Here is a 140,510-nt window from a genome sequence, read left to right on the forward strand (position 1 = left end):
TGCTTTATCTTTCCACACAAACCAACCTTACTTTCGTCAGGCTCCTCCACTGCAACGCCTAGCCAGGCCGTGTCGCCGTGTCAAGAGAAATTCGAAAATGAGAGTTGCATTTTAAGGACGAGTTGGTTTATAGCCACCCAGCAGAGTTTTAAGGCTCAGCTCATTCGCGGTCCGTTACGCAAAACGTAGTAATGATCGTGTTTTGCTTTTATTCCTACATCGTTTTAGGATAGACAATTTTTTAATCACGAGAGTGTAAAAATGTGCCAATCAAACATAATAACTTCAAAAGCATTAGTCTAAGCTAACGGTAATTACCATGGGTCATTCCAATAGTCTTTAATTTTTTCAGGAGAAGTCTTTTTTTAATTAATTGTTTCATCGTGTAGAGTCCGCTGCCTTTTGCTTGGTGTTTGCCAGTTGAATCACATGCCATTATCAGCTTTCACGGTGTTTGCGATTAAACTGTTAACTGCTGACATTATTGTTCCTTTTACATTGTCCAATGTCCAGTTTGCACCGTTGGTACTCGAGTTTAATATGTTTGTATATCTTAATGTCTTAAGATATTCTCGTCTCAACGAGCTCGTAGGCGAAGGCCGGAGACGAAGGATTATTTAAGATGAATACAATATAAAAAAAAACTATGATGGGGGTTTCTATATTGTTTTAAGTTTATTTAAACTATTAGGTCTAGGTGTTAATTCGTGCGGTTTTTATTCAATATTTGTAACCTAATTACAACAACATAACGTATAACTAACTTATTGAAAGTATTGCCCGTCGTTAGCGACGACTTTCTCCCATCTTTCGGGTAATTCCTCGATTCCGTGTCGATAGAAATTCTTATCGTTATCAGCGATCCAGTCAGAGACTCATTTTTCTATACCTTCAAAAGTAGTGAACCGCTGTGCTGCCAAATCGTTGCTCATGCAACGGAACAGATAGTAGTCCGAAGGAGCAACATCTGGTGAATACAGCGGGGGGTTAATAGTTCCCATCCGAAATTTTCGAGATAGGTTTTGACCGGTTTTGCGATGTGGGGTCGAGTTTTGTCTTTTTGAAAAATCAGCTTATCATGTCTTTTATCCCATTTACGTCGTTTTATGGCCAAAGCTTTACTTCAAATGCATTAATTGTGGTTTATGGGGTTATCCTTCAACAATTTAATAAGGTTTTAAAAGCTCAAAGTATACCACACCTTTCATATCCCACCATATGCACAGCATAACCTTTGCGCAAGGAATATTTTGCTTTAGTTGCGGTGGCCCTGGTTCACCAAGCTGTATCCAGGGTTTTTTGCGTTCAGGATTCTTGTAATAACTCCCCTTATCATCACCAGTGACGATTCGGTACAAGAACCCCTTTTGCTGCCGTGCAAGCAGTAATGTAAAAGTACTCCCCGCAAAAGTACTCTACAAGGAACAAAACTTGACATGTTTAAATGTTTATAAAAGGTGTTGTTTACACCTTAGCAAAAAAACCTATACTGCGTTAGATGCGTAAGGACAGTAGCTGTCAAACACATATTTCATTTCAAAAATATTCGTTATACTTAGTGAGCAGTGCCATGTATTGTAAACCGCACGAATTAACACCTAGACCTAATAGTATAAATAAGTTTGAAAGAACACTAAACATAACCTTCACCAACATTTACATATGCATCCACCATTACCAACTTTCCAACATTTGACAAGGTAGGAAACTTCTGACCCACTTAGAGCTTATCGGCCAATGTTACAACCGACAAAGCTTGATCTTACTGTCTCTTTTTTTCAAAATGAATCATTACAACATCACCCATTGGGTATATCTACCCAATTATCGCTCGTCACTGATTTGAAAACTAATACAAATTTCAGTTTGCATGTTCCGCGGTCGCCAGCGGTTACAATTTAATTTACCATTGTAGTTGACGGCGGCGGAACAGCGGAATTGCTGCTTTTCCTATTCTTTGTCGAAAAAAGGAAGTTCCGCGTACCGAAGTCCAGACACCATGTGGCGCAACTGGCGGCGATAAAATGTTCCCCTTGCCATGAAATACGGGAAATATATAAACGAATTGGCAAACAGAACAGTAACGTACAGCTTCGTACCATCGCTTCGGCGGCGAAACGTGTAAAACGCAAACGGAACAAACGGCGTGGGGACGGCTACAATTAAACTGGTCAACATGGGCCAGAGCCCGAGACAGCACACCAGCAGCATGCTGCACCATAACACCGGAAACGGATTGTATTTACTGCTCGAAACTAGCACAATAAAATGGAGTGAAGGAAGAGACCAGAACAGAGCAGCGCCAGAAAACCAGAATTTCCCCGCTCGACACGGCCCCCCGGGGGTGGAAAGACGGACGCACTATCTTTTCCCAAGAATCGGCCCAACCGCCCATCGGTCGGCCGGCGTCGAATGCAAATGATGGTTCAACTGACACCGCGAAACTTGCATCCTTCGCCACGGGGTTTGCGGAACAAAACAAAATGGCATTCACACGGGCACGATCTTTAAAAAACCACCGAGGGTCCGCGTCCGGAAACCAACACAATCGACAGTCTCCGTTGTCCCGTGGCGGGTGGCCCACATCCGGACACCAAACAGAGCCCCAGAGCACTGGGAAATATTAATAGAAGAGAGCCACAAAAATTGGGTAAAAAAACACACACACTGAGCGGGATCGCAAACGGGCTACACAAACACCAAACTTTCCCTTTTTTCCAACGGCGCCCCAACCGAGATAAGAATGACGCCGCGGTGTGCAGCCCTTCCTGGGGCAGCATCAATTTGTACGCAAAACGGACATGCGAATGGAGTTTGCCGTGCCGTCCGCTGGGAAAGGCAGAAAGGGACTGCAACTAAACCGAAATCTGGTCCCAGGGCCCGTCAGCAGCACTGGTCGCGCGGCCCCACCATCAATTCCGTGTTGTAATAAATTCATGAGAAAATTGGAAAAACTGCATGAAAAATGGAGTAATAATAATTGCCACCCTTGCCTTGGTGGGGCCCGGTAACGGATAGAACGAAAGTGAAACAAAAAAAGCTGCGGCGTCCGGTTGGGAATAAAATAAAAGCAATTCTTGCGGAAAAATCTACCGCTTCCCCCGCGCCACCCGGTGCGTCGCGGATTGCCCGAAAATCCGGACACGCCAATGGCAGCCCCGGGATGGACCATGAATTGTGGTTGCAGTCGCAAAAATGGTAATAATAGTTCAGCCGGCAGCCCGCGCCCGTTGGCCCACCGGCCCACGGTCATTAGATGCACTTGCGTCCAACGTTTGGGCTTCCTCGTGTGTGTGTGATTGGCGCAGTGTTTGTGGCGAGATTTGCGGTGAGCATGTCGAAACAGATAGTAAGTCAGCTCCACGAGGCCACCCAACGGAGCCGTGGAGCAACCAACAGAGATTTGCATACATTTAGGCGCCCGGTTTTTGGCTCCACGGCTCACTCGGTCCTTTTTTAGGCGGCAACCGGGGATGGGTGTATTTGTTGAGAAAGTTATACGATAACGTGCAACCGTCCGCTGCGTACACGGTGCGAAAAGTAGGTTCTAGGACTTTCCCAAGTGTCCAGGACTTCCAAAACAACCTTTAAATGCTTTTGGTTATCTAGTTTCTGCTAGTTTTGAAGAATAAGACTTTCAAAAGACCGTATTGATTGTTGAACAATATTTCGGCTTTCTTTGCGGCAATTTTGAACACAACACAACGGGAGGCTTCTATTGCGTGTTCCGTTTTGGCGGACCTTTGGTCGGTATTAAGGATGTCGAAATAAAATGTGAAAGATTTTTCAAACGGATGGATCGCTGCTATATACGACTCTTGGTTCCATGTTTCTTTGTAGCCGCTTTGTGTGTGGCATGGAATACTCTACCTGAGAACTAAACTTTTTATTTATCGTATAACCTTAATGCTTTTAGAATCTTAGATAAAAACGGGAATAGTTTCCATCATCCGGCTTCAAGCTCCCTGCGCTCAACAAAGACCCGGTGCTCCTTGGCCCGTTGGGCGAGTTTGCGCCTTGGCGGCGTTGTCAAACTGTTGCCAACATCGCTCGATCGTGCGTACCAGGCCGGACCAAGCCGGGCGCGGGTGGCGACAAAAAGGTACGATGCAAAGTACAATGAACAGCGGCAGCCAGCAGAGAAAAAGGAGCTCCTGCTCAAAGTAATAAAACCCGTTGCTATGAATCAAATTTTCCATTGGATGGCGCGTCCATTGATGTCGCGTTGCATTTGCGCCACAACGGTCGGCCCGGCCTGGCCCATTCCCGGCACTTTTCCCGGCGGCTCCTTTTTGCACACACAACGGCGGTATGATTTGCGATTTGCGGTGCTGGCACTCCCGGGGTGCTCCGGAGCGGGATTTGTGTAAAGATTTTTTACCAGTTGTTTGCCTGTAGTTTGCGATCAACCCATTGCCGCTGCCGCTGCCCGGCCACGGGTAGGATTGGCATGTGGGCGCCCCGAGGAACGGAATGGATGCTTCGCATTGTTTCCCACTCCTCTCGGGTTTGGGGTGGTTCGGGAAGATTTTTATGCATGTCGCCAGCTTATGCTGGCCGGCTAGCTTCTTTGTTTAGCTCGGTAACGTTATTAGATTTTGGCTTCGCCGTGATTTTAATTCCTATGGCCTGGCACACGAACGGGTGCCGTCCGTTGTAGCTCTTCACGATAACCGGCAACCGAGCGCGCAAGGATGCCCGATCATGAGTTTCGTTCGCTCCGCAGCCCGTTCACTTATAAATTATGGATTCATTGTTTTCTCTAAAATGTAAAGCACAAAATTCTAGCCACCCGAGCCGCGAGAGAGAAATTTTAAAGCGAAAAGGAGCAAGCAATTAGAAAAAAAAGAAACTCACAGAAGACCATTGAAAAGGATTCTTTTGCAAAGCGGCACCGCACACTAGCAAACGGCGGCGGCAACATAAAAAGGCGAAGAGATGACACACCACAGCAGGGAAAGGACAGGCAGCGGGAGCATCGGTGCACCAAAGCCAACACCGACAACGGGCGCACAATTTTTATTGTTTCGAGCGCCATGCAATAAGCGTCCGCAGTCTTTGCGCTGTGCGCGAGGTTGCGGAAGGTGCTAACTGTGGTTGCGGCCACCAAACGACGACGGTCGTCGGGGTTGAAAATTTCAAAACAAAAACCCAGCCAACCCCAGCTCCGGGAGGCACCGGGAGGCTCCGGGTTCCGTGAGGCATGATTTGAAATTTGAATTTATGAATGCGCCGGCAAAAACACACTCCGAGCGCGAGCGCAGGCAGGTCACCTCGCAAACCCACGTCAAGTGGCGTCTTAATTTTTGCCAACGTTCCGAGCACTGAGGTTCTGGTGCTGGTGGGCAAAAGTTTCCGCGCCACGTAAGAAAATTGTCAACTTTCAATTTAATAAAACCGAAAGCCCGGGAAAATGCATCGTAAGGAAAATACCGAAAACCCGGGTCCTGGCGCGGGCGGTTGCATCGTTTTATTTCCCGGCCCGGCGGACAGGTTTTGCTGCTGCTTTGAGTGCGCTTTGCTCAACCGTTACAATGATTTGTTGTTATGAGTGGGACAGAGAGATGAAAATAAAACAGGTAATAAATTATTTAGCATTCAGAAAGGTATTCACATCTGACAGGTTCAGCCATGGAGACGCCTGGTGTCTAAGGATTTTGGGCGTCAAAAGGCGCCTTTGGGACTGAGCGTCGCGAAATGAGAGTGCATTCGCGCTGCTCATGCATCGGAAAATTGAACTAATTTACCATTGTTTGTAATAGGTTGAAGGTTGGGGACTTGTCCATACAACTTAAGTCGGGCCAGCTGATAATTTAAAAGACTGTAAGAATTCGTATCGTACGATCGTCATTAGGAGAGGTTGATTTTTGTCAACCTTTTTGACGGACAATCCAGACGGCAGTTATGCTTCACGATAATGCATCCGTCACAAATCGTCAATTTCGAGAAAAAATAAAAGTTGCATCATTTGGACGATTCGAAATAGTTTCTGGGTGTCGCTCTGTGGGACTTGGCACTTTTTCTGACACAATATTGACACCATTTTGCAGGCATTTCAATGCTTTCGAAGTTAAATTTAAAAATGAACTTTGGCATATACTTATCAAACTATAGAGCTACCCTGTTCCAAGATAATCGAAATCGAAAAATAACAGCTTATAAAAAATCAAAACATTCATTACATTTTCAACCGCTTATCAACGTTGGATAGCCATATTTATTAGGTCTTTGCCAGCGTAGTGACTATCGAATGGAACCGAAAAAACCGGTACCACCGGGAACTGCGGTCAGTGGTGGTGTTTCTTCACCTTTTTGATGTGTACCGTGACCGGAACCGCCTTCTCGATGTAGACCGGTTTTTTCACGTACACCGGATACGGTTTCTCGATATGAACCGGATATGGCTTCGGCACTTCGACGTACTCCTTGTGGTAAACTGGAACCTCGTACGGTACTTTCACTTCGACGGGCACCGGCCGATCGACGTGAACGGGCACTTTCTTCTCGACGTACACAGGAACCTTCTTCTCGATGATGAACGGAACCTTCTTCTCGACGTGCACCGGATATGGGATCTTCACCGGCACTGGCACGTGCTTTTCGACTTCGACCGGATACGGCACCGGCACCTTCTTCGTGATCGTCACCGTCTTCACGTGGTCGTGGTGATCGGATCGCTTGTGGATGGTTTTCTCAGACTCGCGGATCGTAGCTCCGGCCACCAGCGCCACCATCACCGCGGACAGCACAATGAACGTCTGCAAAGAAGGAGAAGACATTGGTCCGATTCCGATCCACGATCTCGCCGGGAAACCCGGTAGGGACTTACCTTCATGTTAGGACGTGTTTCGTGTGGAGTCAAGTGCTGCGTTAGTAGCTGACTAGCGGGCCGATCGTTGGTAACTGATGGCTCTACCCGTGCACTGAATGTACTTTATATAGCCTTGCTGGCCGCTGCGCTGCCGAGACCGAAACCGAGACAGTGCCACAAATCGCCACAAACTACTTGCAGCGCGTGCCAAACAAATCGAATTGCGACCATTTCGTTCACGGTTAAGGCTGCACCGGGGGGGGCCCAATGCAGGCGCCCAAGCCCCCGGTCGCGGTTATGTCATCGTGGGCTGCAAAGGCCGGCCGCATGTGAATCAAAGCTGACGGCGATCAGCTTCAATTGGATCCATTTGTTAGCCATTTCTTGCTTTCTTTCTGCCGGCATTTGAGCCATGTATTCGTCCGACCGAATGCCACACTGCCGGTTTGTGCTGCAGCGTTCTGTCTCTGACCCGTATCGTCCCAAGGATGTGACCGATGTGCGCAAGAAGCAACAATTTCTTCTTGCAACATACACCTCACCGAGGACTGATAACGAAGCAGACGGACAAAAGTCGGGCTTGCAACGATTTTTTTGCTGTTGTTGTATTGAACAACTGTGGCGGTGGTAAAATACCCATGACCGGTTGAAACGGTTGGCCCCTGGGCGCTCTGGTGACCATTCACTTGCTCGCCGCGCTCTTGTCGTTACGCCTGGATGCGTATGGGAGTGGTTTTTGTGTGTTTTTCCACACAAATTACAATGTCCCGGCTCTCGGTCGCCAGTGATTTGCAACGCGGAGCGTGCGTCCCTTGAACGTGACCCTTGCGCCGTATGCCCACTGGAGAGGAAATGTGCACATCGGTTTCCGGTATCACGTGGACCATATGGCACCGTAAAGTTGCCACGTCGCGATCTTATCACCGCGATTGAGACATTTTATGAATCGCCGGTGAAGAAAGATCTACCTTCACACAGCAGTGATCGTTGGCTGGCTGTAGAAAGTCTGCCTGGCTGGTTATGAAAAGTGCACTAAAGCGTAATGTCACAAAAGACTGATGGTCCAAGGTGAAGAAACTTATTGTGGGGACGCGGAGAGACTCAGCGTAAAGGACGTATCTGATAAATAATTGCGATAAGTACAAATTGCGTAACTCAGGTACGCAACGCGGAACATGGTCTGTTATTAAAAGCGCAAATCGCACTTAAAAAGTCTATTATTTCATATCATTAGACTTTGATTACGTGAACCAAAAGTTAATGCCAAATACGGTGTCGAAAATGTGACAGGAACACATACTTCGTTCGAAAGCGTGGCCCCCGAAAAAAGTTTAAGCGGAATATGGGAAGCATTTCGTTGAAAGCTTTTTCATCGACTTTCATTCCTTTCTTTCCATATCAAAAGCGTTCCCTATCATTTTCCCGGGCTACGCGAACGAATCCGATAATGATGTTACCGATCTCTGCGTACTCGGAACTCGGGGCGACGGATTCGTATTCGTTGGTGCTTGGCGCTATCTGCGTTTGGGCTCAGAAACTCGAGATTTGTTGTTGAACGGATTCAAATTTCCTTTTTTATTCCATGAATTACTCAGATACCAATTCGACTCTTTATTCCGGCCGTTCTTTTTGCAATCATTTACAATTACAATCGGAAGATTTCTCCCAAAGGATTCGAGCTTTGGCCGTGGAAAAGGGAATGTAAAGCAAATTGGATCGTTCGAAATAAAGCGTACCTTATTTTCTCCTTCATGCTTCCGTGTTCTGGATGTACTTGAGCGTTTTAATCCTTGTTATCCCCAAGGAATCTATCAGCAATCTTCGGCACCCGAGTGCGCAAGGTGGAGCCAACCCGTCTTACCATCGATCTTGCCGTCCCCGTCCCCCAGTCAGCCAGGAGTTTCGTGTTACGGCGCGATAAAGTATTTCAATCAACGAATTCATTGTTCGTCCTTAATTGACCCTTGACCCTCGTCATTCCGGAAGCTAATTCCCGCCGTACCCGTCGGGAATCCGGCCCGACCCTCGTCGGTACATCGCCGCGCTGTTTCGCCGCTCTGTCGGTTTTGAGTGACGCTTCTGGCCAATATTATGGCTGTTTCCGTCCCGTTTTTCTATGCGACCTACCAATTACCATAAATGAGTGAGGTTAACGTTGCACAGGGCTTAAACAGATGCCATTTAAAAAGGCATTTCGTCGGACGCCGCGGAACCAAGTGGTATGTTTTCTGTGTTTGCCTTTTCCCTTTTCTGGACTTTGTTTTCTTTGCTTAAGGTGTCGTTGTTAAGCACCTTGGTAATCGATCGGGAAGTGATTTATTGTATGCGTTCTTCCATTGCTAAATTATTAACTAGTGATCATTTCCCGTTCGTAACTTTCTCTAGAAATCGCTCAAGTTCCCAAAATTGTACTGCTCGTGATTTGAAAATGATTCCCAAAGGGCGCCAGTAAATCTCATCAATAAATATAAACATATCCATCGACATTGTTGTCCGTTTTGCTCTCCCTTCCTCTCAACTGTTTCCACTCTACTCCTTAGTTTTTAAGCAATTCCTGTATAGCTTTAAGCAACCAGGTTTAATAAATATTAAATTAAATTAAATTAAAATAAGCTGCATAAGAGATGGCATAAAACTTTTTTTTTATTTAGTTTTGTTAGATAAAATAAACAGCTCCTAGCTCATACATTTCACTTCAAAGGGCACCCATTTTCTTGGAGGTTACCATGGATGCGTTGCCCAACCCGCCAGTGAGTTGAAATGATTTGATCGAAGGTCTTCGATTACGACGCACAACCTTCTTGTTTCGTGATAATGAGCCGCGGGCAGCCCTACAAATAAGCTTCAATCGTTGAACCAAACCAAGGAAGGAACTCCATATGAGCGTAATGTAAGGCAAACCCATCATTTTTAAATTGTCATGCATGCGTGGCTACTGCCATTGACGCCGTCTGCCTTAATGTAGCCCAGGCCTGCCAAAGATCAATTCGTTCGGCATTAATTTCACTACTCACTAACTGAGATATGACTCCAAGACTGCTTTGAGGCACTGGTTGAATTATTCATTACAAAACGCGAGCCGAAAAGGTGGCTCCGTTGCCACTGAAAAGCTGTCAAAATTCAAATGTTCGCACGTCAAATCAAGTTGAATAAATCGTCATACATTTTCATCGTCCTCCATCAGTTGGTTTGCACTTCCCGTTCGTCCGTGATATCTTAATTTTACCCAAAATGATTATGCAAATGCGAATGTTGCGATGACGTTTACAAATTAAGCAGTTTTTAGGCCAGTTTTTATCGCCCATTTTAAACGACAGTTAAGCCGTGCTTAATTCATCAAAATTCATTAAGATTGTGAAATTTGACGGTTATCCACAAATTGCTTCAATTATTCATTGTTTTAAGCTCATTTTCCCATTCTCCTACAAGACACCGTTCTTAAGCGTGCACCAGGATAATACGACGGACCGATCACGGGAAGCATCACGCAGCCCGGCAACTTGTGGCTCCTGGGACGGCCGGACCGAGAGGCACGAAAATCATCGACGACTGTAATAGGATATTGTTTTATGAGCTTCATAAATTATCGCTAACGGTTTCAATTATTTCCGCATGTCAGCCTGCCGGCTGACGTGGCCCCGGGCCCGGGTCTCTCCATCTTCGTCCGCGGTGCCGTGGCTTACCGGCTTCACGGAACCAGCGGCGGCCAACGGCTATCTACTATCTTATCAGGAGGCCGGCCGTCGGATACAAATCAGACACCCGGCACACTGACTCTTATCTTTAACGGCACACCGACCTACCGACACCCGGGCACTGTTTCCGGTGCCGGTGCCGGTCCGGGGGCCGGAGAGAAATTGTTTCCCCAGAATTTATTGCATCCCCGAAAGCGACGGAAATCCTGGGAATCGTGGGTAGCAGGGACGAGACAGGACTTTTACTTGCGCCAGGGTTCTGCTGCACGTCAAGGTGCTGCCAGATTGTGCTTGCTTGCTCAATTGGTGCAGTTAATGATTGCCACAAATTGCCGAAGGGACCTAATTCGCGGGCACGTGTTCTCGAGAAATCGCTTCGCTAAGGTGATTAGAACACTAGGGCTTCATTGCACAGTAAACGGCCAGCACAAGACAAACGCAGACAAGTTTTGGGCACTAAATATCTGTGATTCGCTGCGGGGAAAAGCCAATTTGACTTGACACGCAACATTCGGTATTTTAAACATCGTGGCATTACTCCACCGTGCACCGAGAGCGATCGTTGCATTGTTTAAATTCTTTAATGGCAAAAATTGAGCACCGGCTGCTAATTTATCGGTTGGCTTCGGTAATGCGCATCTGAGAACGCACCTCTGCTTGCGTCGCAAAATTAGTATGTTCAGGACACGAAGCGTTCCTCTTACGATTCCGCGATGCATAACCCACATACGCCAGCAGGTGCCCCGAGGGCCCTCTTGGCGGCTCTGTTAGTTTTGTGCATCAACCATCCCCACGAACCACCCATCTCGCAGTCCGCTACCCATTATCGGGCCCTCGATTTACGATCGCCCGGTGTTGGCAATTAATTGAGCCAATCAGACACGGAGAAAGATGAAGTGCCATGGAGTGGCCGAAAGACGACATCATAAAGGCGAAAAATGGCGCGTCTACCCAAAACGCACACACACAATCAGCTGATTGCGCGTTTAGGGCGCCCGCGGGCTCCTATTGCGCCAATCGCCATCGACGGTCATAATCAATCACGGATCGATTGGCTGGCAGGAACTGACTGCCCGAAAGGCCGCCTTTCGCTGACTTTGCTCCGACTTGACTCGGTCGGACGTGTTTCGAAGAAATGGCTCGATCGACCCATTGAACCGTGGCGTGGCCGAAAAGTGCGAGAGCTTCTGCCCGTCGGATCGACCTCTTGGGGGCCTTCTTGGGTTGAGGGTCTCTGGCGTAACTGCGCCGCTTGCGGCTTGCGAAACGTGATAATTGCCTAATCGAGCGATGATTGTCGTTTTTCGTACCATCCATCCGTGATCGATCGTGGTGATAAGCGCCTGGGACCCAAAGTGAGGGCTTATCGGGCACCATCGAGCGAGATCGTCACGAAACACGTCCGACGATCAGAGCGGTTCGCGCGGCCCATTAATTATTATCATTTTTCTCCGTTTTTTTCGGTCGGGGTCGTTGTGGGGCTGTGTCACGGGTGGTGTCACGTTTTGTGTGGCCAGCGCGAGGTTAGGTTTTCGTCATCGAGGCGAGGATTTTCCACAGGAGCGTGACCGAAACGCAGCGAACGTACGTGGTACGTGGCCGAGACGAGAGCAAACGGGATGCCATCAAAACATCATAACCTCCAAAACAAAAACACCGAACAGCAGCCAGCAGCAGTCGGCCACCGACACCATATCATCGGCCCACCATCTTCTTCATCTTCGTCGCCGTCGGGGAGGGTGGAGTCGTGAAAACTCCATTCGCTCGTAGTCGCAGCAGGCGGAAAATTGGGCTCCGGTATAAATTGATTACGATCATCGGTGGGAAGCATCATTCGTTAGCGATCGCTCCATCGTGTCAGCTCGGTAGTGATCTCTCTAGTGTTCCTAGATTCAGTGCGTGAAGCAGCAGCAGCTCAACCGTTGCTCAGTTTGGATTCTGTCATGAAGGTGCGTGTCTTCGGTGGGGCTTTGGTGTGTCACTTCGGTCGATCGGAGAATCTGTGGATCTGGGACACACGGTGGACATTGCATATATTGTGTAACAAAAGTGGCGCTTCGTGTTTCGTGGCCAACCCAGATCCAGATCTGACAGATGTGACGTAGTGGAGTGGCAATGTTTTAGTAGCTAACAATAATATGTGACTCCCTTTTCTTTCTTTCACCCTTTTCCCGCACAATTTCCTGCACTGTCCAGACGTTCATTGTGTTGAGTTTGCTGGTGGCACTGGTGTCCGGTGCCAGCCTGCAGAAGGGCGCGGCCAAAGAGTCCGAACAGCGGACGAAAACCCAGGGCAAGCGGGGTCTGATCGACTACGGTTACGGGTACGCGCAGGAACCGGAACTGCACGGTGGATTTAAGCCATCGTTTGGCTACGATGTGGAGTCGTCCGATTACCACACGCGCAAATCGTTCGAGCTGCCAGCCTTCCACCACAACCATTACGCCGCCCTGCACTACCACAAGGAACCGGCCACGTTCAGCTGGAAGGACGAGAAGCACACGGTCATCACGAAGAACGTCCCGGTGCCGTATCCGGTCAACATCGAGAAGCACGTAGTGATCGAGAAGAAGGTTCCGGTCTACGTGGAGAAGCACGTGCACATTGATCGCCCGGTGCCATATCCGGTCGAGGTTGAGAAGAAGGTCCCAGTGTACGTCGAGAAGAAGGTGCACATCGACCGCCCGGTGCCGTATCCGGTGAAGGTGAAGGTTCCAGTTTACCACAAGGTCGAAGTCGAAGTTCCGAAGCCCTACCCTGTGCACATCCCCAAACCATATCCGGTGTACATCGAGAAGGAAATCGTGAAGCACGTCGATCGCCCCGTGCCGTACGAGGTCGAAAAGAAGGTTCACGTGCCGGTCATCCATCGCGTTGAGGTCGACAAGCCATACCCGGTTTACGTCGAAAAACCGGTGTTGGTAGAGAAACACGAAGCGCACAGCCACGAGCAGAGCCACGCGCACAGTCACGAGCAGAGTCATGAGCTGCATAGCCACGAGCTACATAGCCACGAGCTGCCAGCGAGCCACGAACATGAACAGGAGTACACGGTACACCACAACATCCGCCCGGTAGGCGTGAAGTCGACGGACTTCATCTCGGAGCCGATCGAGGAGCCGGAACACGAGCACCAGTACGGCGAGGAGTCGCAGCAGATCGAGCGCAAGAGCGAGGACGATCAGAAGCAGGAAGCGACCGACGAGAAACCGGCAGCGGCCACGACAGAGACGACGGCAGAAAAGAAGTCCTCCGCCGACGACGAGTCGCAGTAGGCGGCCCCTCCCATTCGGTTGCTTTGTTTCTAGTTTAAGCAGACCTAACTCAGGGGGCTCCGGAAAACCTTGCTACCGTAGCCCAAAGCACCGGAGTCACGCATCTACGCTGTACCTCTCTAGTCCCAAACCATGTATACTAAACGCTAATGCAGCCAATTTCTGTGTCTTCGTCTTCGAAGCAATAAAACGTTACCAAACAAATAATGTAAACCCTGAAACAGCGTTCGATGATGATCGCGATGACGATACGGTAGTCCGAATCCTTAAAGCATAACCGAGGCCACTCCGTTACCGCGCTCGGCACTTTTCCTCTCGCACTCGGAGCGCGGAGTTGATTTCGGTGACCCAGATTTTCCACCGATTTTTATGCTCCACCGGCGGCGGCGGCGGCGATGATACAACCGCATCATCGGCATCATTGCTCAATAACCTACACTCTTTCCCTCGTTACATGGGCCGTTGCTCTCGCTTAACCACGCACCGCGCCGCCATTCACCGTTTCGTCGCTTTCGCTCTCGCGCAAGTCGCTGATCCCGCGATCGATCATTTTTTCCTCGACCACCCGGGAACGGAACAGTAAACCGTGCACGCACCGTCCCCTTCTTCCGCCTGCTCTCTCTCTCGCTGTGGTCTCCGCCACCGGTGGCTAATTTCGTTTCGATTCGTCGCACATATTTGCACAAAGCGAAAGAAGTTTGTTGAGGACCGGGGGCCGGTTCACCACTTGCCGGTGCCGATTTGTGAAGATCTTTCCCCACTTGCCGGGACGTTAAGTAATCTGTGGCACGGGGCACCCGAGTCGCAGCGGAAGGCAGGAAGGATTTGAGCGAGAGAAAATCAAATCAACCCGTGCCTAACCGTGACTGGGAGCGGGCCCCTCAGGCGTATGTAACCGAAACTGTGCCGGGCCACATAATTCCTACTCAGACGACGACAGCAGCCGTCGGTGACGTTGGTTATCGGGCCCTCGGTAGTTGGCGGAGTTTATCGATATGTAATATATTTTTTCTACCGACGGGCTGTATTTAATACTATTAAAGTAACTGATCACTTTCGATCCGATGAAAAGCAATTATTTTATTGACCAACGACGGTAAAACTAATCATCATTGAACTGGGTATTTATTTCTTTTTTATATTGGTTTTAATTATGGAATTTTCTACCCATTTAAAGATCCTCTTGTGAAAAATTCTCCAAACGGTATCTATAAATCCGATTGCCACAATCGAAGAGCACAGCGAACGCCCGGTGGTCACATATAATCTTTAGTGTCTCCATTAACGAGGTAACTCGGCAGCTCACCAAAAAAGATTGGTCAATGGAACGAGCCGTCTTTCTATTGTTTCGCCCGTCCGTAGTGTGCGATCGCACAAAGCCAAAGCCGATTCATCGTAATCAATAACGCCCACCGTGATGGCCGCGATGTGCAGCATAAATTTCAATATGGAGACCCAAAAATGTTGCAGCTGTAGAATCCTTGGGATTGAGATTCGCGGAATCGCAGCGAAAACAAAATGGACCAGGACGCGTACCTATTGTTTCCATAGAAACCGTTAGTTCACACATTGGGTCACTTATTCACAGGCCGCATTCTCACCGTACGCCCACAGTAACATCCCCGCAGGACGCGACCACACCATCAGTGAGATGAATTATTAAAAACACATAGTGCAGCTTTGAATGTACCCATTTTTTCCCCAGTTTTCGGTTCACCACACCGGATGTCGCAGCCGCAGCGATCATAAACATTGTTATTCGCCGATCTACGACGCCGGCTTCGTTCCGGTTCCGGTTGGCGTGGCTGACGGTTCCTTCGCGAACTATTTATTACTTGCCAATCAGCAATAAACAAACGGATGGAACCGAACCGAATGGAAAATAAAAATCGAAAGAGAAATTTTCCACAAAACTAAGCCCGCTCACCGCGTTGGGCACGTCAGAACGCAATGGCAACGCATTCGTGCGCAAAAAAAAGGGTGACACGCCAGCAAGTTTGCCGTTGTTGAACCATCCGAACCAGTCAGCTAATAGACCGCGAGGACTACGGGCGAGGAGCCAGGTATTAATAAAAACCGGAAAAAAGGCGCGAATGGAAATTGATTTTTGTTTTGTTCCGCTGTTCCGCTTCGTTCCTAGTTCCAAGTGTTTAAACACATAAAGCGGGAGCGCGAGTGTGAAATACTATTACGGGGTGACTATTTATTTCTATTCTCCCGGGGTCGAGTTCCCGGTTTATTTTTTTCACTTTCTTCCACGTCATTTGAGCTGTGAGGTCCGCGTGTTTGCGATTTAATGTCTGGATTTTCGATAAATTCTCTATTAGTCGGCGCAGCCCCCCGACACAGCTGTGCATGTGTGCAATTGTTTTGCCGTTTCTTTGTTTGTTCCGGCCGTTGTTGCTCCCCTTTTTCCTCCGTTCGCTTCTATTGGTCACTTTTTCACTCGGTTCCGTTGTGTTATGCGCATCGCCCGTCCTCAAAGTGCAGCTCCGTTATGGGAGTCGATCGGTCGGTACGTTTTTGCCTTCCGCTCAATGATTGATTTTTATTTTTCAATTTGATTTATTTTGCTTTTATACGGTGGTGCTTCGACGCCATGCAAGCCAGGAGTTGACCATTTGATTGGCCGGGCGGGTAGCAGCTGCGACCTGCATTATTGCCAGACCTCGGCTGCAGAGCGTTCTAATCGCTGACTGCATCGCCGCGCCCGACCGGGTGTGGAGTTCAATCAAATGGACCACTGCTTTAATGGTGTTTCGGGGTATTTGCATAGCGGCCGAGTTTGGCTCGAGCCTGATGGACTTTTTGCCGTATGATTTTTTGCTCTCACCCAACACACCAGCAGGCCAATGAACTCTGGCATTCGATGCGTCTAGGAACGTTAGCGTTTCGAATCAAATCTGCCACCCGAACTTGGAGCTAGGACTTTGAAATACGATTCGGGTACGGAACGCTGTTTGCTCAAGCTGCACGCTGACGGTTGATTGTGAATCAAACAAGCCCTTAATTCTAATGCCCTCTCCCGTTATCGGTGATCAACGCAGCTGAAACTTTAATTATCTTTTAAATTTATCTTCTGCTGTATGATTTTATGGCTTAATCGGTGGTTTGGCTTATCGCGTCGGCTTCAATACTGCACCGCAGTTTAAATTGATGTGCCGCCTCTTTCCGAAGGACATATCCATTTAACTTTGATGTTGACCCGAAAACGATCATTAGCCGCGCGCCGCCGGATAATGGCACCACTTCGCCTTCGCCCACCCGCGAGCCGGCTTCCACGTAGGAATTGGAGTGCCATCAAAAAGTTATCAAGTCGACCGTAACCCTTCCAGTGAGGCAGAAAAAACGGTTCGGAAGATCCTCGCCTTACCGGACGGATGCCGGTCGGGTACCCCCGGTGAGATACACGGCTCGAAATGTCCTCAAATCGTCGCTACCGAGGGCTGGTTGTTGATGGTCCCCCACCCGCTCCGTAGTCCGTTCCGTTGTTCGGTTTGGCCCGCGGGGCCCATCGACCGGGAACCGCACTTAACGGTGACCAATTTGGCGACCGCACCAATTACCATTCCTAATTTCCCGCTCAGCTCTTAATTACAATTACGCGAACTTCTTTCGGATCACACTGCGGGAACTGGACCCTCGGTGGCCGGCCCAATAAGTGATTATTTGGTGGGGTGACACTTTTCGTCGAAAAATTAGGGGGAAAACAGTAGAATGAAAACAAACGCCGAGGACAGATGGCTTTTGAACTGGCGGCGGGACGCGCGAGATGTACCCTCGGGGCTGTTTAGTACAAAACTGGAAAGACGTTCTGGGCGGATGTCCCCACCAGCACGGTCAAAGCGGAAACGGAACGCCAAAGTGAAACCCGAGTGAAACCGGAGACAACATACCGACGAATAAAAGTTGAATTAATATCTACTCAGCCGAAGAAGGAGACCAAACGACGTGGCTCTTGCAAAAGGTGCGGGACAACTTTGTTGTCTCCCGGTTTTATGGGCGAACCAAGGACGAAGCCAAGGGATTCCAGCCGTTTGGGCCCCCGAAGGCGGTTGAGAGCCTTTGCTCATTTCAACGCATCGGAGCGGACACCTTTTGACGCCCATTACTAATGGGGTCGTGGGTCCGTGATGATGGGGCAGGACAGATTAGGCCGACGTCTCACGAAAGGGACTCCCAATAAAGGATTTTAATTGCACCCATCAGCCGGAAGACGTTGCCAGCTCGGGGATAGGCACTCGCCGGTTAATGTGACCGTTTTTAGGCAACTTTTCCGGAACTAATTCTGCATCGCCACTGCCGTCCGCCATCATCTCTGTCATCTCCGTCGTCGTTGGTCCAGACCAAACCACAGCACATTGTGCGATGGTCCAGGCCGGCACCGTAAACCAACCCGGTGACCGCTGAAGCTTGAGACTGCGGTTGTAATGGGCCGATGGTAGGCCCTCGGAGAAGGATAGCTGGGATATGAACGCCACTGGTTAATGATAAAAATAGCCCGTTTTGTTTATTTTAACGCTGGACCAGCAAAGGGTTAATCAGAGCGGTAAAATTACTACTGACCCAAGAAGAGATTAAACAAAACGCTATCCAACGGTAGATGATTAATTTGCGAACCTTTATTACTCTTTTTTTTTATTTCAAGCTGACCCTTGATGGACTTGCAGAACGGTATTCGGTATTTATTTTTCTGGTGTTTTACATTCCAACCATTGCCGTATGTTTTGATTATTTGTATTACAGTCGCCAGTGCCTAGCAGGCCTCAAGTTGATATTTAAAATGAACCGTATGGAGAAGCCTAGCCTCGTTGGGGAAGAAACGTAGGGGAGAAGGCTACCTCATGACCATCGGTGGACTTGAGGAGAATTTTAACGGGTAAACAATTCTCCTGTCCGAGTAATGAACCACTGAAGGTATCAGGGGAAAATCATACATCCAAGGATTGTAGCATCCACCAGGACCTTTTAATGTTGAGTCGCGAGCGGCACTGTTGCAACGAAGTAATTTAATAGTTGCATCGCAGGATGGCATGTTGCAGGATATGTCGACCCTCTCCTATTTCTCCAGGTTCATGTGGTCCTTATGGCCACAAAATTTCACTTCTCCTCTGGCTTTTCCCCTGTTACGATGCTGCAGGAGAATGAATCTGCTACGAATCCTGCTACGAAATAATGCTGCATAATGCGACAAGGTTGGCCAGGTTTTGTTGCAGGACTCTTGAGATTATTTTGCGTTGTATTGCAACGTCGAGGAAAAAAATTTGAGAAAGATGATGTCGCAGGACATCTGTGGCGTTACAAACAAATGAAACAAAATCATGTGAGCATGTCTCCAGTTCAGTCGGATGACAACAACGAAACACGGTTCCAAGACGATACACTTTGGAAACGGAAGAATCGTTTTCTTAATAACATGTTTTTTTGGTAATTCGGGTTGGCGTTGTCCTAGCAACATAATGCGTTAGCCACATTGAACATTAAGAGCTCATAGGACACGGATGTAACAAAATCATGTTCCAGATTCAAGAGATAAATGATAGGCCATTGCGGCTCAAAGTCTCTATAATTCATTAAACAAACAAACATGTTCCAGATTCAAAACATGCTCACCAACAACAAACAAAGTGCAACAAAGCAACTCGACGGCACAATGAGCTTGAATGTTTGAAAGCATCGAATACAAGTACTATTCATGGCATGCAATTTGATTTAGAAAAAATTTGAGCATTTGAAAATCCTTTACAAGCCTTCCATCAAAAGCTCTTTTCATAGTTAGGACCATTTAACAGGAAAGGACATTCATTAGGCCTTTTTGAAAACAGGACTCTCGTGATCCTTGAAGCACTACAGCGCCATCTATTTTCCATGACAGCCAACCTAAACTGTGTCCTGGTGTGTCCAAAACTGAACCAAACAATAGAATATTGTTTTCGCCCAAAAGCATGTTGTTTCAGGTAAAAGAAACTTGCAATGATTATACTACCAAGCTTTTCCTTAAATTTGTGAATTTTTCGAACATCAAAAGGATTCTAAAAAAAACGTTGCTATAAACTACAGAGTTAGAAAAGTTCAACGGGAATGCGCAATTTAATGTGCGAAGCTCTGTGATATGCTTCCAAAGTGATATGACTTTACTTCCAAAGTGATATGAACTTTTGAAGAGGCGATTGTAGCTTTAGCTTAAAGCATTTGAGGTTAAACTTGTGTTTCATTGTGCTCATCAGTAATTTATGCAGCATTTCTAATTGTTTTCCCGGCATATTGTCACAAAATTACGCAAATTACCAAATTACACAATTTTCTTGGGCAACCTTTCGCACGACCAACTACTGCTTCGAACCGGTTCATATCATTTTTGAACGCGCCAACCGTTTCAACTGACAGCTCCGCGAACCGGTTCATAACATTTTTAGAACACGCCAACCGGTTCAAAATTTCAGGATTTACGGACAAAATTCATTCTTACCCAGTGAACATAATTGGCACTCATCGGGCACTCGGGCACTCAATTTTGTTCACTGTTGCACTATGGGTAAATGGCGACCGTAAATCAACTCTAACAAGTTACTATTTATGTAACAAAACATTTTATCATGGAGGAAGACATTAATGACGATATCGCGATTGTTCATGTATTTAATCAAGTAGATAATATCGCTTTAAGTTTGGATGAAAAAAGGCTAATAAGTATTCTATCAAACGATGCAATAATAGTTCAAGGGTAATAATTTAGATGGTAAAAATTCCCAAAAACGCAATGGGTTAAGCCCATCGATCATTTCATACCATTTTTTACATTCATAGGGCATTAGATTAAAATATTTTAAATATGTGCACCTATCCGATATAAATTGCCCCATAGTGCATTAAAAAGTCGCGTGACGGATGAATTCGTGAGTTACTTTGCCCGCTACGATTAAAAAAAGCGACAAAGGAACATACACCACACGGATTCCTCGGAAGCGCGAGCTTGTCGGTCCGAGGGGGTAGGAACGAGGAGTGCCAGATGAATTGTGAGTTACCTTCGGGATTGTCGTAGGTTGACTCGGCTTTTTTCGGGATTGTCGTAGGTTGACTCGGGTGTCAGGTTCGTCATGAAAGTTAGGTTCGCAGTGTTAAAGTTAGGTTCAAAAATCGGTCGATTCATAAAAACAACATTCAGAAAAATTTGACGTTTCGTGTTTAGGTAAAACAGCATTCTCGCATAAAAAAAAGGTAAAAACAACATTAAAAAATCGCCTGCAATAGAAGGAAACGTGCCATCACCATCCGCATGCAATTGCGGAAGTGCATAAACGGCAAAGGTCAGCAAAAGGCCACCACCGGACAGTGAACAGCATCATCATCGCAACGGGCGAGGTGCAAGCGTTTGGCACGATAAAACTCGAAAACCCGCGAACCGTTTCCAGCCGTGCAAGAGGCGCAAAGGCTGATTAATTCGGATTTTGGCGAAAGTGAACGAAAGCGGTGCTAACAGACATTGTGTGAAGACGCAGCAAGTGCGTTAGGTTTGTGTGCTATTGCGCGGAACGCGTGAAAAGATCGTAAAACATGGAAGCTCTCATACCGGTGGTAAATAAGCTGCAGGATGTATTCAATACCGTCGGCTCCGATGCCATTCAGCTGCCGCAGATTGTCGTTCTTGGCAGCCAGGTAAGCTTCGCAGGATCGCCGCCCGTGGGTTGGAGAACCATTATGTAACATCCAAATTTGCGAAAATTTTCTCCGCAAATCAATCGCTGTTCGATAACCGAAAGCGCTGATCCCTTTGAGCGTTCTTCTGTCTCTTTCGCACGCGTAGAGTTCCGGCAAGAGTTCGGTCATCGAAAGTCTGGTCGGGAAGACGTTTCTGCCGCGCGGAACGGGCATCGTAACGCGCCGTCCGCTGGTCCTGCAGCTGGTCTACACTCCGCTCGATGACCGCGAGCACCGGTCGGCCGAGCACGGCACGGTGGCGGTCGAAGAATGGGGCCGTTTTTTGCACATCAAAAACAAGGTGTTTACGGACTTCGACGAGATCCGAGCGGAGATCGAACACGAAACGGACCGGATGGCGGGCAGCAATAAGGGCATCTGCCCGGAGCCGATCAATCTGAAGATTTACTCGACGAAGGTGGTCAACCTGACGCTGGTGGATTTGCCCGGTATCACGAAGGTGCCGGTCGGTGACCAGCCGGAGGATATCGAGGCCCAGATCAAGGATCTGGTGCTGCTGCACATCGAAAATCCCAACTCGATCATCCTCGCGGTGACGGCGGCCAACACGGACATGGCGACCAGCGAAGCGCTCAAGATGGCGAAGGACGTTGACCCGGACGGTCGCCGAACGTTGGCCGTGCTGACGAAGCTCGACCTAATGGACGCGGGCACGGATGCGATCGACATACTGTGCGGGCGCGTCATCCCCGTTAAGCTGGGCATTATCGGTGTGATGAACCGATCGCAGCAGGACATTAACGACAAGAAGGCCATCGAAGACCAGCTGCGGGACGAGGCGGCGTATCTGCAGCGCAAGTACCCGACGCTGGCAACCCGCAACGGAACGCCGTATCTGGCCAAGACGTTGAACCGATTGCTGATGCACCACATCCGTGACTGTTTGCCGGATCTCAAGACGCGCGTCAATGTGATGGCGTCCCAGTTTCAGTCGCTGCTGAACTCGTACGGCGAGGACGTGACCGACAAGAGCCAGTGTTTGCTGCAGATCATTACCAAGTTTGCCTCCGCGTACTGCTCCACGATTGAGGGTACGTCGCGGAATATCGAAACGACCGAACTTTGCGGAGGTGCCCGGATGTGCTACATTTTCCACGAAACGTTCGGTAAAACGCTCGATTCCATCCACCCGCTGACGGGGCTCACGAAGATGGACATTCTTACTGCGATCCGCAACGCAACCGGACCACGGCCGGCTCTCTTCGTGCCGGAGGTGAGCTTCGAGCTGCTCGTCAAGCGCCAAATCCGCCGATTGGAGGAACCGTCGCTCCGCTGCGTGGAACTGATCCACGAAGAGATGCAACGCATTATCCAGCACTGTGGCACCGAGGTGCAGCAGGAGATGCTGCGCTTCCCGAAGCTTCACGAGAAGATCGTGGACGTGGTCACGCAGCTGCTACGCCGTCGGCTTCCGACCACGAACGCGATGGTCGAAAATCTGGTGCAAATCGAGCTCGCGTACATCAACACAAAGCATCCGGACTTTCACAAGGATGCGGCCCTGGTGCCGAGCCTGATCAAGACCGATCCGCAGGATCCGTGGACTACGGCGGCGCATCAGACGGGCAATCCGCCTAGCCGCCGTCATCGGCAGGTCACGCTCAACGACAAGATGGGGATCGTAAACACGGCCAATCACGTCGGAGAGCAACCGGTGCAGGTACCGGACGGACATCAGAATCACGTTGCCGAGCCGACCAGGTGGTTGGACAGCATTCTCCCTCCCAACACCGTGGCCATGATTGGAGGAGGTGGGCCTGGTAGTGAAAGTGTTACTAGCACGGCCAGCAACACCCCGACCCACGGTGTGCTCAGTCCGACGAAGCCCGTGAATCTGTTGCCGGACGTTCCCATCAACCACTCGTCGCGCAAGCTGACCGACAAGGAGCAAAAGGATTGTGATGTGATCGGTAAGTGATCGTCATTTATGGGTCTACAACCATGAACCGATTTACTCGCAACAACGATGTAAGAAATTTACACATTTGTTGTTTTTTGTTCTTCACGCTCCAGTGCCAAATGGCTTGCGTGCGTCGAATTAGAAAGCTCGATTTGCTCGGCCACACACTCTACTCGTGGGCCGTGGGCAATGTTTGTTGGTAAAACGCTGATCGTGTTGTTACACGTACCATTTCTCTGTCCGTGTCTTTCAGAACGTTTAATCAAATCGTACTTCTACATCGTGCGAAAGTCGATCCAAGATTCGGTCCCCAAGGCCGTCATGCACTTTCTGGTCAACTTCGTCAAGGACAACCTGCAATCGGAGCTGGTGACGCACCTGTACAAATCCGACTCGGCCAACGAGCTGCTCAACGAATCGGATCACATTTCCATCCGCCGCAAGGAGGCGAGCGATATGTTGAAGGTAAGGGCCTGCCGTTCGAAGTTGATCGCGCAGCACTCACTGATCTAAGTTCTCTCTTCCGGCGTATCGACAGGCACTAACCCGCGCCAATCACATCATTAGCGAAATTCGAGAGACGCACATGTGGTAAGCAAAGAGGACACCAAAAAAACAACGGTTCGACGGGACAGCGGAACCACTCGTGATGTGTGACGGTCCGATTCTAGTTCTCGATGCGATGGGCGATTGAGTCATCTATTTAGGAAGGAAAGGGGAAGCTTAGTTCTTCATTGTTGCACAGTGTACATCGATCATGCATGTCGATCATTTTGTTTCTGTTGGAATTCCTACATTTCTTCTCACGCCATAAGACGACAAACGGCGGGTGAATGCAAGGCTTGTTAGTTCGCTCACAGTTTATGACCATTCGATGGACAAGTCACTCGAAAGGACAGCGTTTAGAAAACTATATAAAGCTAAATACTTACACAGCAAATTTTGTGAAATACTATCGACGTGTCAAAGCGAGCGAGTAAATAACCAAAAGAACTCTAATATATTAAAAAGGAACTACCCCACAAAACACAGCGGTACACAACATGTTGAAGCGGACAAACGACGACTCAGTGATCGGTGATCGATCAACACAAAAACCCTGTTGAACCTTTTGCATTTCTTTGTTTGTTGCACATTCAATTAAAGCTTGGAAGAGTGGCGCACCAGTTCGGTGGAGGAAGCGATACGATTTGTGGAAAATGTTTCCGACGTGTTGTCCCTAATCCAGACGTATCATCCGGATGCCGAGAAATGAATGCACAGTGTGAAGGGCCCGGAGTGTGCAACAAGGCGCATTTGGTAGATAACGAAATTAAATTCGGTTTTGTGTTTCCAAATTGGCCGCGTTTGAAGACCATTTATTTTTACGCAATGTTGTAGGTAATAAACCACACACAGTTTGTTGATCTGTCCTTTCATTTTGTCATCAGTTTAAGGTTCACCCAATAACGCATTCATGGCTGGTGCTTTAGCCAAGCAATTAATATACAGATCCGTCGGACACCGAGGATCGCACCCTTTTCACTATCCATTACCGTAGTCCGAGACGTAGCTTAGCTTAATGTAATTCAAGATTACCGTGAGCTGTGAATTTCTCGAAAAGAAACAATAGAACCAATGAGATGAAGGTGGCTTGCATAAGCTTCTGTTATTTCTCAATCCGAAGTGAAATTGAACCTTAGTCGAAGCGTTTCAGGTAATAATGTATTTATTCAACGCATTGAAACTACGCCAAAACAAGCCCAAATATCGCCTTACCGCCTAGGGGGTGAATTGGGTTTCCTTTATTTATTAGGCAATTGTAGCTTCGCGAAATGCACCGGCACAGCGATACGATCTTGGAACTGTGCTATCTAAGGGATGGACATAAAATAAAATAATCGACTCAATGACTCTCGCATGCACGGTTTTCTTTTTGGAACGCGCGAACGGGATCGCTTCGGTCCCGTGGCAATACTGCAGCAACCTATGCCCGAGCGCTGTCGGACAGCACGCGCACGATGCTTCCGACACCGCCCTTGGCGAACACCTTCTCGTGCCAGGTCAGCAGATGGCCACTGGAGCCTTCCGAAGGAATCTCGAACCCGCGGTAGATGTACTTCATCAGCACATCGCACAGCTCCGGATCGTCCAGCGATTCGATCGCGGCATCGATCTGTGACGATTTAATCGACAGCAGTACCCGCAGCGTTAAGCTCAGTGCGTTGTCCTTCACCTGCTGGTTCTTGCACAGTAGCGGAGCGTTCTGTAGCACCGTTCTCAGCGCGTCCACATTCCGCCCCGTGCCGGTAGGAAGAAACATAGTGATGGGTTAAGGAAAAAGCGAAAACGCACAGCAAAAGGGTGATATAGAAATGCCCTGCTCTAAAGAAGCATTGGAAAAGGATATTGATTGAGTAGCGTGTTGATTTCGGCCTCGTCCGGCACAATCATCCCGCTGCCCGCCTGGTCTGCGTCATCTTCCTTAAAGTTGTCCTCGTTGTATTGATCCACATCGATCTTCCGGAACGCGGAGCTGGACGTGTTTTTGGCCATTGCGCTAAATCGGAACCTGGTGAGTAGGGAACCGTTAGCTAGTTAGCTCACTAAAGCACAAAACCAGTGGAAACAGTAAAAAACAATAGAATTTACACACCCAAAAATAGTTGACTCACAATGTTTTCGTTTTTTTTCTAAGCTTCGAGAAATGTCACAACAGGCAACCAGGGTTGTGTTCAGCCTCCGAGGCGAATCGGTTGAAGATGGGTTTGAACCGGTTCGTGGAATAGTTGCAAAACCGTTGCGGCACGTTGCCCGTTTCAAACTGTTGGCGAAACTGATTGCTAACATTAAATGTTCTTTATGGTCTTCTGGTCGGTCGTACTGGTTGTTTCATTTGGTAGGAGGGTTCGATAGGCTGTTATTTTTCTACAACCTGGCTTAGTGCTAGAGGCGATTCCTATGCAAACGAGCAACGCGTGTTGCCTTCCGCGGGTGTTACCGTTACCGGCCATTCGCTGGTTGCTGTATGACAACTTTCATCTAACTATCACCTATAAAGGGCTGCGCGTGCCGTATGCGTAACATCAAATTTGCATTGTACGATGCATTAATTTATTAGCGCACGCTCGTGCCGAACCATGCTGATCCTGTTTCAATGCGCTTATCACTTATGCAATCGCCACACGCCGTGTGGTCTTTATCCGTGTCTGCAGGCGCCATGGAAGCCAGCCCATTTCGACCGTCCTGCCAATACGCCGGAGGGATACAAGTAATCGTGTGTCACTGGGTTACTACTTCGCGGGATCTCCCAGAGTTGAGGCTTGATCAGTGCGTGCAACCACTGGCAAACCCCATAACATCAATCAACCGGCATTTCACCTGATTCCGTATCAGTAGGTAAATGGTACGGGCTGGATGAGGCTGGTGCTCTCCTGACCGGCGCGTCGAACATGGTCGATGCTTGTTTATATCGTTTAACGTCCCCAACGAAAGCGTAAGTGCAAAACAATTACCATACGCCGCGCTGCCAACAGCTGATGCGCTAACGCCCTTCCGTGTGGCATTCCCGGGAGGAACCTGTTGGGCAAACGGGCCAACCACCGGAGCCGGTGGCCGGGTACAAGTCTGTCTAGTCGCGAGACTTTGCAGACATCGTGGAAGGGATTATGGGCCGGGTCTTCGGCGCGTTCCATGGCTGATTAAATGCGGTGCAATTATATGCAAATCTGTCAAAAGCTGCGGCCTTCCAGCGTGATCGCTGCACCCTGCAGACAGACTGGTGTCCGTCAAGACTGTCTCTCCGACGACGGTTAGATGCCCGTTTGGGGGGCTACGGCTGTATAAAGTTGACGGGTGGCCACCAGTTTGGCATCAGTTGTGCCGTGAGCCTGCGTGATAAGAGCTGTGATCTGTGATCGTGCGTGCGCTGGGCAATATGGTCGCGATGAGCTATCTGAGGGTAAGAGAGCGATCTCTTGAAAGCGTGTGTTCCGCAAAAATCCCCAAAGAATGTGCCAAGTGTCGGGGTTGGTGGGCAGCACGCTAGAACGCAAAGTGAATCGGTTCTTTTCTTCTCGCAGATACTGTTGGCCCTGCTCGTGCTCGTCTGCAGCGTGATCGCTGGAGAGGATAGTGTCCAGTCGGACCAATCGGCCGCTGCTGGTGGGCAACGGAGCGTGGCCGAGGGTTCCGCTGCCACCAGTACTTCCGCTGACTCGTCCGGTCCAGCCGGTCAAAGTGGTGGCGCCGAAAAGAGGAACGCAAAGCGACATCTTTCGTTCGGTTTTGGCCATGGCTACGGTAGTGGCGCAGGATTCTCGGCAGGAGCTGGTTACGGGTCGAGCGTTGGAGTAGGGTATGGGTCCAGCGTCGGGTATGACGGTGGAGCTTATGGTTATGGAGCACGCTTCGGAGGATACCGAGCAGGCTACGGAGGTTACCGAGGGTTCGGAGGTCACGCTGGTTACGGTGGTTTCAGCGGCTATGGCGGAAGCTACGGCGGGTACGGATCCTCGGTCGATGGATTCCATGGCGGATTCCATGCGCACTTCTCGAAGCCCATCGTGACGGCCACCATCAAGGAGCACATTCCGGTGCCCATTCCAAAACCTTACCCGGTGTTCGTGAAACACAACATTCCCGTCCCGATCCCGATTCACAAGCCCGTCCCGTACCCGGTGATTGTGAAGAAAACCATACCGATCCCGATCGACCGGCCATATCCGGTGTTGGTCCCGCATCCTGTACCGGTCAAGGTGCCGACGCCAGTGGTCGTGACGAAGCCGGTCGTTGCGTACACGCCCATCGTCAGTGCGCCGATTGTCAGCACGCCCATCCTTGCCAGCGCCGGCCACATTTCCGTGAGCGATCACGGACTGCACCAGACGCACCATTCGCATAACCACTACGCTGCCACCGCTGCCGGAGCTAGTGGAGCGTACAAAGCGTACACTTCCGGTGCAGGCCTGTACGGTGGCCATCATTACGGAACCGCTGGTCACTTCGGCTCGGCAGGTTCCTACGGAGGATCGGCACACTACGGTGCGGACTTTGGCACCGACGGTGGCCACTACTCTGGCCACCTGAGCACCGGCATTCTGTGCGACCACTAGAAGTAATACCTTTAGCTATCCTGTTGCTTGTAGTTTAAGAACCCACAGATCTGGGGAGTCCCCAAGACGGCGAACTCGCACCCAACCCAATGTTAGCTCGTAGCAAATAACGTTAGCGAATCAAATAAATGTGTTTGTGTTACTGTTTGTAGCCCCATTTGGGAGTACTTCCCGAAAGAACTGGACCACCTGTTTCGATTCTCATTTTCATATTTATTAACATAACTCGTCGCGTAGCACCCACCACACAGATTTGCAAACAACCTGTGGCTCCGTACTACCTGCCTTAAGCCTAGCGGGATCCTAAAACTGCTAAAACGTAGCGCCTAAAACGCGAAACTGAGTGAGGTGCTGCTCGCAGACCGCTACCAGTCCGGTCCACAAGCCGATGAGTGCGAGCGTGCGCTTGGGCGAACGCCATTCTTAAACCACTAATCAACAACACAACGACCACAACACACCCCCGTGTCTACCGGGCGGTGGTGCGCACGGGTGCACGGAACGAACGAATGAACAAGAAACAACATAAAGGAGTAGTAGCCCTCCGGTAGCACACGCAATCACGCGTGTAACAGCTGCCTGTTGCGTGCTGCGTGACTGCATTTCCGGTGTGGATCCACATCGCCCCACTCTCGGTGTTACATCACGCGTGCCTGCCTGGCGCACAATTACGCCCGGTGTCACTGCGCCACTTCCTGCGCGCCGTCATCATCCGGAAATGCGGCTCCACCGGAAGGCGTAATCATGCGCAGCGACTTTGGAGCGGTTGGGGCGCCGATGCAGAACCGATCCCCAATTTGAACCGATTAATAACCGATTCGAGCACGTGTGACAGGAGGCCGCATGTTCGCCTAGTAACTTCCGGAAAGCGGTGTCCGGGGGCGGGGGGAGGAGGAGGACTACATCAGTGGCCGCCTGCGGTCTGCTCGTGGGCCTCGGAAGCCCCGGCCAGCAGATCGCCCGTGGAATCGTCGTCCGGGTGGAAGTGGAAGGTGCTGCCGCTGGCAGGTGGATCGTACGAGGTTAGGACTGCTGCTCCGTCCGGTCCGGCAGCACCCCCGCCGTACTGGGGCTCGGACTGGTAGTAGTGGTGCTCACTGGCGGCCCCTGACTGCTGCTGCTGATGGTGGTCGGCGGCATCGGTGTCGTGGGCGGCACCGTGCTGCTCACTTCCGGCGTAGGGGTGGACGTTGCGGAAGTGGTAGTGGAACTTACCGCCGGAGGCACCGTGGTCACCGTCGTGGTGGTAATCTCCGATGCTGGGATATAGATGAGCGTCGCTGGGGACACTGTAGTGCTGCTTGGCGTGCTTGTGGTGCCTTGGCTGGTGGGCTGCGACGGGACGGTGCTCGGTGTAGGTGTTGTGGTGGCCAACGAGGATGTGGTGGTGGTGATGGTGGTACGCCGGGTAGCCCGCCTCGGACTCCTTGGAATCGCGGTACCGCTGCCGAACGGCTGGTCCACCGGAAGCAGCGTCTGCGTGATACGATTTGAGCTCTGCCCGAGTAAGATGGGGATCGTTCTTGGTGGCCTGGTAGAAAGGCCATCGCTCAAGCCCGTCGGCGGCAGCAGGAGCGGCACCGGCGTCGTGGGCTTGATGACGAAGATCCGGATGCGCTTCTGGCCGCGACTCCGGATGATGTGGATGCGAATGATGGTGGCCCGCGGCGGATACCTTCGTATAGGTGGTACGTCCCCCCGGAACCGGGTAACGGTGTGTATCGGCGGCGGCGGCGGCGGCGGCAGCAGCGGAGGTAGCACCTCCATCGGATCCGCCAGCACCAGCGGCAAAGGATGACTTCCCGCCCAAGGCTGGATGATCGTAGCTTTCTGTGAGGATGCCGCCGCTACCCGTGGCGCTGCCCGAACCACTGGCTTCAGCTCCTGCTCCTCCTCCTCCTCCTCCGTTTCCTGCTCGTGCTCCACGTCCTGTTCCTCCAGTGAGTCCTCCAGTGTTTCCAGAGAGTCGAGCGTCGGCGTGAACGGAGTGGTGCTGGTAGTGACCAAAGTCGGGCCTTTCGTAGCGCGGGTACGATTCGCGAACAGTTTGGAACGGGCGCGCTGCTGCCGCCGGCGCATGCTGCTGCTCGTGGTGGTGGTGGTGATGGTGGTCGTAGTGTCCGGAATCACCGTCGGCTCCCAGAGCGGTGTCCGGGCCTTGCTGGGCACCAGTTTCTTCGATTTGTGCTTGTAGCGCTTCGCTTTCGCCGCCACCGAATCGTATTTCCGCAGTTTGCGGGACTTCCGCGGCGGCTTCGCTTCCGGTGGCGAACTGGACGTAGGACTCGGCCTCACCTCCTGCCGCACCTCCTCCACCGTACTCTGGGCCGCCAAAGAGTCCTCCTCCTCCTCCTCCTGCTCCTCGATGTGGTTCGTAGCCTTGGACTCCTTCGTCGGCCGCGGACGGCGGCGCAGTCGGCGCGGATACTCGGCCGTGGAATGGCGCAGCGGAATACGGCGAATGCGGGGCACGGGCGAACGTGGGCGTGTGGTGTTTGTAGGCTGCGGATGCGCCGACGACGCGGCCATACGATTTGGCCGACGATTGGAGCGCATGCGGCTCAGATCCGAACTGAGCAGCACTATGCGGCGTGGCTTGAACTTGAAAACCACCATGGTATCTTCCGCCGGTTCCGGCACCGCCGGCGGTGGTTCCGGCACCGACCCCGTAGTGCCGTTGCGCGGTGCCCGCGCCCGAAAGCGGTCCCGTTTGCGGCGGGCCTTGACCGGGCCGACGTGGTCGGTACGCTTCCAGGTGCTGTTGAAGTGAAGAAGGACTGGATTTACTGACCGTGCGTTCGGTAGGGGAGGCAGTGTGTTCCGCTAGTGCGAGACGGTTTCCTTCCATGGGATTGTAATCGTCGCCAGCGTCGTATACAGAGTGTATTGGAAACGAGTGTACGTACTCTTGGACCTCGGATACGGTCTGCGAGGGCGACCCGTGGGAATCGGCGTGCGGTGCCGTCGTCGACGGGCTTGGCGGAGCTCCGCTCGTCACGATCGTAACGTCCAGCGGGCCAGTGGCCACCGTCGGAGTGGCAACGGTGGCCACTACACCACCACCACTAGTACTTCCGGTCGGCGGGGCCAAACTACTGTCCGCGACCGGCACGGCCACGAGCGTCGGCACCGGAATGGGGACGGGTTTGCTGACGGGCACCGGGAATGGCACCGGCACCTTCACCGCCACCGTGTTCGTGATCTTGATCGTCTTCGGGGGGAGCTTGTGTTGGCCCACGTAGTACCCGAGATCGATCAGCTTCTCGCTGGCCCGCTCCAGCTCGGTAAAGTTCTGATTCATTTCATTGATCGCCTGGTGCTGCTCCCGCACCACCTCTTTGTAGTAGTTCCCGAGGGCCGCCTCGCCCTGCACCGCCCGCGGGCCACCCGCCGCCAGCAGCAGCGCCACCGCGCCACACAGTACCACCAAGGACACCTGATCCGAGCGCCGCCGACGATCGCGCAGCGTGGAAGAAGAAAGCAACAAAGGCAAAGGCATTAGCAAACGACACACAATATAAAAACACCGGCATCACGAGTCAACGTCACGTCACGGACAAACACTGGAACTTACAATCTTCATTACTGTGTGCACTGGCAGCCACTGGTGATATTCTACCGAACCTCGGGGAACCTCGCTACTCGGCTACTGGCAGCTCAACGACTCAGAACACTTCCCGCAGGACACACTTTGGGTCGCACTTCATAAAGTTTCTGCTTCCTGGGGCGGGCGGGTCACAAGTATCACTACAAAAGGACACCCACTGAAGGTCTATTTTTTTTTCGTCCACTGGGACCGCTGGGACGACGGTTGACCGTTCGGGCGCTCGCTCGATCGGGATACCACACACCGTCTGGTGGTGGACCGTGGGCGTTACTTTCTTTTATACTATTTGACCACCGTTGGGCCGTCGAGAAGGGCCAACCCTTTTGTTGGTTGGTTGTTGTTTTCTCTTTCACCGCACAGGTCCGAAGGCCCGAAACAATACCGCGGCCATCCCCGGACGGGGGGCCATTTCCACGGCTCCGTGTTTTCCGACCGGCTGACGGAGGCCTCCGGAGGGCTCCGGGGCGTACGCGCCGCCAGGGGGCACCAAAAAAACCAACAACAACCGCTCGAACTGGCGGCGCCCACCGAAGAAGGAAGCGCCCGAAACGCAGGAAAAACGCGGCACGTTTTCCGTCCGCGGCCGCCTTTCGTAAAGCGTTCGTCGAAAGGAAGAAAAGAATGGCTCGCGAAAATCGCCGTCCACGCGGTGGTCAAACGAATGGCAGCGTCGCCGCCGCCGAGGCTGTTTACGCAACGCTAACGCGGCGCGTTGTGCGGAAGCAGCCGCGAGGGCCCCTGCCAATGTCGGGGTTGATAACGCCAGCGCCACAAGCACAGCCCCTTGAGCCTGGAATGGGCTTCGAATCTGATTCGATACGCAAGCGACAACGCTACGTCTTCAATCGGTCGGTCGGTCGGAAGTGCTCCTGGGCGGCGTTACATCAGATTACCAGTTGGCAGTGGCCGCCAACAGAAATGGGATCCGTCTGAGACGCGGTGCGCTGCCTTCGGGTTCTGAGGAAAAATGAGCGGAATAATCAGGGAGACGGAAAATTATTGCGCCACTGAAGGGGCGAAATAGGAGGTATGAAAAGTGAGCCTGAAACTTCCAGTTGACCGTTCGACGACCTCAGTCTGCGTGCTGAAGTCGCACCAGGTTGCTGGCCAGATATTGAGCCTTAATTTCCACAACACTTCATGAGGATCTGATGGAAACAAGTTTCTGGTTGTTATTCGATCGAAATCTGGGGTTTGCGAAATGTCTGGCCTTTCCCGTTCATTGCCTTTCTGTTTATTTTATTTACTTTTTCTCTTCTCTTGATTTCAATCCGGTTCATTCTGCAACAGAAAGCCAAACATTGTAAGAATATAATGTCTATTTCGAGTTTCTATTAACCGTCAGTTGAAGTTGAATATTAGTTGTAAGTTTTCTTTGTTACAAATGAGGAAATCTATGCTTCCATCATCCATCGTTAAACATTCGAGCGTCCATTTTTGCTGCATACATTTATGAATTGCGATGCTGAATTTTCATTCATTAACGGTAGCGATACCAAAACAATGAATTCAAAATATCTCTTCGAAGCATTAGCAGTGAAACTTAAGACCACAATTACGATAAGCCTCGGCCATCCCTTGGTAGCTAACAAAACCCCGTTCGGCGGCAAATTACTGTCCATCATCGTACATTTGTTCGTGCGCACACAATGTTCGGCGAGGCAAAGTGCACGAAACCTGCGTGGCCGCGGCTAGCGTGGCCACGAAAAATTCTCCGATACACTCCAATGCGCGGCCTGGCTGTAAACGTTCACAACGTTGTCCGTCACGATACCGCACCTCCTGAGCCTCCAATTCAATTCCGGGGACGGGCCGCAAGGTGCGCAAGTCCACGTGGATCCTTACGGTGGCGGGGTATGGCGGGTGAAGGAAAAACTGGGCCACAACCATCGGCAAGTCGGGCATGGAAATGAAATGGAAGTGGTTCAACGAGGAACGCCCTCGAGGTGCGAACGTTACGCGATACTGCCGGGCTGCGAGACGCACGCTCCGGGGGCAGATAGGAAGACCCCAACACGTCTACCGAAGCACACACACACCAGCTTACAGCCCCAGGAGTTGCACTGGTCGGTATGCACCGAAGGTTCGTGAATCCCCTGACTGGTGCGTGGAGCTTCGTCACGAACCTCGGGCTGCACTGCACGTGGCACTTCGCCTGCGAGTGATTGCACATTAATTAGCCGGTCCGCTTCCCGGACGAGGACACGTCGGCGAAAACTCGGACCTCTAAGCTGAGGAGGAAAATTTGAACCGGTCTGGAGTGCGTGTTACGATCGATGATATGATAGCAGCGATCGTTGGCAACTGTACGATCCGGCCTTGTTTCTGCAGACTTACCAACTGGGTCAAAAGGCTTATCTTTTCTGGAACATCCACACTACTAATTATGAATCGACATGAAACTCTAGCAACTGGATATAATAAAGAATGCTTCAATATTTACTATCGTGTACTATATAAATACGTGATGAAATTTAAAGCTTAATTTTCAATAAGATTTAATCGATTCATTTTGTCTTAGTTGCCTACCTTACCTAGTACCGTACAAAAATAAAAGGTGGCATACTTCTGGGACCTTTTTAAGTTGCAAACAACGCCGAAGCCTCGCTAATGCACCGTGTTAGCGCATTAGCAAAACATATTTCTTTCCACATCCGTTTGTGCGCTTTGATTCAAGGCTTCATGGAGGAGCCGCAAATGAAAAAAAACTTAGAAGCTCCGCAATTGCCCGTCATTATAATGATTGAGATCTACACCACGAACGATTATCGCTAAGGTATGATGTCATTAGGCAGCCCTTTATCAGATGCATACACTTTTTATCTGATTCCAGCGGACTGCACTTTGGACGGTGTGCAGGTTTATAATTAGATGCACACACCGAGCCCACTGGCTAGAAAACGTTTAGCTGCGGTACTTAATTTAGATTGATTGTGTTCATTGATAATGGAGAGCCACGTTGGACAAAGGGCCAGTGCTTTATGCTGTGTAAACAATGCTCGCGTATCCCATGAGTCACGGAATTGTTACTGGGCAAGGTGAATTAATAGAAACTTTTTTCTTTATTCTTTGTTTTTGCCAAAATCCCCACCGTGTGGATTGTGAAACATTTTCGGTGAAACCCCATTAACATGACTCATTGACTGGTGCTTGAAAATGTGAAAACAATTAAAGGTTCGCGTTGAACCGCTCGCGCAAGTCTTTTGTTTCGCATCGGTTTCATTCGAGCAGTACTCGAAGGCGCTTTGCCCCTAAATGTATGCAATGTACATGGGGTGCTATAATGCGATTTACAACGAACTAATAGACAATTGTGCGGTTTGTTGACAAACAGTTAGATCATGGGGGATAAATGGGGCATACGACTCTTTCAGAGACCCCATAAAAAACAAAAACTCTTTCAAAATCACCCTCCTCATAACAGAGTCACTTCCTTGAAGCCCCTGCCGACGAACACGGCGCCAACTCACTCAACTCACGGGCCCCTTTTTATCTTACAAAAGAGTCATTTCATGGAGTCTTCGCACAGAGTTACCGACTCCTTCAGAGTCGGAGCTCTTAATGTTGGATATTGGAGGAAGTCTTTCGGAAAGGCCAGGGTCAACGCACCCAGGTACTCTGCGGGACAAATCTGGTAGTAGACTTCAATTTTGCATTAGTATCCAAAAGAGACGAATGTTAGGATAGCCGTGTTTCTTTCATTCCAGCGGCTCCGAGCGGCCAGTGGCTAGTGCAACCTGTTTGCGGTGACGACATCGCCCTATGGGTATCCTGCCACATCCTGCCACGGGTGTGCGCAATGCGTCGATTAAGATAGAAGTCAGTCAGACACAACCTTGCCGAAGGTGCGACGCGGTATGAAGCAATTAGAACGCACTGAAATGCAAAACGAATTTATTGTTCGAAGCTCGGGCGACGCGCCGATGGCAGTGTTTAGTAGTTGGGGCCCTTGGTCTGCTGGTTGGCGCGGAAGTTCTGCGCGGCGGCCGCCGCCGCCATGTAGCAATCGTTCGGGCAAACACCCGGAATTCCCGGAGCACCCCGAACGCCCGGGTGTCCTTAAGGATGAAACGATCGGAACGAAGGTTAGGATCGAAACACGAAGCCAACCACGAAGCCGGCCACCTACCTGCTCCGCCCGCTTCACCACGCTCACCGGCACGGCCCGGAGGTCCAGTGATCGAGTCGCCTGGTGGCCCCGCAGGACCAATGGGGCCGCGGGGTCCCATAATCCCGACACCGTCTCGTCCATTCTCCCCCGGCAGTCCCGGCTCACCGCGTTCACCGGCCGGACCAAGGGCACCCGGGGCTCCCTGTTCCCCGGGGATACCTCGTTCCCCGGCAAACCCGGCGTACCCACGTTCGCCTTTCTCTCCGGGGCGGCCAGGCGATCCCTGGCGGCCCGGTTTCGATACTCCCGGCGGTCCCGGTGGTCCAATCAAACCTTCGGTCAGCTCGGCCAGGTGATCTCGCAGCACGGCACGGCAGATGTCGCGCACTTCCGCCTCGGTGTAGCTACGCCCGGGAACACCCGGTGCACCGGGGGCTCCCACTTGTCCTGGGAGTCCCGCGATCCCCTGCGGTCCCGGCGCTCCATCCACTCCGGAAGGGCCGGGAATGCCTGAGGCACCCTCTGGACCGCGCAGGCCACCGGCACCGCGTTCTCCTGGAAGGCCCGTGTAACCGACGGGGCCACGATGGCCGTAGGACATAAAGTTTTCAAAGTACCGACCACCAGTGCCACCTGCACCACCACCATCGTCTGATCCTTCACCGGTGGGGCCAGGTGGCCCGGGTAGACCAGGGACACCCGGAAGTCCCGGGAGTCCCTGCACGCCAGGAAGACCACGCACACCGGAGTTTCCTTTTTCGCCCTTCTCGCCGTCCCTGCCGGAAAGTCCTGGTAATCCTGGTGGTCCAATCGCACCTGACTCCGCTACTACGTCGCCCGGCTCTCCTTTGGCTCCCTGTGGTCCTGGCACTCCCGGAAGTCCAATGCCACCGTCACCCCGGGGACCCTGTTCACCGCGAGCTCCCTAAAACGAGCGTTTTCGGTAAGTCGCGTTTTTGGGGGTCCTTCGGTTTTCCCGTTACCTTTGGACCCGTCAGCCCTGGTAGTCCATCGTTTCCTTGCGGCCCGGTAGCTCCCGGTGGCCCAATCAGACCCCGGGGACCCGTTATCGACTGTCCGGCGCGACCAGGCTCCCCCTTCTCACCTGGAGTGCCAACACCCGGTGGGCCTGGCTGGCCGGGTAACCCTCTGGGACCCACTGGGCCGGCAACTGCTGCTCCAGCAACGGCTGCCACTCCCGGTTCTCCCTTCGGACCTTGCAATCCCATAATGCCTACCCCAGGCTCTCCTTTGTCGCCTCTTGCGCCGACGGCCGCTGTCCCCGGAGGGCCCTCTAATCCACGCGGTCCTGGCGGGCCCTGAATGAAGGAGGTTTTTTGTATGGATACTTCAAAGCTAAGCCAAGGTTAAGAATGCCGTACCCTACGACCGAATGCTCCCGCTTCTCCCTTAGCTCCAGGTGGTCCAGGCAGCCCCGCTGTCCCGGGGGATCCCTAAAATGGCAAACATTCATTCGATATCCAGCAATGAAGGGGACACCACAATCCTACATCGGTTCCATTGTAGCCGGGTGGGCAGACGGCATTACAGTCCGGGCGCGGTGTTGGCCCCTCCGGAAGGTTCGCCGTCAGCGATGCCACGTCGTACACCGGCAGCTCGTCGCAGTTTCCCCGGGCCGGCCGCGTCGGGTCACAGTTCATCACCATCCACTGCAGGTCGATCACCGGAGACTCGGGCTCGAAAACGGAAGTTTGCGCAAACCGGGAGATCGACACGTACCCATCGTCAATGTCGAACCGATCACGCGGCTCAAGCGGCACGTTCAGGTTCCCATCGATCGATCGCACGGGACGACAATCGATCCAAAGGTTCAGATACTCGTCCGTTACGCCGAGCATGATCTTGTGCCAGTTGTGGTCGAACAGCTGGGCAGAAATGGGCAACATGTTTAGACTCCACGCAACGCAATCCTCGATCAGCTCGATAGGCTGCTCACCGACGTGTGATGGTACTCGACAACCTGGTGCTCGCCTTCCGTCGCCGGAAGTCCGATCTGCAGTATCTGTCGCCCAGGGTTCAGCGTGATCGCCAGCTGGCTCTCCTGGACTTCGTTGGTGACCTCGAACAGATGCCACGACGAGTCTCCCTCGTCCTCGATGCGGTATGTGCACTCGAAGGAAAACTGTTGCGGCAACCCGAGCGGAAACGCCTCAATCGAGCGCATCGTCATGTTGGCCTCCTTCTCGAACCGATAGGCCGTCTGGTACTCGTTAGTGCCCTGCAGTCGGTGCAGCCGGTAGTTGCTTCTGGACTCGAACTGATCCAGCCGGAACTCGCGGATTAAATCGAACGACCGAAGATCCACATCGCCCGGTTTCCATCGGCCACACGGGCCCTCCTCATACTCCTCCTCATCCTCCTCGAGCTCTGCCATCGAGAAAGCAGATGCGCGCATTTGCATTAATACGCACACTAGAGAGCGAAGGGCACGAAGGCCACTACACTTACGCGATCTGGTGAGGCCAGCCAGGCACAGCCACAGAACCAACAGACTTTGAACAACATCCAGGAATCACCCGTTTTGGTATAGTGTTTAGACAAAATTTAGCAAAGAGATAAACATTAATATTCGTTGAACCAATTGACCAATTGAATGTGACCAATCCAACAAATTGATTATGAGATCTTCTTCATTCTTCTAGTCAATGTTTTAGTTAGTTGTATAGGGTTGATCCATCAAGTGATTGGTTTTTGAACTACCAATTACTTGACTTTTAAAAGCGTCCATCTTCTCTCTGGAAATTCAAAACATTTAGTAGAAGCTTTGACATTTACGAAATGGGCTGCTATACGCTTGCGCAGAAAATTGCGACAACCACAATCGATATTTTGCACTCCATCTTCAGAATCCAAACACTAGATGGACCACTTTAGGACCACGACTATAGTTCCCTTGTTTACTTATGAAAACAAAGCTATGCTCTATCGACGTTAACTTAAAAAGTGGCAATCGTGAACTCCATGAATGCCTTCAACGAAGCAATCAACACCAGCATATTAATAAAGATTTTTATAAATTTAACAACAATTTGGTTAACCTAACTTTAATTGGCATAATCAAAAATGATTAAATGAAATGTTCTCTTTGACCATCAGGTGCCAACTAAGCACCATCAACGCTCCTTAAACTAAATCGAAACACCTCACAGCGAGACACACCTTTTTAATTGAACTCGAACCATGTTTCACAATCTTTCACCGTCTTTTCACAACTACGTGTCACTTTCCATACACATTGCTCGTTGCCACTAAGCTGAGAGCCCTTTTGGGTGCGATTTGCACGAACGCTTTCCTGGCCCAGTTCCCAAGAGGAATTGGTTCCGCCTTTGACGGAATCTAACGCCTAACTGAGTTGAGTAGATCTTCTCCTGGCCGTTCTTGTATGATCACTTCCGACATTGAACTCAATGTGGAGCAGTGAATTAATTCACCATATGCGGTGCTTCCCGAGAGAACTCCGGTCCACTCTAGCCAGTCAAAGTTCTTCGTTTGCAAATCAAGCGACTGGCTTTACAGCCAGCCACAGAGAACAACGTCTTCACTGATCATCGCCGGTCACGGCAGCTGAAACAGTTTTCGGGCAGGGTATGTGACATAATTTATCGAGCAACTCCGGGGCCGGCCGACACTTTGGCCACAAATCTGTTGACCATATGTCCGGGTGTGATCGCCACTTGTACGGCTCATTGCTTGGATGCTACGGGGGGCTGCCGCAAGATCACTTCCTGAACAGTCCGTTGAGACGGCCCAGTGCTTAGCTCTTGGCGATTCGTCAAGAAATAAATTCAATATGTTAAGTCTGCCGCAGCGATGAATGGGTCGGATGACTCACTCTTTGATTGAGCAGAGCTGGTTACTCGCTAAACAAACAATTAAATATTGGGCCCTTATTGGTCGGCAACCGTCATGCCAATAAGGCAACGAAGACAACGGATTTTCCTTCAAAAACGGCAATTCTGCTTATTAACATAGCCACCGAGTTGGAAATAAGCTTAAATAAAATGTGTTTTTCAAATATCGTACCGATTGAGTTGAAGATCTACCACTTTGGAAATAAATTTTTTAAATTTCCCAGCTTTCTTCAAGCGTTTAGCGACCCATTTCGTAAACTTCTAAGTGTTTACTAAATGTCTACTATTTCCAGAATCAAGTTTGACGTTTTAAACGCCAAATAATAGGTAGTTCAGATAGAGAACGCCTATTTGACCGTCCTGTATATGGAAAAATGCTGTGACTTCAAATCGGGCGATTTATTTAGAGCACTAATTTACTCCAACTTTAGGGAATGCGTCTTCAAACACCAAACCTTGTGTATTGTGGACTTTTATCTGGATCTTATTCTTTACTTAACTATCTAATTTTTGTGCAAATTATTAGCCAATCCCATCGGACCAAGTGAGCGGCAAAATGAATGACAGAAGCAACCGAGCGGGGCCTTTAACAGCCCTTCAAAGCAGCATAATTTCCAGCGAGGACCACACGAAGCGCAGCAGACGCTCGCCATTAATGCATATTTCTCGCTCGCTTACACTTTCGAAATCCATCATCCGACGCACACCTTGACCTCGGGCACCACCGATGCGATCTCCCATTGCGCAACCGTCCGCTCGTCGTCGTAAGCCCGTCTCTCGGAACGGGTAGCCAATTCGATGGCCATCGGAAGACATCCATCAGATGCTCCAGATGAGCCGCCATTGTGCCACTGGCGTTTGATTTGGCACCTTCTCCGCGTTCCGGAGGCTCTTCGCTTCGATGAGTAACGGTCAGGGGTCAGATATGCGCGAGAAGCACTTGCCAAAGCCAACTAGGACACCGGTACGACGAGGGGCGCAATTAGCATAACACACCACTAGCGCGCGCATAAAGGCTTGACAGCTTGTTTGACGGTTCACGGTAGCCGACGATGGAAACACACAATAGTCACCGCAGATGGGGCAATAGCACAGAGCCTGCTGTGCCGTTCATTTGCTGCAGGACTCCAGCGGATCCCCCCCATTGGGAAACCAAATGCCAATTATTATGTTTAGGTCACGGCAACATTCTTTCGGTAAAACGGCCCAACACGGTGCATCGCAATTGGTATGATTTTTTGGTTTTTTATTTCATTTTTTGCTTTGTTTCTTACAAACGTGCCTACCGCTTGGCGCTGTAGGCAGGGTAGAATAATTTATTTACATTTGGACAACACGTTGCGAAATGAATCCGGGAATCTTCGGTGGTGATTCTCCGGCAGGCGGTGGTTCGGGCACCAGCGGGAGGAACGGGACTCCATCGCTGGGGAAATGTTTTCTTGTATCGTAGACCTTAACCGGGGTTAGAGTTCTGCTGCGTTCGATTGACAGGTGGAGAGGAGAGAGCAGGAATTTCTGCAACGAACGAAGGTACAGAAGGTTGCCGCAAGGCGCTACGAAAGACTTGAGCGCGCTGCAACAAGCGAGGAACGTTGTCGCCAAATCTGAGGATCACAATAGAAACAGCACAGGTGTGTGTGTGTACGTGTGTTTGTGTTTGTGTGTACGTATGTTGGCGGTGTGAGTACGTGTGGGTTGATGTAGGTTAGGTTAAATGAGAATCTGCAGCATCGCGACGAAGGCGTCAGCAGTCAGTCAGCCCGTGCTCCTTTACCAGGAGTGGAACTCGGAGTACGAGTGCGAGTGGGGCTCCCAGCCGTGCGATTTCACGTAAACCGGCTTCTCTACGTAAACCGGCTTCTTCACCACCACCGGAACGTGCTTCTCGATGTGCACCGGATATGGTTTCGGGACTTCGACGTACTCCTTGTGCACCACTTTGACAGGAACCTTCACGGGATATGGCACCGGGCGATCAACGTGCACGGGCACGTGCTTCTCGACGTAAACCGGAACCTTCTTCTCGACCACCACCGGGACGTGCTTCTCGACGTGCACCGGATACGGAACCTTCACCGGGTACGGGACGTGCTTTTCTACTTCGACCGGATAAGGGACGTGCACTTTCTTGGTGATCGTCGTTACATGCGGCTCGTCCCAGCCGTGCGACAGTTTCGGCGAGTCCCAGCCGTGCGACAGCTTCGGGGAGTCCCAACCGTGCGACTCGTATCCGTACCCGAAGTCCCAGCCGAGACCACGCTTCTCCTGCTTCTTCTCGCCCTCGGCCGCAGCCGCCGGCGCAGCGGCTGCCTCGGATGCAGCGGCCTCCTTCTTTTCCACCGCCGCACTCGCCACCAGGGCTAGTGCCATCGCAAACACCACGAATCCCTGCAGGAGAATGCCGGCAAGAATCCGGTGGAGGAAACCGAAAGCAGAGAAAGATTAAAGACACATGTTTCACACGGCACCAGCAGAGGCACCACCACTACTACCGGCACACTAAAGGACTGGCGGATCCTTGTACCCCACGAAACGCACCTTCATTTTGCTCAACTGATCTCTTACACGCACACGCTCTCTCTCTCTCTCTGTGATAGACGGATGGTTCCAAAACTCCGAATGATGATGGTCCCAAAACTGGCGCGCTATATTTATAGTAGCGCCCCACACGCGACCCACCACCAATCTCCCCGACGGCCAGATCCCACCAGCCGCCGCCCGCCACCCAAGCCCCCTTTCGCAAACAATCGGTGGCGCCAAAAGGAGAGGGCAGCAAACGGTGGTCAAATTATGCTGCCGATGGCAGCGGCGGTCATCTTCCCCACCCCCTCCCGTGAGCGTGATCGCGGTGGAGAGGATCGCGACCGAGCTCTCTAGAACGGTGGCACCTTCTTGTGGTCACACTCGGTCTCGTTGTCGTTCGCTCGCTCTCTCGCTCCCTTGGGGTCTCGACCTGGCTCGGGGAGTGGGACCCACCATCGAACGGTGGTGTCGCTAGCCCGTGAAGTGGGCACCTAACCGACCGACCGACAGCTCGTCGAGGGCCAATGGGGCCATTGGGCACGGGCCATCGGTGCCCAGCTGAACAGCTGATCCGGGCACCCGGTTTTTATTGGGGCACCGGTTTGGTTTTCGTTTCGTTTTCAAACTCTTATGCCGGGAGCTACTACTTGACCCGTTTTCGATTTCACCCAACGGCAGCTCTTCATTAGGCAAGTCTTCGATCGAAGTTTTCCGAACCGATCCGTCTAAGAGCAAGTGCCAGCCCGGTGGCCATCGAGGGATTCGCAAGTGGAGCTCTCCTAGCGCCCGTCATTGGTCAGTTCCTTGTTACTGTTTGGCGCTATTTTTTGCCATTTCGCCAACAAGAAAAGCCAAAGACCTGTTCTGCTCGATCATTTTGTTGGGTGGCATTATGTAAGCAGCGCACGCGACATCGAACCGCACGTTTTGCTGGGCGTTGCTCTGCGGCCGAAATTGGCTCGCTTTTAGGTCCCAAAAACAGGCTTCATGGAATGTTGTAAGCTGTGCGTGCGAGGTGGGGTTCGCAGGAGCCGATTTGTTCCTTATCGGGTTCCAAGTGACAGACCAATTAGGATGACCAATCAAACGAAGATGGCATCCAATGCCGAGCAATAATTTAAATCCACCGTAAAATCGACAGCGCAAGGTTGGCGCTCTCTGGCGCGTTGACAACCGTGCAAACATTAGCCCTCAAGGCGCCCGAAGGCCCTCGGAGCGTGGCGTGTTAATTTCAATTTTACACTAAAATTAACGTCCACTCAGTTAATTGTAACGTGGTAACGTCGGTGTGTCCGGCGAAGGTTTCCCACACACGCCATTAGGCAGCAATTTTCACACATTTCTTGACGTGTTTTGTCGCATCGTTTGCTTGCCGCGACACCAACGAAGCCAACATAATGGCCAATTTTGCAGCGTACTTTATTAAATGCTCAATTTCGGGCAACGTGAGCGGGTTCAGGGCTGCCGGCGCGTGACAAGTGGCCAATTCTCGTCGACAGGAGGCAAAAAATGAAGTCAGGTGAACTATTTTGCAGAAAATCCCACGAAGATTGGTGAGGACGGTTTCAGACGTCCCTATGTAGACATTATCTCGGTCACCACCGTGCGAGGATCGTGTGCCAAAAGATGGACTGCGGTTCGGCGAACTCGAGGGCAAGCAAACCGTGACCAAGAACCTCGATCAAGATAAGCGCTGCCTTTTGCTATTGTAGTGTTTTATGGATTCAACTTTCGAAGGTAGCCTCCAAAACGTTGACTACCGTGACGGTTTCCCGTGCGGCCCTTATCGTAAGCTCTTTTTTAATAGGATCGGCCGAATTAAGAGATCAGTTTGGTCGGTGGCTCGATCTTGCGACACGCGAAAATAACTGTTTCATTTAATTTGGTTTTTGAACGGTAACAAAACGGATGGCGCTCGGAGCTGGACCGATATTTAATCATTTCGCAATTTTAATGTGGTTCTCGTAAATAATTTCGCCCGACACAGTGTTGCGCCACTGGCCACCGATGGCACATAAAAGCCCCAAATCAGGTTAACTCTCACGTCTCGTTTTGCTAAGTGGACCAGGGCGTTTCTTTACGGCCCACCGGACCGGGACCAGTTCTTGAACCCGGTTGCCAGCGCAGGGTCCAATTAATTGAAAGGAAAATTTCGGCAATTTTTATGACTGTGTGTTGCGTGTGTTATGCAAAGCACGCCGACTTATCGAGCTTATTTTCCACCTGCTTGTCTCCGTGAGATGCGCCGGGACCGTTTACACCGAAACCATTCAGCGATCAGCCAGCTGTGCTTGTGGCGTTCGGTTGCGCAACCGGGCTACGATTCAAATTAGACGCGATGTGCACGCCGTCGGTCGGGTCCTAGCACACAGGAGGAGATGGTGTTTTTTGAACCGTGAAGGCCAAACACCATGCACTACGCACTCACCCTCACTCGCACCGAAGGTTGGCATGAACCATTTTCCGCAGCCGCAGCTTCGATTTCCCAACGCAGCCGACGACATCGGAGCGCAATCAAGAAGCAGTTTTATGATAACTTGGGTAATGTAACGGCTCCACCAGAGCGGCGATGGAGCGACCCCACACAGAGGCGTGAGTAGGTCGTGAGATCGAATGCCCCGAGCGCCACCATTTTACATGCCAAACGTTCGCCAACGGTAAAGATTACGCTCTAGGAGTCGATCCTCCGGGGCTGCCATTCTGGGTTCGGGGAATGGGCAAACGAAACGTAAGGTCGATCCTCACTCCGTTTGTTGCTGTGCACGAAACTGCATATCTGCCGCATGTTGGCCGCAGTGGACACGATCTATCCTCGTCGTCGACGTTAATAATGCCGTTGCGCTGGAACCATCGCCGTGGAGCATGTGAGAAGCTGAAGAGCTTAAAAAAATTAACGATGCTTTTTTGTTGCACCGTTTAGTGGCCCAGGAGGAAGGTCTTTGCAGAGAGAGGCAGGAGAGAAGGCCCAGCATCCGTTGCGTTATGCTACGTCGATTGATGGCGCTGATTGGACACCCCGAATCGGTCGACAAAAGGCGTTGAGGCCCTCGGGAGCGTTTATTAATTTTGATGCCTTTCATCGGGTCGGGGGGGGTCCCACCGAAAATTGGCCCATCAGCAGCATTGACCAACGTTACCGGCCGCCGGGTGGGTCCAGTCACCTGGATCGCTTTTGGTGCTACATTATTTTTTACGTATCCACAAAGATGGGAAGGTTCCAGTTGCATTTTAATTGGTTTCGTTCATCTTTCACCATTGAAACGTTGTTCTCAGATCTATGGGAATTTATTGTTTCATTTATAAATGCGGATCCAACTAGTTCCAAGTTATTAGTTCATCTCTATTAGTTGACTTCAAAGTTTTGATCACTCTAACCAGTTCTAGCTATAATTACACGGCAGCGGAAAGTTGAAGCTTTACAAATGACCACCGGTAGACGGATTTTCTATTAACACTGCACCGGTGCACCAGTGAACCCGTTCCGTTGCTCTTCTACCTGATGATCATACCTTCATTAGGCGCGTTTACATCATCGCGCGGGTTCGGCATCTTACAACGAGCAAAGAACAGCCGGCGAAACACCCCAGAACAAATCATTAGAGCCTCGGCATTCCACGGGCACCGGACCCGTGGCTAGTGGAATCATTTATTTCAATCATTTTCCGTCGCATTCGTCTCCGTGCGTTGTCTGCATCTGCATCATTCGGTCGAGTGTTGCAACTCTGTGCTGCTGTGGCCATCAGCATCCGTGGCTCCGACAGTTTATGATGGGCTTTGTTTCGAACCGAGGGTCGTCAGCAAACTGCTCGACCGGAAATGGCGCGACCGAAGCGGTCGCTCTTCCGAAACCTTGCAAAAAATGCTTTTAGTGCCCCACTTCCGGTGGCAGCACCGATTCTCATCGTTTGTGGTACTTATTTTTGGTCGGAATTACCGGCCGGATTAATTTCCATTATTTCTTTATTGATGCATTGCGGCACTAGGCTAGGCTTTGTAGCCACAGCAATAAATGGGCCGACATTTTAAGAACAAAATCGAGGAATTATAAAACCACCAAATGGCTGGTATGCGTCAAATGTAGCACGGGTGCATGGCAGGGCGCAGGGCACGTGAAAAGAGCCGTGGAAATCTGTCCGAAAAAAAAAACACAAACAGAAAAGGCCACCACACGCCGTAGCTCGAATAATTGGCCGTAACTTCTCTAGGTCAATGCGTGGCGTTTGTCAAGGCCACGGTGGCGCTCGGCCGCATGCCACCGCCGCCGGTGGCGCAACCGAGGTGATTCCAGCAGCAGCAGCAACAGTAGCAGCGGGCAGTGGTGGCCAGAGATCACCTTCCCTTTCATTTCCTTTCTTCGCTCGGTTCGGCTCGGTCTGCGGCCTCTGCACGGACCCGGTGGCGTTGGAAAACGTATAATTTACATCCGCCGCCGGACGAAGCCCTCGGAGCCCGGCAGTACGCGTAGTCGGCGTGTAGTGGCTGAGAAGTGGCATCATTAGACACGAGCAGCGGGTAATGCTTGACCTCGGGACGAAAACCGGCACCGGCGAGTGGTTAGTCGGTGTTGTCGGGGCTCGGAATGTAAAACTAAGGCCCCGATATTCTCACCTAGCCGGATAACTTAAAAAAAAGGACTCTACGGTCAAGTTCTTTCGAAGAGTTTTCTTTATGGGACCACCTAACACCTCGGAATCGGTGCTACAAAATGGCACTCGCGACACGGCCTGCAAATGATCATGGTGAAGCAATAGGCAATGAGTATGAATTTGCAACCTGCTTGCTAAAATGACATCGACCGGACCGGTCCAACAGATCAGCTCCATTACTCCGAACCGGTAGCTAGTAGGTTCTGTGCCGCAACAAACTATATTTGCATAGTTTCGTATAATTGGTTCTGTGCCTGTGGTGAGCATCCCCCGAATGCTGGTCCTTCCTTCGCGCTCAAGATGTTGTACCCCATTTCGGTTTCATTTTGGAGAGCCCTCGCAGCGTAATGGTGCCAACCGCTTCGCCGAATGTCGTCCTCTGGCGACACGTGAAATGAAAGAGGGGCCATCGTGGCATATGCACTCATTTAAATGGCGCAACAGCGCCGCACAATGCGGGTCGCTTACGGATGATTATCGTAGTTTGAAAGGTGGCAAAAGAAGCGAGCGCCGAAAGTGGGCCCTCGAGCGGGAACGAACTAAAACAAAAGACTTCAACGAGGCGCCAAGCGACGAACGCGGCGTGTGACTCGCAGAAGTGGATTTGGGGAAATGATACGGCTTCGAGACGGGGCATTGTTGTGCTAAAACGTAAACGGTTTGTGTTTATGGTTTATTCCAAATTAATTGCTACAGGAGGCGACTTGCGTCAAAACAGTACGCAAGCTGTTCTGATTGACTGCGGTCTTGTTGAAGTTCTGAAAGCTCTCTGGGACTCTCCGTACAACTTCATTTTCATTAGCCAGCCTATCGGTGCAATCAATCGCATACCACACACACAGAAGTGGCCGACCCGACGCTGATGATGGCCCCCGGGAGCATTGCAACAGCATTGCGTCCCCACAACAACAACAGCAAGTGTCGTCCATAAACCCAAGCATTGCATTGCCCTGGTGGCCGGTCGGCCATTACGATCCCTGCTGACATTTAGTATGCACCGCGCGCCCGAGAGACGCATCAAAACACACGCGTGGTCGGCGCCGGGTGAGCGAAGGATTGGCCAGGTAAGTTGCAATAATTAATTTACATAACATACTGACCGACTGCGCGACCGGCAGCGGTTGAAGAGCAGCGACAGCAGCAACACGTTTAACCTGTGGGCCGGCCGCCCGTCCCGGTGCATCGTGGGCCTCCGGAGAAAATGGGGAAAACCGTGGGACGTTGCTCCTCTCAAGCTCCTCAAGCGCCCTGCGCATTAGCCGGTCGACCACTCGGCCCATTCAATTCCAGGCACATCGCACCCGTATCTGTCGCAGTGTGTCCTCGCGATCTACGACGGTCCGCGGAGCGCAGGCGCGAGTGTGAACCTGTGTTGCGGCTCCCGATGGCGTGCCGTTGTGAAATTGACAATTCGCAGCTCGGAAAGATTTACGGTGAGAGTTTTACGATTACGAACGCTGGTAGGAGCCGATAGGATACGAATGATCGCCGGGCCTGCCCAGTGGTCCTGGCTCTTTAATCATCTTCCAATCGAGCAGCTGACAGCGGGGCAGCGGCACGAGTCTATTGAAATTCATATGCCCGGCCAGTGACGATGCCATCCGAAGTGGTTACACAAAATCTATTTCGAAAGAGACTGCCGGCCGCATTGGGGAACAGCATTTTCACAACAGGCGAGTGCCGATTTGCGATCATTAGTGCCCCGCAAAGCTGCGTTTTCGCCACAGCGCATTAATCACTGCGTCACAGTGGCCATCCCCAACGGTGGAGCTCGGCAAGGAGTCGCCAGTGAGTAACAAGACGCTAACTAGAGGCTTCTAAATATTGTTCTTTTGTTGCTCATTTTCTATGCGGTGTTCCATCAAGTGGATTGGATTTTAAACTATCGATTAATTGACTTTTAAAACGTCAAACTTCATTCTGGAAATTGTAAACATTTAGTAAAAACTTTTAAATTTAGGAAGTGGGACGCGATACACTTGCAGAAGCAGAATTGTCGTATTTGGGGCTCACGTCGTGCAAGAGAAGCCAATGCACCCACAACGAGTGACTGTATGCTGCTGATCTGGTCTGGCGGCATCATCGGCGGCCCATTTTTCTTTGAAAATAAAGAAGGACCCGCCGTAACCGTCGATGGCGTACGCTACCCAGAAATGATGGCTGATTGGTTCGTTGGCGAAATTTAAGCTGGAAACCTCAATTACATTTGATTTCATTAGGACGGCGCTATGTGCCATACAGTGAGCAATATTTTGAACGTTTTTCTGTTCATTTCTTGATTTAGAAGTCGGACTTCACAAAACACGAGAAACATCCTTGGCGTGGCCTGATGACTAACACTGGCAAAAGCACGATAGTGTCACACACCAGGTGGCACTAGTGTGAGTTTCATTAATATTGATTTTCGAAGGTGAAGAAACAATGCATGTCCCAAGCTCGAAGACAATGGCGACCAGCCCGCCAAACTCATTTGTAAGCTGCAACTCCAGCCACTTTTCGGGGGCTTTTCAGACAGAGCCACTCGCGATTGCTCCACTCGATTTCGTACTCAAAGAAGCAAAGGCTATCGCGTTCTATTGTTTCTCTAGTGCCTCGTTAGGGCGCCTTATCCCACCGGCCCGCTCCTTGAGGTGCCAGCAGCCTCCCAGCCGAAACCGGGTCCGAGCCAGTCGAAGTGGATTTTTGGCGCAAAATAGAGAAATGAGAAAAAAGGAACGACAACCCACAACTCTAGCACCAACAACCACCGGCTGAACTGGACACAGACGGGAAAACCCGCCCTGGCGCGTGTGGCCAGATTATCTAACGAAAACTCAAACACTTGGACGGCATTTTTCGCAGATAAATAACAACGAACGGGGCGCGGCGCGACGGAGGACTAGTTGCACCTCTTACGCCTTTCGCTCGGTGACCCAAAAGCTCCGCCCGGTGCGGCGGCCGGCTCGGATTGCAATCCGATTGCAATCGAATGCACCGACGAGGCCGAGGTGAAACCGGTCCCACCAGGGGCGCCATCTAGCGATGATCCATTTTCTCGGCTCGGCAACCTTGAAATCCTTTACCCCGGATGTGCCGCGGTTCCCACCGGCGATCCAATTAGTGATCCACTCCGATTGATGCCGAAATATGCGCCCGGCCACCCATTAGGCTGCTGAAAAATTAGGCCCCCGTTCGGCGCACCATTTTATGCATCATTATGAGCCCCGTCCGTCCCGATCGGTGTGCACTTCGATTGTCCGCGCTCTCCGCGGGTGCCCGTCGCGCGTTACATAATTCCGAGCAACGGCTGCTGCCGCTGTTTGCGGTTTATGCTGTTCGCCCCGATTGGCGTCATTGTTTTGTTAGTTTTGTCTCGGACACCGGCCGCACGGGACGGACGAGAGGTTGTTTTCGCTTCGTTCGCGTTTCAGTTTCAGTTTCAGCCGCCGAGTCACACGTTTTGGACAACGGGCGCCCTTCACCTAGTCACCTAGTGCGTCTTAATCCTCCTCTCGCCGCGGGGAGCGGCCCGCCCCGTCCACTACGGGCCGGCTGCGGCTGCTGGGTTATCACACACATCCACCAGTTGCCTGAAGCACCGATCGCTCGGATGATCTTCACCCAATTTATACACCCATTTGCGATGCGGCGGCTCTCGGCTCGGCTCCACTCGACTTGCGGCTGATGATGATGTATCGCTCCTTTTCGATTTTGGCCCAATCCATCAAATCCCCTCGCCTGGCCCCTCGGAAGCTGCACCCCGCGTGCTCGGGCATAACCGACCCCCGGTGCAGGGCGTTGAACAAAGGAAAGAAAACCCGCAACATAGACACCATTCGTCACTGGGTGGGTTAAACCTTCGACACCCGACGCTCGACACAATGCTGTGTTTTGAACTTGGCAAGCGGTTAAATTAGGGACTGGATGTGTCTGCGGCAACAAGCGGTAGCGAATCAGATGTCGCTCCGGGTCCGTCCGTAAAAGGTTAATCTCGTCGTCGTCGTCGTCCGTTTGATGGCTTCATTTAGCGTCGCAATTTATGGTGCGAAGTAGATGATCGTTCGGTGGCCAACCGCGAGATCACGGTTGGATTGGCGGCCGGATCGGCGCTCTGGGCCCGTTAAATAAACGATAAAAATCATTGACAACAAATGTGCACGCACTTAACTATTCAATAAACGCTGATTCGCGTGAGCCTCGTTATTTTTCAGAGCTGATCGAAATAGGATTCAATTTGTCTTACATTGTACCAAATAAAGGACAGGCATTTTAACGAATAAACAACGATCATTGATTAACCATGACTGTTTCGTTTATCGTCTTCAATATAAGCCGCTTCTGCCACGTTACACATTGATAACCATTTTAATCATTTTTATATCTAACATTCATTTATTCAAACATGTTTATTTTTGGTGTAATTGGACTAATATAATATTTTAAACGATGTCGCTTAAGATATCGCTCACTTGCCTCTCTAATTAACTATTTAAAAATTCGTTGAACTTGCTAAAGGCACTGCAGATTGAGCTCTTGTAGGCAAACAAATTGTCCTTTCGCCTGCAAACTTGACCTCGTTACATTTTAAACTTTGGCTGAATAGGAGGTAAGAAGAAGTTTGACTTACCACAAATCTTAAGAAATACATTTAATAAAAGCAATATGTTTCTTCAATCAGTTCTAAATAGTAATTATAAAGCCAGTAAGTTTAAGCTAAGCTTTTGGACTCTCTCTGGATTTTGGATGGAAGTTGGATCGATTTCATGAATCCCGATTTATGACCTCCCGATATTTAAATGCCACCACCATCGTAAACTGTGATCAACATTGATCAACTGGAAAAATAGATTACTTAAAATGGCCATTGATAAATAAAAAAATACTATCGAAGCTTAGTCAGCTCCACAAACCCCTGTGAAGTGTGTTTAACTGTCAAGAAATTTTCTCGGTACTTGAACAGCTCTCCTTCTCCTTCAATGGCAACACCAAAAGGGGCCCAGGAATCGCTGGCCTCCAACAAACCACATAACGGCTTTGAAAGTTATGTCCCTATTCATAACGATCGGAGCCTTTGCGCGGTGCATCGAACCGTGCAGCGATATCGAATTGCAACATGCAGGATGCACTTGGGCGGATTTCAACCGACTCAATGAACCGCGTCACACTCCGGTGTCGAAACTCGGGCTGACACGGTCCCGGAGGGCATCTGGTGGTGCCCCAAAACGGCTGCCGCGATTGGCCGAGTGCCTGCGGCAATGTCTCGGTCGCCACCGGAAAGGGTGCTGCAATACGCGCGCCGTTGAGACGAGAGCTTTATGCAAAGCGCAAGAGACCGAGAGCCCGTGGACCGAAGGAAACGGAAACACCTTGGCGACCGTCGACCACTTCGTCGAGTGGTTTCATTCATAAAACCCCGTCTCGGAACTGGTTCACTGTAAACACCGGCGGCGATCGACCTCGGTTTACGCATCTCGGGAAGTGGGCCATATTTTATGCCCAATCTCAATGAGGACAGCAGACAGCGACACCGTTGAAGTAGTTGAACTGAAGACTGAAGTTTTATTTCTCTCTCGTCTCCTCCTCTCTCGTTTCACTATTCATTTATGTCCACTGATTACTTTTAAATTCTATTTATTGCAATTAGTGTACGACTCTTGAGGCGTTAAGTTCCGGAGACGCGGTCTACCAGCCATGGTGGTGAAAGTGGTGTTTGTGTTTGTTCAAGTTCTTCTCGAACGAAATGGTCTTGGTGAACGTCAGTCCCCCCTGGCCACCGTGGCCAGCATGGCCACGACCGCTACCGCCATGTCCACCACCATAGCCCCCGGACGCGCCTCCATAGTTTCCCCCGTAACTTCCGGCACTGGCTCCAGCGTGGGCGCTAGCGCTGGCACTCGCACTTGCGTGTCCTTGTCCATATCCTCCCACGCCCCCGTGACCACTGCTTCCGTGAGCACCGCCTCCGCTCGGTACGTGAACCAGGACTGGTCGATCGACGGGAACCTCCTTGATTACCGTCACCGGGACCTTCTTCTCGATGTACACCGGGTAGGGTCGGTCAACCGGAACCGGAACTGGTTTCTCGACGACGATCGGTGGTGCCGGCGGACCGGAGACGTGCTTGGTGACGGTGATCTGTTTCGTGAAGCCACCACCACCTCCACCGTGATGACCGCCCGATGAGTAGCCGCCCCCTTGGTGTGATCCGCCGTACGAGCCCGATCCTTGAGGAGGGCCTTGGTATGATCCTCCGCTACCGGAATCGCCTGTGTGTCCTCCAGCGGTGGCCCCCGCACTGGCATGGCTACTGGCGTAACTGTTGGCGTAGCCACCTCCCTGGCTGCTGCTTCCACCTCCCTGGTAGCTGGCCGGCGGCGTAAGGTGCTCCGACGGAGCGTGCACACTGTGGCCACCTGCGGCAGGGGCTCCTACATGCCCATAGCCACCGCCCGTTCCACCTCCACTGTGACCACCAGGGGCTTCTACACTCACGTGGCCACCACCGTTGCCGACTCCATTGTGGCCATTGTGGCCATTGTGACCTCCTGCGTGCCCGTAGCCACCGCCGGTTCCGGGTCCACCCGCTTGATGATGTCCATAGTCACTGGAACCGCCGCCAGCGTTCGCACTGGCACTAGCACCGGCAAAGGCACTGCTTGACGAGTGGCCACCACCATAACCTCCGCCCGATCCTCCCGCACCTCCGTACGATCCACCCCCGTGACCCGCTCCATGTCCATCTCCGCCTCCCGACAGACCGCCACCGAACGATAGACCGAAGGTGCCACCGCCGAGGGAGAAGCCGCCACTTCCGTGCCCATCCCCACCCTCGGAAGTGAGGACGATCTTCTTCTTAAACAGCGTCGCGCTGGCAAGCGATGCGCTTAACAGCACCGCGGCCTGGGAAATGAGAAAAAGAAAAAAAACGTTCCACCATTAGTGCTCGAATTGACATGCTGTAATGCTGGTTGTCTTCGTTTAGGCGCCACGCCGCACACAAACTGCACAATAATAATCAACCGATAATTGCGTTTTGAAACAATTGCTACTAAACACCGGACACTAAAGCACTAAATCACCATTCTGTTTAATATCTAAGGGGTGATGACCATTACTAAATGTTTCATCTCCAGAAGAAAGTAGTTCCGGTTCACAAAACGCACTAACACCGTCCCTTTTTCGCCGGAACAGGAGAACGACTTACCGCAAATAACTTGAACATGATGATGTTGATGTTGCACTGCACGCTCCAGACCGAACGGTTGACTCTGCTACGACAGAACGTCTGAGGAGATGCACCCCGGTTAGCCCGTTTTTATATCATCGTCCGGTGTGTTCTGGGTAGCAAGTCCGTGTCGTCCGAACGAACAATCCACGTTCTGTACACCCGTGTGGTTAATTACCTTTTTAATAGAAGCATCATCTCACGAATTCATCCAGCCCGGTCCAGTGGGAGATTCCCGAGACCCTCGACTCATCGCTGCCGTATCCGTACCCGTGCTGTACTCCTCTACCCGGAGTGTTGTCGTCGAAACCGAAAGTGGTGCTGGTCGTGCCGTCGATCGATCGAAATGTGATGGATGTTGCTCTTGGCACGGTGAGCAAATCCGCGATGACTTATGCTAATGTCCGCGGGCGCTTCATTATTCTTTCCACGTGAATTCAACCGGGTGGTCAGGAGTGATGCACGTTCGCTACTGCGACTGATTAACTTCTATTGAAATCTCTGCGCCAAGCGCTTGTTCGTTGTGCACCGGGGAAATTTTACCTCAAACAAAATCATGCCGTTTCGCACCTTGTGCTGTCAGTTTCTGGAAAAGATGGTGCTGGAATAATAAAGAGCAGGTGAAACAGCGAAAAGAGGTGTCGGTTGCGGGTGTTTCATTAATTTTTGAGGCATTGACAAAATTGAAATTAATTTCGGAACCTTTCCTGGTCATTAACGACCAGGAATTAGTTAGGATGGTCCTCCGGCGTGACAGGGCGTTGGCACGGGACCAACAACCCCGCCTGCAAAAGAAAACCGTAACAGAAAGCAAAAAGAAGGAACTTGGACACTGGAAATACGATGAGGACTATTTGCAACGAAAAAAGATTATGAAACTAGGGACATGGAACGTGCACACTCTGAGAAGAGCTACAGTCAGAACACATATCACCTCTTCATCGATTTCAAGACCGCATGTGATAGCATAGCCAGAGTAAAAATGTATGAGACCATGACTAGTTTCGGAATACCGGCCAAACTTACCAGACTTGGCCCAGAATGATCATGGCCAACGTCACAAGCCAGGTGAAGGTGGATGGAAAGCTACCACCAAAGGCGCCAAGGCGATGGCTTAGCTACCATCTTCGCCTTGTTGCTTATCGTATTTCAAAATGGGGTCACAGTCGCAGATTCGTGATGTGGTTCCCGCTGAGGATCGCTAATATGACAAGTAAAATGGTGATCTTCACTACAATGTCTTTCTCGTCGCAGTTTTCTTACCCTACCACAGAGTTCTTCGAAGGAGCTAACGAGCACCTGACGGCCAAAGTGGGTAAACGTTTTCGTTCGTATTATATCAATTTACCAAACAGCGGCTCGTATTACGGTCCGCAGGAAATTTGCAAAACAATGCTAACGATGCATAAGCAGTACATATATTTTTTTTTCCAATCCGCGTGAAATTTAGCACAGCGTAGTTTTGTGACCCCGGATTATAAATAGAAAAGTTTGACCCTCCCACACCTCCGGGAGGGGGGGCTCCCATACAAACGTAACGTATCGTAATATCCCATACAAACGTTTTCGAGCAATTAGAACCAAATTCAGCAGATGGGAGTTTTGGCGAAGGGGAAATGTTGTGGTGAAGGTTTGAAACCTCTCCCCTCTTTACAAAGGGGGGCTCCCATACAAAATCTCGAAGCTTAAAGAAACTAGCTTAGAAAACTTAAAGCTTAAAGAAACCCCAGAAACAACTAGTGAACATAATAAGGTTTATAGAAGACGCAGTACGTTGCTAGTGTGGTAAATAGTAAAAGTACATCTTTTATTACAAAAATGCGACATATTAACAAAAAAGAAAACACCAAATTTGACTTCCCTAATCACTCCCTAGTCTTAAGCCCGGTCCACACGCTACGATATACGTTTCTCCCGGCCCCCCCAGTAATACGTTTCTCCTGATTGAAGCCCAAATTACTCGCCGACTTATTGATTACTCGCCAACTGATAGAACGATTTATTCATATATTTTTTTGTTTGCGGTGACCCTTAATGAATACCCAACGTTTTCTCCATAACGGCGTGGGGTTGACGCATGATCTCTTGATGCTCTTCCGTGTTGTAAATGTCCGAAAACTCGATCATTTCATCCCGTCCAGTCAGCACGTCCCGAGCCACGTTGGTGGACGGAAGGAACGGAAGATGACCGACTTTCGAGACCGCCTTCAGCTCCATCGTCAGTTTGAGTGGGGCCGCCAGCCCTTCGCGTTTACGAAGCATCTGCATGTTGAGGTTGTGAGAATGTTGGGCGTACTGAAAGAACATCACATATGAAAACCATATTCCTTCTGGTCGCTCCGGAGGACAAGAAAGAAACACTTACATTTTGCTCCGATTGCTTAAGCGGATGTACGGATTGCAGCTGAGCGACACAACTTTCATCCCGCGGTGCCATATAACCCGTAAACTCGTTGAACGTGGTAGGCATTTTCGGCGTTACTTTTATTGAAGACTCCTGTGTATTTGAAGGAAATCATTAATATCAAGCCGTGGTTAACTACGCCATTTTACACGGATTTTAGCAAGGAAACTGTAAGCTGAAGCTTTGTGCGTGAAGCGAACACTCGGGGCGGACGATGGGCAGGCGCATGGTCAAACAGCATAATCAAAAGCCGCGATCCCTCGAAATCCCATTTTCGGACGTTTATTAGCGATACAAGCCATTAATTAGGATGGCCAGCTAATGTGAGATCGGTTCGAAGGCGCCATATCAGCTATGCCCGTGGTAGATCAAACAATGATGGCTGGCTGATTGCCGGTTAGCGTTCATGTGCTTTAAAAACTATGAGGCTCGCATAAGTGTCCAAGTACCGTTTATCTATTCGGGTCTCACCTTGGTAACTGCGTACGGGGTCGATCGATGTAATGACTGTGAATTTTAGTTTATGCAAAAGATAATTTTCAAACGTATATAACAAAAGTAGATTTATAATTTGTGACGATACTCAAAGGAAAATCCGAAGGAGAGGAAGTTCTCGATGATCCCAATCGATTTCGAGCCGTTTGAGTTAAAAAGACTCGTCATGACAAATCACAAGACATATTTGAAAGTTTGTGTTCTGTGATCTATTGCGGAACAAAGGTTGAACAAATTTCGCCGTGTCAATAAAACAAGTAATGGCAATTCGCACAGTAATTAAGTAATAAGTAATAAGTAAAAGTAAACAGTAATTTCTCCCAAGAGATTAAAACCGTCATTTGAACGAAAAAACAATAAATTCAAAAGTTGGCTTTTCTGTTGAGGCATCGTTCGTAAAGCTCTGGAATGAAAAGAAGCTTTCGTATAGATGTCACTGCGAATTAATCGATGTCACACTGATCCATTAGAAGAATTAATAATTTGTAGCGAAAGGCAAACTGAAAGTCAAAAGTTACTTTAATTCTAACTGGTTCTTTTCCACACGGTCCGTAACCGCTGAGGGCACAAAGGTTTTGACACAAGCTGATCGATGTCACGCCTTATTTTTTTTTACGTTTTATATTTTACGGACCGTGTGGTCCACCAGATACTGACTTGCTACGTAGACTCTGAGCCAAAATAGATACCCTCACGGACTCGTCCGAACTTGGCCGCTCAGCAGCAATGGTCTTGATGGTGGAAATTGGGGTAAAGAGAAAAAAGGTTAATGCATGCATGAGAAAAAAGGTTGATTTTCGTGCACTTTACCTCTCGATATTTGCTGAGGAAAACCTTCAATGGTTCGGTGTAGTTCTCGAAGCCGAGTGAATACACGTCCTCCCCCGTTGTGGTCTTACGTTTCTTTGGATCTGAAAAGAATTTAAATTTGTAAGAATCTAATTTTGTAATATCCCATACCGCTCCAAATGGTAGCACTCGGCTGTAGCTCCTGTATCCTTGCTGGACGACAATAAACAATTTAGTTTGCCCTCGGCCATACACGATTCTCATGGTCCAATCCTCAACGCGTTATTTTTTCGCCTTTGGTTTAGCGAGCTCCTTTAGACGATCGCTAGCCTTCGCTTTGAGCGCATTTGGGCGCACTGTGAACGTATTGCCTAGGTTTTCGTTCATATTTATGTAGCGTTTCGGCGTGGCCAACTCTAATAGTCGATCCGATGCTTGAATTTTCAAGGCACTCTCCGGAATGCGTGTTTCCTCCACTTGTTTTCCTTTCGCTCGCCGTCGTCGTTCGATGGGTTCGGCAAGCTTGATTGTACGCTCCGATGCGGTTGCCTTCAGGGCGGCTGGTTTGACGAAAGGAATCTTTTTCAAATCTGAAAAAGATAACGAAGAAAGAACTTGGTAATCACGCAATTCCAACCAATCCTTATGTCTTTGCCATTCATCCGGCGACATGCCTTTTGGACCATTAATTTTCGGAAGCTCCACGCCCGCCAGCTGAGAGTAAATGGTGGTGGAACTTTGCTTTATCTTTTTCTTCAACTGTTCCTGGCGCTTTGGCGCTAACAGTTGTTGGTATTCCTCGTGAACGGCAAATAGATTCCGGACCCGTGGTAAAGCCAATTGCTGGATGCGTCGCGATGCATACGGTTCTTTATACGAGCGCACAATTTCGGTCTCTTGCCTGCGAGGAACCACCGCGTGGCGAGAAAACTTAGCGTGAACATATCGTGGACGAGCCAAGTAGTCGATCCTATTAAAACAACAACTGACAGCCATGTTTTTGGCCTTATCTTCTTTGGACAAGATCAAATCAAAAATCGTCTGTCGGACAAGAGCAAAATCAAACCGCAACAGCAGCCTAATGAAATTCCCAAAAACGCAATGGGTTCAGCCCATCGATCATTTCATACAATTTTTTACATTCATAAGGCATTAGATTAAAAATTTTTAAATATGTGCACCTATTCGATATAAATTCCCCACAGTGCGTTCTGTTTCTGTTCTGACGGATGAATTTGTGAGTTACTTTGCCCGTTACGGTGGGAAGAGCGAGAAAGGAACAAATATGTGCGAAGGAGCGAATGAAACGACACCACCCGGATTCTGCGGAATCGCGAGCTTGATGGTCCGAGGGGGTAGGAACGAGGAGTGCCAGATGAATTGTGAGTTACCTTCGGGATTTTCGCAAGTTGACTCGGCTTTTTTCGGGATTGTCGCAACTTGACTCGGGTGTCAGGTTTGAACATGGATGTTAGGTTCCGAGTGTCAAAGTTAGGTTCAAAAATCGGTTAAATTCATAAAAACAACATTTTGACATTTCGTGTTAAAACAAAAAAACTAATAAATAAAATTAGAGATAATGTTAAGCAATACAACAGCAGCCTGATGAAATGATAATGAATGTCTACTAAGATATGCATCGTTGTTAGAGCTGTAGACCTCCTGTAGCGCAGCCTAAAATCGAAGTGTGTACGCAGTCTAAGTTCGAAGTGTGTACGCAGCCTAAGTTCGAAGCATGTACGCAGCCTAGGCTCGTCTAATCTTCTTCTTCTATATCTTCTATATATATTTAGCCAATATTACGAGAGGGGCTAATTTTATATTTGTAGGTTATTTATTTGATCACTATATGTTGGCAGCGGACCGCGAGCCGGCCTTTTTAGATGTCGAGGAAGCGCGAATGGGGCACTCGGTGGTGGTCTCCTTATTGGGTCTATTTTCGGTTCGGTTCGGTTGATCTATATCCTATGCTGCGGCCATATGTTTCCTACGCTTGTCTATCGTAATGTTTAGATTACTCTTGCCTGCAATGTATTTAAAGATGCAGTTTGGATCAACGCGGTTTCTGGATATTTTAAGATGTGAGCTGCTCCCACGCTATGGTTTCTATACTTTCTTTGGTTATGATTCTTAAGACCCCTCGGTCGATCGCGTTCTATGGCTTGGGCCTAACGTTCTTAGAAATCGTAGCTTATCTTTATTGCTTATGAGGCTAGATTAGAAATCGTCGCGTTCTCAACACAGCTGTAAGTTTAAATAATAAACCTACGAATGAGACACTCTAAAAACAAGTGAACCACCGAATGAAATTATCTTTTCAATTTGCCATCGAGCAGCTGTCATCGAGTCAAGGTTTATACTCAGCCCTGACGTTCATCATTTTTCGTAGACGCCACAACAAAAGTCCGCCAACGTGCGGACGGCGCGAAATATTTGGTTACAAAAAGAGTTTGTGTGTTTAATGTTGTGTTGCAATCTTGCCATTACGACCATTTGGCCATTTTCTTAGAAATATTATTAGCCGGTAATCGCTTAGAATCGTTAATTGCTGGGTATTGCTCGCAATACTGGAAGACAACGCGAGAGCGCGGAACCCTAACCTGTTGAAATCGAAACAAATTTCGTTCACAATGCGGAAACGTTCACTATCGGTTGCGGTCGAAAGGAACGGTAGAACCGACCGGATCTCGAGAAAATTTGAAGGAGGTAAGTTATGTTCGTCTGTTTCGCAATTTCCAAAATGACACGCTTACCGATTGCTTTGCAGTGCCTTCGGACAACGAAGAGTACGCGACCGACGCTGACGAAGATAGCGATGTGGAGGGAACTGGTGGAGAACCAGAAAACTGGACGCTGGCGGAATATGAGAAGCTTCAGTCGCAGCTGCGTGCGGTTCTGCCGAAAAATGACAACAAAAGGTACGACACGCGCCTCAAAACAATCGAGTGGGAACGCGTTGCCTTCGATGGTCACTCGCCGCAGAGTGTGGAGAAGGTAACGAAAGATTTGCTGAAGAAAGTGCGCAAGTTCCGTACCATGTCGGATCTGTTGGCCGACCTTCCCAGTGTTATTAAGAAGTCTATCACGGCCGAAAAACCAAAGAATCCTCTGTCGGCGTTCAACTACTTCGTGAGGGAAAAATACAATTCGTACAAAGAGCGCCACCCGGGACGCACGGTAAGTGATGCACAGAGATGGTTCTACAGTTTGCTAATCGGTAACGTTCCGCTGTAGGATCTTTTCAAAATTATGAGCCAGGACTTTGCCATCTTGTCGGAAAAGAAAAAAATGAAATACAATCAAATGGTACTGGATGGAAAGGAGGCCTACAAGGACCAGCTGAAGAAGTTCTAGTAAGTGCGATCGGTGCCATTACTGTTTGGCAATGTTACAACGATTATTCTGACTTTGTCTTGCAGTGAACAAAATCCGGAGGCCAAGGAGATTGCAGGCCAAAACAAGACCACTAAGTCGGCTAACGCCAAACCGTCGAAGGGAAAAACATCTGCAGTGACTCCTTACAATATTTTCAAGGATCAGCAAATAGAATCCGACCCAACGAAAAGCCGTTCGGATATCAAGAAAGCGTGGGACGCGCTGGAGCTTCCGGCAAAACTGAAGTTCATTCGATACGCATTCGCCAGTGGAGATAAATCGAAATTGAACAAAAAGGAAAAGGAATTGCTTGATCAGGCGGCGGGAAAGCCGGAAACATTCGCACGCACTTGTTGCGAGTATTACCTAAAGTTTCATGCCCAGCCCGATTCTCAGCTCCCGATTACCGAGTGGCGCAAGCAAAAGATGCAAGAGTACAAACTGCTGCCCAAAGTGCAGCGTCTCGAACTGGAGCTGGAGTTTCGCAAAGAGCGTGCGAAGTTTGTAAAGAAATTCCGGCAATACGTCGACGCGCTACCGGAAAGCGAACGCAATAAAGAGCTGCAATTTCTACAACCATATTTGGACGCAACATCGAACAATGGCGAAAAGAAACACGGGCACCAGGATGCCACCGATTCAGCTGCTCACCGCAGGAACGTATCTGTGCACGATATCACCGATCTACCGATTGCCGAATCCACAACACACGACACAAATATGACCGGGAAGCGTAAAGACAAACAAAAGTTGCCGCCGGTGCCTTCCACTCCAGCCGCCAGCAGCAGACCTTTGAAGTCTATCTTGAAAACCCCAACCCCAGTGAAACAGCCACCAGCCAAACGTGTGGCGGCGGAAGAGATGGAACCTTCGTTCTCGTCACCGAAGAAAAAGCACAAGAAGGATAAGACCACGCGGCAAGAATCTGCGGAGGAGTCAAGCGATAGGTAAGTTTTCCATCCGTTTAAAGCAAGCCGCATCCTGTTTCTTGTAACGAGCCTTTTTTGTTTCATTACAGCGTTAGTAACAAATCAAAAAATAAGCCACGTGCCCAGGTTTCGGAAGAAGAGGGGCAACGTTCTGACAGTGGCAGTGCCTCACAGAAATCGAAAGCGCCCGTTAATGAACCGATTGCTCCTGCGAAGTACGTAAACCTATCATCCGGATCGTTTTACCACCAAACACCGTGAACCATTCATGTGACTTACTTTTGCTTTCTGTTCCTTTTTTTTGTCCAGGACCGTGGTAGAGTACTTCCGAAAAACTCATTATCTCGGCAAAAAGGGCAAGCACAAGGAAGCGTTCGAGAAACTTTCCACCAATCGCCGGAAGGCGATCGAAGCAGAAATGAAAGCGGCCCAACAGCAGTACGTGAAAGATCTGCAAGTGTTTTTCAAGACCCTTCCAAAAAATCAGATCGAAAAGTACGTCGCCAAGCTGAAGAAAGCGGATCAAGCGGAGGAAAGTGCGGACGAAGACGATAGTGAAACGGAAGACTTTGATGAGTCGTTGGCGAACAGCACCAAGATGGAACCGCACAGCAGCAGCGACGAAGAGGACAGTGACGACGAGGACTAGATTTCGGATCGGATTCGGTTAGGTTTTACCACTCAGAATTTCCTTTGTTTCACTGCCAATTACACAGGGGCAATGCAGATCGTAAGCGCGTTAAATGAATTCTATGTTACCCTTTTACCAGCATACATGAAAAGATTTGTGTATGTTGAAAACATTGTAACATACTGTACTAACTTGTTTTTAGAACTATCGAAACACCACAATAAAAAGACACTCGCTGTACGGTAACAGGTAGTTCTGCAATTAATTTTATTCATTCCATTCAACCACAATTACAAAACTGTGAATTTGTAGATTTTAATATCGTTCGTGAACATTTTGTTTACCTACGTGCAGAGTGCAGCACAACCCTGCCGCAGCTGTCAAGAGCGATGAACATCCTCAGACTACAACACTGGAAGTGTACGCGGTTCACTCCAGTTCGGAGGGAACAGACGAATACCGGTAAAAATCTGTGGTCGGAAAAAATCCATTTTTACATTTCATCTGTTTGTGCGTGCTGTGTGCTTGTAACAATGCAATCTTTGCGAAAAACCGGATGCGTGCTTCCGAGCGGAATGAGGTGAGTGAAATTAAATTGTTCGTTTTACTTTGCCCTGTAACATCAACAAGTGTCGGTGCGGCTCACACTCGGAGGTGCTAAATGCCCGTGAAATCGTCCTCTGCTTGGAGCCTACGGACTTGCCTATCTTATCAGCCTCGCCCAAAAAGATAGTATTAAAGACGTTGGCGAACCGTCGTATTAATAGTAATCATTTTATGCGCTTCGCCTGTTCCCACAAGAATCGCCCGTATGATTGCTGGTGAGGCGGGTAGCGGTGCTGGCAAGGGTGGCGGTGGCGGCGGATCGATCCGTGATGCCGGTGGTTCGTTCGGCAGGATGGAGGTAGCCCACGAGGAGGAATACTTCTACAAACAGGTACGCCAACGGTTGCGTTCACGGCGTAACATCATGTGCTAATTAATCCCCATGCCGCATCTCTTTACAGCGCCAGGAGCAGTTGGCCAAGCTGAAGAAGCAGGTGATCAATCACGAAGATTTCCACTCGGAGTCCATCAAACACCACGAGGAAGCGATCGAGCGCCATAAGAAAGCCATCGATGAGCTGAAGAGCAGCAAGTGAACCAACGGATCATTCGGCAGGGCCTGTAGCACGGTATTTACTTATGGTGGAGGTACTGGTGTCTACCAAGGAACGGGGTTTTCGTTTGCTTTTCTTCTTCGAACGTAACTAACGAGACGCGATCGCTCTCGGTGCCTTCTGATGGGTATTAGAATAAATATTGCTACAAACTCACACGACGTAGACCCGCGCGACAGCTGTCCGTTCCGTTTTGTTTTGATTATTATCGACGGTGACGTTCGGCTGCAACACATCCGAACTGCATTAGAATAGAAAAAAATCCGCTGCCGCTAGGTATTCTATTTCCGTGGCCTCCTTTGCGCAGATGAGCTCACGGCTAACCAATTACATTGAGTCACGTGACTGCAAACAATTCATACACAGCCGAAATATTATTTAAGTTGACCGGCTTAGAATTGGAACGCCAGCAGGGCTCAACATCTATAGGATTGTCCGTTGCGTAGTTGGTAACCGAAGGTAAGCGAGCGGAGCTGAACTGCAAATTAATTACTGCCAAAAACTGGCCATCAGCTTGGGGCCCTGTGGCCCCCGGGACCATGCGACAGGGTGTGTGAGCGACAGTCGACGGGACGGCCGATAAAATCTTTCGTCGGTCATTATCGTAACGTATACGATGTGGTATTAATTAAAATTCATCAAAACCCACCTCGAGCCCTGCGAGGGCTGTGACCAACGACGTTTCGAGCATTATGTTCGTACAGTAGCATTAAGGATATGCATTGGAGGACCCCTGTGGTTTGCGGTTGCTAGGAAACGACTTCAGCTTCAAGGTGGAAGGATTTAATGCTACTGCAGATATACACCGAATGCTAGCTTGTTAGTTTAGGTAACGCACTTCTATAACATTTAAAATATTTGTCTACATCTTCTTTTCTGTATTCTCAACATGCATGCAGGTTCCTCCTAACAACAAAGTGTGGCAATAAAAGGAGCACGATATTACTCTTCTAGATGCATAGCATCATAACCAACGAAGCGACCACTGCCATGGATTGTCCACAAGAAAACATCCTGCGTGGGGAATTAGATTGGTTGTGGAACCAACCACTAGAACTTCCTCCGGTTGGTACCACACTGACGGCCAACAAACTGCCGGAAGAAAGAAGAATGCGCATTTGCTAACAAGGCCAACCGAGGCGGGATAAACCATTCTGCTTCCGGGTGCCGAATGGCTCTGTCCTTAGAACTACTTGCCTAGTTCGTAGCATGTGAGCAAATTATGTCAAGTATGTGACGGTATTTAAATAACGTTTCCCTCGCCATTCGACGCCATTCGCAATCCCAGCCGAGGACGCTCGGCACGGACGATAAGTGGGTCCTGCGAAGCGAATTGCGAGCTCCCCCTCGAACGCAGGGCGAGTGCGATAGGAACCAATTGTGGATATTTACGCTACACACTTAGGTTAATGCAAAAGGCTCGCTAATGTGCTGGAAGATCCCGTGAGGCAAGTTTTGTCCACTTTCGGCCCACGAAAACTTCCACCGGCGAGCACCACCGGCAGTCGCATAGATTCTCGGAGTGCCGTCGTTTGAATTATGATTAATTCTAAATCACTACACCGCGTCGTCCCCTATTCCATGTGCCCAACTTTGTCGATATAAAACAAATTAAGTAATCGACCAGAGGGTCGCTACCACCACAGCGCACGAAGGAGTGTTTCGGCCGGAGTTGGCACACACCCCGAACCGAATCACCCTTCGTGAATGTTTCCCAGGGAAAGGACACCGCCTTCACCGTTTTTGGGGGGTGAATTTCAGGCTCGGAGTCGCTCTGGGCTGTTTTTTTTCTCTCATTTTGCTTCCCCCAAATTCCTGGCCCATCCGCGTGCTTTTATTGATTCTCCTCCAGCAGGGACGGGGCCGGCCCGCTGCGGGCACGTGCAACTTGCGCTCAACTATCCACAAATAGAGCCATCAACGACGCATGGCATCGTCGGGTCCGAAGTAAAACGTGACCAGAAATTTATCGCGGTCACGGTGTGGAATCGACATTGATGCGTCGCTCCGGGGCCAGCACGCTACAACCGAGGACTTGAAAATAATTAAAACCAATCATTTGCAGCACGGTGGAGTCCGATGGAAGCAGAGCGCTCGGAGCTGGTCGATATATTGTAATCCTTTCTGTCAACAGAAAGGACTCGTGCGGTATTAATTGGAATGACCAGCACGCCCGCGCAAGGTACCTGGAATACTATGTGGTTTCCCACACGTTTCCCTCTCAAGAGCTCGCGTCTCGGTCTCGAGCGTGTCTCCGACGCAGTTCCGAAAGATTATTCAACAGATTATTAACAAAATTTCGAAAAACAAGAAAATCTGTAGGACGATAAACTATTCCCTCACAAATTCTAACCTCATCAGCCGTTAACAACCTACGTGTGTTTCGAGTAATTAGGGAAATCTTTGGACGGCTTTTATTACCTGGCCGGTGCAGCGTCAAAGGAACTGCCCTGCCCGGGGAACTCGAAACACAAATCCCCGAATGTGATTAAATTGACGAATGGCGCAGCGTGCGCCCCGGCGTGGAAATGTAAATTTTTGCAGACACGAGGGCATGGTCCCCGGTCTGGCCGGGGCGCACCCGTGTCTGTTGGTCGGCCGATTACGACGGGGATGCCAATAAACTCGGCGGCTCACCGTACGCGGCTTACGTCATAATTGTCCCGGAATGGTGGCCACCGTGGGCCCTCCGCAGGGTATATCACACGCACCATAATTCTGATAGGTTTTTTTTCTCTCCTATGCTGTCTGTCTTTTTTATGTTTACACACTTTTCAGTTTTATAGCTTCGCTCGATTCGCTGTCCCTTCACGCGCCGTTTTTGTTTTCCGTTCGGTTCGACCGCTTCAACTTCCGGTCTGGGTTCTGGTGCTGCCCTTTTGCCATCCTTTCCGTTTGGCCGCTACTTCACCCCGCAGGGGCAGAGTTCAAGCGATGTTACGCATGTCTGCGCCTTAGCATACTCGGTGCACGCCAAGCCCCGAAAGACGACGCATAAATCTGGCACCGTTCCGAGGCGCGTGACCCAATTCAGTGCAACACGAGAAGCACCGCGCGGATCGTGGAGTAGTTAGAATGTGCCCCTGTGCCGCTGCGTGCGTACGTTTGTCACACCGCAGTTGCGACTATCAATCGACCATTAATTGGAGCCACACTTCACGCCGTCTGAGGCCTGAGTTTTTGATTGGGGCGATTTAGAATTTTCCACAAATTGTTCAACAAAAACCCCGATATCGTGTTCCGTGGCACGCCTCCCGCAGAACCGGTTCCCTTGGTCCTCAAATCAAACCCCTTTTTTGCCGCCTCTCTCTTTCGCTCAGTAATTCGATCACGATTGTAATTTAATCGTAAATTTATTACATTACTCCATCACACCCATCGTGCGGGGCCTGTCTGGGACTTCGGACGTTCGGAACCGTTTATTAAAAACCGCTCGCTTCGGGAACCGTGGCGCGGTTAAATTGAAGCGTGGGCTTGTCCTCCGTCGTGTGGCTCATCACTCTTCGACGGCGTCGGTTCGTTGGCTTGGCTTCCCCAATTAAGTCCAGTGTGTCTCGTCCTGTGGGTCCTGTGGGGAGCCTGTCCCTGTGTCTCGGCGTGTTGCGTCTGACGGATGGCCGAATCGAGCCACAGGACCGACGAGCCAGGGAAGGATCCCTGGAGTCCCGGTACGTACGGTTCATTGACCTGAGCGCCCCTGAAGGAGCCAACGGGCACAAAACGTAGCACATTATCTCGCGCTCACCCGATACAGTGTTCCGACGTGCCTTTTTACTGTAGACGTCTAAAGTTCTTTGCCAAGAGCCGTGCCCGCGCGGGGCTGCAGGAAGCGCCGGAAGTTCAGACTCCCGGGCAGGAACCGAGCCACCGCAGTGGGATGATGGATGTGGCCTCGGTGGATTGCGGAATACGATTTTAAATGCCTTGTGCAGCGTGAAAGTGTGACAATTCACACATGGCTGGTGCGCAATTAAATATCTGGAGGGCTCCACCAATGTCTAGTTGATGCCACAACCATATTAATAATGTTCAAAAGACATTTCACAACTACCATCATTAGTAAAAATACCATCATTAGTCGATTTTAATTGAATTCTTTATCAATATTATTGTATTATGTATAATATTATTTCTAGAAGATCCAAACCAAAACATTGAATGCTTTTCACGATACTTTTGGAATGGCCGCCACATGCAATTCCCGGACCATTATCTGGACTTTGCACAGCAATGAATACCCCAGTTTTGCCTCTTGGTGCAATTATAAACCTCAACCGGAAGCCAGGCATCGTGGATCGGGAAGCGTCCCAGAGACGCGTCCTTTGGCGTGGAGTTCTTCAATCTTCTGCCACCAGATGCCTCCCGACATTGTCTTCCACGCAGCCTTTTTGACCTAGCTTGGTAGGTCTCTAGGTTTTCCGACTTCCGTTTTTTTCTCTCCCTTCTTTTGTCCTTGGTCCACGGCACTCGACAACGTGTGTGTGTGTGTGTATTGTTCTGGCCGGCCGGCAGGATGCCAGAGGATGCCTTATTGGGTTTTTTGCTGACACGCGCAACCACTCTTTACGCCACGTACCTGGCCGGCAACCGGAACGCACGCAATACTGAGCCAGTCCTCGGGCTGACCGGGAGGCTGACCGGAAAACGGAACCACATCCGCTGCCTCTTTTTTCGATTGAAGCACCGGTTGTCACTCCGATCAATTCCAGCCACCCGAGACGAAAACGCCGGGAAAAGCATTTTATAAGGTCCCCGCCGGTTCCGCAACCGGCGGAATGCAGCAACCCTGGGCATTTTCTCTTCCACTCTTTTCGCGGTGGCATCGTCAGCCAACCACGTACACGGAGGATGAGGGGGGAAACTTCCCTTTTCGAGGTCCCGCGAGCGAGATCGGTCCAACCTCGGCTCGGAGTAGCGTGTGTCGCGATGGCCATCCGGTGGATGGCACCACATTCTAGCACCTAGCCCGGCAACGTACCGTGCATAATTATGGATATGAATATTAAATATGAGAATTGTTGGCATTTCTCGGGCCTGCGGTGTGGGACCATGCCATGCCACCAAGATGGCAACCATCCGTTTTCCGCTTTCAACCATCTCATCGCTTTCCGCGTTCGAATGGGCGGAATGCCGCACGCAGCAGCATCAGTCGATCGATCCGGTCCTTTGGTCGGTTAGGAGAAAACAATTTGAGAAGCAGTACCGGACGAACGACGTTAATCGTCTCACGGTAGACGTTCTTCCGCTGCCGGAGGCACGCTGGACCCGGTTGAGTGTGAAAATATCGAAATAACTCACCGACATTCCAATGCTGGTCGAATGATGATCGATGAGATTCGACCTCTGCCCTACAGATATTTGCATGGACATCGAATGGCGCTGCTACAGAATCATGTCCAGCATCCATGATGAGACCAATCGAACTCCAGTCTAGTTGTGGTGCGAAGGACCGCTTTCTGTGGCGAGTATGTCACATTCCACAGGTTTAATTGCGATGATTGTGATATCGTGAACTGCATAATGATCGATATTGATTCGGCAACCGATTCGGCATGATACCTAACACAACGCAGGTTGAGGCAATCGAATTACAGCAGATCATCTGTGGGACTTTCTACAACATGCTCTAAGAGTCAAATCTGGGAAGAATCTTTGTTTTGAGGCCGGAAAGCAACGAAGAAAACGGATCCTTTCCGATGTCCATTCGAAAGAAACAGCATCCGACGGTTGGCCTATCGGTTTCACATAGTTTGTGAAAATAGGTCAACGCGGGACAGACACCTTGCACTCAGTGTCCTCCTTCCGTGCAACGTGACAGACGAAGTACTGCGAGGCTTACCACGCAATTGTCACCGGACTGGACTCCGGGTCAGCAGTGGCCTCTGAAACTGGTTTTCCTTTTCTTCCACTTCTACGGTACATTAAAATTCCCATTCCTAGAATTCTCTTTGAGAAACCCCCGGAGCTTCTTCTTCAGGAACATTGGCTCTTCCGGAGTTTCCTTTTGAAATCGAAGAAAAACGTGGGGGACACTAAATCTTTCTCCGGACACAACACACAGGAGTGGGAAGCCATTACGGGGACGCCATCTTGCACTTCAAAGCAAGTGCGTTCAATGCCAGCAAAACTGTTCAACGGGAACTCGGGAGCAACAGGACAAGGACTACTAACAGACCAGGGGCAAGGCCACGGCGATGGCACGGCAAACCCCGCCGGTAGGGTGACCAGGGGATGGACTTTCTTTCTCTTTGCAGTACGCGCCAAGGAAGTGCTACAACCAGTTGAATGTCTTTACGACGGGATGGTGATTATTTTAACAAATGGCAATAGTGCCCCATGATCGGCGTTGGATCGGTTCTTCACAGCACGTACGGGTAGTACGGAGCGTACGGGGAGGCAGTGTAAGCAGCGGCCAGAGGGGCACCGTATCCGTAGGCAGCGGCGAATGGGGCCGTATAAGCGGCAGCGACCGGAGCAGTGTAAGCGGCAGCGACGGGAGCGGTGTATGCGGCAGCGACCGGGGCCGTGTATGCCGCGGCCAATCCGTTAAAGTTCCGGGACACAAACTGGGAGCTCTGAGCGGTCACGACGGTTGGGGCTGCAACGACCGCCGCGGTCAGAGGTTTTCCGGCGGCGCAGGCAACAGCGATGGCCACGAAAACGATCACTTTGGCAAACATTTTGGATAGAATTGCGGTTGGCTAACGACTGAAGCTGTGCTGCTGTGTTGTGCGAACTGTGTCGCTGGTTGGATCCAGGTGCAACATTTATACCCGTCGTCGAATTGGCCACCCGTGCTTACAGGGAGGAGGGAGTAACCCCATCAATTAACCGTATTGCCTATGGCGACACAAAAAATGGTGCGTACTGCGTGTGATTTTAATTTAACATTCCAACCCGATCACGTCCGCCGCTGAGGCCGCGTCTGGAGGACACCGTGCGCTGTCGGGCGGTGTTAAGAGACGCGTGTTACCGTCTTCTGACGCATCCGAGGTGATCGTATCGGCCATTGCAAAATGTGGAACGGACAGGGCTGAAATTGGGCAATGCTAGCGCTCGTAGAAGAGGCGGCCAAAGATGTACCCCACAGAGAATTGGGACAAGATTTGTATCAAGGTTGCGATCTTAAGAAGCTGTCCTTTTGCCCGATAACCCGATTGCCCGATTTTGTCCGATAACAGAACGTTTCGCGGTTAAACGCAGCTATGTAAGTTGGTTAAAGGAAGACAGGATATGATCAAACGAATTAATCTGATGTTAAATCAGGTACCGTTTACCCTTTACGGAAAATGTTATTTCCTTCACGTGATCCTACGGAGATCGTTTACGTTTTTCGTGTAACAAGCTATGGAAGAGGGAATTTGGTTTTAGAATTATTACACAACCCATTACGACCTAGGATTATTAACTCATTATTTTCTAGGATTCAGTTTTGCAGACCAATGTTTCCGTCTCAACGGCAGTACGAAGAATCTTTCAAACTCTAAAACTTTAGCTTGTTTTGGCTATGCTAATCCATATGCATGTACAGGAATTTGTCATCCAATTTCTTAAATTCGTTAGAAGTTAAAATTCTTAAAATTGTGGAAAAATCAGCAGTTTTCTTTTCAAGTTTTTCTTTCTCGAGCGCACGAATGCTCCGAAAGCTTCGTTCGCGACCCGAACGAGAGCCGAAGAAACGACCGCACTCACACACACTCATAGCAACGAAGCGTCGACTATGGGAAAATGGTGGTCATGAATCAATTTGTAAAACTGAGGGTTTTATATATATTTTCGCAAAATAGATAAGTTATCTATGAAAAATCCGAATCTTTAGCCTTCCATGTTGCGTAGATTAGTTTATTACAATTAAAACTTAGGTTATTTTAAACTATTTCCAGTAAGTCTTGCATCCGTGTTAATCCGACACGGACTAGGTTTATTTTAAGAACACACTTCATTTCTTTCATTCGGGCAATACATAGCAGTGGCCCTAAACTTAGTTCTATTTCAATTTTCCTGATATGCAAAAGTTCGCAGATTCTTCTTAAATAAAATATGACCGCCTTTCGCATATAATTTCTCCACTGTTCACTGTCGGCGAGAGCCGCCACACACACACTCATAGCAACGAAGCGTCGCACGAATTTCTGTGTTCTGTTTTGCTTCGGCCATTCTTGGGCACGCGACAAGCGGCAAAAAAACCCTAAATCGAAGGGATATACTGGTACTGAAGTCACACTTCGACGTAAAATTGTCGCCGGAATCAGTTTAATTTTATCACTCGGAGTATACGGTTGGACTTTGGACTTCCCGTTGGTCGTAGGATACTCTTCCGGTCCCGTAGTAGTAGTAACGCTTGAACCACTTGATGCGAGGACTCGTGAGCCGCCGTGTTGAATTAAGAAGGATACCACCAAACACGATGGCGCAAGTGAAGTGTTAATGCGTCTTGCAATGTTTGTGCTCTCGAGTGATCAAGTGATTAGTATTTGGAGATCACCGATGAACGATTTGTGTACCCCGGATCTTTTTGGTTAGTTTGTGCTCTTCTTTCTCGTGCCTGTGTTCGCGCACGCATCGATTCCATTGTCTGTCCGTTTGTGAATTTGAAATAACTACCGTGCCGATACCAGGGCAACCACCTGTGCTGTAAAAACGGGCATTTCTTAGGCCCCACTGGACGGCAGAGCAAGGCCACCAAAGCGTAGACTAAATTTCATTTGTTTTGTTAATTTTGCGATCTTCGTTTCCGGGAGTGTGTATCGTACGTGAACTGTGTGTGTCTATAGCGTGTAGTGCAAAAATTTAGCTTCCTACGACGGCTCATCCGGCATCCGGGATCCGAAAACACGCCGTGTGTGAAATGTGTGTAGTGTGTGATGAGAAATGAAATAATTTCGCCTAACTCAAGTCACCGCTTTTGTTTGTTGGTTGGTGTTTCCTCACTTGGCCAGGAAGTGAGGACGTGGATGGATGACTTCGTGAGGATGGTGCATCCTCTACGAAGTTCGCCGCTACGAACCTCGAGTACGAGGATTTGATTTCATTCATCGATTGCCTGCGCCGTGGGTGGTACGATAGCAGGAAGCGAAGCGAGAGTGAAAGTGGATAGTGAAAAACCGGAAGTGGTAAGTGTCGGTGAATACGAAAAATACGACAAAACAGCACATTTCGAAGCGACCATCATAATTATCAATGAGGTGTTGACACGAAGCTTGAGGATCTAGTAAGCGATGGCATAACTTCCGTTCGCTTGATAACCTTCCTTAGGGGTAAAAGTTTTTTTATTACGAGCTACAATTTGACTACCTGTTCCCGGCTCCTGTTTTGCTTATCTAGCTCAAGATCGTTAGATCCGCTGACCCGAATTCTCGAAGTGCCGACCTGTCGTGTCCTTGAGTTATCACTTTTAAGCAATAATCTTATCGTTTAGAATAACACAAGGAAGCCTGTTTGGTGTTTTATCTTATTTTCGAAGCTGCTTTATCACTTCATATCTCACATCACGTGACTCACTATGTCTTTCCTACACGCTAACTGATATCTAACTTACATGTTATCCGCTAATAGTCATCGGTACCCGTACATAGTTTACCCGATTTCCTTCTATTCGAAGACGATAAGGCAAAAGATCCCTTGCCGACTTTGATAGACACTCTCATCGACCATTGTCAAGTTCAAAGTTCGCCATTACTTTCAAAGCCATGGCCACCAAGTTGAGATGCTGGAATGCAGTTTCATATTGCATTGCATGGCAGGCAGTGACGTGGCCAATGGACACCGAGACAAGCATTGGCTCTTTCTTCGAACCATGGGAATCATCATAGCGGAAGAACTATCATTATCTTCCAAGGCGACACAACAGAGCACGGACACAGTGCAAATAGAGTCACAAAGCTAACAAATACAAAATCTCTGGTTATCATTTCAGCTTCCACCATCCGTTCGTCACGGCTCACCGACAGCAGAAGTGCGACGGTGGAGGCGCCAGTTCCAGTAAATTATCTTCCGAAGACGTCTCGCTTCTTCTGACAACGTGAACCAACGTAAACAGGACCCGATTACACGCAACAGGCAGACTGGTGACTACAAGCCCCAGCAGTAACTTTGGATCGATCTGCCAGTTTGAATGTTAATTAAACTGTACGGAACCGGTTGCATTTGGCTTTGTTCTACAATCGTAAGCATTCCGGTCGAATTGTGAAAGAATCTCGAGTTGTGGAAAGAAAGGACATCTTGTAGAAAGGCATCATGCGTAACGAACGTTATTTATATCGCTGGAGAGCAGGCATTGTGCGAGGAGCCTGATGAACGTCATACCTCCCTGGGAGAGGCAGAGTGTTGCATCGTAAAAGACTGACGTGTGCAATGGGTTAATGGTTTCCGCTCGTGGCCGGAACATTCAGTAAACTGTGCTGAAGTGTCTAACAGACAAGAAATAGTGGAAGCCATCACAAAAGTAGGGTGATCTAAGAACCGATGAATGACGCTACGAACAGCCATTCCGAAGGGTGCATGCAATAAACATATAAGCATACGAAGCTGCCGCACAAGTTTCCGTCCTTTCCATTGGCAAGGAATTCCGACGCACCATCCAAACTGTGCAAAAGGCATCACGCAACTTAAACCGTCGAGTGATCACAAAGAAAGGCGCCACACGTGTTTAAATCATGCAAATTCTTCGACATCTCACCATGGCGAACCAAGGCCGCAGACTACACCACTCTTGGCAATGGGTGCTACTACTGATCAGCTCGATAGATCTCTGGAGTGGTATCCTACCAGCGACGATGGGTGAGTTTTTATCCCTTTTTATATTTTATGCTTCTTTTCAAATGATCACTATTTCAGTTCTTAACTGTTTGGCACCAAGAAGAACATTCTTCTGTCATCTATCGAATCATTGTTATCAAACTGCTTCAATTGAACCGCTGAGTTGAGCTCACAGTTTGAGAAAAATTGAAGTTCGATTACTTCTATTACTCTTGACGCTGATGTCACTTGTTGACTTTTCTTGCCAAGTGCCCTTTCGTAACGCGCAATGCCCTCTCAAGATTGATCCTTGTGAAGATGCAGCCGTGGCGAGAGTATTCGATTGCAACTTCTTTATGGCTTTCGGAACCAGAGAGAACTTTTTCAGCTTTCGAATGCGATCAAATCGGATGAACATGAAACAAAGTGTGTAAGTGGCTTCGCGGTTTGCCCTTCGTCTCCGGAAGAAGGAAGCTTTTTTTCTATTCAACAGGCAGGCAGAAAAGAACGAGGTGCTACTTAAAACAAAGTTTTCTCTCAAGTTTCGACCCTTTCGAGAATCGTAATGGAAAGTAGATAAAACAATCTTCAACCATTTTCTATCAATTATTTTAACTACGTGTTGACGAGGAGGTTGATGACCATGGCGACTGATGATGTTCCGGTATCAACTATTATATGGATCTCAACAACAATCTTATACCCTATAGTTTAGTGTTATTGTTTAATTTTACTATCGCTCATGGAATCAAATCTGAAATTATTGTCGACGTTTGCCCTAGTACAGTATGTAGTATGTACAGTAGTAAGTATGTATGTAAAGTATGTATAGTATGAAAAGACTTCGCCAAAAGAGGTGCATAATTTTAGTGTTTACAGAGTTGACTGAACTCACCAACAGGCCGACAAAAGACGTTCTGTATCCTGCATCCGACGATGAGTCAGATGTGTAGAGCTCTCGTTTAAATACGTTCAGCTGTTTTGGCTACGTTCCAAATGTATATCCACGCTCTTGGGTGCTCTGCATATCCTGCCTGGGGCTCCCGTCTGTGACTAATGCCGGTGGAAATTGCGTTGCTTTCATTCTCACAGAAAATATTCTTCTTTTCTGGCTGACGTGTTTATCGTCAAAAATACTTTTCTTAAGACGGAGCGGGAATCTTCTTGTTAGCCCTGAGCTGAGCTTAGCTATCCCTCGAACCGTATCCCTCATCAATCTGCAGCGATGTGTGGGGTCTTAATCGAATCAAACATTCGCAATCGAGTGTAACAATTGACAAGGTCTAAGAAAGGCTCAACGAACCAAAATGAATCACACCGACACGAAGAGGGTTTCCCTCAGGTCGAATCATAACCTGGGGCAAAAAAAGTATGCTGCACGGGTGGAAAACATCCTCAGGAAAACGGAACGGAAATAGCTAAGTGAAGGCATTTCAAGTGAACTGAATTGATTGATTCCCGTAACGGTTCATCTTTCCAGTAATCTAGTTCCTTTGCTAAACAATAAACTGGGTCATTAAATGTTTGTTGCCACGGATTGTTTTGTACGAAGTAAGGAGTCTTGTAAATTTCAGTTTCAATTTCAAATGCCAAATATAAAAACGATTGTTCATTGTTCACATGCTTTGGCTGCATGGACAACAAGCCGGTGTGTTGTTAAACGGTTGTGTAGTCATTAGCTCATTTATAGAAAATCAAGGATTGACTTCTCTAAGAGTATGTTGCGTTTCAGCCAAGGGACTTTTGATGGCAACAATATCCCTTGAACGTCGCAAGTGCCTCTTTAAAGAATGGATTTTATGTCACGGGTGGAGTAGTTTCGGTGGGGCTTTATTTGCAAACCGTGTTTCTCGCTGTCCCTGCAAGGGCAAATCTGTTGTCAAGAGGAGGTCCACCCTAATCGACTGTTTACATCGAACACATCTCATCAACAAACACGACAGAGGTTGCGCCACTACAACAATCGGACAGTGGTGGGTATCGGTATAGTTTGCAACAATCAAATTCATTTATTGCTGATTCGTCTGTGGAGCGATACTGAACGATTCATCTGCATTTCGCGCCCCAGTGCGTGATAAACTCCTCGGCAATTAACGATACATTGAGCTGCGGGCGCCTCTTTAAGGCAAAAATCGCGGCGCTAACGGTTTTTGGAATATGTCTGCTAGCCAAACCCGTACACGAACATATAATCAATTGAGGGTTTTGCATACGCCACCCATAAAAATTGCCTTCATTCATTGATGTTTCACACAAAACGGCACTCGGGATGTTTAATGCTCGCAGCTTCGTCGACAGAAATCCCACACAAACTCTTTTCCGTCCCAGAATGGGGGATACACGAAGCGAAACAAAATTACTGCCCCAATTCTAGGGTTTTCTTTTAGACGAAGAACAGCTTAGAGAGCAGATTTTGGGCGACGCCTTTTCCAGACGTGTCCGGTTTTCTGATGACCATTCGTTTGTCTGGTGTTTGGCAACATCCCTTGCTTGCCCTTTAAAGACGTTTTCAAGCAAAGATTATCTATCTAAAACATTATGTTTTAGTCATTAGTTTAGTCGGCCTGTCGGAATCGGATTTGAAGAGTTTTAGGAATGGTTCGAGAGGAGCGGATAAGGTTTTCAACGTTCCATACAATCTGGATTAATGTTTAAATGTTACGACGTCAAACGAAATATTCCCACAATCCTGACCTTATTCATAGAATGGCTACAACGCCGTAGGCAGCAGAACGCTGTTTACCCACGAGGCAAAACAATACAATAAATATTCATGTCTGTGTTTTCATTACTTCACATAAACGAACATAAGAAAAGCAATGTACGCAACGTGAGCGTGAAGAAGAAAAATAAAACTGTCCTCGGAATTCGGTGAACGTAATTCTTGTAAATCTCGTTTTCTTGGCCTTTCTCTTCCAATAATTTTTTAATCGCTTTTTCTAAGCTCAAATGGAAAGTTTCTTTTACATTTTATTTTTGGTACGCATGTTTTTATTGCATTTGTTGTCGAGCTGCTGTAAAGTATTTTTGTGTTTAAAAGGAACTCTTTATTTCACACAAAAAGGGCAGCATAATTTCATTTCATGTCTGTCTCACCTTTTTGAAAGAAGGACCGCTTTGCGCACTTTCCATAATTATTTTCATTTTGGACCCAAAATTGTCATTCGCTGGAAATCATTTTGTTGGTGCTAATAAGGCCTTCAAGCTCTGCCACCCACTGCGCTGTTTAATCGTCCAATCGGTTCTATTTTTGCGAGCCCATCGATCGTTTTTGCGATATTGGCCGCGATGAATTCTGTGCGATAGAAATATGTTCCGGTCATCAGTGTCCGTTTCCAGTACCTTTGTTTATTAGCATTAACATTGTGTTCCAGATCAGTAGATATTTGTTTTTCGCTGTGATCAATTGCAACCAACCAACATGACGCAAAGCAGATAAAAAGCTCCTGCTCGTGTAATGATGATCGATCGGGTCACGTGTTTGGAACGTTTTGTCTGTTCAACACACAAAATACCAAAGTAGAGAACTGTGTCGATTGAATGGGGGGATAAATTGTCATCAGAAGGGGTTGCCGTGAGGTTTTGGTGTCGGCAAAAGGGAAAAAGCAGAAAACACACATCTATAAGTGGAACAAGCCCACCACCAGATAAGACAATTATCGTTATCATCAGCAAACATATTATCGAATTACCATACGTTACGCATGATCGCTCGAACCTTGCCGTCTGTGATTGATAATATGGCTTGTTGGCACTTTGCTATCATCATCATCATCGTCACTCATCGTTATCGATTGAATGGTGTCCGGTGTGGTGTCTGTGCGTTGCACCCCCGTATAAAGTCATACGCATCATAAATTATGCTTTGCGGAAATGGGATGTTGGTTGATGGAACGTCTCTTGGCATTTGCGATCATTGAAATACGGTCACTTCATTTGCGTGGCAGTTTCAAAACATACTCAAGACAACTTTGTTAAAGCGGGGTGTTTTTGCTGAAAATTTATTGCTGGAACACGTAAGATCATTAGGTCGCCCTGTTGTTTCATTCGTGAATCCACGTGTGTGACATATTTAACAGCAGCGCCGAGCGTGATTGATTGGATAAAAGTCCAGCGTGGCAGGCATAAACATGCGTAGGACCAGATTACCAACACCTAGCCCAGCCGTAAAGGAGCGATTTGCCAGTGCCGAAGGGCTGAACTATATAGAGTTTCATCCAATCAGTCATTGTCTGCACACGACATGTGTGTTTCGTAGAAACGAAACCCTCGGAAAAGTTTTTCTCCACCTGTTGTGTGTCAGGTCGGGTTGTGCCGCTGCCTGCGCTCCATAGCGGGTTGCCTTTTGCTATGGAAAAATTACCCTCCAACGCACGATGTCAACACATAACTGCAGCACCGTGTATACGGGGGAAAACTACTCGCAAAGCGGCTTTAAGAACGAATTTCCCAGAGCCGATTTGAACCGATTCGCAACTCGATTACTTCGCAGAATTTCGCACCTAGCGTGAACAGCGGCGCGTAATCCTCATTTGCTCGCAACACCTTACCCGGCAGACACGGATGATAGTTGGTGTACATGTGGAGTTGTGGCCGAACACCGAACAGTGCGTCATTACTTTCCCCTCTCACTCGCCCAATGGGGAGCGTGTATTAAAGTTAGATATGACAAGCGGCTGAAAGGCAAGGACGAAGGGAACTTTCCATGAGCTTAACGATCCTGACGTGCGAACATTGCATTATTTTGGCATGGGGTAGCCACACAAAAGACGGTGGCCCACGGAGTAACGTCACGCTAATTGATATTTCCATCAACCGTCGTCATTTTCCACGACCAGCCGGTTTGCAGATTGTTATGGTTCTGCCGCCCGCCAGGATGCGCTATGGTGGCTGGCTAATGATTGAAACTCTACACTCGGCGCGAGTGTGAGCCTTACCACCTTCTTTGTTATCGTCCCTACGGGGTTTCTAATCAGAGCTTGCCCACCGGCCCGATATGATAGTGTTTCTTCGATATCCCTATTAGTTATCTAGTTTGTGTGAACGCAAGTGAGTTGAGCAAAGAAAGGATTGTGTCGTTAGCGCAAAACTTAGATGAAACTGAAGAAATGGCCGGTCATCGATTAGAGGCGCGGACACCTGCGAAGTGCTGATCCACCACCGTGTCCTAGAAGAACGTTAATCGATCGGCGCTCTTGGGAGTGGCTAATGATGTGGCAGGTCGTGTCAGCAACAACTTTTACCAAGTTCTTAGTTTTCCCGGCGATCAGTAGCAGCATATTTTCTCAAACTTCAAGTGGATGGATGACAGTAGCCCTCTTTCGTTTAGTGACTCGACTTTTCTACAAATGTTCATCAAGTACTCATTGATGCAGCCACTCGAACGAAAAGCTATTGATTGATGCAGCTACTTGTGTGTGGAAACAAAAACCAAGATCCAAACACACCTTCCTGCATTGCCGAACTTAATCTGATATCTGTTTTACATTGTTGTCTCTTTTCCAGCCTCGCCGGGAGTTTACTTCTCAACCTCGAAACTACGTCTGACGCTACCGATCTCAAAGGAATCGTACATCATCCTGCGCAACGAACCGATCGTCAACCTACGGTTGCTGTCGACCAATGGCTTCGATTCGTACTCCTTCCGCTACAACATCGAAAGCCCACCCGGCGGTGGCGACTACCTGAAGGTGGACGAAAGAACGGGCAGTTTGTGGATTACATCCAAGATACTGTCGCTGGCGAACGTGACCGAGTTTATCATCGTTGCAAAGAACGGAACAAGCGCCGCCGCACGCCTAAGCCTCACCATCGACCCGCAGCTGGTGGAAGAAGACTCGCTCGATCGCTTCTGCGAGCATCATCCCGATCGAGCGTGCTTCTGGGACGCGGTTCAGTATCGGGTAGCCGAAAATGGTCCACGGAACTGGACGATCGGTACCCTTGGGCCAACGTTCTACCGGCGGCTCTGCCCTCAGCATCGGCTCACCTATGATCTGTTGGCGGAGGAAGATGGTGTCCACGAAGGGAATGTTAAAAATGTCACCAGAAGTTCGGACTACCTACTAGTGGACGCCAGCGATGGAACTTTGCGAACGCGCGTACCTTACGATCATGATAGCCACGCACCGGGACCGGCACTATTGGCGGCCGTGAGGTGTACCGTGTGGCAGCTGGGTGACCCAAGCGGATCATCGGAGCAATCGATCAACCGGACGGTCAGGATAAACGTGCTGGATCGCAACGACAATCTACCCCGCCACGAGACATCGAACGGGACGTCCAGTGACGTACAGGTTTATCTTGATGACCCGCACGTGAATGAGGTGGGCGGAAAGATATTCTATTTTAAGATACCTTATTACTTGCATTATCGAAGTTATATGACCAGTCTTGTTAGTTATTAGATAATAGGCCCGTTTTATGGGGGGGGATGCTGATAACATGCCCGGATGTCTGTATCGGTGCGGTACAAATTAGTTCCCAGCAGAGCAGGTTTATGGTCGGCTATAGAGTCTGTGTTTTCCCATTTTCTTAATTGAATTTCTTCAAAGTTCAACGAGAACAGGCGAACGTTATTTCCGCGAAGAGCTAAGCTTTCGACTAGAACCTCGGTTCTACGGAAATGATTAAGTCATAATGAGGAAGGCATCAAATATTTCCTGCAGCGCAGCCACACGGAATACAGATGAGCGGATACGGCACACAGCGGAAGCCTTAGAACTTCGTAAAAGCCATCTTTCAATCTCTATTGCTTGTAGACAACCAGGCCATCAGCAGAGTGCGTTACTGAGCTGGAGGTATTCAATTAGCAGTCGACTGACCACTGGCGAGACACTTTTACACCTCTGTTGTCTCTCTAATTAGAGTTAGGCCGTGGAATAGTGTCCCGCGTACGACGGTGATTAGCGGCCGAGCGACCGATGAAAATTTAATGACTTTGCTCAATAGATGAGAAGCAAAGGGTGGCCTGAGGGTGAAGGAGTGCACGCACGATCCTGGCTCACGTTAGATAAACACCGGGGACCCCTTTTTTGCGGGATGACAAAATAACCGCCCGGTGCGTGTAGGGTTTCACGCCCTAGTTTCGCGCCCTAGCTAGCGGCCCACAAAGATGCCATCGCGTATTGGTAAACAGTGTTTAATGGCTTGTAATGGCCTCTACGTTCCGGTGTTGCGAGGGGCTATGTTGATATGTGCTGTGGGAAGGCGAAACCCGTTCCCCTGTTTTTCTCAACACCGCGCCACCGCAATAGGTGATAAAGAAGCGACAGGATGTTAGTTCGCCATCGTCGCGGGCTGGCAATTAAGTAAAAAGGACACTTTCTCAGTGGAAGCAATTTTCCATACATTTTGCAAGATTGAACGTGCATTGGTTTGAACGCATAATATCCTTCGCCTTTTTACGCAATGTTATTCGACTTGAAGAAAAAAAGCCTTACATTTAACGGCAAGGCAAGCACGCATAAGAGGACATAAGAGGGAGTGTTAGCTACGCGGCTCCACCGGTTCCGTCTGCTGGCAAGATTGTATTGAATTTCACACTGATATTTTATTTAACAATGTTGACACAAGGCGCCAACGTGTATCGCAAGAGTTGAAAGGTTTCGTGGGCCAAGACAAGCGGTAGCCTCCTTCTGAGAAACTCGTCAATGCCACCACTTGCGTGTCCCGCCGACGGGTACTTCCTGTATAAATGTTGGTTTAAAACATTGCGTCACGTTATCATCGTCTCGGTCTCGCGTCAGAAAGAGAGAGAGAGAAAGCGTGGTTGCCCAACTTTAGGTTGCTACTTCTTTGAAGGTCCTTCAATTTGATAATTATTTATCGAAGGGATATGAGCGCGGAGTTTCCCATGATGTTATCAAGTTAAGCACTCACCATTCACGCACAGAGATTTCGAGCTCAATGGGACGGCGTAACGTAAATAGTTGAAACTAAAACTGGCTGTGAAAGTAAATAATCACACCCAAGGTCAAGCGGTGACGGCATTCGATAGGCGTTGGGAAATGGCTGGCCAGGGCGTGTGTTTAGGTGCCCTCATTTCCCTTTTTCCGTTCCGGTTCCGACGCACCCAGAGGCAGCAGTGTGGCCAATCAGGCGCATTAAAGTAAAGCATAACGTTGCCCAGTTGTCGCAACCGTAACAAGGATTGTAAACCCTTTTATGCTTGCTTTTCGAATGTGACTTTGACCGTGACCGCCTAGCATCCGGTCTCACAAGGCTTGTCTCCCAGATTTCGCCCATTAACGGTGTGACCTCTTATCTCTGCCCGGTGTCCTGGAGTGGCCGGCCGAAGAAGAGGATCACGACTGAAGTGTGTGGACCATAAGTGGAAAGCCTCTGTTCGCTCTCTGCTGGTGGTGTGGGCCACGTGGGCACACGAATGCGCATAACCTTTCACTTTTGTTTACCCTCATGCTGATTTATGTAAGCTAATCACGCAACATGCCGAAAGCGGCGAGGAACAGAGCCGAAGCGGCGGTCTGTGAGATAAGCATATAAACTCAGGCGCGAAGCCTTTGACCCGACGGACACACACGGGCCCGCTCTAGTAGTCGCCGTGTGGGTGCGGCGACCGTGGCCGACGGCGGCTTTTCTCTGTCCTGTCCCCAACAGATCCATACCAGACGTTGTCCTGCCAGACGGTGGATGGACACGATTGTTGAAGTGGCTACGAAAAATCACACCTTACGAGTCGTGTCCTGCGCTAGCGAGTGCAATTGGTTAATTCAACGAGAGAATCGGTATCGGCACCCCATAATGCGCCGGAACCCGTCCGGGTCGTCTGAGTGATTGTGGCATTTCATGAACATCCTTTATGTTTTTGGTTTTTTGTAGGTCGCTAGTAACAGAGACCAGCAAAGGCAGGCAAACAAACCGACCCACTGCGAAAGAAAATGGCCCCCAGACAAACATGATATGTTGACAGAATCGAAAATCTGGATGAAAACAGAAGCTTTCCCGGTCGTCGTCTCAGAGTCAATGCCATTCTTCCTCCCCACAAACCGTTGGCGGGTGCTAATACTCGAGGGCCGCCGGTTCTTTTGCATAGTTTCCGGACGACGAATTGAGCAAATGAATTTGCATATTTTCGACGGCCAAATCGTAGTAGCAACTGGCGAAGTAGCACGCGCACCAGGACGACCACCACACATGCAAATTGCTCCTGGCCATCGCAGTGTCCCCGTTGACAGACACTGGACGATGGCGGCGGAAATGGGTAGATCGTCCGTGGCGGAGAACCACCCCAAGAACAAAGGAGGGGAGGACTCTCATAAAAACATTCTCTCGGTGGGGGGCGCCGGCGAGCGATATGGTACACGGGTTATAAAGTGAACTCATTTGTTATATGAGCATTATTCCGTTTCCATTCGGGGAACAGCACCGTCTACCCCCGCCGCACGGATCTGTCTTCGGTGAATCGATTATGGTCAGAAGTCCAGTGAACGTGTTTGCATGTAAAAACCTGAGACACATCTTCCGTCAGATTGCTGTCGGAAACGGTCGGGAACATCTCAAAGATTGTGTGCTTTCCTTCCGAATCTTTGGGCCAACTTTAACGACGAACTAAACCGCCGCCGTATGAGGCGGTGGTTCAACGCTGTCTGGCACGAGACTTTTGTAAACACTTTTTAGTAGACTTTTATTTCATTCAACCCCCCACGGTAAGGTTGAATGCTTCATGAACTGCTGCCGGTGCGCCGTTGGAACGTAAAATGCCAGACGTGGAGCGTAATGATGTATCCTAGATCCCCCCCTAGACACGATGAGAGCATAGAAATCGTCGTCGTCGGTATTCCCGGTAATTGATTAGAACAAAACTCGACAGTCATTCACCGACACCTCTTTCACCGGGCCGTGTACAAATCCTTTTCGTCGTCGACACGGGAATTCGCCCACCGACACCTTTTTCTAGTCGCGTTGTGAACGATGGAAATTAATTTTCCTTAAAAAGCGCACTCATCGTCGCGCCGCCGGTCCAAAGGAAGGCGCGATGTGTCGCGGCATATTATTGTGTGATTCGTGAGGTGTGATAAAAGTAATTTATTTTCCGTGGCATTCAGGCCGCCGGGGTTAATACTCCCACCGGCGGCGGATTCTGTCGCAGCCGCTGTGAGGCGACTATCGACTCCTTGCGCTGTGTGACTCCTCGCTACAATGTCCGCCATAGTTTTGCACATAATAACACTAACGAATGGTGTTGACGAACCCCTCCGACATCGGGTGATGAATCGGCGGGTGCAGCGTAAATCTGCCACATCATAAAAGTGCCAGAACGCGCCATAGTGTTATTGCATTGTGGCTTTTGTTATCGGTAAAAATGTAATGGAAAATAAGCGCAGTATCGGGGACGACATGCAAAATGTGGCTACACAGGATTGTCGCGGTCAGCGGTTGTCTCCTCAAAAGGATAATATTAAAGTAACAGCAACATTGCCGGAATTCTCTCTGTGAAACCAGCTCAATGTCACTAAACGACAGTTTCAAGTGGCTTGCCGAATTATTCGATTAAACATCTGAATTTCTTTACATCCTTTTTCTGAATTTTAGGGTGATATTCTGGGCCACTTCCGCGTCGTGTTCACCGATGACGATTCTATACCGATGAATACACGCGTCCACTACCGATTGCTGGGAGACGTGATGGAACTGTTCCGTGCGGACTGTGCCATGTACGAGAACGAGCATGATGCGGGCCTTAAGCAGACGGTGTTCGGTTGCAGTGAGTATTATCAACCCTCAACGGGAGATTATATCGTTTGCTTTAATGTCTCATTTTACCCCGCGCAGAGCTGCTATTTGCGCGCTCCGGGATCCTGCACAGGAGCCCCTACTGCGTGGCATTGCAAGCGGTCGACCCCACGGTCGAGCGACCGATGGAAGCCGGATGGATGCGCGACGGTACTCCGGCGCTCGATCCGATTGTGTCGAGCAACGTTTCCATCTGCATAAGCTCCAACCAACATCGGATTCACGAGTATGATCTTCCGCGACCCGAAGCGCTAACCAGTAACGGCGGAACTGCCGCACCGGCCGCCCCGAAGCAGCCACGGAAGAAAAGCAAAAAGGATGTAGCCAGTCCGGCGAAGGTCGCGTATCCCAAGGAGGCCGTAGTGTACGATACGTCGCGCAAGTTTGCCCGTATAGCGGAGCCGAAAAACTTCAAGCAGCTCGCCCAGGAAAATGGTGCCGATGCGACCTTCTTCCGGTTGACAAGCAATCCGATGGATGCGTTCGGTATTACGCGCATCGCCGGAATAGTTTATCTTAAAAACGAGACCGCCTTCAGTCATCAGAGTCTCGAAAGCCGCCACGAGATAACGGTGGCGTGGAAGAACTACAGTGTGACTATTTTGGTGCGGATGCGCAAAAATCCCGATGGGCTGCACTGCGGCGGCGTACCGGCAGTGACCGGGGATGACTTTTGTGCCGTCCACCCGAACCAGTCCAGCTGTCTGGGGTCGTGTGGAATTGGCAGTTTGCTGGGCCCCTGCGAGTACCGCGTCCCGGAAGGGCCTCCCAGTTTTACCGGTTGGAACGAAGACTATCCCACCTGCTCGTCCGGGTTGACACACTGCCCGGATAGGTTTTGTGATCCGCTCGAGGAGATGGGTCATCGCGAGAAGATTCAAATTTGCCCGCAAGACTGCGTGTTTCATCATCACATTTTCGGTGTGCACGTTTCGAATGGGGAGCGCGGAGTTCTGACGGCCACGGGACCTTGCACTTGCCGATCCTCGGGACACTGCAGCTGTACGGACAATCTGCGCATTAACGCATCGATGAAGCGTAACAAAACCATCAGCACAACGTCTAGTACGACAACGACGACAACCACGACTCCCGTGACCCCGAGTTTGGAGGGAAACGGCGGTGTTCTTGGGCGGGACGTTGAGCTGCTAACGCTTGCGAATGGTGGTTCGAACGTGACGCGCGGAGGAGGAGAGCACAACAACGAGACAGGAAATGTCCCTCCGGCGGCAGTTCGCGACGGTAGCTTCTACGAGCCGGGGCTCATCAAGGGACCGCACGCTTCGGTGTACCTGCTGGCGATCGTTCTCATTCCTATGGTGATTGCGGTGATGATCGTATCCTACTGCTTTAGCCGGAAGGTGGCGATCAAGAACAAGCTGTTCGAGGGTGGCGATGAAACCCGGTTGAACAGTATCGGCATGAACCTGGTCAGCAATGACACGGAAATATTCAACGTCGAGCTACCGCTGACATCGCGCATGAATGAGATCAACTTTAAGATCGATGTAAGTTTTGTGTCGACCACCAAAGCGATTGACTCGGAACGATACATGGTTTCGCACTTTCTATCTCCACACAGTATGACTCCAAGTGGGAGTTTCCACGATCGCACCTGATCCTCGATGCAACGCTCGGTGAAGGTGAGTTCGGGAAGGTGCTGAAAGGCTTCGCCACGGATCTACCGGAAAAACCTGGCATTACTACGGTGGCGGTGAAGATGCTCAAGACCGGTGCCAACTCAGTGGAGCTGCTTGCCTTGCTGTCCGAGTATCAACTCCTTCAGGAGGTGAACCACCCGAACGTGATCCGGTTGCTCGGAGCATGCACGAAGGGTGACTCACCGCTGCTGATCATCGAGTACTGTCAGTACGGGTCGTTGAAGTAAGTGCGCGCATGGTTTTAAGTTTCCCTCTGCCAATCCTAATCCTCTGTCACGCTTTTATCGTTGGATCTTATTAGAAACTATCTTCGCCTAAGCCGCAAGCTGGAAGTGATGAATGCCGACTACGAAAATTCGGTCGAACCGATCACGGTGAAGGACATTCTTTCGTTCGCCTGGCAAATCAGCAAAGGTATGGCGTACCTCACCGACATCAAGCTGGTGCACCGCGATCTGGCCGCTCGGAATGTGTTGCTGGCCGAGGGTAAGGTGTGCAAGATCTCGGACTTTGGCCTCACCCGGGACGTCTACGAGGACGACGCATATCTGAAGAAGAGCAAAGATCGGGTGCCGGTCAAGTGGATGGCACCGGAATCGTTGGCCGACCATATCTACACCACCAAGAGTGACGTCTGGGCGTTCGGGGTGCTGTGCTGGGAGCTGATCACGCTCGGGGCTTCACCGTACCCGGGCATTCCACCGCAGAATCTGTACAATCTGCTAAAACAGGGCTACCGCATGGAGTGTCCCAAGAATTGTTCCGAAGAAATGTAAGTAACGAGTGGGCGTAGCGTAATGACCCATGTGACCCATTGACCCATGTGTTGTCCCATGTTTAGATACGCAATAGTGCGATCCTGCTGGGCCGATGATCCTAAGCAGCGTCCTAGTTTCAAGCATTTGGCCGGGCAGTTCGAGCTGCTGCTGGGGCGCAGCGCCAAGTACATCGACATGGAACAGAATTCGATCTCCAATCCTGTTTATTGTGCAAATGTCGACGGTATGTCCATTGTATTGTTGGAGCTTGTTCCAAAAATGGCTAAAACGTGCTTCTTTCCGATTCTAGAGGTGGACTGTGCCAAGCTCGTAATCTGCAAGGAGGAACAGGACCGGCTGGAGAGTCTCTGGACTGCGCCACAGTACGAAACGGTGAACGGTACCAGTGCCGAACAGCTGGCCACACGCTATCAAACACCGAGCAGTGCCAGTACGGTCGCACTGTTGTCGGAGGACAAAAAACAGTTGCTACTACAGAGTTACGACACGCCACGGCCTCTCATCGAAACGGCTACGATCGAGCAGAAACTGCGGTATGAGAACGATGTCCGCTTGAGGCCAAACATGTTGAGCAACGGGAACGCGGGTGTCTCAGCGACGGCGCACGGTGGCCGCGATCGCTCTACTTCCGGCAGCTCTTCCGGTGGGTCGCCGGGCCAATCTTCGCACTGCAGTAGCTTCGGACGGAATCGCTTCGAAGAAACGTCCTTCATAATGGCTGCAGCGACCACCGCCGCGGATGGGACCACCACGCAGGGGACGGCCAGCAGTAGTGAGTACGATTCACCGAGCCGTCAGCCTCGGCGTGTCGTTTCCTATCTCGACATGAACAAACACGGACAGCTAAGCGCGAATCTCGAGATCAACCACATGGTCGACAAGAAACAGTCCAAAGATATTGCCTTACGATTTTCGAACGTCGACAACGAGCTGCAAATGGTGCTGGTCGATCCCGTACGATCGGGCACTACGACGGCGGCGGCGGCCATCTTTGCGAACGACGAGCAGCAAGGTAGAGTTGCGGGAGAAACCTCCAGCACCACCACCACCACGTTTCCCGTGGCCATTGCCGTCCATCCTAAGCCGGAGCAGCAACGGAACGGTGCAGGTGGTGTAGAGTATGCGGAAATAGTGAAAATTCACACCGGAAGCAAGGACCGTAAAGAAAATGTCGGCCGCACGCTAACCTCAATGGTTTGAACTGATAAACTTGAACTCTCTTCTGCTATCGCAATCGATAAAGACACAACGGAAATATTTTTTACAAGTTTTACAACTAATATTGAGGCACAGAGCAGATGCCTGCAAACCTCCGGCACTCAGTGCTGCGCAGGGCTATCCACAATCATTCCTCGTGTCATTCCAGAAGCCAGGAGCTATTTGGTTTTCTCCTATAATTAATAGACCAAACATAGCCAATTTCGGTTGCCATTTATCTGCAGTGGGTCCACTGCACTAGTATTTATTTCATTTCTCTTTGCACTGTCTTGTTACCGTTAAGTTATACCTGTTCATTTGGATCTCGTTACATGTAACGGTCAGCGGTTAAGGTGTTGAAATGTTTTGTTTGCAAACCACAAACGATCAGAACTGAGCAGTGTGAGGGAAGTAGGTTAACGTTAACCGTAACAGTCCGAGCGCGCCGGCGTTCTACAGGGCTGATTACAACATTTGACTGATAAGTGGCATCGATAAGCAAGTAACTTCCAGAAACGTAACTTTTTTCCATATCTAATTTATTACTTGAATCTGTTTAGTTTGCTTATTTATTTGCGGTCCCTGCCAAGAGACAGTGCATTGAATTTCTTTTCTAATGTAAGCTGAACTGTTCAAAACTAAATTTATGTTTCTTTGTGATTAGTTGAAGTAAACTCTCTCGAATTTGCTGAAATGAAGCGATATTTCTAATTTAATGGCGTTTAGCGTGTAAGGCTTTAGTCAAACGCGGCTGTTTTATTGTTAGCAAGCGACACGGACTCAAACCGTATCGATGTGGGAGATCTTCTCCTGAGTTCCTCCTCTATTTCGTTACCCTCGCAATAGGGTAACTACTCGAACGGCCATCACATTTAAGTTACTCGCCATTTCGATCGATTCCCATCGATGAAAAGTTATTCAAACCAAATGAACTACGGAATGTGCCATCCATACAGCAACGCAACGCCATAGGCCCCAAAAACCAACCAGGATGGGATACGGTTTTTGTATCTCGAACGTGCCTGTCCGATGGTGCGCAACCAATATGACTAACTCTATTCACTGAACAAATAATGAAATATTAACTATTATTAAATTATTCTAGCAAAACAGACGAATGAAATAAAATGTATGATGGGAGTCAGCCATATAAAGATCAGGCATTGGTGTCGTGTTACGATTCTTTACCCATCAATCACAAACAGCTCTGTACCGTATCCGATGCGTTATCGGACCCTCAAAATAGTCCCATCGAGAAGGTATTTTGGTTTGTTATTTTTGGCTTGCCAATGACTATCAACAAATCGGTAACGCGCTAGGCGCGGAACTGCGTGATTTCGGATTTATTGAAAATCATTAGTCAGAGATTAGAAGGCCTTTTTAGCTGGTGGGTTACAGCGGCCACTATCGAGATCGCTATCAACGCAATTCGAGCCCGAACGGCGAGTTGTATCGCACGATAACGGCCAATTCGGTAGCAGTTATTATTGGACCGCGACCTGTGAGCGAGGTGATCGTGATTTTATTCTTGTTAAAAATCAACACAAAATGAGTGCATCAGTCATGAAGTTATGTTTTATTGTGATATTGTCCCTTTTGGTGAGTTAAGTTCCGGCTGCTGGTGGCAATTGTTGGGTGTAAGTTGAATCGCGAATACTTTTGTGCTCTTTTAGGCAATCCAGGCCGACAGGTCGGGTGGCGATCGTTCACTAGCGCTCGAGGTGGTGGACCGTATGCGGCACGTACTGGTCCCGTTGCACGGTCAAGTGGAGCAATCCCTGGTGGAGGGCGTTACGGATGTAAAGGTTAATGTGACGCAGCTCATCTCACAGCTAGAAACTAGGGTGATCGTACAGAAGGCGGATCACGTGCGGCAAGCGCTCGATCAGGAGGAGCAGATGCTCGACTACGTCCGAACGCACCACATCGACGACGGCTGCATCGATCTCATCTACGAGCTGATTGACGACGACATGGACATTGCCGGGTACGGTATCAGCAACTGTCTCGTCAGCCGTGTGGCCGATGGGGTGCAGAAGGAAATTGACGCCCTGCGTGCCGACGGACTGTGGCCCGAGTACCGCTGGTTAAACGTTAGCTTGTTTGAGGTTTTCGAGAACGGAAATGTGATTAGCGATCCTGCGGTGCTGCTGACCCGGCTGGACGAGAAGCAAGAGATTTTGGAGGACGACAGCGTGCTCGATTTTCTGCCGGAAATGGAGCAAAATATTGAGCTTTTTCAGCAGCGGCTAGCCACCATCGAAACGGCCTACGCACAGTGTCTGCAGATCAACCTGAGCACGCTGAATATGGCGTTCGAGATTGTGAAAATGCAAATCACACAAATTTGCTACTGAATTAAAAATGGACCGGTCGGGTGGGATTTCCCGGTCAATAAACAAACCATTTGTCATGGCTTAGGTCATGTCAGCTTTATATAGGTTTAGGAATATCCGTTACGCTTCAAAAGAATTGTTTTTTGATGTAATAAATGTGATAGAGAACTGATAAGCTATAGAGGGCCAAAAGCAGCCGTAAAGGGGCAACTGTTATCGTGGCCAACACTGCGTCATTTCATTGAGTAAATCAGAGCTTCAATAAAGACGAAAGTTGAATGAAGATAAACGTACGACGGCCACGTAAGAAGCTAGCAGATGTGCAATGTAATGTGGATGTGCTTGTTAAAGAAATCTTACATTACTATGATACCATATGTTGAAGCATCTTTAGGTCGGCTGAGGGTACGCCGAACAAAATGGACGCGTAATCTCCTATGATTGAGAGCAGTCGTGGCCGAGCGGTTAAGGCGTCTGACTAGAAATCAGATTCCCTCTGGGAGCGTAGGTTCGAATCCTACCGACTGCGACACTCTAAAGCCGGGAACTGGTAACGCGGAACAAAACCAACACAGCACACCAACCAACCAGGCTTTTTGAGGCGGCCCTTCCTTGCTTTTTCTAATACCGATTACAACCGTCGAAAAGCAGGTAGACAAACATTACTACATTTAACAACAGATGTTTCCCAGCAGACGGAAGATCGGACTATTTAAATGAACGTTTGATAACATTGTTTCAGTATTTCGGATAAGTTTTCTAAATTCTGCTTTCAAATGAAAACCCTCAACAGGATGGTGTATCTATCGTATATAAAAGAAAGGCGATGTCCGATCCTCTAAAACGGCGTGTCATCGAGAAAAAAAAATGAAATGAGGCGTGGCGACGCACGCCGGGAACAGCTGGTTTTGTAATAATTTCCTTAATTTTATTTAATTTTTTCGGTTTACTTGTCTTACATCGCTAATTAAGCTACCGGTTTGCGTCCAATAGACCCAGCCACGGTGGCCGGGCCCCATTCGATTGGCAGACCGTAAATACACGAAACACAAAACACCTGCCCGTTCTCCGCCTAAGCTATATGCACTCTTACGATTTCGCCACACGCTAATCGCTAGTTTTCGTACGGTTTAATATCATAAATTTAGATCCACTTCTGGGCCCAGTGTCGTAACCAGCGGAACACCGCCAGAAACACACTGTAACGTATCAGATCGAACCGAGTTTTTGGCCTTTTGGAAAAATGTTTTGAATTGTACGTCCGAAGCTGGTGTCAACAAATACGTATACATTCATCTAACGTGTAACGTTGGCCGCCGTTTTTTTTTTCTACGGGTTTTTACGTGCTACGTTTGCCTACCACTATAAATGTCATGTTTTTCACAGAAAAACATCTCTCCTTCCGTTCTCCGGATTGTTCCACATGCTCCGCGGGGCCTCGGCTTCATGTGTGCTCTCCGTTTCCTTGTTCGCTTTAGTAAAAGCTCGCACACTTGCTGGCGTGCGAATCTTATCACATTTACTACTACGGTACGGTCCGCCGCGGTTGACCCAGGCTCAGCAATGCGAGGCTGAGAAAGCGTTTGAGAAACAGAAAGTGAAGCCTCGCTGCGAAGCGAACCGACGAGGAACAGCTACCTCCTCGGGTAATAATGAAATCATATCAAAAAAGGGCCTAAAGCTAACAAAATGTGGTGCACCCTACGCAGAGCCAAATGCTGGTTCGTGTCTCAGTTCGCAGTCTCAAGTTACGATGTTGTCGGCAGCATTATGCAGACTCTCTTTCCTATGTTTTGGCAACAACTGTGCACGCATCTTCGTGTTACTTATCTCGTGGCGTGTGGTTTATAGTCACCTCAACGGGGTAGGAACTTATGGCGGCGTAATACAGTGAGCGCGCACAAGCGCACGCAACGCACGAAAGAGGTTCTACACCGTTCTACTAACCGCAACACCTATTTTGTGACTTCTCTGGAGGAGCCTTACGGGTGCGTTTTGGGGCAAAAAAAAGTGAAACGAAACCAAAAGAACCATTAAGCGCCCTTCCGACGTGCGCTTACGAGTGCGCATTGGTCGAAAGCTTCTCTAACCGCGCACACAGTTCCTGCTGCAGGAAGTGTTGCTGGCTGGCAACGGAAGCAGCAACCGACGAGTGGCACGTGCTGACCGGGGCCGCACTACCGGTGGTACCGGCGGCAACACAAGCGGCCGATAGCTGGTGGTGGCTACCGAAGCTGGCGCAACTGCTGAGCGGTGCTGACGATTGCAGCTGAATCATCGGGGCCGGGAACTTGGTGCACACTCCCTGCCAGCGTGATTTCCCGCAAGCGTGGCTCTACAAAGAAAGAAAACGTAAACGCGCCATTAGTACACTGTTGCGACGGGGCCCGTGTGCACGAGCTAGGGGACCGCGCGCTACCTACCATGGTGAAATCACGCTTCCACAGCTGACCACAGATACCTTCGCAGATAAGACAGGGCCGTTCGAGACTGTAGCCGCCGCACTCGGTGCAATCGAGCGACACCTGATCCCCGGTCCAGGACACGCCGCACGTATAGCACGAACCGAGCTGCTCCCGTAGCTCCTCGATCGTCAGCACCGCGTCCGAGGAGTGAAAGTCAAAGACGGCCCCGAGCGACGGACTGTTATTGACCAGGTCCGACAGCGACGAGGACATGCTCAGGCTGGTACGGCTACGGGAGAGAGAGAGGGAGAGAAAAATTAGCGACGAACTCAAACTTGCGTATAGCAGCAGTTAAAGGCAACAGACAGTCATTGGCACATCACATGATGTTATCTATTTTTATATGTCGCGTTTATTGCGCTCCATTGTCACGCTATTTTCACTGTTTATTGTGAAAAAGAGCGTTTGGAAAGCAACAAACAAACGCAACTCAAGGGTCACCTGATCGGCGAACAGTAAACGATTCAAACTGACAGCATCAATAAAAAACATCGAAAACATCGCACACCGAGAAAGGGTTGTTGCTTCAATCAGCATCTGTTCAGCCATTAGTCGTTTTCAGTAGACGGTGACAGCAAAAAGGTGATTCTATTTTTAATCGCCATAAATATAGGGAGACGAAATTGAACAACTACTTATTAACAGAACCACAACAGAGACCGAGCAGGCGATTGGTTCGGTTGTTGCTAAAGGGAACGGCGCCGACAGATAACCTCGCCCCGCTTAGTGTCCCGCCAAGAGGCTACTACCATCACGTAGTGGAACCGTGGGAGCACTACTTGCAGCGTTTTATTTATGAATGAAACACAACACATGCGGTCAAGAGCGGTAGAAACAGGTGCCCGTCCGTTGCTGTCACTTCGAAAACCGCCGTACTCAAATAATGGCCCTGTCTCGGCTAAAAATAACATGGCAGAGCATCGTAAATGGAGAAACATCGCGCGGTAAATCCCATTGAGCGAATTTTCTTTTTTTTCTGCGCAGACAAAACGAAAGGGAAGCATTAACTGTAAACAATCAATATCTAACACCCACTCAAGGGGGGTTTGTTTTGAAGGTTAGGAATCCTGTGAAGAACCGCTTGGGCGGATGCCGACGGTTTAACCCGATGCTCATCATCCGGTTGTGATATCTCCATCGTTCAGACCCTCTTATTAGTTAATGTTTGTTTGGGGGCGGGAAATACCTCTCTCTCTTTCTATCGCTCTGTGGCCGTGGCTCATTACTGGCCTCCGTAAGCTTACCTCAACGAGCTGCACAAATCGGCCAGATGGGGTGCTTGTACACTGGCAACCGACATACCGCTGCTGTTGCTGATCGCTGATAACTTCGCACTTGACGTTACTGTAAATAGATAGAGAGAGAGAAAGAAAAGACCCATCATTAATACCGGATGATCCGTGCGAGCTCGTGACAGGAAATCGTCATGTGTTTCGTCAAAACAACGCAGAAGGCTAACACAATAGGATAGTGAAAATAGAAAGCTGAGCGGCCGCGCGCCATCAAGGACTTTGTCTTGCCGGGCCAATCGCTTGACACAGGAAGCCATCTAACCTCACTTTATCAGTAGCACACTCCAACGGTCACGCCTACGGTGGTCCGCTGCCGATGATAATCGCTTAGTCACACAGCGTCATCCCCGGACACATGCCCGCGGATGGACGTGACATTCCGCGCCATCGGATCGGGAGACATTCCAGGGCTCTCGAAAGAGGGCGGATAACCCGCCGACACACACTCGAGAGGCGTGTGTCTTCCCCCGTTCATCTCAGCGCGAGAGCCGGAAGTGTTTGAAGGACAATGGATGGGTTTTTGATGCTGACGCAGCAGACAAAACGTGTATTTCGTCATGCACATAACGCGGCGCCACAAAACACAAATCAATTCCGGTCATGCTGTGCTCGGTGGGGGTTTGATGGACAAGCGGCAGGGCGACGTCAGATCGGACCTTCATCAGTGGCGGAACCTGGCGGAGCCCTCACAGCATCGTGCTGGCGATAAGGAGGAGATGTGCGATGACCCCAATTATCAAACAGGGCCACCACAAAAACGCCATGTGATGGGGTGGTGAATTCGGAGTCACAGACTCACTGTTCTGTTCTGGGACCTACTTAGCTTCGCCACGCTGATCACGCTCAATTTACTCGCCTTCGCAGAGGCAATGACACTCCCGGATTACATCATCCCGAGCGGTTTATCACGCTTATCAGCAGCATGCGACGTTGTGATAAAAATAAACATCCAACATCGTCGCGAGAAATCAGCCGCCATTCACGTGAGGCTGCCGCCGGTGAGATAGATATGGCCAATCAGGGTGGGCAGGACACCGGACGGCTCTTCCTGGATGGGGGGCGCACACGGACCGCAATTACTGGATGCGATCCGTGGACTGGACACACTGCGCGGTGCGCAAGTGGCCGTCAGTTATCATGTAGATGGTGCGGGCGCTTGGCCAATGGTCACCAATTGTCACACGACTCTCAACGCCGCCATCCGATTCCACGACCGCCGCGCCAGTTGCATTATTATCATTATGAACTTGCGATCGGTGCAAGGTGGTGACCTCACTCGCAAGTCCGTTCGAGCCTTCCAGAAGCCATCAACAGAGTGCCTGGTGCCGTTGCGTAACCATATGATCGACGACCTTCGTGTTCTTCGCATTAATAGCACTTCATACCGTCGGGGTAGTCGGCCTGCTGAGACATTCCGCAGGGGAGACAAATTCAAACACATTGCCCTTGGACAATTGCTTCACTCCGTGTACTCGCGGCGCTCTCTGTGGTGCTGCTGCTGCAACATTACCTCGCAAACCTCACGAAAGTGGGTCGCGGCGTCACCATGAGCGCAATGGTTCAAGGGCACGTGCGCGCGTTTGACAATCGACAACCGAAACACCTGACGGCTGGTGCTGGCCATTAGAGAGCGCGGGCGCCAACCATTTCCTTGTTTTCGGAATCTACCATTCCGCAATCTCGACCAGCTTGTGGCCGCCGATGGGCCGCGAGTTTTATTGCTTTCTTCCGCTCCGCGTTTGGAAATCATTAGGCGCCACACACTGCGAGGAAGCGTGCTTCATAGCGTGCCACCACGAAACGAATCGTTTCGAAACCCTGGCGCTCGGTAAAGTGTGTTGTTGTTTTGTTTCACTCAGCCGCAGGCCGCGAATTCCGCTGGACATTTCTAGCGCTCTCCCAGGTGCTGTCGAGGTGTCTTGCGCGAATGCCGTGCGGTGCCGCGAAGTGGAGAAGGTGTTATTGGCATAGCTCGGTGCTCGGTACAGCGGCAGATTCGAGAGAGAGAGATAGCGAAACGAGTGGTCATCCCAAATCGGGGACACTGCGACACATCGGTCAGAGCTTCTCTGGACCAGGCTAGGCTAGGCTAGTTGATCTTTCACCACTTTCTGACCTACTTTCTCTCAGCGCTCGAGCGTCAGCCGCAGATGATGCGCAATTTGCTCTCGTTCGTCCTTCGATTGCATTGCATTTTGCACCGCGAAAGGAAACAGAAAGCATCCGCCGAGATCCGCCCCATTTTGGCGGTGGTAGCTGTACTAAAAAACGCTCAAGAAAACGGCATTACGGGGAGGTTACGTAAAGAGCATCCGCGGTTGGCGTGATCAGCAGTCCATCATTGAGAGCTAAATTATATTGCATTCGAACTGATTTCTCGCTTTCCCGCGCTCGCGGAACCCACGGAATGGAACCGCAAAGCCGAGCCTACAGATTGGCAGTGGTTTTGGCAAGCTTCGTACGCGCCGCCGGCCCCGGGATTGAAAGTGAGATTGAATCTTTCGTCCGTGTGCTTCCTCTTTTTTGCTGGCGCGAGCAAAATAAATATTATTTTCGAAACTTTTTCCCCGTGTTGGGTGGTTCGATTGGAAAGTTTGGAACAGCGGACACGCAACGGTGGCGGGGCTTCGCGTGTCACACACTCCGTGGGGCCCATTATCTTGGATGGCTTTGCTAAAAGTAGACTAAATGGAGTTAGTAAGACAAGAAGGATAATTCCAAGTACCAAACTTCTACACCTCGGTGGCCTGCGTGAAGCCCCGAAACGTGTAAAAGGAAATGCGCCACGGTGCACCAAAAGCGCACCAGTCAAAGGAGAGACAGGTTTCGCTCTTCTTCCGCGTGTGCCTTCCACAAATCCCTGCCGACATCTTCTTCCCGCTGGGCTCTGTACCCAGGCTAAAGTGGGCCCGGCTCACGCCAGTGTCAGCTGGTTGAAACTCAATTATCCGACGGCAAATTAATATCTGCCACTCTCCGCTGGACGGTACTGGACAGGCTACCGGCGGCAAGCAATCTTGGGCGCGCTGGCAGAGAAGGGACCCGCTATGGGCACTCAATTGCCGCTGATTGAAAAATGTCTCTATCGGCCCGGATCGGTCGAGATTGCGTCGGTACGATCTGCCGCCACCAGCGATCGGATCCGGTGGCGGCGGGTTCAGCGGTCCGGCTGTAACCGGGCCCTACCGGGTCCGAGAGTTAATTTTCGCAACCCGCGAGAGAAAACTCAAACAAAATCCCATTACGATTCCACCATTTTCCGCGGCCGCGTGCAGCGAAAGTAGCACTCTGTCCGGCTGGCATTTCCTTCATTATGGGCCGTGGTAAATTACGCCCAGGAATGCGCCGAGGGTGGTGGTAATGAACTCCTCCCTCGCCCACAGCTCGCCTCTCTAATTACCCGAGTAATGAACTCGCGCAGAATGTGTCTTGAAACGGGCGAGGCGATCACGATCGTGATTCTTGGAAGTTTCACTCAAAAGCGACATTGACCCCTTGGTCGGTGTCGACCACCAAACCGCACCCCACTTTCCCACAATACGGATCTCTACCGAATGACGGCGACCCACTATAAACGGTTTTGCGTCAATCCACCAGAGTGTTAGCATTTACAATCAACGACTTACATTTCAAACACCCGATTCCGCTCAACAACGACAACGCGACGATGCTCGCGCTTTGTGGCCACAACACGACACACCACTGCTTGTCACTAACCGACACGGATGTTTTGCTGACGTATATTGGCGAACCGGTGGGCTCTTTTTCCGTCCAACAGTTTATAACACTTTTTCCTCTGTTTGTTGTTAATCAACAAGACCGATGGCGCCTCTTTCGCTCGGCCGCTCTCTTCTTCTCGCTTTATGTTCCTTGAAGGGTGACCTCCTTTCGGTTCGGGACCCTTTGTATCTTTTTGCGCTGATCAGAAAGAAAATGGTATCAGCAAAAAAAACGGTAATGGCGCAGAAGACACGGCACGCACGCTGGCGTGCGGCACGTGGCATTTCAACCCCGTTGGTTTTGGGTTGGAACCACACACGCGAATGCCAAAGGACTCGGAGCTCGAACTTGGCGATGAAAGATGAGCGAACTTATGCATCACCATCAGGGCGGATTTTTGTTCGAGGCGATTAGTGAAAAGTGGACACCCCCTTTTTCCTCGACCGATGAAATCACATCGACAGCTGCCCAAAAGCCCAAACAAATTGGTCCCACGTGCGGTTTCGAAGCACAGCCCAGCACCTCAACCGCGCCGTGGCCACATGGTCAATTGGGAGCGGAAATTAAATTGATGCTTGGTTGCAGATGCACAAACAGATGCACCTGCGCAGGGAACTCGGGGACTGGCGGCCCCAAAAAAGGCCGGTGCCAAAATGTCTTTCAAGAAGGTTCTCTTCGAGAAGCTGATCGGGGCCCCGTCGGAATGGCCATGCAGTGTCGCGTGGAGCCACTTCGATGAAGGACACCGGACACCGAGCGATGTAGTAGTACTGTGTAATCAGAGAGTTGCCAACCGTTATGGACCGGCTCGTGTCGCTACGTGCCCCGGGAAAGGGGCCTGCCATGGCGCGCACAATCTAACGGCATGGCTCCGTGGTGCTGGCAGCAGAAAAAAACGTAATAAAACGATGGGAAACCTTCTCCGACACACGATCTGGACCGTGTGTACAAACGGAGAGAAGAAATGGGAGAGATTGCTGCGGACACGACTCTCGCACGCGGTGCACCGGGTGAACATCAGCCGCGGGCGGCTTACGTAGAGTTATCAAATTCAGGATTGTTTTGACTGGCACCCCGGCGGGTGATGCCTGCGAAGTGTCGTCGGTCTGCTCGTGGCAGGCAGCACGCCTGCGCGTGTAGCGTGGTTGGCCCAAGGCATCTCCAGTAACACCTGGAGGATTCGTGGAAGTCTCCCGCGGATACGCACGGGGCGCATATGAAACCGACCAGACGCATGGCAGCCGCGCGCCAGGACATAGCGCCAGGCTAGAAAGGTAGCAAATTGTCTACCCCTGGGAGCGCTTCCGTATACCGCTGCCCGGCGAGACTGCTGCGCAGAAGCATTGCCGGCGCCCGGGTGTTCAAGGTTCAGGGCACCGGGTGTAGAACACTTTCACCGACGAGCCGGGTCTGTCACATGAGAGTCTAGCCATCCTCATTAAGTAATTAGTTGGCGTCGGCGACGGAACACCGAGTGCGATCCGTTGGCCATCCGTTCAGATTGACGGATCACGGAGGCGTGCGTCTGTCGCCACACGGCTTGGCACCGGATCCTAGTCGGCGACGCCAATTCCGTCGTTCCGAAGACACGTTCACAACCACCTTGGGCGCTCCTTGCCAGCGGTGTAGCATACAAAATCTGAACCTCAAGAATGCCAGACGAATGCCGAGTGCCAGCGGTGTGGTGTGTATCGGTTTCAATGTTTAAAATTCGCATTAAAATGCAGCTAAATGTAGCGCGGCTGGTCTCGCCAAGACCGTTGCCAAAAGACTAAACTAAAGGAGCCGGATCGGCTCCGCGCTTGTATATGATGAAATGATGAGCGAAACTAAAATAACGGTGGCCACTGATTGCGCCGATTGGAAGCGTTAGAACATAAGTTTCGGACACAAAACCAAGCAACAGAAAGGCAGACCCGGGTCAAAGTGTGATGATAACCGAGTGTCAAACTTTCTCCCGTTTTGGGTCAGTAACGCGTTTCGGAGGGATGGACCCGCAGTAACCGATGGACATTGAAATTGGATGTTTTATTGCAAACATTGACACAGCCGCCCACCAGCCGTTAGTCATGTTACAGTTCCTTGGGTCTTGCATCAGAGACTCCGGACAGAGGCTCGTTACCGCACTCGGGCTACTGATACTGGGCGGGTGGTGGAAGTTGGAAACGGAATTGACTCAAAATCGGAAGGTTGGACAACCGCCCACCGGTCGTTCCGATAAGTTGAGCACACAGCTCTCGCTGTCAGGAACTCAACCGAACGATTTTGGTGGTATCACGGTGGTGCGGGACGTTGTGCAATCGACAGGCAAGTCCAGGTGTTCCGGTCGAGCACCCTCCGCACTCTGGTGATGTGAACCCCTTTCCTACGACAGGGAAATTGATTCCACGACCGGAGCGCGAGTTACTTAACTAATACCTCCGCACCTCCCGTAAGAATTCAGAGATGCTGGCCGGCCGAGAGACACACACGGCAAGCAAGTTGTAATTGGCGCGCATTGAAAATAGCTCTGCTAATTCGTTGTGTAACTTGTGTCGTGTAAAAAAAAAGGCCAGTACACCGAGACACGTTGATTAGACATGTCGTACGATTTCTCACCTTTTACGCCCCAGGTGTGGATCCCGAAAAGTTCCACATTTTATCCTCATCACCGGTCAAGATCACCGCGGGAGATCACTTGCCAAGAACGTGATCACTGCGCCGGGGGGTGCATTCCTCGCCGGCGCACAGTGCAGTAAGCTTCTCGCCCGACCGGGAATCCAGTCAACGCCCAGCGCGATACGGCCACGATAGAAACAGCTCAGCGAGGTTCCGGTTATTAGCTGGAACAACACACACGTGACCCCCTGTCTGCTGGAGGCGAATTCTAATTAAAGGGAATTATCCAGCCCTCCCGTCGTGCGATTAGTCTTATCATTTCTCGGTAAAACTGCTGCACCCTCCATGCGATGCAATGGGGCCATGTCTCACAATGTTAAGCAAAACCACATGAAGGCTTATTTTGGGGTAAACTCCGGTCGGTTAAGTACCGTCGAGTTAATCTTCCAGAAAGTCACGACCCGGGATAATCGATAAACTTGGCAACATTTTAACGCCAACCCGCGCAACTTATGCAACTCCGCTGCACCCTCGGCCCTCGGCGGAGCTTTAATCAAATGTTGCACCAAGCACGCATTATGCAATCTGGGGTTCCAATCGAGGGGAAAACTCGTATCGAGAAGGCTCGAGCCCCCCGTCATCATAACGGCCGGAGCGGCCACACACTTCAACACCGGGAACCGATGGTCGGTGGTCGCTCGCGGTCTGGTTCTCACCCTTGCAGCTCGCGATCGTAAAAAGCTCAAACGCGAGCGAAGAGATTGAGTGTCGGCACTTTATCGACCGGCGGGAAACCACTTACGCGTGGGGCGGCCAGTACTTATGGCCAGGTTCGCAGCTGAGCTGGCCTGCTGTCCATCGCCGAACCGGGATGCTTAACATTATTGTAGTGAAGAAAAAAAGAACCAAAGTACTCGAAGGCAAATGTGGACGTGGGTAGCCGCGTGGTTAACTTTTCTTCCTTATTTCACCACACAGTCCCGGGCAGCCTTTGGCGAACCCTACTAGTCATCCGGGTGCACCTGAGTGCTATCAATCGCAGCTACGGCCCCGCGGGGAATGCAGCGCAACCGAAGCGTGTCGCCGCCTTCCGTTTAACTCGGCAACCGCCGGCAAGTTATGCGTAAACTTTCAAATTTCTAAATCCTCCAACCGACGCGCGGCGCCGACAGCCGCTGGCCTGGCGCGACACTTTAAATGTCAATCAATCAGGCACGGCTCCACGAGGGGCAATAGCGACTACGGGGGAGACTGTGTTTCACGTTCTTCACACATGGTAGTGTTTGATTTGCAGCCCCGGAGACATTTCCTCGTTCCTGAAGAAGGATTATGGATTAAAAAGTCCCATATGAGGGCGAAAAGCAATTGAAATCTTTCCAATATCTACACGATCGTGAAGTTGAAACGATAAACCCATCATTCCGAGCCGTAAACACTCGTACATTAGAAGAGAATTATTAGACCGTATTGTGTGTTGGCCGCCGGCCGGGATTATTTCGAGAATTTCACAGCGGACCAAGCTGTGGCGTGCCGAGACGATTGTCTCAACGCAACGTGGTTATTAGCTAGCATCGCGTTGCATTCACGGCGCCGCGGCGCGACACCTGGAGCCCCCATGCAGGTGGTGGTCCCACGGTTTATAGATAGCTTTAGCGATAGGGAGAGAGAGTGAGCGAAGACCTGGTCTGTCTCACGGACTACGGACTAGAAATAACTTACCGGCCGCATCTAAGAATAGCACTGAATGCAACTAGCGCGGTCCGCACGTCATCTACAGTCATCGATTCGTAGTCGCGGCCGGAGAGTGATTTCGCGTTTCCGTCAATACTGGCCCCCAGCATTTTCCGAGTTGGCGACGTCTGGAAGGTTCACACTCCCCGCATCGCCACGGAATGCGAACTGGAGGCCTCCATCACCGGACTCGAAGATTGTAATCATTATTATCCGTCTGACGTGCTGCAGTATCAGGGGGCAACATCTTGACGCAGGAAACTCCCTCACTTCCTGGCGAGTGGCGACAGTGAGAGTGAGGGAGAGAGCGAGCGAGAGGCGAGACACATTCCGTCCGTTCCGAGATTCGCATCCCGCCAAAATAGCCCGAACAACGGGCCGAGACGGCAAACTGGTGGTTTTAAAAATAGCGCGGTCACTTTTAAGTTCCCACACTGCCAACGCCAACGCACCTCGTCGCTCGGGACAACGATGGGTCATGTGATTGGTGTCCCGTCGTACTTCAGGTTTCACTCCCCAGGCCACGCATTTCTTTGTCGCTCGTAATCTTCCTGCGATCGCATCGATCGCATGACACGCGACCTGACATAGGCGTAGCCCCGCGGCAGGACAACGTTTGACCAATTCCTGGCCCCCGCCCGACCGGGCAGGATGATCGAGTACTAGCGTGTGGCGCGTGGGCCACCGCCATATACCCAGAAGCTCGACGTGTGAAACACACACGCTCCGGGAAAGCGTAAATCGAAATATTCTGTCAGCAAAATTCGCCCATAACCATCGCTTTCGCTCGTAATGGTGGTTGGCGAAAATTTATTTATCCCCGAAAAGCGTACGTAAACACAATGGTCAACCCGCGCGGGCGGCACATCTGGACCTGGACCTCATGGTCAGACCTTGAAATTGTCGCGTGGAGTCACCCGAGTGCGCAAAATACCAAAATTCATGTTTAGAGGAATTATTTGTTTATTCCCCAGCCCAGCCGCCGGCCTACGACAGAGAATTCCATGCCAGATGCACGGCGGAACAACCATAGCCGTTGCTGACCGGGAAATAGTTTCCTCGAAAAGTCGTTAAAGTCGTTTGCTACAAAATTGCTTCCCAACGCGCAGTTCGCGTGCTTCACAGTCACATTTTAAATAATTTAACCCACTGCTGCTGGGGAATTCCACAGAATTCCGGTTTCCAACATTGCTGCTCAATCTTCTCGCGAATGCTATCAACATCTTGTTATGGCGATCCAGAGAGAAGCCATACCATGGCGATAACCGTAATGGATACGTTCCATGCGACGTTGTCGGATGAAGAAATCTTCGTCTCGAACGGTACATACGCTGCGCTGCAGTGACAACTGCAGGTTGTGGCGTATGGCTTACAATTTCTAGGAACACCGTTAGAGTGTCTGTCTCATTTTTTATACAGCAAAGCAGCATCCCATTTCATAACATCTGCTGCTTGCTTGTATTAACATTCCCATTCCGGAGAAGCTATCCTCTCTCGTCGGGCTACCCCTCAGGTGAACTTGACCTTATCCTCCGAATTTCCACACCTCTCATGGCCGCGGTTAAACGGTTGACAGCGTACACGCGCGCGTCCAGATCGTTCGAACTCGGTCGGGAACGCGCTTAATGACGCAAATCGACGGTGACGAGGTGAGGGTTTCGGGCGCGCGAGCGCGCGTGTCTGTAAACAGTTGGGCATGACAATTAAATTATCAAAAACACAACAACAAAAAGGCGGACCGCCGCTTTTTGCCGCCCCAAAGGAACTCTTGGCAAAATTTCCAACAGGTGTGCCAGCCGCCAGTCCCCAGTTTCAATTACTTGCCATTCATGGGCTGGTTCCCAGCGGGAAGACCCGAGCATTGTCGGAAAACAGGCGCTTTCCGATCCTAGACCCCTACTCCGGTGCGGCTTATGAAACAATGCCAGCGTTCATTGCCCATCATCGGGAAACCACCTCCCTCGGGTGGGGAATCATAAGAAACACCCGTTTCGCATGTGACCGACAACGTGAGGATTATGCAAATGGGGTGCGCGATGCAACTGCATCGGTGGCGTGGCACAACACCCGCCCGTGCGAGCAATAATCGGACAGTCGTGCGAGGGATTCACCGAGGCAGAAGATTGACAAATCTTTTGGCCGATCGGCGCAATAAATGCCGACGACGGTTGACATTTCAATTGTATCTCCCACGATCGTCCCTCGGCGTGCGGATCAATCAGCCGTCTTGTCCGTGTCGCTTGTTTCACGTAACAGGGGATTTTAAATAAATAACCTCCCGTAAAACCCGCGTGATCCGTTGGCGGAAGGGTTACTTTCGTTAATCGGCAAGCTAATTGATGGAAGGGTAGAAGACGAAAAAAACTACAAAACAATGCCGGATTCATCACGTTCACGGGTACATTTTAAGTACACAGAACCGCATGATGTGTCAGCCATCACGGAGCGACCGATGGCGCATTTTATGAAAACAACCGGGTTGGGGCTCGGGCGGACCATAATTTTGTCCACACGCGTCCGACTGATGATGACCGTTGTGGACGGGTCGAGGTTCTGTTCCGTGTGAACGTCTCAAGTTTATTTCGGGCGGTAACAGTTATAGCAACTCTTATCACCTGCCCAAGTGTGAATCAATAAACACCGACAGAGAGAGAGAGAGGAAAAACAATGATGCATCATTCGTTGGGGGGCTTGCCCCAATGGGGACGCTAACAAAATTCGCGGCCGAAACGGTGCCAAGATCTCGACCGTTCGTTCCCACTGCGCCACTGAACTTTTGGCCTTTTTCGCGCGTCTTGCCACATCCCTTGGACCAAGAGCTTGCTTGTGCTTGGCTCAAAGTCGAAGGACACGGACGGAAACCCCCCGCCGCGAGAGATTAACCTTTTGACCGTGATAAGTGAAATGCAGCGGCCGAAAAAAATGATAACAGGAAGCCTCAAGGTGCCGAGACAATGGCCGTCCTGTCACACCTTTACATAAATCACTCTCTAGCAACCGTGACTTTTTGTGCTTGCGAGAGAAATTGGTAAAACAATCCAAGTAGACCAAACACCAAACCAAGCGCGACCGCGAAGATAGCTCAATGTCGCGACTCACGTCGTGGATCAGCGCTCGGCGTCGTCGCCCGTTAGCCGTAAATCTGCACTCTCATATCTGGCGACCGACCGCCCGCTTGAAGGCGAGATAATTACCGTCAGCGTGAAGTGGAGTGGGTGGTGCTGATAAAAAATAAATCGGCTTCAATTTGCGGATATCGAAAAGTCGCACAGCTGGTTGCGAAAATGCGAGGGGCGCACCGCGTGCCAAATTTCACGGCAACTCGCCACGGCAGATAAGATACCACCGCGGCGCCGATTGGTAAGTAGGTAAGGGTCAGGGATCAGGATTTGTGTCTTTCTTCTTGCTCGATTTTCAGTTGCAGTTTTTTGTGAACAAATCTAACGTTATTACGGGCGGCTCGTCTTGTGTTCTTTTGTGCGCCCAACTTGTGCGAAGCCGCCCCGCGATCGGCTGTGTGTTGCTAGGGAGCACCACGGAAAGAACCCACATTTATCACGCGTCCACCCGTCGTGGCCACCGCCGCGACCACAGCTTAGGCGGGGAAAGAAGTTCCGATCCAAGAATGTGTTTACACAACACCGTGACACTTGTGACCGATCATCACCCACAAGAAGTGTGGTCCGTGTCGTGTCGGATGATGTCGGTAGCGGAGAAGAAAAAAGAAAATCCGTTCTCTCTCGGCGAATGTTTACGCCTAATCTTTTTCTTTTTGTCGGCACACCCCAGCCCATATGATGGTCCGCCGTTTGCCAGTTCTGGGCCATATCTGGGACCTGGATGATAATCTTTTCACCCGCGGGGTGCGAATCTCGCTGCAAACACCTGCGCGGCACACGATTCCGACTGTGGCCGATTTCGCAGGGCAAACAACAGGGAGCACTAGTACTTTTCCATGCGCCGTCTCGGAGGCTCGAACCATGATCGCACGACCGACCGACCCGCCTATCTCTGTGTCCGACGACATTGGGATCCCCTCTGTGGTGCTTGCTCTCTCCCCAAGTCTCACCGAATGACTATCAACGAACTGATCTGGAAGATGAGTGCACCGTTAGTGCGCGTTGCATCAGCACTCTGCACCCAGCATGCGAATCCGTGGCAAAGCTAATCCATTATTAGCTCTTGCTGATCAGCCCGGCCCACGCCGGGAACTACAACGCACCGCTACAACGAAACAAAATATTATTGATTGCTCTGGCGAAGAAGGAAAACTATGCTGAAGTTTCATAATTCCGGTCAGTCCGGTCGAAATAACAACTTCAAAGCCAAGGCAGCCGTAAGCCATAGCCGACATCGCGGGTTATTGACTGAATGAATCGTAAAAAGGGTTTGAACATATTAAAAACATGGTTCCATACTCGAAACCAGCGCACGGTGCAGTTTTCTCCGCTGCACTCGCTTGGGGTGCAATTTCGTAACCTTCCGAGACGAGCCGGTGCACCTCAGACCTTAGACAAGTTCCTCAACTCCTCGGCCACCTCGGGTCTAACACGCGGGTGCTAATTCCTTCGGCCGGAATGATGTCACGGCGGTCTCAGTCGATGGTCGCAGTCATTATTTGTTTAATGATAATTAAATTTATATTCTCTCTCTCTCTGACACTACTAATGATGATTCTGCGGGAAATGATTCACTTAGAGGGTAGTGCTCTGTGCATGATCTTCCGTAGTTGGAGAGAAACCAGTCAAAACCGCTCCAAACTAGTTCCTAGTGTGTCTGTTCATTTATCATGCCACGGCCGGCGGTCCGGCACTTTGAATGCAAACGAGCAGTTTAGCTAAATCAAATAATTTGCTACACTTGCCGCGGCGGCGGTAAAGCGACGGATTCCTACACCGTTTGGCTTCCTTCACACTTACGATGATCATTTAGCATAAGTTGTAGGCCGTGCCATTCCACGAAAACATCACGAAACCGTGTCCTACGCGTATGTTGACGCATGTGACGTCATGCGCCATTCAAGCGGCGTCGCCATTCCGGACCGGATCTTTGAAATGTCCCGTCCGTCCGTCGTTAATGCGTCACAATGAGCAGACGCCTAATGGGCTGTGTTTTGGGGACCGCGGGAAAGTCCAAAAGGTCTCGACCAAAACATAGTAAACATCGCTCTTCGGTCACACTAGCCCCGTACCATGCTAACCATGCGTCGAGATTGTTTGTAACAATTTGATTAGGTTTGATGGGTCCACGTTCCACCGGTCGGAGTGCGTTGAATCCAGTTAAAACCGCCTGCAGCCGCCGGCAGAAGATACGCACTAGGAATCCCCGGGTTTCGGCGAAGGGTTTGTTTACGGATGCACCACATACACGGCGGTTGACGGCGTGGCGGCCATGGGCACACGTGTTTACGCGTTTTTCCCCTTTAGCGCCACCGAGCCGATGCGATAAAGGGCGTCGTGTCGCGCGGTGGAAGAATTGGGAACACACAATGACTTCCGGGCGGGGCAGTGGGTCGACATCGAATTCCAATTACCCGCAACGTCCGACCGGACTTATCGATTCCCGATGCGACCGGTGGAATGTCGAGAGCACTTTTGCGAATCGTCGGCAACCTCAGTTCTCGCTTCCTGGCCCGGTGGGTCCGTGTGGGTGGGACAGGTGTGCGGTTCCGACCTTTGGTCGAGTCATCCGAAAACCTGTTTCTGGAACCACTGGATGACAAATCAAGGGGCCTTCGTCACGTGATCACGATTGAAGATTTGTTTGGTTTCAATCGACGCGACGGAACAAGAATCCCGTGGAACCAGATTTGCACCGCGAAGGTATTGGTGAGGGATGCACCGTCGCGAGTTCATCGTGCGTGATTTGGGCACGAGGGCGAGCTGCCGCTGAACCGAGCAGCTGCCGTGGGGTCCGTCCGTCCGTCCATTTTGTGACCGTTGGCGCTTCAGGTATGCTAATCGATCGTGCTTTCCGCTCGACATCAAAACTCCACGTGAACTCTGAAGGCCGTTTTGGTGGGGAGCGGTTGGTACGTGGAATTTATTGCGATTTGCGGTATTCCCTCGATTGATTTCCAATTTGTACATTAATCACCATGCACAAAACACGGGTGCTAATTGAGGTGAGTCATTTCAATTCCGTCGAAGATGATCTGTATCTAGTGGAGTATTGGAGAAAAGGGAGGTGAATTTTGCTTCAAAAGCCCAGCAAAAAAACCGGAACATCAGCGTAACATCAAAACACCATATAATCCGCCTAGTTCCAAGCAAAACAGAACGCATTTTCTAGAAATCACATAACAACCATGTATTCTGTCGTTACCACGGCCTTGACATCTTTGTCCTTAACAGTCGCCGGGTTCGTGGGGTTTTTTATAATCTAAAGTCGTCAGCAATTGCTCAGCAATAAACTGTACACCGTGATAATGATGACCCCGTTAAAAAGTGTGTCGTAGTTGTTTATTAGCTAAATTTGAGTGCATTGCAATGTGTTTATTATCATTATGGAATTATTCGTATTGTGCTTACACCGAGCATCAGATACATCAATTGTGCATTTTAATTAAAAGATCTTTACATTATCTTTTCAAACTCAAATCCGGCACCACGTGGGTCATCAACACCTAGCGATTCTTCAGCAGCCGGACATCATTTTAATTACGCCAACCTTCTCCCACACTGCTTGACCCACCTTGACCCACGCTGCTCAGAAAGCCTCGTCCAAACTAATCACGCGCCTGGCATCAAAATACTGGACCACATGGTCGTTCGATTAAAATCTTATCTGTTCGAAACTCATTTCGTGAACATCCAATCTCGCAAACGCGACCAATAACAGAATCACAGACCGAAAAACAAACCCTCTGGAAATGGAAGCAGGTTTTGTTTATGGTCGTTAGCGGGTCATATCGCGCTCCCGAAAGACGTCATCGCCAAGATGATGCTATCTTGTGGCGAGTGTGGGCAATGAACGACCGGCTATCACACGGAGGTACCAGGTGAGGAGTGGGTATGGGCGGGTATCAAAAATGTGGTCCGAATCGTGACAAAAACAGGGCCATAATAAGAGAAACAAACACCATCACGAGATGATACATATTGACGAAGGCCCAACCTTCTGACCCGCAATAGGGAAAGGTCCCAAAACATCCCGCAGCAATAACAACTTCATGTGCCGGAGGCCACAATCAGGAAGGAGGCTCGTACCGGCGCCCGAACCGTTACCGACAGCAAGAAGGCAAACAACAATATCCCTCTCCACGGGCACGACTGCATCCCAACAACACCCGGTACAGATCGATCGTCCGGCGCTCCCCCCTTCGACGGATGGCGCGGGCGATTAGATGCCTGCGTTTGTGGCCCGCAGGCCGGTAGTACTTTGTGTGCCTCGGAGAACCTCGATGTCAAACAAACATCGACGCAACTGCAAAACCCAAGGCGCTTCCGTTTGCGGGCCCCCAAACGAACGGTCGGCCGGTAGATCAGCCGGTTTTCTAACGCCAAATGGCACGCACATCGAATTGTGATGAGGGCAGCAAAAAACAAAATAGCAAGGTGTTGATCGTCGAATGATCAAGTTTGCGGAAGCTATCAAACTTGCAAACTTTTACTTCCTTTTCACATTCGCGTATCGGGTTCTTTTTTTGTTGTTTCCCCCATTTGAAAGATCAGCCACCAAAACATGTTGCTCCCCGATGTTGACGGTCCCCATTATGGTACGGTGAAGAATGAAATCGATCAACAACCGACCCGACCCGGCCCGGTGGAAGTGCCGTAATAATGTAAATGCTGACCGGCAGCAGCGTCGGCGTAAATAAAACGAGACACGGCAGACGATTGGTTCCAAGAAGGACGTTGTTCGCGTAAATGCAAAAGGAACAATAGATTATTTGCTCCAGTTTCAGGGCAAACCAGTCAATCAAAGGGTCGTGCGGGGACTCTGATGCACGGAACTGCAATCCGCGTCTAAAAAGCGATCAATCTTGAAGACGTAAAAGTGTGTTTTGGCTGAACCGATCTGTTTACCACCCGGTCCCCGCGGTAGAGTACGTATCGATGGCTAATAATAAACCACAATTCGCTGGAAAAGCTCACAAAACATCAGCGTACAAAAAGGGGCGAGCATCACAAGCATCGAGTGGTAAATAAATGATTGTTCGTTTCCCGTTGATGCACGTGGCAGGGTGAAACGATTCGAAACGATGCCACATCAGAGGTGTTCGTCTGCCAGCTACCGCGATAATTTGCATTATCCTTATCTCCGTTATGGCCCCGCATGGATCAATAAACCCCGTCCCGCGGAGCAATATGTGGGCCATCACGGCTTACATTGGTATAATGCCGGGAGCTGTTTGACTACATTTCCTAAAAACAAACACGGAACCGCTACATTGGCATTAGAAACCTAGGACAATGCTGGAAACGCAAAGTAATTCAAATGCCAATGCCACCAAATTAGAACACAGAACTCTTCCGGCATCTACTTACCCTTCATGAGGTGGTTCAAATTCGATACCACCGTGGCCGCGGAGCTAAGCCCGTAGTAGGTCGTGACCGAGCGTGGCAGGTTCGGTGGCACCTTCACCATCTGCTGTGACCCGATCGACCGAACCAGCACCGCGGTTGTTGCCGGAGGTGCCCCACCGCCACTGCTAAAGTCGGGATCATCTGCATCGAACACAACGTTATCCTCCCATTCGCTGACAATGTGACGCGGACCGATGGCGGCCGTATTATCATATGGTTTCATGGTGTGTGCCGGGGGTGGCTTGAATCGTTGGCCCGATGGATGTCGTTTTTTGTGCCGCTGTTCCGCGTTGCCGATGCTAATGTGCGTCCCTCCAGTCGAAAACGGACCGACGAAGAGTTGGCCTGAAACAACAAAATTTCATACGTAAATGCCAGGCCGATACCGGGAATCGTTACTATGCGGGAAGGGGTTAATTATTTGTCACCGCCGGGCCTCGAATGTGTGTTGTAATTGTTCCACCGTTGCGGATTCAAATGTGGGTGCGCATTTCAATTCTTGACCATCGCGGAATAATGTCAAACGGGGTGAGAAATTCTAATGAGGTAAGGCAGCCAGGTAACAACAGCTTGGCCCCGCACAGCTGATGTACTGTACTAGCCCGTTATCAAGATGGAAGGGTGCGAGCAAAGGCCACTAAGACTGGAGGGTGGCACGTGCAAAGGCGCCAATTCCGCCCGCTAGAACTTATCACTAATCGGTACAAAAGCGCGTGCCAGATTAGCGAACTGTCTGAGAAGCAGTTGGGAATCCTCTGCTGGTCGTTGGGCATTGCATTATGCTAATACTTTCTAAGATGTACTTCTATGCAAGTATAGTAATAAAATTAAGTGTGAGGTAAACTTATAAACAAAGGGGATATAATTATACCTCAAAACACCACAACGAAACGGAATAATTAATCCGTTGGGATATTTGAAACAACCGATTTTAATACTTTTCTCACAACTTTCACGACAGTAACGGCGCAGCAAAAGATGCCCCTAGAGGCGCTTCAGAGAAATTTCTCTTCTTTGCCCGATTTTATCCTTTTTCTTCCTTCAAACCATATGCTTTCGCGATGGAACGATCACCTGGTTTTCACGCAGCCAACACACCTGGAACTTATAACGGACGCTAAACTGATGCTGGTTTGTGAATTCGTGGCACGCCAATTACTCCCTCAGTTCGGGAGTTTGGCAAAGAAAAAAAAAACATAAATAATAAACACACGCGCGGCCATAGCCAAATCAACAAAGAAAATAATGGCTAGCAACAAGATAAAAAGTGATGCCACCCCGCACACACACACGGCAGATGCACGCTACTCTGTTGTTTGTTATCAAAATTATCGCCTCGCCACTTGCCTGAGAAAACAGTTTTTTGCCGGTAACCGAACCGAAACCTAATTGGTCGCTTTCGAAGGCTCGAGAAGTGCATCGACCAACGAAATCAACCCACAAAAAGACTCGGAACCACCGTTTTAATGCCGAAGAGGGTTTTGTTTTCACCATCCACAACAACAACAGACTTTCACTGAAATAATTTCTTCTCGCAGCGAAAGCGGCAATTTTACCTACGCACGTTTTACCTTTTACCCCTTTACCCGCACACCATACGATATCGAAAGACGCGAAAATACAATCTCCCTGCGAATTGTGATAAATGGCGGCCAGGAGAAAAGTGAGGAAACTTGAGGATTTTGACAGCTGATTGTTGTGTTCAAAAGACACTCACACACTCACAAGGCGTTAAATGTTAAAATGTTTTTTTAACGAACCACAAAACCAAAACAAACGTCAAAACTTTGAAAAATAGCAGTGAAATATTTCATTCGCTGGACTGCGAAAAGTATCTTTTTCTCAACAGATGGCTCTGAAAACTTCAGTTTTGAAAGTTCAGTTATTAATAAATAAAATTAGTTATTTTAAATCATACATCGAAAGTTTGTATGATTTTAATAATAATTTCGAACAACGATAAATAATAGATTATCTATCTTTCTTGAACGCATCCATTACACATAAAATGTTGAATTTAATCTAAACACATGCAAAGCAGAAAGCACGTTGAAAACAGACCGTAGATTCTTCCTAAAACCAAATCTGTCCGCCTATCGCATACAAATTCCCCACAGTGGAATGGCGCCAATGCCACGCAGCAATTGAACCACAAACTCTCTCTGTCTCATCAAATTTCTTCAACCAACCGTTGACCCTGACATCATGATCAAGTTGAAGCAAGTGGCGAATTGCTGGTTTGCGCTGCACCATCTGGCGGTGTTGGGACAAAAAAGATAAGTGTCGATTGCTTCTTTCGACTGTTTCGAGTGCCTCATTACTTGACTGAACCGTAATTGCCATTTTTAGGCTCCCGGACAAATAACCCAGTTCGGTGTCTAAAGTGTTTGAACGCTGGACCTAATTCAGGCGGGCGCACTTGAGATGTGCGCCAGAAGGTTACCTCGAGTGGCGCACGGACCGGAGTGAAAAGGTAAATATTTGCACACGGCACTGTTGCGAACGGATGAACCGCTGACCACAATAACCGCACACTTTCGAGTTCAAAAAACCCCGATCTTCCCTGGGCACCACATTTCCGATTCATGAGCCATGAAATATGAAATAAAAACCGAAGCTATTCGGTTAAGATTAATTTGATTTGCATAATAGCAACGCAAAACGTGTGCGTTCACTGATAATCAAAACTGCCTCCCGTTGATTTGGAAAGTAATAAAGCCGATGCTGTTTTTCCTTCCATCGGCGATCGTAAAGTTTTATTGGCAATAAAAACGGTACACCACGGCCCCCTGCTGGCATTGGGCCACCATTTTCTAAAAACTACACCCCTGCGGTTAACGATCCGAAATCGAGCATTATGCAGACACCGTTGGGGCGATGGTTTTCAATTAACCGGACCGGGTTCGTTGCGATCGGCCACTAATCACTACTACTAATATGAAAAATCACCATTAGGACCGATCGTGGTGGGGTTGTGTGGTGCTTGTGGCGTGCCGTAAGCCTATTAATTATGCGATCGTCTTAAGTCGGCGCTAATTTGCCAATCGTCCGTTGTGTGGGGAGGCGCGATAGTTAACGATAACGCATCGAGAGGGAATAATAGCTGAAAAGAGGAGTCAGTGATTGGGGCAAACATTTATTTATTGTCCTCTGCCGGATTCGTTGATTGGGCGCACCCCTAATTGGACAACGAAACACGTGGGATGAAGGATGATTTCTACTGTCTATTCAAATCGCCTGAACCAATAGGACTCGGACCGGGGCTAAGCAGTGCCATCGTAACGAGCGGTGCGATGAGGCCAAACATACGATCTACAACACTCCGGGAACCGATCGTCTAACGCGGCGGATCAATAAATATGAGACCACTGTGACCGGCGTCTACTTATTGGTTGAGGGGCCACAATGACTTCCGATCGTTGATGATCGTGGGACAGTTTCCCAATCGCTAATCAGTTCGATCGGTCTCCGGGTTTGAAAGTGCGTTGATGTCGAAAGAAAATGGCTCCTATTTCGGCGCCCCAAGTGAGGTTATCGTAGCTAGGGGCCATGATTCCCACACGAAGTACTCATCATGCTGTGATTAGAGAACGCGCCATCACCGCCGTTATCTTTCATCTTTTCCGTAGGGCTGGGCCACTGAAAGTGTAATCCGTTTCCCGTCCCACATCGAATAGACCTTCTCACTGTGGCCTCCAGCGACCGAACGGAATGTTTGGTTGCTACGAACTGGCCCTTTTTCGTAAGGGACTCACCCCGCCTTCCCGATCTCCGTGCGGATCAGACAGCAGTGAAATGGGCACCGTCATTCGGGCGACATTTCCGGTCGGCTGTGATGAAACCACCCTTCCGGTGGTGGACTCGCGAGCCATCTCGTTAATTGTTGCCCCGAAGTTAACCCTTTTTCGGCTTGGAATCTGCCGTTGAAAAGGTATTTTATTCGAGATAGTATCACACAGCAGCACAGTGAAGCGAGCGAAGCAACGACGCAATGACTCCCTTGCCAATATGGGGATGGTTGTTGTAGAACAATCTGCCGGCATTTCGTTATCATGGCGGAAAAATGTGTTGTGCTTTTTCAGGACCGGGTACTCGAAATTATTATCTGCATTCCTGGCCCATGTCCCCGGAGAGAACACGCGCGGGACTTTCACTGCACCCGCCAAAGGATTCTTCGCTCGTCGTTCGAAAACTATTCTCGATCGTCGCCGATCGTCGCCATGGCATTGATTGAGTTTTCGGATTGGACTCCGCGATAAACGGGCCCATTTGACAGGAATCTGCCATATATCGCCGCGCATGGCCGCCATCGAACGGGGTGTAGGTTTTTCCTTCCACCTCACTTCACTTCAACTGGTTGTTCCTTTCCCGGCGTAGCGCACGGCAGCAGAAACGGAAAGTGTCCTGCACTAGTGGTCGGGGGCAGCCGCCTCGACGACAGAAGCGAATCGAAAGATACGACAGTAAGCGACGAACCCGTCGTCGCTAATTTTTCCCTATCGCTCCTTTGCACGGACGTTTGTTGATGATGATGGGGCTCCCGTGGTTGACCGATGGTGGACCGTTTTGGTCAGCTTGCACTCGTCGGTCGACCAGCCCAGGATAGTGCACAGCACAAAAAAGGGGATCGGGACAATTTACAAGCTCCCGATCCCGAGCATTCCATCGCTCGGCGAGTCGGCGATCTCCACATCCTGCGGGTCGGGCGGGCGAGCAATTTTCCATATCGCGAATCGGACGCGTACGGCGCAACCAGTTGATTAATTGAGTCTATCGAGTGGTGATCGTGGTACCCGCGGAGGTGGTTTTTGGGCCTTGGCCAGGTTAGCAAAAACACCATAACAACCTAATCACCCGTCGCAGGCCCAGTCTGGGTGACGAAAACGGGAAGCGCGTGCCAGTGGAGCGTGGTTCGATAAGGAGCTGCACAGCTCCCGTGAGATGGTACGCCGGGGACCATATTGGGAAGCAGCAGCACCTTGGCAAAGTGGCTCGAGCAATGCCACGCATTCGCGTCCTCCATTTCGAAGGGTCCACTCTGTCAACAAACCCCCCGTGATCGAAGAGTCATTTGATAATGAGCGAGGCGAGCACGATAACGATCGTTCGGGCGAAGTGCTCGTGTTGCTGGATGGAGGATCGCTGGATCGTCGACGACGACGATGATGATGATGCTATTTTTGCAAATGATTTTCCATTCGCAAACGCGGAATGGCCGCTAGAAGCGGGGGGAAAAAATGTGAAATTTGTAGCATTATTTCGTACCATTACTTCCACATCACTTACGCTGCCATTGCCATACTGATATATTAATTAGGAATTTTATAAGGACGGTCCATTTTTCAGTCTGTAAGGTGGGCGTTATTTGAAGTTGGTTAAATCTTTTGGACATAAAATATGGCGTCGTACGACCAACTTTACTAAATCGGGGCAAAGCGACAGTTCCGAATGAACGCATTCCTCATTCTTAGACAATAAACGAAAGATCATTCTTCAAATTCTATATCTCCTTGACAAAAAGTACTTTCCACGTTCTGCAATCCATTAGTTTAAATTTCCTTCCATTGCCACTATTGGTAAGTTCCTAAGCTTTGGTTCTTATATATAAATTTAGCCTCAGGTGCTGCTATTACTTATGCCTAAGATCTCTCTACGCTTTATTTTGCTCATCAATTGCTGTAGTTAGCAGCAAATGCTGTTGTCCTTCGGCTATCGGCAATATTTTACATTGTCCACACTCGTCCAGTCTCGTGCCCAAGCCCAAGCCACGGTGCACATTTATTCTCGAACTGCCCCTACGAACTGGCGGACGCCATTTTAAGAAACCCGATGAACAACTTGTTAACACCGATCGGCCCGACAGCCATTACGAGCATAAGCATAACCACCCCGGAACGGGCACAACGCATTTACATTTCCCGTTTTGCGCAACTCGCCGTCCGTTTTGCGGACGGTGGCTGTTACATACTGCCATGCTGCCACCGCGATGGGTGATGATGTTATTTAAATTGATTAAAGGGTGCCCCGTGTTTGCCTTCGCAAAACCTAACTCTCCCTGCCGTGGTCAATCAACTCGCCTCGGTGACCAAGATTTAATGGAAAACAGGAACGGGAAAGCCCCGGCACAGTAAAGTGTCACCGAAATTCGCCGGCGAGGTATTTCGCCAACGCCTTAAGTGTCCCTGTCGGATCGGTGGAATGTATGAAAATCGATGCACGGGACGGGCACGGGCAACAAGACCGAAATCCGCGGCCACATTCCCAACGACCGACGCTCGGATCGTTGTTTTTTTGGTTGGATTCGAAACATTTAAATTGAGAATAAATTAAAACAGGGATCGTTCGGGGATCGGTTTTTGGCGCACCGCGGTGTCGGGGCTCGCTGTTGACGGGCCGTCGTGATGCACTTACGTATGCGCGTGCATGCAATTCGGTGCACTGATTAACAAATTAACGAGCCTCGCAAGGTTTTGCGGGCGAAGGCGAGAATCGAACGCGAACCGGAATGCGGGTTCGCCGCGCTTTGCATGCGCCACGTCCTTCTCGCGTGCACTGCAATTGCATCGCGGTGCACCAATTCATCATTTGCCCCAGTTCAAGAAGATCGAGCAGCGAATGGAAGGCAAAGTCAGAGCGAGCCATCGCGCTCGTCGTTTGCATAATGATCGCCATGTTGGGCGACAGCACTTTATCTAACTTCTCTTCGCTGGCATGTCACGCGCCGTCTTTCGAGTTACAGCGAGGTCGCCTGCGCGTTTGGAGATCCCAATCGTGTGTCTCGTGTCCCGTCGTGGCTCTCGGACTCAATTATAGTGAGTTCGGCATCGGATGGCATGATGATGAAATGGCAACGCAATTTGCAAACCGACCCCCGGTGCCGTGCCCGGGCTAACGACGACGACGGTTCGTGTGCGACGTGCGCGGCCACGCGGGTTTGAAGTAGATCATGTCAGTTATGATGGTCCACTTTGCCCCTAGCCAGCCACCGTAGTTAATCTGATTTCCATAGCAGCCTTTTTCGGTGGGCACCGTTCCAGGATCGATCGGTTTTACACAAAACGACCGGTCCTTGACGCTAATGAGCGCGGCTGGAGTCCAGCTGTCACGGTCATCGGGACAACTGGCGTCTAAACAATGGCCGCTCATTCGGAAGACGGCCTCCGTTTTGATATTTGTTTCTAGGATCCAATAAGTCACGATCAATGACAATCCATTATGGTAGAAGTGGATTCAAGCGATAGCCTTTTGTGATCGCTAGGCTGAAGTTTGTCAAGGCTGGAGCCTTCACGGGAAGCGTATCGAAAGCTCGGAAGAAGAATTAATGGCATTACTTTGCCGTGGTCAGTACCATTCAAAAATAGTAGAAGATGGTTTACAGGATTTAAAATAATAAATTAAAGTCGCTGAGCTTTGAAATCTTTTTCTCAGACCGTCCGGCTGTTCGATTTTGTCTCGTAAAATGTTGAATTTGGCCATCATCATCAATCTTTGGCAGTGAATTGCCCCCAGTTCATCGCAGCTGATGAATAAACTATAAACTTGCTCGAGCTGCTTCTTCAGAACTGCACGGTTTTAATTGTTTTTGCTTCATTCGGCTGGAAACGGATGATTTTTACATGCTTTCGCCAACGGCGAGCAGCGAGCAGCATTCCCGGTGGCCCCCGGGCTCATTATCGGTGGCCCCGGAGGACCCGAAAAAGGACAGCACAGCGCACAGCACCGTTTGTGGTGGGCTCATCTAAATGGTTTCGCCGCGCGCATAGCGACGCATCCGATTGCAGGGTGCCGGACCGAATAAGGGTCGGACGGTCCGGGTCCGTAGATGGGCCGGTGCCCATCTCTCCTACCGGGCGGGTTCCATCAATCAGGCGGTAAATAAAAATCGGCCATCTTTCGCGCATCTCTCGGTAGATGCGCTCGGCTGCTGCGGAGAGCATAAAATGGGCCCAGCGTTCGGTCAGTTAATTAAAATGCAAACCTCGACCGTGCGCGCGGTGTTAGGCAAGCATCCGGACAATCCCGAATGGCCCGGTCCCCGGCAATTAAATCGATCCGAGTCGGGCTACACGGGACGCTGACCCGGCGAGCGGCTAATTCGTCCACTCGAATTACGTGACGTTATTCGACTACAAAATGGTGCCGATCGAGGATCGCAGCACGGTGCCCTTACTTGCGAAAGTGTGGCGTTTCGTTAAGCAACCGTAACTGGAAGCATCACCACGGATGCTACGGGTGTATCGAGCCAAATCCTCAGGAACAATTAGGAACGGTCACAAAAATGCATCACCTCATTTTTATACATTTTCTACGCAAAGTGACTAAATGGTAATTTTGAATTCTATTGAAATGAGTAAAGCCAGGAAAAATTATAGAAATTGTGGAGTTAAACAAAATTATGTCCTAAATATCGGCAAATAAAATTTAGCTCGTTAACTGTGTGTGTTGCCGTCACGATGCACCGCAAAATGGCCAGACCCCCCCTGTCGCCCCGTTGGGTGCGCCCCGAGACGTGTTTCCTTTCATGTAAATTGTTGATGAAGTAATTAGCGTAATGGCGTTCGTGGGTCCGTCGTTGGTCGAGCACAAATCGAAACGCAACCATTCTCGGGCCCTAATCAGGGACCGACCACTTTTCTTGGACTTGGCTTGAGCAACTCGCCGTTGTCCCGCCGCGCATCTCCTCGCCTCGCGTCTGTCGCGCTCGCTCGCTGTTACGCACCGCGACAAAATGGCGGCCGCTTGCTTCCATTTGCGAAGTGGTGGTGGCCCCCGGAAAGCAAATGCCACTCATTATCATAATGAGGCACCGGCACAGCAAATTGAATAACCATTGCACCCCGGCGAAGATAGTCCCCCGAGGGCGGGGGGGGGGGCGGCGACTGTCCAATGTTCTGGCCTCCCGGAGCACGGTCGATTGGGTTGCGCCAACAATTGGCCAAGTGTTCGCGACGTCCCGCAAACCCGGCACGGATATGTGCCGATGGCCGAAACAAGGTTGCATCGAACGCATTTTTCCACAGCATAAATTGGCTGCCCGCGGCCGCAAACGCAGCCAAAGGGTGGCCAACTTCGAAAATTGACCACCCCCGTCGATGCGCCAGGAAGGCGGAACGATGCCTCCGTTTGTGAAGGAGCGACCGGTGGCGCACCCTCAAGCAGCAGCGAGCGATGCAAAAACGGCCCCGGCGCACAGAGGAGCCAATTTGGTCCGTTTCCCAATTGTGATTATTCAATTACCTGCGCCGAGCGCCATCCCCCCAGCCCCCTGGGGCTTCCCGGGGATTCCGGTGGAGGAAGTATTCTTTCCTGGAGGAACCATTCCTTTCGCGGAGCGGCGCGGCGTAGTGGTAGATCTATTTATTTATTGTGCTTCAATTTACCGCATAAATTAGCCTTATTTAGCTGTCGGCGCTTTTGGCTCGGAACTGGCCCGGGACTCGCCTCCCCATTTCCGCGACATCTGTGTTTGGTGCGGCCCGCGTGGATGCGTGGCTCCGGCGTTCCCGGGTTAGCTGGCCGGTTTATGAAAATTTCACCCCATATGCAAAACAATATTATTAGCGAGCCTGCGAGCCAACGGAGCGGAGGTTGTCGGTTGGCGGGCGGCCGAGTGGCCCCCGAGAGTTGGAAAATTGTCATCGAGCACATGTTTATGGTAATCATGTCGATCGTCGGGCCTTTGTGCTTCGGTTTCGCCCGCGGTTCGCCCGTTCCCGGTTGGCTAGCGCTGAGCTAGGTGGCCGCTGGCGGATCCGACATGGCGAGGTTGGCCATTAATGCATTTGCTGTTTAGGGCTGTTCGGTGTCAGTACGTCGGTAGTGCGTAACGAATTGGCAGCTGAAGTTGTGTTGATTGTCTCGACATGTCACGGTCGATTATGGAGTGGACAGTAACTGGCAAAGCCAAGTGCCGTCTGGAGATACTAATTTAATTTGAAAACGTTTGGCGCAATTTTTTTCCGCAGTTAGTGATTTAATATTTCTTTCGGTGATAGCATAAAGTTTCGATGATGCACACCACTTTTTCCATTATTTAATTGAATATTTTTATTCAGGCTCTTCAGGCTCAAAACGTGGTTATTTGGTTATGAATCCAGAACAGTTCGCATTTATTAACAGACCCATGTTCTCAATCACAAGTTCTATAAACTGAACAGGCATCATTAGTTTGTCGGTCTATGCCCTCCAAAAGAAACTAGAGTTTCCCATGCCTAATGGAAAATTTGGCTAATTTCCTCAGCGATTACCTACTAGCCGACCAAACGGCGAACTCTACCCAACCTTCGGCGTGACGTGAACCGTCGTTTTCCATTGCCAAATAGTGCTCCGGCGACCGGCATCCTTTTTTGGGTGCAATTTGGGTTCCATTTTTCCCGACCAATGACGGCCAACGGGTTGGCGGCCATCGTTTAGCGGCCGCGTAGCCCCGTGGATACCGGTGTTAGATCCACGCAGGGTCACGGATGAGACGACTTGGCCAAGGCTTGGCCACCTTTCTGCCTGCCGATCATTAACGCCCCACGCCGCAAATTATGCCGTCGGTGCCTGCCGCTGGTCATCAGCACAGGGTGGCCATTACAGTTTCACGCACATCGGCCTAATTTTCCGAGAAAGGAAAATTACCATACATTTCCCAAAAGCCCACGGCAGACCTGGGTAGGCTCAGTCTAACGCATCGCGATGATGATGATGATGATGATGAAGGTGATGACCGCGACGGATCGCTTCGCGGTTCGCGGTGCTCCGTTTCAATCGCGATGGATTGTGGCCATCGATAAGACAGTTCTATTCTTTCGGTTTTTCGGGAGTCCACTCAACCCATCCACCGAGTTTCTTACCCATTTTCTTACACGGCCTTTGTGTTGGGAAATGGCGGGATTGCCGTGTGAGCTCGCGGCGGTGGCCACACCCGCCCGGGGTGGCATGACCAATGGAAATTAATTACGAAAAGCAAACAGATAATGATTACACTCGCAGGAACGCGTCACGGTTCCGCGCTGAATGCCGGAAGCGACGCTTCTTTTTTTATGCCGGGCTGGCCATCGGGCCAAAGGTGTGCATGACACGGCGATGAGCGGTGGTCCGGCCTTAGACGGGCTTTGATCTTGATTTGCCGACGCCGGGTGGGTCTTTCTCTATTTTCCGTAATGACACCGGGCATTTGTTGGCCCGGTTGCGCCCTTTTCTGTTCGGAAGTTTGGTCCGAGAACTCTTTTCTTTGCCCGCTACCCAATCCGTTCTCGAGACGCTATTATACGGGGTTTTCGGGGGCAAGGCTTTGTGGTCTTTGAGCCCGGAAGTAGTTATTTCATCCAACTGCAAGCCGAAGGCCCGATGGACTAATGATGGAAACTGATTCGCGTATTAGGTAGCTCACTGCTTGGGAAAAGCCCAGGGTGGCCCAGTTAGAGCCGTCGGTTTGATTGATTCGTTGCGTGATCGTAATTTAGATACTGGTTCGGGGGCTTCAAGGAGAAACTACACGGTTACAACCGCTCCCGTTAAGTTGCCTTCCCAACATCCTTTCAGCGCGGCCTCCACTTGGGAATGTGAACAACGGAAGCATCATTCATCAGTCAAAAATCATAATGCTTGATTTGGGAGAACAAAACGTAAGAATAATAAATATTTGGGTCTTTTCAAACCGCTTCAAGCGGTCGTGCGTTCGTTGCGTGGGCTTTTGTCCGGTTTTTTTTCGAGGGCAATCAAGTTTATTATTTAAACACATCCAAGATTGGCCCAACAAAAGGCTCGCTGGGCCCCACTTAATCCGGAGCCGACCTTTAGAAGTTAAGTTCCACGCTCCGCACGGTTTGGCCTTTTGAGTTTGGCACGTCGCAGTCTGCGCCAGGACCGTCTCAATCCAGCACCCGAATCCCGGTTCCGGCACGGATACCGGGAAGTAAAGTTTCCCACGATTTGCACGTTCGCCCGAACGGTCCTCGTGGTCGGGATACAATCGGGGAGGCCCAGCGTGGGACAATTGGACCTTCGAGCCTTCGAGATCCTGTTGATCGCCTGTTGTTAGTTTGTTGGGCTTTCTTGTTTTTGCTGTGGCAAACGATCCCGATCGATCCCGAATATTGCGTGAAAGTGACCACCAAAGATTGTCCCTGTGCGGCGGAGTTCGGTTCGGTCTGTGTAACCTGTGTTATCGAACCTGTCCTCGAAGGTCCTTACGGTCTCCGTTGGGCCCTTTGCAGCCCTTTGATTTTGTGACAAATGCCGCAAAATTCGACAACAAAACAGGACCTTCGCCCACTGCGCTCAAGCGCTGTCCCGTTGTCAGTGGTCAGTGCCGAGCACCGGCATCCATTCAACAAACAGAATGCCGAGAATGTCCTTCTTTTCCCACTGGGACTCCTGCGGCGCTAGATCCCGGCCGGCGTAGGCTGCTACCTTTGCCGATTGCCAAACCCCAAACGGAAAAGGTGACGTCGACTGAATTGACACAAATATAATAACACTCTGACCGTCGGCCGTCCCGATCGGCGTTTGATGTTCGACGTTTGTGGTCCATGGCCGGGATAGCGTGGCGGGACATAAATTAATGTCAGCCAATTGAGCATTGTGCTAGGCACAGCGCACAGGTACAATTGCAGCGGGACAGGTTACTCACTCGGCGTGGTCGTCGAAGGAATGCCTAATCCTTCGGCACTGCGCCCGGGACCACGACGAGAGCGGTCCACTTTGATGTCGGGCTGCCTAGGGTCTTAAGGGTCATAATATAATTGTCACAACAGTTTCCAAATATTTTGATCTCCACACATTCCGACCGGAGACCGGAGAGGGGCAGAAGTCAGGGCCCCGGCTTTTGGGCCGTGGACGGCTTGGGTGGTCTCGGGGTTCCGTTACCGGAAAGATTGATTCGAAATGAATGACGGCTGACAAATCGTGGTTGCTGTTGATCAATTAATCATAGCCAACGAGGCTCGGCCGCTGGGGTCCGATTGGAAACGCAAGATTATTCTTGCAGGATTCTGTAGCCTAAAGCATTTTATGTACAATTTTATGGTTCATTTTTTAATGGAAATTACAAATTTAGTACAATCCAAAGGAAGGTTGAATCACTTTGTTTATAGTAATAGTAAACAGAATGAGTCGTAGCATAACGACTTGAGAACCACATACCTTACGACAGCAAATTTAGCCTCTCTCAGGACAATTATTTTTTATCACACCATCGCGACAACGGCGCGACTAGTGTTAATAATAAATGTTTGCCTGGTTCGACAAATGTATCGCACAAACTACATCGGCCCCACCTTAGGCACCTCCGGCACCTCAGGCACCTCACGAGTCACGGCCCGGCTCGGGCAACCATAAAATCAATTAACAACCGTTCGTCAATTTCGTGACCAGCCGCCCACGGCCCGCGGTCACGGCGGTGGCGGTGGCGGTTTACCACTCCGGCCCACATCTTCGATCACGCGGCCCATACATCATTATTTGTCGCGACCCCATTTGTCATCGGCTGTGCCTTGGCTCCTTGGCCGGCACACTCATAATAAGTGGTGAATGGCGGTGTAAGTCACCAGCCGCGCCCGGACGCGATCCAACAACTCTACTACGCTATAGCGGCCCCGAGGCACCGGCTTCCGGCATGTCTATGATTTATGATTGACAAATTCGTCAACCGAAGCGACGCGGATCGATCTCGAATCGAAGGCTGCGTAGCCCCTAAAACGGCAACGGCCGTCGGGATTTCTCGCACGCAAAGCGTTGATTATTCACTGATCGGTTGGCCGATTGGAGATCGGCGATTGAACGGTGTGCGTTTGACCTGCGAGACATTTTCTCCTCCTCACGGGGTGGTAATTATGGTTATTAGTGCGTGGTGGGTGCGTGTAAACCCTTTTCACGATGCCACGTCAATAACTGTATTTTATTACAAAGTAGCAGTGTCGGGCGTTGGACAGCCTTACAGAAGTGTCGACAAGCGTCCGGCACGGGTTTGTGAGTGCACGACAATGTAGCACACAGCTTCACATTAATTACCCTCCGAAGGGCGCCAACAACTATCCATCGTGATGGTATTATCAGAGGGTAAATTGAAAAGCCAGTAAGGAAGGCGAAATGAGGACCGATAAGTAGAGTACAATGCTTCGAAATGAATGCTCCAAGGCATGATAATTTATTTTATTTCGGAATCTGATTATTTTTTCAATGAATCTTCAAACATTAACACAGTAAAAATGACATATAATAAGTAGTGTGACATTTCATTGACGATAATATTGATTTATTACATTTTATTGAAGAAGCATAATATCATGGCCCGTCCGTCTCGCTGCATCGATTAATCGGTTTCTATGCAAAAGACACCAGTTCGAACATTCAAGTGAAACAAGATAAGATACGAAATAAAGAAACTACTAATAAGTTAAACATTAAACTATTTAATAAAGATAGTCGGACTGCTCTTTGCACGATACAAGGTATCGAAAGGCTCGGATTAAGTCACCGAATCACCGTCGGCCTTCTCACCCCGTCTGGACATGCAAATCATCCGTTTGCGTATGGTGGTTGAGGCCACCCAAGGGAAAGGATTTAAAATGACAGCGTGAATGTGTAGATGGCCATTATTATAGCATTAATAGCGATCAGCAATCAGCGACCGACCGTCGAAGTCGCCGTGCCCGGTAGCCGACGGTTAAAACACAGCATCGGGGTTCCTAAAAATAAAACGAAGAGAGAGATGGAAACAGAGGGAAGGAGAGACACACAGAGAGACGCGAGTGAAACAGATTGACAGCTAAATTAATCAATGGCGTCACCGGGGCGGAGAAAACCGTTGCGTGTGGGGAGCATTCACGTTTGGCGTGGTGAGTTTTTCTCCCTCAGCTTAATCGCTTGAAGTTAACCAAGGACGACGGACGATTATTAAACTGTTGGAACCTCTGATTTTGGACCGCTGGACCGGAGTGCTGTTATCGACCGGCCGGCATCATGGGCATGGGTGCGTGTGCCCACGCTCGGATTGCTTCGATTGCAAAGGTTTCATCAAGCGCGACCGCGACATGACAATTTTGACAGCTCCGCTGGTCAGCGTAAATGTTTCCTCTGTCGATGGATTAAGCGATTCCGGGTGTCTGATTTGAGATTAAATAGTTTTTAAGTTTTGCCATTCGTTGGAGACCATTGTGAAAATAATTACAGGCTGTTTGAATGGTTATGTATAGAATATCACATTTTCTCACCTTTTTTTAAATTTACAACATGTAGAGGTCTATTAGACTTCATGAAACAATAAAAATCGGGAGTATCCAACAATTTAAGTCTCATAGCTCATAACCCCAGCCGACATGTCTAAGGCAAATGAAAAGCAAATAAGAAAAACCACACCAGCGTGCCAAAGGACGAAAGCTCCATTTCTAGCAAATCCACTCCTTTGCATCATAATCATCATCATCGTCGGCGTTGTTGCCAGCACGGCGCGGCATGTTTGTTTAGTAACGACGAAGACGACGAGGGCGCTCGTATGGCCGGTCGCGGTCAAAATGCAAATCGGTTCATTATCTGCAGCGGGGTTGGCGACCAGCGGGGCGATTGGACCGACGTTGAGTAATATAGTAGTTACGCCGAAAAGTGCGCCTCAGACCGCGCGTCCGCGCTCGTGCAATTCGAGGGACCTCAGGGGTCGGGAATTTGAAATGAAGACCAACCGTCACGCGCGGAGCCCGACGCGGAGCTCCTGCCTTTGTGATCCTGTTTCGGAGGATCTCATTCGCGCGCGCACCCGGGTTCACCGTTCCCCCTCCCGGGCGGTCGCGGCGAACCGGTCCGCGGTACCGGTGTGTATGGTCGTAATTATACTTCACGAAAACGGAACCCTTCAAAATTGATGATGGCTGCCTGGCTGGGCTCGTCAGGCCAACATTTTCCAGACGTGCTTCGCTCCGAGCCTGAGAAACGAGGGGTGAAGCAGGGGTCCCCGGCGGGAGGTGGAGTTTGTTCAAAAATTTAAAACCATCAGCCAACCAGCCAACCGGGCCGCTCCTTGGCGGACGTCATCGTCATCGCCGTCTGCCTGTCGGGGCTAGAAACAATGTCTATTAGGAACTATAATTTAATTTCACCACCAGCACCAAAAAAGAAGGAATAGAAGGGATCGGCCCAATGGCGGAGGGGGGAAACAACAATCATGCACGGAAAACAAATGGCGGCGGCCGCTGGCTCGACCAGGAACGCGGGCCTGTAGCAGGGCTTCAGGTGCGCCAGACAGCCAATCATTTATCATAGAAACTTAATTTTCCAGCCGATCCCGAGAGCCTTCGGCCAATTTGAGGTTCTAGTCCTGCCCTATGGCCGTCACTCTCTTGTTACTGGGGCGCTGCACTGGTTTCGGCGATGGTTGAGGGGTTTGGGATCTATATTTTCGGCTGCTCTCTGACAGCTCTGCCATGGCCGACAAAATATTTTGACTCGAACAGCCCAGGTCCGGCGGCACGGCACGGCAAGCGTCGTGGCGTCGTCGTCGTTACCGTCGTCGTATTATCACATCAAACGACCGGCGGCCGTGGGCCTGAAGGTCCCAGGGGGACCCTACCAAAGGGACGTGCCCTTGAAGCACGGTGCCCGGTTTTCGAAGACCTGCTTCGGGTCCCCGGGATCGGAGTGCATCGCGTGGACCTCCATTAATCGAGGCCCGGCGGCGGGTGTCTTTTGCCCCGCGCCCCGAAAGCCCCGTGGCCCGTAAAAAGGTAGTCGGCTTTTGGGAGTCGTTGGCCGCTCCGATACTCGGCTTTTCGGTAAGCAGCAGCCGACTTCCGAAAGTCGGTCCGTTCGCCTAAGCTTCGAAGATCGAATCGCCACGATAGGTCCTGCGCTTGCGGACCACCGGCGTTGACGGCGTTTAGTGAGCGGTCCGTTTCGGATTTCGGGGTTCTTGTTGTGTCGTTGTGACCGCCGCAGCAGGACACCGTCGTCGGGGCCTGAAAGGTGCGATCCAACACGCGGGCCCATCGGAATTCGGTGCAATTAGGAATGGGAGAACAGCGGTCTTTTCACACCACATTCACCCGTCGTCGGCCGTTAGAGCCTGGCGGGGGGCGGCCTACGAAGCGAGCGATGCTATCGATTTCAACGGAATGATCCGGCGTTACGGAGAGTTCGGGTTCGATGGGATGCATCGTAAACGGTTCATTAAAGTCAATTAGCTCGTTTAATTTTCTATCGTAAACCGGGCGATCGAAGATTTATTTTCGAAGGACACTTGGTGCGCCCCAATCGCAATTTTTGGGTTTGAAATGTGCGCTGTAAGTGGATTTTTGAAGAAGCTGAATAGAATTTACAATGATGGCAACTCAGCAGTTGCGGAAAACAATAACAAGAAACGAACAGCACGAAAGCACGGTTCGAGTCGAGCACTTTAAACGAGTTTCGATCGAATCCGGCGGGGTTCCTTGAACCGCGGCAGCCGCGCTCCGGGCGCTCCGGGCATTGCGGAAAGAAATTAAATTGCTATATCGGTTGGGCCAATGTGGCCGCCCCGGGGGTTGTTAAGATGTCCAGTGCTCGCTGCTCGAGGTCCTGCCCTACCTTCCAACGGCATTCCATCGTGTCGCGTCGCTGCGCAGCGCAAAACATCGTGTCAATTTAAGGACCAATTCCGCTTCGCACTGAACGCCCGGCAGCAAAGCTTGACTGCCGCAGCCAACCAACTGACAGAGGGTCGCCGACTACCGTGAACTCGCCTGGACCCACTGCGGGACATGTAATTTTGTGGTTTTCGTTTTGGTGGGGCCAGTTTTTCGCCCCATCCGTCCGTCCGTCCGATGCTATAGAGATATTCTGGGGCCGGCGTCGCAGTTTTACAGCCTCCGGCGGTCGTGAAATTGGGCAGCTCTCAGGGTGACGTCCATGCGTTGACCATGTCCCGTGCGCTCGTCCGTGTCCTCCGGCATCGGGATGTCCTCCGAAAGCGAGAGAGGTGAAAATTGTGAATCGACCAAACATTAGGAATTCCCTTGCCAAAAGTCCGAAAAAGCCGGTCCCGGCCGGCTTGATGCCATCGAATGCGATGTCGATGTGACCGTAAATGGCGATGGATGCCGCTGGGACCTGAGACAACCGATAACCGATCGATAACCACTTATTTTGGCCAACGAACCGTGGCCACCAGTGGAGAGGTTTGCGCTTTGGCATTTCGTTTTTGGTGTGTCGTATGTATCCAATCCAGCCGTTCAGGACCTCTGTTCGCCTCAATCTGGTGTTTTCTTCGAGCGCAGCGAATCCTGCCCCGTTTTGGTCGTTGGCCGAGATGGATCAGCCGCCCCACAGCCGCAAAAGAAATCCCGTTTCCCTGTCGTGGAATGGCCTCGACGAAGCTGACGTCGGCAGCCCAAACAATTTACTTTTCACCAGTTGTCTGGACCCTTGGAAGGGGCAAGGGGAATCCCGTTGACCCGCCGCGGAGAGGGTCGCAATTTTCTCATTTTCGAAACATTAAATTACCCGAAATTACTCTTCGGGGTGCGTTCGCTGCGCGAGAGAGAGAGGCCACCATTGTGTTGGACAAGGACTGCCCAAGATGGCTGCCGGAGCCCGATTCGAATCGATTCCGACCGGTGGTGAAGGTGAATTTGGGGCCGTTTTTTCTCGGCCGTGCCGGAACGTGTCAAAATAACGACCTTATTACGGCTGCGCCGGCTCGGTGTGTGTGCGTACGCGAAAATTGAGACACGCCGTGATGTGTGTGCGTACGTGCGTTTCGCGGACGAAAAACGCGCTGATAATTGTTGATAATGTTGTCTTGCCGGTGCCGATGCGATCGCCACAAAAGATCGTTAAGTAACGCCGCCGCCGTCTTCAGGGGTAGCCCACGGGTTGCGGGTCCGTTCGGTGTGCGTTTTTTGGCTCCTGGATCGGGGGTTTCTCCAGAGGAATTCGATGTCGCTGTTGGTGTTGCCCCGCCATTATGGATCCGATGCGGTAGATTACACCTGTGTGACACCCGGACGCCCTGCTGCTGCTGGTGGGGTGATAATTTGAGTGGCCGGAAAACGAGGCCAACGGAAACATGGCCGGACCAAAGGTGCTGGTGGCGAATTCTTAATGAACGGTGCGGGCAATCATCGTAGCGGTACTGCGGTTTTTGGGAGCCTGGCGGGCAAAGGGAGCTTCAATTCGGTGGCTACTAATTACGGAGCCGTACGCCCCGTCGGTGGGAGATTAATCGTGAGGCACACGGGGCACATGACTGTCATGGGAAAATCGAACTCCGGAGGTGGTCGGTAAAACGCAACGAAAGAAGGGCAGTATCTTACTACCAATTATGAGAGAAAATAGAGATAAATGGTGGATAACCTGAGACTGATTGTTAAAATCATGGGAAACAGAAAATAGAACGAAATTAGTCAACGACGAACACAATGAAAATCGAAAAGAAAGTAATCAATAGTCGATTAACGATTATTAGTCGAAAATTAGTCGATTTACCTATTCCCAGATGGAACCCCAAAGAACTTCAGTTTCAACCTAGCTTCGTTGCCGGCTGCTAGTTGAATAGTTCTCCGTTTCCGGAGTTTTCTTAAAGTTTTGGAGCTGTCGGTGAGACACGATTTGTTTATGTAGGTAAGTTAAATACTGTCAGGAAGGCAGGGTTTGTTTATTCCTGCTGCTGTTGTTTGATTAACAAAAGCCTGAATCGAGAACAATTAGCCTGAATTAATGAACTCAAAACAATAAGTTGATGAAAGCATGGCTCTGACCGTTCTCGCGAACTAAATAAACTACAAAACATTATTTTCAAATGAAAGGATTTTATATTGTATTTTATTTTATAGCACTTTTGCAATGCGCTTTGTATAAAAACAAACAAACAAATACTTGGCGCCTGGCCCTTGGTTGCTTGGCGTTTGCCAATACTTTGCCACCCTAAAGGGCTTTCTATCGACCACCGTTCACCTATCGTTCACCTATGATCCCGCCAGGATGCAGGGACCCCGCGCTTTCCGGCGCCTCAAAATGGCGTCTAAACAGTGCCGGCGTGTTGAAAGGTGTGTGTGTCCCATAAATCATAGAACCGTCCCAACGTCTCGTGGCCATCAGTCGCGGAAAGGTCGCGTTCGGCCAGAGAGCCCGAACTGTGGGATCTATTCTGCGCGAAACATGTTTATCGAATAAATCATCCTTGTCCTGCTCGACACCTTGTGCCGGCTGTGCAATCTCATCCCGGCTGACCCGGCTGGCCGCCCCCATCTCGGGTCCCGCAAACTAATGGATTCGCCCGCGTGGTAAACGTGACCGAAAAACCCGGGGCCAGCGCAAAAAATCCGCCCACGATAGAATTAGATAACCTTTCGCAGCCAGCAGAGTCCCGCGTCCCGGGTTGGCCGTCCCTGGACCCTGGACGGATCAGCCTAATCTTTTGTGCTTCACGATTTTATATCGGCCATCGTCGTGTGGCCATTTTAATAACGGTGTCGGTCGGTTGGTTGGGCCGACCCAAAGTGAACGCAACCAAACCCAACACTTCCGCGCGAACGCCCGAAGGACCTCCATCTGGAAGGCCGCTGGTGGGCCGCGTTTTCATTTTCGATACGGTTCCTGAGCCACCACCATTTTGTTTGATTTATCACCGCCGCCGGTCGGGAGTTTTATTTTCGCGCGCCATACCTTCGCCTCAGACCCGGCCGGAGCATATAAACAAGGCTTTCTAATAATGATAACTCCGGCACAGTCTCCGGTGGGGTCAGAAAATCGCCGACGATGATGACAAACAAACTGGAAAGCGGCTGGAAAAAAGCGACTGGCCCTGCCTGGCCACGGCCACGAAAAAGAGTATGGTCTGCCCGGCACCAACACCGTTCCGGCACCGTTGATAGATTTATGTGTAGCTCGCGAGTAGAATTTATTATAATTACATGTTTACTCAGCGGACCCGTGGGCTTCCCCGCTCAGCTGGCAGCACTTGTTTGGCACTTGGCCAAAGGATTTCGCGGGGTCCCGAACAATTTACTTTTACGCAGCGTTTACGGTTTCCTGGTATCTGTTCCTGGACTGGTCCGTAAAATGGCGACGCGTCGATCGCTTTTCGGCCGACGGCTGAGGTCCTTCGCTGAGGGAGGGCGAATTCGGTGCTCGTGCAGCATAACTTACCGCCCCGTGCCGTGCCTTCGCCGTGTGTCGGCAGCAGAATGTGTATTAAAACATAAAATACCGCAAGCCAAAAGTTAACGAAACGAAGGGCTGACTGGCACGGACCTTCGACCGGACACCTTCGAAGGATCCGAGCCAACACGAGCCGGCCAACGCTGGGCTGTGTCTTACCGTGTGCCGTAATCGCGAGACCTCGCTGTTGACTTTTTAATGACCATTCCGGCGTACGCGGGGTCCCGCAGCCCGGACGGCGTAGTCATAATTTAAGCACAAAACAAAGTACCTTCAACGTTTGGGGCGTTATTAATGTTTTTATTTTTAAGCAGTTTTCCATGCCCCGTTTCCCCGGCCCGGCACGGCAGCAGCCATGCGGGCGATGGCGATTATGCTTCGCCCGCGGTGCTTTATCTGCGCCGTTCCGTTGATTTAGGATAATACGGTTTCATCACGACCAGACGACCAGACCAGACCAGGTTGGTTGTCCCGGGCTTTCTGTGTCGATTTTCGTCGATCCGGCTGTTCCGGCCCGGTACGTGGAAAATTGAAAACCAAAACATTGCCGCCAACGTTCGATTTGGTAACCCGATCCCGATTCGCGTAAGAGTTGAACATGTTTGTTCGCAACGATGGCCGATAATTCGTAGTGCTGGGAAAAGCGTGGACCGGCTGACCTTTCGGGAATCGCCGGGCAGTTTATTGAATTGTTCTTTTACTTATTCGTGTGTGAACTTGAGCCTGTACTCGTCACGTGTTAGAGAAGAAAATATAAATTTTCATTAATATCAGTTCATTGGTAAATATTTACCATATTTTATATGATTAAGTTTGTATTTTAAAATTGTTTCCTTATTTTACCGTATTAAGAACCGGTGCTTTCAACATGTTATGTGTTATTCATAAAACAGGTTGTTAGTTTGATGATTTACACACATTTTTCAGGTTTGAACTTCAGAAAACCTCAGAAAGGGAATAAACTTTGCTTTTATGTTTTATGTTAAATTCATAGTTAGGGCGTTAAAAACTTCGATTGATGATTGATAATATTAAAAATACTTCAACTTAAGTACTTATTGACAGACGTAAAATATTGAACATATCATACATTCTTTTAATACATTTTATTAACATATTTTCTATGTAGAGCCACGGTACTCCACGCTACCCATGATGTCCAAAAAATGGCTCGGTTCCGAAGAAGAAAACAAAGGTGATGCAACCCGATTGAAGCCACACACACACACTGCTTGTGTGCATTCAATTATTTGCTTTCGCATCATCAATATTAATAAGTAATCATCCGTGCGATCAGGTCGATCGATCAGGACCGAGTTCCGGGTTCCGCGAGGGGATTGCTAATAATTAATTTATCATCCTTCGGTTCCTTTACGGTTAACAAACAATCACCTTCGCCCGCCAGGAGCAGCAGCAGCGTCCTCTGTCGGCCGGTGGCCGATGCATTCCAATTACAGCCGATAACTTTACGGCGATGTTCGTTAAGCGAAATTTATACCCCAAAACTGGTGCTCGACGACGACGACGATCGGCTCTGGCTCTGGTGCTAAATAAAGAGCTGATTGCGGATCCGGGCCGGCCCGGACCCGGGGCTCCAATCAAAATTCCTTCAACGTCCGATGACGGTGCGCGAGGTGTGACTTCTGCGTCGACGGCGGCTAGGTCGACTACGGACCAGGACCCGGTTCGCGGTATGATCCGTGGCTGCGTGACGGGTTCCATTTCACGTACGCACACACCCGGCACGCCACGCCACGGGTTTTCGTTCGCTGTCCGCGTGTTATTAAAACGTACAAGTAACGACTTCAATAAATTTATGACTTTATGCAACTCCATCCAGCGCGCCGGTTGTTGTGTGTCCGTGCGCGGATGGAAATCGGATCGCGTACCGTGCTACTGCACCTCGACCGTGGCCATGCAAGAGAAAGAGAGAGGGAGAGAGAGAGAGCGAGAGGGAGCGAGAGTGAACCGTGGGTCCGTGAGTGAGATGCTTACGGCCGGCGCATAATGTTGCTGCTCGCCGTGGACCTCGCGCGCAGAAGGTTCAAAGTTGGTCCGGACGCAGGTTTTCGCTAAATAAATCATCGCCGGCCTTTCTCGGCCTCGCGAGGACCCGCGGGCGGCCGGGGCCAGGGCCCCCCCTGGCCATTCCCACCCGAGAGCCGACGCGGCGCGGACTCCTCCTTCGGAGCGAACTTTATATAGTAATCATGTTGGTTGATTGGTAATTTTTACTCGCAGACATTTTGTTCCTTCGGCCGGCCGTCTCCGGCCGTTTCGGACCGCGGACCATCGGACCGAGAAGCTCTTTTGCTCCGTCCCGGATTCGTAGCCCGCGGATGGGTGGGGAACGTGTGTAATCAGACACATTCGTATGCGCGAAATTTAACGAGATTGGCGTCAAGTGGGGTGGCCGAAACCACCGATCCCCCCGGTGAGGGGTGGTGGTGGCCCGGGGGGGGTGACCCGACCGGCCGATGATAAATTATGGCGAGTGATTGTATGTTGCGCGGTGAGTGCGAGATCTGCGCGCGATCTGCGCCCGGCTGCTGATGATGATTGTTGACGCCCCGAGCGGCAGACCTCGGACGAGCGAATGACGGGCGGGCGGACGGCTGCGCTGGTCACGGATCCTGGTCCCGCGGATCGCGGATTGGAAGCCATTTCGTATCGCGTTTCGCGGCAGCCGCTTATGATTGATGTCCCCGATCGCCGTCGACGCCCTCTCTCCGATCGCGCGTCAATAATTGGTTAGCGTTGCGTTTGCATAAACATTTGTTATTTCGGGGTCCTTCGGGCGGGGGGCTGAGCGGGTAATTGAGTGGATTGATCGATCGCTGCGATCGATCGTCCCGCGCTGGTCAATCCCTGCGCCGCGCTCTGTCAGCTGCAATTTATTGAGCTATCGATCCAGGCGGGATTGAGTGCGTGGCGCATTGCCCGGAGGCCGCTTTTCGCTACAAAGTGCTACTTTGAGCTCACACCCAAAGCGGTCCTTGCTCGTGTTTGGCCATTTGACCCAGCGCATCTCGTGGGGATCGGGTTCACCGTCCTGGAAATCGCATCCTGCGCCTTCGACAGCCGGCAGAGCAATATGGCAGCAATATGGAATTCATTTAAAGAGCATTAAACCAATCGTCCGTTTCCGATCACCCGGGAAAGCCACAAAACGGGTCCGGTGTGACCGTAATGGGGAGGGTATTTGAAAATGTGGTTAGGTGTCCGCTTCGATTACCCGGGGGGGTCGATCGATCGTCGCGGTTTTGGGTCGACAGAAAAAAAAAACTGAATGTCGATTGGATGGCGATTTTTATTTCAGTTCGAAAAGCAATCAAACTCAAATGGTTCCGTAGGTTCCGTCGTCCATGAAGCCGGCCGGCCGGCCGGATGTGGTTTAGCCGTCCGGGCCGTCGGGATTTATGATTCACCACCGTAATTGGGCGAGCCCATCATTTGCATACTTATGCTAGGAAATTGATTTACGTTTATAGCTTACTTTCCGACCGGCCGCCGATGGTGCATTAGGAGTGTATTGATTTCTGTGTGGTTCATTTTATGAAATCGAAATGGTGCCCTCCATTCTGATTGATTGCGGCCATTTACAGCACTGAAAGGGAGCCAAATTTGTCGTTATGGTTTCAAACTCATTTATGAAAAATTTATACCTACTAAGGGCATGTTATGTAGGGAGCATTTGCGGATCAAGTTGACGGACATGGATGGTCGGGACGGAAATGCAAGAACTCGGGCGTGTTGTCTCACTCGTCGCATCGAGTGGCTTCGTTCGAAACTTACACCAAGCTCAGCAGATCGTTCCCGTGATGCGACTCGCTCCAGCTCTTGTCCGGTCGGTCCAGGCGTTCTTCTACTGTCCTGCCGGCTGGCAACGCTGTCTGGCCATTTTTCATGGCCGACCATTGGTCCACCAGCACCGTGCCCGAAGGACGCCGCGGTTGGTGCTGGTTTCTAATTTACTTTTTATGATTCAGCTTAAAATTCTCGCTCGTTCCGTTCCGGGCCGAAGAGAGGTGCCTTCAGGAACTTGTTTTCCTGACATCGCAACAGAACCGCCAGTGACCGCCACACAGACACACAATCCCAGTCACAGCCGCAGCCACAGCATCATCATCATCAACGCGAAAGGAAGAGAGTTCGAAAATGAGCGACTCATGAGTGAGTTGATCGTTACACCTCGGGCTGCCAGCCAGACCGGCCAGCCTGGCCAACCATCGAAGCCGGAGCAGCCACGGCTATTAGTTAAGTTATACAAACGTTCGGCAATATGGCTGACACCGTGTATAATTATTAGATTGAAATATTACAAACCGCCCCGGGGGCTGCCGGGCACCGGAGTGGCCTCGGAACCGGGAACCGGTCGGGAAGGCAGGAGAACAGGCCGGCAGGCAAGAGAGCATAAAAAGCAGAACAAAACAACAACGGCAACGGCATACGAGAGGAGCCCCCAGAGCCAATTCGATGCGCGCCCGGAATGCTCCTCGGAAATGGAACCGGGTCCGACGAATTTCGAACGCCGCGCCGCGAAAGAGAAGATGGGCGTTAATCGAGGTTCGAGGTTTTCTCGTTCGCTTCCCCTCTTCGCACCGTTGCCAACATCATGATCATGTTGCGACCATTCCGTGGCCTGCGCCGAAATTCGCCGGAAGGCCATCGCCATTGCTGCCATGGCGGACGGGATTCGGCGGGGTTTCGGAGTGTTGAAGGTTTATTTTCAAGAATTCGTACCTGGGCCGTGGTCGTCTCTCTAGGCTAGCAGTTGGATTTGGATTCCCGGGCTTTGGTCTGCTCGCTCTCTTTTCACTTGGCGAGGTTGTCGAGGTTCGCTGGCAACATCATAATAAATATGCTGCCACAGGCGAACGCGGACCAAGGAACCCCCCAGTTTCGGAACTTAATAAGTTTATCTTCGTTCAATATCTATCGGTTATCGGTTTATGCTACACGATCGTGCTTTGGGCCGTTCGTGCCGTTGTCGGAAAAGGAATGATTTGTATCGCGGATCGCATTGGCCCGGCCGTGCAGATGTTTGGCCGCGTTATGGCGGGCATTCGATGAGCCCGAGATCGGCCAGATGGTGATGATGGTGTGCCTGGAGGTTTAGATCGGTTCCCGAACACGGTTTTACCGTCGGTTTCCATCTTTTTTTTTCGGCCTTTGAGCTGCGAGGAGATTTGAGCGTGAGTGTGAGTGAGTGAAAACCTTCGCTTGATGGCGCATCTATTTTATGCTTCCGAAAATACAAACATTTTTGTAAGACCATCATTTTTTTGCTATGCAGCCCAATGCCGTCGGCATCGTGGAATGTTGTGGATACCATTTTATTCGTTGCAGTAATTGGAAACTAATTTAACGAATTGAAATTACGAAGAAAAAAAATTACTTTAAAAAATACAATTAATAATACTGCTATTTAATTTAACAACAGTAAAGCGATTCGTTAGATTACAGCATTCGCATAAATGTTGTCCCATATATTGCTCCTTATCTACGTTTATTAGTTACTCCCCAAGATTTGCTTCGAAGTTCCCGCTCAAGACGAGCGACCCATGAAACTACTAGCTCGCTGGCAAAGGTCCTGATTCTGCTCTATTGCCCATAAATCTAAAATCAGCGGCGCGATGGTTGTGCAATCAACAATATTAACTGCAGAACCCCCAAACGGTTTGGTTCTGCACCGTTGTCCGATTTTCCCCTCCGATTTCTGGAAGCGGAAGACAGTGGAAAACCCACGGGGAAAACAAGGGAACAAAGTAATGCATTCATAAAGATGTTAATTTGCACTTTCTTCGGCCCGGGACACTTTCGCAGATGACGGTTCGGTAAACTTCTGGCTCTGCTACTGCTGTTCGTAGAATTATCGATAGCTTCAGTTCCGGTTCGGTCAGGGCTCAGGGCTCGGGGTGTGATTGTTTTTTGTGTCCTGTACCGTACCGCTGTGACGCGAAAAGCGTGAAGCGTTCGAAGACATGATCATTTCATTTATCACCCTAACGGTGCCACATCCATCCCTTCGGTAGCTGAGTTTCGCTGTGAGATGCGGCGCTAAACAAAGCGAAAATGTAATACAATCCCCCCCTAACCGCTCGAAAATGGTGTAATAATGAACACGTATTCAATTTGTGAGTAGCACTGAAATGCGTGGAACATAGCAAATGCAGCATAAAAAGCCCCTGGTTCCCGATTTTCGGGGTGACCGCGAAGGGAGAGAGCGAACACAAACCGGGGAAGCGACCGTCACTTTGTTTTGCGCAACAAAAAAGAAGCGGATCTCTGCCGCAATCGTCAGGACACACCCAAGGATTTTCCGCTGCGTGGCTAGGGTGTGTGTGTTTGCGGCCCGGACTGGATCGATTTCGGTGGTTGCCGGTGATGGGGTGAAAATTCAATCAACACTGCCGAGCCGGGGCCGGGCCGAGCTCCGTTCGTAGCGCCCGATGACGACGTGCAAATGGCGCACGACGACAGCGAAGGGATCACCAATCGCCATCATGGCGTTGCGTGTGCCGGGGACCTAAGAAACCCCGGCTGGGTCGCTGGGTGTGTGGTGCGCCTCGGCTCGCCCTGACCCGATCCCTTCCTGCCTGTTGGTCCGTGTTTACCGTTTGTTCGCCCTACCGAAAGGCGGCAGCATAATGTTGGGTGTTGAGGCAGCGGCAAGGAGCGAGTAATGATGGCCGCGTGCGCGCTTCTTCGCCGCGCGTAATGGCGTCGGTGAAAATGAGTTGCAAATTTGTTTGTTGAAGCCCGCACCTTCAGGGCCCGGGTGAGTTGAGGTGGAGGCGAGTTGAAATGATGTTGTACTCTCCGTGGGGGCGAGATGAGCGCCGGAAAACGGAGGCCGGTGATGCTCAAAGTAGCGTTAAAATGTGCGATGAAAAGCAAAACGGCTGGCGTGTTGTTGCTTTGAACTTGAACTTAAGTGTTTTACGTAAGTTGGCATTTTTCGATCGTAAGTTCAAGATAAAAATTACACTGAATTGTTACTTTATAAATTAAAAAAGATAGTTGAAGTAATAGTTCTACAGTTACGTTTTATTTGAAAAATTCTTGTCCTCAAACATCCTCTCGAAGCGAACTCGAATCGAATGATGAACGATCGAATTAAATAATTACATAACTTTCTTGGCGTGTTGTATGTTTTGGTTATTAATTCAACAGTTTTCGAGTCCAACAACAGACAGAAGAGACATTAATTTTTCCATTGATTCAAACAGCGAACATCCACCGAGAAAACAAGGAACAACATGCTGCCCGCTCTCTATCGTGCGTTGAAAAATGGGCCGCCGCCGAAAACACCGATCCCACGCACGGCCACCACCGAAAATCGATCCTTTCAATC

At 50.1% G+C, this 140,510-nt stretch overlaps 16 protein-coding genes and 1 non-coding gene across 17 annotated transcripts; 8 read left to right on the forward strand and 9 right to left on the reverse strand.

Moving 5' to 3' along the window:
* Positions 1-6,287: 6,287 nt before the first annotated feature.
* LOC128270925 (zinc finger protein 512B-like) lies at positions 6,288-6,835 on the reverse strand. Its single transcript, XM_053008350.1, has 2 exons — positions 6,830-6,835; positions 6,288-6,758 (listed from the first exon to the last, which is right to left on the reverse strand). The coding sequence occupies exons 1-2, from the start codon at positions 6,833-6,835 to the stop codon at positions 6,288-6,290; spliced, it is 477 nt and encodes a 158-aa protein (XP_052864310.1).
* A 2,702-nt stretch (positions 6,836-9,537) lies between these two features.
* Positions 9,538-13,782, forward strand: LOC128270927 (cardiomyopathy-associated protein 5-like). Its single transcript, XM_053008351.1, has 2 exons — positions 9,538-9,561; positions 12,703-13,782. The coding sequence occupies exons 1-2, from the start codon at positions 9,538-9,540 to the stop codon at positions 13,780-13,782; spliced, it is 1,104 nt and encodes a 367-aa protein (XP_052864311.1).
* Positions 13,783-21,183: 7,401 nt separating this feature from the next.
* LOC128271790 (dynamin-1-like protein) lies at positions 21,184-25,278 on the forward strand. The gene is made up of 4 exons (XM_053009432.1): positions 21,184-21,438; positions 21,587-23,411; positions 23,655-23,866; positions 23,940-25,278. Exons 1-4 carry the CDS (start codon positions 21,337-21,339, stop codon positions 23,994-23,996), a joined length of 2,196 nt encoding a protein of 731 aa, XP_052865392.1. The 5' UTR covers positions 21,184-21,336; the 3' UTR covers positions 23,997-25,278.
* Positions 25,113-26,068, reverse strand: LOC128271793 (actin-related protein 2/3 complex subunit 5-C). The gene is made up of 3 exons (XM_053009438.1): positions 26,037-26,068; positions 25,791-25,952; positions 25,113-25,683 (listed from the first exon to the last, which is right to left on the reverse strand). The coding sequence occupies exons 2-3, from the start codon at positions 25,934-25,936 to the stop codon at positions 25,368-25,370; spliced, it is 462 nt and encodes a 153-aa protein (XP_052865398.1). The 5' UTR covers positions 25,937-25,952; positions 26,037-26,068; the 3' UTR covers positions 25,113-25,367.
* A 1,249-nt stretch (positions 26,069-27,317) lies between these two features.
* Positions 27,318-28,494, forward strand: LOC128270928 (chorion protein S38-like). Its single transcript, XM_053008352.1, has 2 exons — positions 27,318-27,341; positions 27,463-28,494. The coding sequence occupies exons 1-2, from the start codon at positions 27,318-27,320 to the stop codon at positions 28,492-28,494; spliced, it is 1,056 nt and encodes a 351-aa protein (XP_052864312.1).
* Positions 28,495-36,034: 7,540 nt separating this feature from the next.
* On the reverse strand, positions 36,035-38,733 carry LOC128271792 (collagen alpha-1(IX) chain-like; the record flags this gene model as incomplete). The annotated part of the gene is made up of 7 exons (XM_053009437.1): positions 36,035-36,159; positions 36,231-37,137; positions 37,196-37,531; positions 37,595-37,666; positions 37,724-38,098; positions 38,170-38,600; positions 38,682-38,733. Coding segments are annotated over 7 exons (2,298 nt in total), but the record flags the coding sequence as incomplete, so codon positions are not given.
* A 3,121-nt stretch (positions 38,734-41,854) lies between these two features.
* On the reverse strand, positions 41,855-42,628 carry LOC128270929 (uncharacterized). The gene is made up of 2 exons (XM_053008353.1): positions 42,623-42,628; positions 41,855-42,472 (listed from the first exon to the last, which is right to left on the reverse strand). Exons 1-2 carry the CDS (start codon positions 42,626-42,628, stop codon positions 41,855-41,857), a joined length of 624 nt encoding a protein of 207 aa, XP_052864313.1.
* A 10,148-nt stretch (positions 42,629-52,776) lies between these two features.
* Positions 52,777-54,501, reverse strand: LOC128272444 (uncharacterized). Its single transcript, XM_053010256.1, has 2 exons — positions 54,437-54,501; positions 52,777-54,132 (listed from the first exon to the last, which is right to left on the reverse strand). Exons 1-2 carry the CDS (start codon positions 54,452-54,454, stop codon positions 52,915-52,917), a joined length of 1,236 nt encoding a protein of 411 aa, XP_052866216.1. The 5' UTR covers positions 54,455-54,501; the 3' UTR covers positions 52,777-52,914.
* Positions 54,502-56,440: 1,939 nt separating this feature from the next.
* Positions 56,441-56,949, reverse strand: LOC128273890 (proteasome maturation protein-like). Its single transcript, XM_053011954.1, has 2 exons — positions 56,823-56,949; positions 56,441-56,752 (listed from the first exon to the last, which is right to left on the reverse strand). The coding sequence occupies exons 1-2, from the start codon at positions 56,925-56,927 to the stop codon at positions 56,489-56,491; spliced, it is 369 nt and encodes a 122-aa protein (XP_052867914.1). The 5' UTR covers positions 56,928-56,949; the 3' UTR covers positions 56,441-56,488.
* Positions 56,950-58,427: 1,478 nt separating this feature from the next.
* LOC128270930 (uncharacterized) lies at positions 58,428-59,141 on the reverse strand. Its single transcript, XM_053008355.1, has one exon. It carries the CDS (start codon positions 59,139-59,141, stop codon positions 58,428-58,430), a length of 714 nt encoding a protein of 237 aa, XP_052864315.1.
* A 1,425-nt stretch (positions 59,142-60,566) lies between these two features.
* On the forward strand, positions 60,567-63,316 carry LOC128272676 (nucleolar transcription factor 1-A-like). The gene is made up of 6 exons (XM_053010539.1): positions 60,567-60,851; positions 60,913-61,322; positions 61,380-61,498; positions 61,565-62,467; positions 62,539-62,664; positions 62,759-63,316. Exons 1-6 carry the CDS (start codon positions 60,776-60,778, stop codon positions 63,096-63,098), a joined length of 1,974 nt encoding a protein of 657 aa, XP_052866499.1. The 5' UTR covers positions 60,567-60,775; the 3' UTR covers positions 63,099-63,316.
* Positions 63,317-63,511: 195 nt separating this feature from the next.
* Positions 63,512-64,399, forward strand: LOC128272968 (ATPase inhibitor mai-2, mitochondrial-like). Its single transcript, XM_053010861.1, has 3 exons — positions 63,512-63,660; positions 63,882-64,017; positions 64,088-64,399. Exons 1-3 carry the CDS (start codon positions 63,614-63,616, stop codon positions 64,220-64,222), a joined length of 318 nt encoding a protein of 105 aa, XP_052866821.1. The 5' UTR covers positions 63,512-63,613; the 3' UTR covers positions 64,223-64,399.
* Positions 64,400-70,599: 6,200 nt separating this feature from the next.
* On the reverse strand, positions 70,600-70,920 carry LOC128270931 (vitelline membrane protein Vm26Ab-like). The gene has a single exon (XM_053008356.1). It carries the CDS (start codon positions 70,918-70,920, stop codon positions 70,600-70,602), a length of 321 nt encoding a protein of 106 aa, XP_052864316.1.
* A 4,095-nt stretch (positions 70,921-75,015) lies between these two features.
* LOC128270932 (uncharacterized) lies at positions 75,016-89,372 on the forward strand. The gene is made up of 8 exons (XM_053008357.1): positions 75,016-75,019; positions 80,483-81,303; positions 85,532-85,703; positions 85,772-87,240; positions 87,315-87,616; positions 87,695-88,165; positions 88,235-88,395; positions 88,462-89,372. The coding sequence occupies exons 1-8, from the start codon at positions 75,016-75,018 to the stop codon at positions 89,370-89,372; spliced, it is 4,311 nt and encodes a 1,436-aa protein (XP_052864317.1).
* A 1,286-nt stretch (positions 89,373-90,658) lies between these two features.
* On the forward strand, positions 90,659-91,726 carry LOC128270933 (uncharacterized). The gene is made up of 2 exons (XM_053008358.1): positions 90,659-90,676; positions 91,043-91,726. Exons 1-2 carry the CDS (start codon positions 90,659-90,661, stop codon positions 91,724-91,726), a joined length of 702 nt encoding a protein of 233 aa, XP_052864318.1.
* A 426-nt stretch (positions 91,727-92,152) lies between these two features.
* Positions 92,153-92,234, forward strand: Trnas-aga (transfer RNA serine (anticodon AGA)). Its single transcript has one exon. It is a non-coding gene; the product is annotated as a tRNA-Ser (tRNA).
* Positions 92,235-92,616: 382 nt separating this feature from the next.
* LOC128270934 (protein pinocchio) lies at positions 92,617-112,262 on the reverse strand. Its single transcript, XM_053008359.1, has 4 exons — positions 112,001-112,262; positions 95,415-95,514; positions 94,129-94,399; positions 92,617-94,040 (listed from the first exon to the last, which is right to left on the reverse strand). The coding sequence occupies exons 1-4, from the start codon at positions 112,260-112,262 to the stop codon at positions 93,762-93,764; spliced, it is 912 nt and encodes a 303-aa protein (XP_052864319.1). The 3' UTR covers positions 92,617-93,761.
* Positions 112,263-140,510: the final 28,248 nt, after the last annotated feature.

The sequence above is a fragment of the Anopheles cruzii genome, chromosome 3 (genome assembly GCF_943734635.1).
Source record: "Anopheles cruzii chromosome 3, idAnoCruzAS_RS32_06, whole genome shotgun sequence".
Lineage (NCBI taxonomy): Eukaryota > Metazoa > Arthropoda > Insecta > Diptera > Culicidae > Anopheles > Anopheles cruzii.

Coding starts and splice junctions, on each gene's coding strand:
- LOC128270931 (XM_053008356.1), bottom strand. CDS start 70,920: ATGTTTGCCAAAGTGATCGTTTTCGTGGCCATCGCTGTTGCCTGCGCC.
- LOC128270934 (XM_053008359.1), bottom strand. CDS start 112,262: ATGAAACCATATGATAATACGGCCGCCATCGGTCCGCGTCACATTGTC. Junction 95,515..112,000: donor TTTGAACCACCTCATGAAGG/GTAAGTAGATGC, acceptor ATCTATTTACAG/TAACGTCAAGTGCGAAGTTA. Junction 94,400..95,414: donor GATTTGTGCAGCTCGTTGAG/GTAAGCTTACGG, acceptor TCTCTCCCGTAG/CCGTACCAGCCTGAGCATGT.
- LOC128272968 (XM_053010861.1), top strand. CDS start 63,614: ATGCAATCTTTGCGAAAAACCGGATGCGTGCTTCCGAGCGGAATGAG. Junction 63,661..63,881: donor GTGCTTCCGAGCGGAATGAG/GTGAGTGAAATT, acceptor TGTTCCCACAAG/AATCGCCCGTATGATTGCTG. Junction 64,018..64,087: donor AGGAATACTTCTACAAACAG/GTACGCCAACGG, acceptor ATCTCTTTACAG/CGCCAGGAGCAGTTGGCCAA.
- LOC128271793 (XM_053009438.1), bottom strand. CDS start 25,936: ATGGCCAAAAACACGTCCAGCTCCGCGTTCCGGAAGATCGATGTGGAT. Junction 25,684..25,790: donor ATCAACACGCTACTCAATCA/ATATCCTTTTCC, acceptor TCCTACCGGCAC/GGGGCGGAATGTGGACGCGC.
- LOC128271790 (XM_053009432.1), top strand. CDS start 21,337: ATGGAAGCTCTCATACCGGTGGTAAATAAGCTGCAGGATGTATTCAAT. Junction 21,439..21,586: donor TTGTCGTTCTTGGCAGCCAG/GTAAGCTTCGCA, acceptor TCGCACGCGTAG/AGTTCCGGCAAGAGTTCGGT. Junction 23,412..23,654: donor AAAGGATTGTGATGTGATCG/GTAAGTGATCGT, acceptor CGTGTCTTTCAG/AACGTTTAATCAAATCGTAC.
- LOC128270930 (XM_053008355.1), bottom strand. CDS start 59,141: ATGGCTGTCAGTTGTTGTTTTAATAGGATCGACTACTTGGCTCGTCCA.
- LOC128270928 (XM_053008352.1), top strand. CDS start 27,318: ATGGTCGCGATGAGCTATCTGAGG. Junction 27,342..27,462: donor TCGCGATGAGCTATCTGAGG/GTAAGAGAGCGA, acceptor TTCTTCTCGCAG/ATACTGTTGGCCCTGCTCGT.
- LOC128270932 (XM_053008357.1), top strand. Junction 87,617..87,694: donor TGTCAGTACGGGTCGTTGAA/GTAAGTGCGCGC, acceptor GGATCTTATTAG/AAACTATCTTCGCCTAAGCC. Junction 88,396..88,461: donor TTATTGTGCAAATGTCGACG/GTATGTCCATTG, acceptor TTCCGATTCTAG/AGGTGGACTGTGCCAAGCTC.
- LOC128270927 (XM_053008351.1), top strand. CDS start 9,538: ATGGATGCGTTGCCCAACCCGCCA. Junction 9,562..12,702: donor ATGCGTTGCCCAACCCGCCA/GTGAGTTGAAAT, acceptor TGCACTGTCCAG/ACGTTCATTGTGTTGAGTTT.
- LOC128273890 (XM_053011954.1), bottom strand. CDS start 56,927: ATGCCTACCACGTTCAACGAGTTTACGGGTTATATGGCACCGCGGGAT. Junction 56,753..56,822: donor TTAAGCAATCGGAGCAAAAT/GTAAGTGTTTCT, acceptor ATGTTCTTTCAG/TACGCCCAACATTCTCACAA.
- LOC128272676 (XM_053010539.1), top strand. CDS start 60,776: ATGCGGAAACGTTCACTATCGGTTGCGGTCGAAAGGAACGGTAGAACC. Junction 61,323..61,379: donor AGCGCCACCCGGGACGCACG/GTAAGTGATGCA, acceptor GTTCCGCTGTAG/GATCTTTTCAAAATTATGAG. Junction 61,499..61,564: donor GACCAGCTGAAGAAGTTCTA/GTAAGTGCGATC, acceptor TTTGTCTTGCAG/TGAACAAAATCCGGAGGCCA.